The sequence below is a fragment of the Delphinus delphis genome, chromosome 12 (genome assembly GCF_949987515.2).
Source record: "Delphinus delphis chromosome 12, mDelDel1.2, whole genome shotgun sequence".
NCBI classification, from domain to species: Eukaryota; Metazoa; Chordata; class Mammalia; order Artiodactyla; family Delphinidae; genus Delphinus; species Delphinus delphis.
The window spans coordinates 28,229,093-28,370,781 of NC_082694.2; the positions used below are offsets into that span (position 1 = coordinate 28,229,093).

At 50.8% G+C, this 141,689-nt stretch overlaps 2 protein-coding genes across 7 annotated transcripts in view; one reads left to right on the forward strand and one right to left on the reverse strand.

Annotated features, from left to right (window-relative positions):
- Positions 1 to 1,354: 1,354 nt before the first annotated feature.
- On the forward strand, positions 1,355 to 118,166 carry SFXN5 (sideroflexin 5). 6 transcript variants are annotated; one of them, XM_060026382.1, is made up of 14 exons: positions 1,355 to 1,478; positions 14,223 to 14,291; positions 26,092 to 26,169; positions 41,788 to 41,814; positions 42,306 to 42,360; positions 44,349 to 44,374; positions 61,911 to 61,964; positions 62,982 to 63,038; positions 64,398 to 64,463; positions 75,142 to 75,232; positions 91,065 to 91,180; positions 93,149 to 93,234; positions 99,007 to 99,124; positions 115,023 to 118,166. In XM_060026382.1, exons 1-14 carry the CDS (start codon positions 1,374 to 1,376, stop codon positions 115,098 to 115,100), a joined length of 1,026 nt encoding a protein of 341 aa, XP_059882365.1. In that variant the 5' UTR covers positions 1,355 to 1,373; the 3' UTR covers positions 115,101 to 118,166. The 6 variants fall into 6 exon arrangements, with proteins under 6 accessions (XP_059882365.1, XP_059882368.1, XP_059882366.1 ...); XM_060026385.1 differs by lacking the exon at positions 115,023 to 118,166 and adding an exon at positions 103,020 to 103,160; XM_060026383.1 differs by lacking the exon at positions 26,092 to 26,169.
- A 5,437-nt stretch (positions 118,167 to 123,603) lies between these two features.
- The window catches only part of EMX1 (empty spiracles homeobox 1), an 18,390-nt gene continuing 304 nt past the window's right edge, over positions 123,604 to 141,689 (reverse strand). The window contains exons 1-3 of the mRNA XM_060027548.1: positions 140,967 to 141,689; positions 134,907 to 135,091; positions 123,604 to 126,335 (exon numbers count right to left, since the gene is read on the reverse strand). The exon at positions 140,967 to 141,689 is cut by the window's right edge and continues 304 nt beyond it. Of these exons, the coding sequence (XP_059883531.1) occupies positions 126,168 to 126,335; positions 134,907 to 135,091; positions 140,967 to 141,689 (1,076 nt within the window). The 3' untranslated portion in view covers positions 123,604 to 126,167. The remainder of the gene's footprint in view (positions 126,336 to 134,906; positions 135,092 to 140,966) is intronic.

The window sequence follows — 141,689 nt, forward strand, 5'->3', positions numbered from 1 at the left end:
GGAAAAGTCCATTTCTCGTGGTTCGACATGGAAGAGGAACTTACTGCTACAGATCATGCAGTGTCCAGAAGGCATGAGCCAACCCAGCACTTCACCATAAGCCTAAGGAGATTCACAGTGCGGGCGTGGGGGGAGGGGTGGGGTGGTGGTTAGGTTCCCAAGGTCAAAAACCAAACATTTCTACTGTCCTCTTGGGCAAAACAGGCAGCTGTCCCTCAGTCATTCCCGTGGCCCTTCCCCCCAGTCTGGCTCACTGACCAGATATTTCAGCTAGGAATCTGCTACTCTAATGTGCATGGGTGTTTATTATCCCTGCTAGTGCCTTGCTCTACAATCTGCAGTACTTCCCCTCTTACCTAAAGTCCTTGTAGCTGGTGCTTGTTAAGCACTTCTGAAACCCCCTCCCCCTCCCCCCATCCCAGTTCTCTTCCAGCCCAGGAACTGGGCCCCGGGAGAGATCTCCGGTTGGCCAGAGGAAGTGAAGGCTGCCAAGGCTCTTAAGTCCTTGCTGTTTAACTCATACAGCAACAAATACTTGAGTTTCTGCTGTGAGCCCTCTCAGCTAGCACTAAGGACTTAGCAATGAATCCAAAAGTCACAACTCCTGCTCTGTGGACCTCACAGTAGGAAAGGCAGATAGTCAAAACCACAAATAATTATAAATTGCAAGGGCTTGCGAAAGGAAAGTGCTGGCTGCTATAGGAATATGTAGTGGATTTTGCGGAAGCAGGGCGAGGATTGGCAAATGCAATATTTAGGCTGAGACCAGAAAGAGTCAGCATCAGGCTAAGATTAAAAAGTTAAGGTCTTTTGGGCCAATGGCGCGGCAAGCGCCCAGCATGCGCCAGGAACTGAGTTGGAGAGCAAGGGACGAGGGGCAGGGTGGCGACGGAAGGACCTGCATGAAGATTCTGCAGTGCAATTCTTTGTACAAAGTTTTCCAGGATTACCCTATTGTCTGGAGTCCTTGCCCATCTGGTCCAAGGGTCGGACCCACTTCAGTAGGGCTCTTCTGGGCTGCATGCAGCTCCAGGAGCGACGCCCACCGCAGCAACTCAAACTTCTAGGGGCAGGTAACCAGCGAGGGGTCGCTCGATGGCCCCCTATCGAGACCTTAAGAGTCGTACACGCACACTCCTCCCGGACTGCCGACGCCTGCAAAATTAGCGGCGGGAACCGAGACCCGGTCTGAGTCGGTGCAACTCTCCGCAGTCTAGGGTTGTCAAGCTCCGTGACAAGAAAAACTACATTCCCCACAACCCCTTGCACCTCCGGCTTGCTGCGGTTGCTTACGGCCAATCGGGAGAGGCAGCTGTGGCGGGGGCCGAGGAGGGACATTTTAAAAGGGCCGGAGATTGCGGGCGTCAGTGGCCATGGCGGATACAGCGACTACAGCATCGGCGGCGGCGGCGGCTAGTGCCGCTAACGCCTCGACCGATGCACCGCCTTTCCAGCTGGGCAAACCCCGCTTCCAGCAGGTGAGGACCGGGCTGTGGCTTGAGGGTCGGTGGGTAGCATAGGGAGGGCGAGCAAACTTCTCTCCAAAATCCTCTTTAGCCCTAGGGTCTCCGACCCGCGGCCACCAGGGAGCCTGCAGCTACTGCCTGGGGGAACCTCGGCCACAGCCGCCTTTTTCCCATTGGTCAGCGGTGTGGGCGAGGGCTCCCACCTTGGCTCCCTATTGGCCATCGGCGCCGTCACTCCCCATCCGCCCGTGCTCTCCAGTCCTTCCCGCCCGAGGCTCTCTGTGATTGGCCACTGCCCGCCGCGGCCCGGGATCCGAGCTCCCAGGTCCGAGCCGCTTCTGCAGGGTCTCTTGGGCAGGGCAGCCGTCTGCTTCAGGCGGAAAGTTCGAGTCCGGCCCTGGGTGAGAAGTTGGTGTGGCCCAGATGCCTTCTAACTTATTCCCCAGGTGGTGACCGACAGACATTCTTTCCGAGCTGCCCGCGGAGCCTCTGGGCAGCATCCGTGCCCCGCAGCCCCGCTCCCAGCCCTCCACCCCAAGCAGGGTCCGCGGTGGGGATGGGTGAGGGCCGCGAGCCGAGGGGTACCCGCCGCCCGGCGACCCCTCTCCCCTCCGGCGGGGGATTCACTGACGTAGCGAGTCGGCCGGCTGGTGCCCTGCCGGAGATGGAGCGAGGACGTTCGGGGAGAGCCGGGGTGCGGAGGAAACGCTGTGTCATCCCAGGGGACCGCCGGCCGCTCGGAGGGTCCGCGTCCCCGGGAGCCTGCCCCAACCCCCTACCCCGCTGCGACCTCCACGGAGCGCTCTTCTCTGTCCGACCCGATATGACTCTTCGGGGCACTGTGACAGTCGTCCTTTTCCTTCGGAACCCCAGACAGGGCGTCTCTAACTCGCCCTCGGCCCAGGAGACGGGGATAGGGTCCGCAGCCGGGACGTGCGGCCCGGGCTGGAGGCTGGGAAGGGCCGTTCCCACGCCGCATTCCCGGGTCCCCGCTGCCTCCAGCGATGAAGAAATGGACTTGGTTAGGAAAAGGGGCAAAGAGATTCGGCTGAAGTGAACCAGGCTTGCCGGGGGTGGGGGGCAGTGGAGGCGGACGGAAAGAAGTTTGCAGGAAGAAAGGAAATTGTACAAAGGTCGGTGCAGTGGTTGATTGGTTGGTTGTTTTCATGATGGTGGGAGAGGGACTCGTTCCAGCAAAGTGGTGCACTGAGCTTTGCTGATATTAAGGAGTTGCGCTTATGAGCCTTTTGAGAAAATGTCCCCACTGTTTTTAAACAGGACTTTAATTCCTTTAAAAAATAAACCATCTCAGCATGTAGGTATCTGAGGCGAGACTGGTGTCATCCTGTCAGTGCAGGGTGCCACCTGGAACTGCCTGTCAGGGGTTCCTCTGCCTGGACTTAAGTGACACTTCATTAGCTGACCCCCTTCTCCGCCCTCCACACACATTCTGTTGTACTGGTCCTTCAAGACTCAGGCCGGCCTCCTCCCCTAAACACTTCCTCCCTTCTTCCCCTTACCCCCTGGTGGGCCCAGGTCTCAGACTCCCTCCTGCCTGCCTCTTTGGCCACCCCAAGTGGGATCCTCAAAGGTCAGCCTTTACAACAGTCTGCCCTGTGGTTCTCTGTGTGATTACTTGGTCTCCTCGACACTTGTGAACACCTTTTGAGAGGAGGGGCTGATCTTGCCCTTCCCTTGTCTCCATCCTACCCTGAGGTGGGGCTTGGCACATAGTAATGTGCTGAATAAAGATCTGTGGGTTCATTTTTTCCCAGTACCTGTCCTGGGACATTCAGTCACACAACAGATATTTGAGAACCTCCTAGTGGCTTTAATGACTGAGCCCTTTGCTGTGATCACCGCTGGAGCCATAAATGCACCTTTGAGGCTACTGTTCAGGCAGCCATTGCTGGTACCTCTTTTTGGCACCACTCCTGAGGGCAGCTAGTGTTTGTTGTATTTGCTTTTGAAGCACCTCTCCCCAAGCATAGTGACCTGCATAAAGCACAGTGAGTGTGATATTCATTCATGTTAAGGAACTTCCCTTTCCTCCAGATCTGCTCCTCCACACGATTCCCTGGTTGTGCAAGCAGCCCAACCTGCCACCCAGATGACTCTCAAGACTGGGAGTCACCTGTATACTTGCCTTCCTCTCCTTCACCCTCTAAATGCAACCAGAGGCCCAGGGTTCTCATCTCAGATAGCTCTCAAATCCACTTATCTCCACTGCTGGAATCCTAGACTGAGCCCCCATCATCTATCTCCTGAGCCACTGCAGAAGCCTCCTGACAGGGCTCCCTACTTGCTCTCTGGCCCCCTTCCAATCCCTTCCTCTTCCGCATGGCAGAGTCCCAACAATGCAGGTCTGATCAGGTGACGCCCCACCCTCTCGCCCAACACATATGTTCTTAAACACCTTCCAGTGGCTTCCCCTGCTTCTGAGATAAAGACCTCTGTTTGGAAGGCCCCAAAGGCCTGCATAGCCCACCCCTGCCGGCCTCTTCTTGCTCCAGAGGAAACTCCACGCATCCCCTTGAATCCTGCTTCCCACCACACTGGCTACTTTCAGCCCCTTGAACTCTGAGTGGTTCATAATCCAGGGCTCAGTCCCAGAGCCCAATCCAGGGACACCACTCTCAACCCCCAGCCAGTATCACTGCTTTCTGCAAGACTAGGCAGGATCTTTCCTTACTCCCTGGAGTCCCCCCAGAACCCTTCTTCCTTTCATTCCTCAAGGATCTCCCTGTGAAGGGGGCAGGGGGAGGAGGGCCACTGAGCAGTGTCAGAGGGTGGAGAAAGACAGCTTGCCTCGATGGGCTTTGGTCTGTTACCGTCTTTCTCCCCATAAGATGATAATGCTAGCCAAGCATCGTTCTAACCTTTTTGTGCATTGACCTATTTAATTTTCATAACGACCGTGTGAGACAGGTACAGTTATCCCATGTATTATAGGTGAGAAGACCGGCACACAAACAGATTCAGTTACTTCCTAGGCAGTCTGGCTCCAGAGTCTACGTTTGTCTGTTTATTGTCAACTTTTTTATTATGCAGGCTTTCAAACATGCAAAAGTGGAGGCAATTGACAATGAACTCCTGTGTACCCGTCACTCAGTTTCAACAGTTGCCAGTGTGAGGCCCACCTCATTTCACCTATATGCCCCCACCCCAACCAATGAATTATTTTAAAGCAAAGCCCATTATTTCATTGTACGTGCTGTAGATATCTCTCAAAAGTAAAGACTTTTTTGGTTAGCTTTTCTAAATAAACTTTAAAATTTTTGAAATAATTTTGTGTGTACAGAAGTCAAGTAGCAGAATTCCTGTATAACCTTCACCCAAGTTTCCCCTAATGTCATCATCTCAGATTACCACGGTACATTTGTTAGAACTAAGAAACCAACATTGGAACATTACTATTAACTACACTCCAGACTTTGTTGGATTTCACTATCTTTTACACTAATGTTATCTTTCTGTTCCAGGATCCCACATTCCATTTGGTCGTCATGTTTCCTCAGTCTCCCCTCGGATCTATGACCGTTTCTCAGACTTAACTTGTGTTTGGTGACCCTGACAGTTCTGAGAAGTACTGGTCAGATATTTTATAGAAGGTCGCTCAATTTGGGTTTGTCTAGTGTCTTTCTCATGGTTAGATGGTTATGGGTTTTAGGGGGAGAATGTCACAGAGGTGAAGTGCCTTCTTTTTCACATGGTATCAGAGGGTTTTTTGATTAGTTTTAACATAACCATCATACCACTAACACACCTAAAATAATTATTTCTTAATATCATCAAACCAGTCATTATTTGTCTTAGTCTGTTTGGGGTGCTGTAACAAAATACCATAGATTGAGTAGCATATAAACAACAGAAATTTGTTTCTCACAGTTCTCGAAGCTGGAAGTCCAAGATCAAGGCACTGGCAGATTCACTGTCTGAAGAGAGTCAGCTTTCTTGTTCATAGATAACATCTTCTAGCTGTAACCTCCCATGGCAGAAGGGAGGAGGGATCTTTCTGGGGTCTCTTTTATAAGGGCACTAATCCTAATCATTAGGGTAACCTCATCACTTCCCAAAGACCCCAATTCCTAAAACAGTCACCCTGGAGGTTAGGATTTCAACATATGACTTTGGGGGTAGGGTGGGGACAAGCGTTCAGTCCATTGCACTATTCACATTTCCCTGATTGTCACATCATTTTAAAAATAATTGATCTGTTTCATTCAGGATCCCACAAGGCCCACACATCATATTTGACTGATAGGTTCCTTTCATCTCTTCTGATCTATTGGTTCTTCCCTCTTTCTTTCTTTCTATTTGTTGAAGAAACTGCGTTGTTTGTCCTGTACAATTTCCCTATTCTGAATGTGACTGAAGGTATCTCTGTGGTATAATTTAAGATGTTCCTCTGTCCCCTGTTGTTCCTGTAAACTTCAAGTCCATACTTTTTTTTTTTTTTGCAGTACGTGGGCCTCTCACCGTTGTGGCCTCTCCCGTTACGGAGCACAGGCTCCGGACGTGCAGGCTCAGCGGCCACCGCTCACGGGCCCAGCCGCTCCGCGGCATGTGGGATCCTCCTGGACCAGGGCACGAACCCACGTCCCCTGCATCGGCAGGCGGACTCTCCCACTGCGCCACCAGGGAAGCCCTCAAGTCCATACTTTTAACCACTGCCCCATATTGCCAGGTGAAGGGAAGATGGCAGGAGTGCCTGGGGGAGCTCTGTGAACTGACTGCTCCCTTTCCTCCTCCTTTTCTGCTCATTTCCTTTCCTGAACCCACTCTTTTCTTCCTACAGGCCTGACACCGTTTTTGGCAATTTGGGGCCCCAGGACAGGAAACAAACACACATGATTCTTCCCATTTGTGATTCAGTCTATCCAGAAATAAGTTTGCTTTATTTTTTTTTTTAAACTTCCTTGTTTCTTCTGAAATCTCACTTATCTGCTATTGACGACTGGGGGTATGGGTGTGCTGTGTGTGTCCTGGGTCCAAAATCCACCAAGGCCTACGGTAGCAGAGCAGGTGGGTTGCATAGGGCTCTCTCTGGGGTCCAGGGAGCTTGTGGGCAGGAAAATGCACTCTTCACTTCAAGATGGAGAGGTTTGTGTGGGCTGAGAGTCAGGAGGCAATGGGGAAGCTTCTCATATAGTTTGCCTGAAATAAGTTCTAAAGTGAAAATGCCTTGCAGGTAGTTATACATTTACGTTCTATAGGCTAGAGAGCGACTGTTTCCCAGGGTTGGTCCTGGGGCTTGTTTGTGCTGTGGACACGGTCAACACCTTCCAGTCCAGTGGCTCTCAACCCCTGCTGCACAGGAATCACCTGGGCAGGTTTCTAAACAGACACCGATGCCTGGAGCCCACCCCAGGCCAATAGCATTCGAATCCTTGGGTGTACAGGCTGGATTTTAGAAAACCCAGGTGATTCAGTGTGTAGCCTGGTTGAGGACTACTGAGCTGGTCCAGTCTTTCCGCCTTTGGGCTGCAGGTTCAGTGATTTAGAGGTCTGGGTGCAGGCGGGCTGTCAGTTTCTTCTCAGGCCTTTGCCCACAGCTGCTGCTCCCGAGGCAGCTCTCTGGCTGTGCTCTCCTGGGCCAGGCCCCAGAGTTAGGAAGGCAGCAGGCCTCGAGCCCCTGCTGAGAATTAGCTGACTCACCTTTCTTGTGAAGGGAAACGGAAGGAATTACTTGGCTGACTCATTTTTCCAGTGAAGCAAAAGGGAAGGAAAGACATCCACTGATTATCTGATGGGGTAAAAGTGGGGTCTGAATCTTGGAGGGCAAAAAAAGTCATACATATTAAACTATTGAGAAAGTAATAAAAACTAATTAGGCCGAGAAGGTAGAAACCTTCCCTGCTGTGTCCTTCATCAGGCAGGGAGGACAGACACATAAAGGCAGCTATAAAGAAGAGTGCTTCTGACTAGGGCCTGCTCAGCCCTGAGGTATCCCAGCCACCTCCTTCTTTGGGGAGCCACTCTTTCATACTCACTGAGAATTCACATTCTCCAAGGTCATAGATTGCCAGAAACTTTGCTGTTTAAAATGTATCAGTAGTGTCGACTTAGAAAGTCCATACTTTTAACCACTGCCCCATATTGCCAGGTGAAGGGAAGATGGCAGGAGTGCCTGGGGGAGCTCTGTGAACTGACTGCTGACTGCTGACACAACGTTGATTCTTTTGTTCTAGTTCTGTGAAAAATGCCACTGGTAGTTTGTTAGGGATTACACTGAATCTGTAGATTGCTTTGGGTAGTAGAGCCATTTTCACAATGTTGATTCTTCCAACCCAAGAACATGGTATATCTCTCCATCTATTTGTATCATCTTTAATTTCTTTCATCAGTGTCTTATAATTTTCTGCATACAGGTCTTTTGTCTCCTTAGGTAGGTTTATTCCTAGATATTTTATTCTTTTTGTTGCAATGGTAAATGGGAGTGTTTTCTTAATTTCACTTTCAGATTTTTCATCATTAGTGTATAGGAATGCCAGAGATTTCTGTGCATTAATTTTGTATCCTGCTACTTTACCAAATTCATTGATTAGCTCTAGTAGTTTTCTGGTAGCATCTTTAGGATTCTCTATGTAGAGTATCATGTCATCTGCAAACAGTGACAGCTTTACTTCTACTTTTCCAACTTGGATTCCTTTTATTTCCTTTTCTTCTCTGATTGCTGTGGCTAAAACTTCCAAAACTATGAGACACAGACCTACTAGAGAATGGACTTGAGGATATGGGGAGGGGGAAGGGTAAGCTGTGACAAAGTGAGAGAGTGGCATAGACATATATACACTACCAAACGTAAAATAGCTAGCTAGTGGGAAGCAGCCGCATAGCACAGGGAGATCAGCTCGGTGCTTTGTGACCACCTAGAGGGGTGGGATAGGGAAGGTGGGAGGGAGGGAGACGCAAGAGGGAAGAGATATGGGAACATATGTTTATGTATAACTGATTCACTTTGTTATAAAGCAGAAACTAACACACCATTGTAAAGCAATTATACTCCAATAAAGATGTAAAAGACAAAAACAAAAACAAACAAAAAACCCCCACAAAAACACAGAACGTAAGAACTGTGAGTTGATTTATTTAGTGTCTTACTGAGGACTATAGTCTGGAAGACACCCTCTCACAGAGCTCTGAGAAACTGCTCTGAAGAGGTAAAGGGGGAGGTCAGCATGTATATGATCTTGGCAAAGGGTACTTGTAATCAAGCACACATCTCAGGAGAAGGTTGCTGCCACGCATGAGGAGCAGATATCTTAGTTAATGGTTTTAGTGCTTTTCTAAGTATGGGAAGACGCAAGAATCCATGTTCATAAAAGATTTGTCCTGAAAATATTTAACTCTGAAGGCCTGTTCTGCCAATTTTCCCAGAGCACAGAGAGCCTCCTTCCTGATCTCCGCCCTGAACTCTGCCCTGAATTCCTTTCAGGGTGTCTTGAAGGTTAGAGACTGCAGTGGCTAATGGTTCAATCCTTGTAGAACCAGGTAACAGTAGGAATGACACATTCCCCTTTTGATTGGTGGGCCTGTGGCACTTTGACTCAGAGAATCAACGCAACTGCAGAGCTTCAAATAAGGAGCTTTAACTTTATAGTTTTCAAAAAAAAAAACAACCCTACGTCTACTTCTCAGTCCAGACCTATGTGGACCCCCTTCCCCACAGCCCTGCTTTGCTTCCAGCCTGTTAATGTACTGCTTCATTTATTTTACTCTACCTTTCCCCAGAATTCTGCACTAACTCAATTTTTTCCCTTTGTTTGACAAAATTGCCTTATAGTTCCTCTACTTTGTGGCCTCCCTCATTGCAGTGAGTCAGTAAGCCTGACTTTTTCCCAGGGTAGTGGGGGAGGTTAGTCTGATTGGGTTAGGACATGTATGCCTAGCATTTCCAACTCAGAACCCCTTTCTTGAATCTCAGGCCTATATGTTTAAGTGTTTGTTGAGAGGTTACATCTGGAAGGCCCTTTAAGTATCACAAGTTTATGTGGCCAATCCAGAACTGTTATCTTCCTCTCCACTAAATCAGTATGCTTCTTGCTTTCCTTATCCTGGTTAATAAGCATTAGTGTCTGACTAGAGATCTAGGCATTACCATGACTGTGTTATTCCTCATTCCCCTAGTCAGTTAACCTTGCTCTACTCCCAGGACCTAGCACAGTCTTAGGCACACAGTAGGTCTTCAATAGCTATTTGGTGAATGACTGAAAAAACCACAGGAGCCTGGTGCAGATTCTGACCCGAGCCTGCATGCCTTTGAGCTCTTGCTGATACCCTTCTCTGCTAGGTAAACTCATCCGTCCACTCATCCCAGCTCCTCTGGGAAGCTTCCTGATTCACTAGGGAGAAATAAACTGTGTCTCCTGTGCCCATAATGATGCCTCATTTAGGCAGGGATCACAGTGTTGGTTTTTTTTTTTTGTTTGTTTTTTTAGAAGATGTTGGGGGTGGGAGTTTATTAATTAATTTATTTATTGTTGCTGTGTTGCCTCTTCGTTTCTGTGCGAGGGCTTTCTCTAGTTGTGGCAAGCGGGGGCCATTCTTCATCGCAGTACGCGGGCCTCACTATGGCGGCCTCTCTTGTTGCGGAGCACAGGCTCCAGACGCGCAGGCTCAGTAGTTGTGGCTCACGGGCCTAGCTGCTCTGCGGCATGTGGGATCCTCCCAGACCAGGGCTCGAACCCGTGTCCCCTGCATTGGCAGGCAGATTCTCAACCACTGCGCCACCAGGGAAGCCCTAGGGATCACAGTGTTTTATAGTTATCTGTTTACTTGTTTAAAGTTATAGTTTTATAACTATATAGTTATATAGTTTTATAACTATATAGTTTTATAGTTATCTGTTTACTTGTTTGTCTCTCTTGATGGTCTCGGCTCCTTGCGGGCTTGTTCGTCGTGGTGTTCCCTCAGCTAGTCCAGTATGGGTTTGTAGGTATCAATGGAGCCGAATGTCTTACTTAGGACTCTCTCCCAGTGGCAGTGGTGGAGAGTAATACGAGAGGGTTAGCAGGGCCAGGACAGGATGAAGGCAGTGACAGACCACAGGGCAAGTCAGAGGCTGGATGTTTGCACTGGATCATCTTCAAGAAGCTGCTTCCCTCAGGCCGTTCTCCTTCAGGCCTTCACCTCTGCCCCTGCTGATCCTCTTCCCTCCTTGGGCTGCTAACTGCCGGGCATTGGCTGTTCACCGGCCCACTCATTCATTCCTGTGGCCAGTGTGTTTGTGGAGCCTCTTCTAGGTGTGTAACACAAGACCAGGAGCCAAGGAAGATAATACAGAAAGAATATCCAATAGCCCACATCCTTCAGGAGCTTATAATCGAGTAATAGACCAGTTTGTATTTTAATTTAAATATATATTTAAAAAATAGAATATTACTTATTTATATTATACATAATACTGATTTTTTTTCATTTTAAAAGCAATATAAAAGACATGGAAATAAAAATCCATAAATAAAAATCTGTTAACATTTTAATATATTTTCATCTAGCTTTTTAAATAATATGATTTTGAAATCCTAATTTTGAAACAGTTTCAGTCTACAGAAAAGTTGCAAGAAGAATACAGAGAAATTCCATATACCCTTTGCTTAGATCCACTAGTTTTTAACATTTTGTCACATTTCCTTTATTATTCTTTGTCTACAGATGATCATAAAGTCCAGAAACATAGCAAATATACATGTTACCAAGAACATCTTCAATCTGTAAACAGAATAATAATGCCTACATTTCCAGATTTTATTACCACCCTGTATATTTACACGTTATTTATTTATTTTAATATTTATTTATTTTGGCTGCACTGAGTCTTAGTTGCAGCACGTGGGATCTTTAGTTGCGGCATGTGGACTTCTCAGTTGTGACATGCATGTGGGAACTAGTTCCCCGACCAGGGATTGAACCTGGGCCCCCTGCATTGGGAGCACGGAGTCTTATCCACTGGACCACCAGGGAAGTTCCTATACATGTTATTTTTTCTCAACCATTTGAGAGTAGATTATATTCATTTATCCCTTAATACTTCAGTGTATCCTTAAGAACAAGGACATTCTCTTACATCTCTTAGTCTGTTTGGGCTGTTATAATAAAAATACCATAGACTGGGTGCCTTATAAACAACAGAAATTAATTTCTCCCAGTTCTGAAGTCTGGGAAGTCCACGACTAAGGCACTGGCAGATTCAGTATCTGGTGAGGGCCTGATTCCTGGTCATAGACAGCTCACTGTGCTCTTACATGGTGGAAGGGGCAAGGGATTTCTCTGGAGTCAATATAACAGCATTAATGCCATTCATGAGGGCTCCCAAAGGCCTCATCTCCAAATACCATCACCTAGGGACTTAGGATTTAACATATGAGTTTTTTTTTTTTTTAAGGGAACTTTATTTTTATTTATTTATTTATTTATTTATTTTTGGCTGCATTGGGTCTTCATTGCTGCGCAGGCTTTTCTCTAGTTGCAGCTAGCGGGCGCTACTCTTCATTGTGGTGCGTGAGCTTTTCATTGCTGTGGCTTCTCTTGTTGAGGAACACGGGCTCTAGGCATGTGGGCTTCAGTAGTTGTGGCACAAGAGCTCAGTAGTTGTGGCTCACGGGCTCTAGAGTGCAGGCTCAGTAGTTGTGGTGCACAGGCTTAGTTGCTCCAAGGCATGTGGGATCTTCCCGGACCAGGGCTCGAACCCATGTCCCCTGCCTTGGCAGGTGGATTTTTAACCACTGTGCCACCAGGGAAGCCCTAACATATGAATTTTGAGGGGACACTAATATTCAGTCTATAGCAATAACCACAGTACAGTTATTCAGGAAATTTAATTTGAGTACACTACTTTTATTAATCTATAATCCTATTCCAATTTTGTCAGTTTTCTCAGCAATGTCCGTGAGCGCATTTCCCCCTCTAGTCCAGGATTCAGTCGAAAATCATGCGTTGCATTCAGTTGTCTTGTCTCTTTAGTTTCCTTTAATGTGGGGGCAGTTCTTCAGTCTTTCTTTGTCTTTACGACATTGACATATTTGGTGAACAAGGCCAGTTATTTTATGGAATGCTCCTCAGTTTGGGTTTGTCTGATGTTTTCACATGATTAGACTCAGTCCCTTCAGAATACTACGTGAGCACTAGTGGGAACTTCTCAGAGGCACACAACGTCCATTTGCCTCTTGCTGGTCCTTTGAACATGCCCCATCATTTTGGGGTGTGGCACTTCATTACTTTCTAGCACAACAATATGTGCCAGTCTCATCGTGTACTTTCCCTGCCCCAGCCCTGGAATCAGCCACTTCTCTAAGGAACCCTGGTTTATTCTAGTGGATGTCATCCCGTCTCTTTGCTGTCCATTTAATATCCATCTAGCTCTATTTATCTCCTGTCTATTAGGTTGGAATCATGCATTTTACATGCATTTCACAAATCATAAGCATTTTTGCATGTCATAAACATTGTCTGAAAACATGATTTTAAATGGCTGTGTAGTGTTCGATCATGTAAATGGATCGTCATTTTAACAATCTGCCTTTATAAATAATGCAGCAGTGAGTGTCCTCAGCATATACCCCTGACCACACCTCTGAACGTCTCTGATTGAGCATCATGTATAAATTGGGAAATAGTTTAGGCCATTTGAGTTATAGGAGGTTAGAGAAGCAACTGTTTTAGTTAGGAATGGTGTGGAAGCTTGATGCGTCTGTGAAAGGCTGGGGGTGGAAAGGCTGCTCCACGCAGGGGGTGCCATGGTGAGCAGAGAGATGGAGGTGGCATGGGGCCTGGTGTGTGCAGGGGACCTTTTGGTGACCCGGGTCCTTCTGTGGTCTTTATTGGGAAGCGGAAGGAGCAGAAATCGGCTGCAGGGTCTGGTGCCCTAGTGAGAAGGGAAAAGAGTGTGGAGGCTTCTTCCTCCACTGAGCGGAGGATGAGCTTGGAGAGCTGTGGGGCTCCAGGGAGGATTTGGGACACAGCCTGAGTGTAGTGAGGCATGAACCCCCGGCGTTTGCAGCTTTCCCCTTTGTCCCCTAGCTCTGTGCCCTCTCTCCTCCCCTTGAGCTTGGCTTTGCCAAGCTGGCCCTGTCCTGAGGGCAGAAGGCCCAGCAGCAGCGTTGCTTGGTTTCTTTTCATTGTGCTCTAATGCCTGTGGCCTGTTTAGCACAAAGCCCTCCTTTTCCAAGGCCCCTGCTCTGGGGCAAGGATAGGGGAGCTGGCCCCTTGTCCTGGGCCTCGCAGCAGCAATGGGGCTATGGGGGAAGGAAGGCCTGAGGGCTGTGAGCTGGGCACCACCGTGTTTGAGTTCCACCTGGGGGCAGTGCCTGTGCTGGACTTTGGAGAGGGACCCTACCTCACTCGAGGGTCCTAAGTAAAGCAGAGAGGCTGTGCTGGGCAGGAGAGACTGGGAGAGGGCTGGGCACCAGACCTCCCCTCCAGTCGGCGTGCTCAGTGGTGCCCGGGAGCTGCTGAAAGGCTTGGTGTAGATCTCAGGGCATTGGGAGCAGAATGGGAGGCACATGGAAGAGACATTGGGACAGTCACTGAGTGTCTTAATGGTCTTTCTGAGTTGACTTTAGAAAGCCCTCAGACCTGGGAAAGCTGCCCTCAGGTCACTGAGAAGTAAGGCCTCATTGGTGTTCCTCACCCGCTTGGGGAGTCCTGGGGACTGTGGGACACTGGCAGTAAGGATGAGCTGTGGGTAGTGTTCCCCATTGTCTGGAGGACGGAGTACAGAAACTCATCCAGTCTCCTTTCCCACCCCTTCTCCAGACATCCTTCTACGGTCGCTTCAGGCACTTCTTGGACATCATCGACCCTCGCACACTCTTTGTCACTGAGGTGAGTCATGGCTGTCACTCTCGATGGAGACCCCTTGGCCTTTATACCTTGTGACTTTGGAAGGTCCATAGGTCATCTGTGTGTTTGCCTTATACACATTATCTCATTTCATCTGAATCTCACCACATCCCTTCAAGGTAGATATATGTCATTATTATTATTTCAAACTTCCATAAAATTATTACCAAGTACATGGATTGTATTACAAGAGTTCATGCAGTTCAGATGCATTTAAGTAGAACAAAAAAGGATCCTTCATACCCTCTCCCTACACAGTTCCCTCCTCGGATAGGTGAGGCTGAGTATAAGGTATAGTTTACCTTTTATGTGTGAACCATCCTATGAGTTTTGACGAACATATTGCGTCGTGTCCACACCATGATGAAGATGTAGAACGTTTCTGTCACCCTAGCACATTCCTCATGCCTGTTTATAATCCATCTCCCACACCCCATGCTGAGCCCCTGGCAACCATTCATCTGTTTTCTGTCCCTGCTGTTTTGCTGTTTCTAGAATGTCATATGAGTGAAGTCCTACAGTATGTAGGCTTGTGTGTCTGGCTTCTTTCCCTTAGCATGTTGCTTTTGGGATTCATCTATGTTGTTGCATGTATCAGTACTTCATCCCTCCTGACCACTGAGCAGCATTCCATTGAGAGGATGTTCCAGAATTTGTTTATCCATCCACTTGCTGATGAACACCTGGGCTGTTCCCATTTTCTGATTATTATCAATAAAATTGCTCTGAGCATTCTTTGTGTGGACGTATGCTTCATTTCTCTTTTGTGAATAACTAGGACTCGGATTGCTGGCTCATACGGTAAGTGTGGTAAGTAAATGTTTAACTTCGTAGGAAACTCCCAAACTGTCGTTTAAAGATTGCTGTACATTTTACATTCTCATCTACAATGTTCTAGTTGCTCCACTAGTCCTTGATATTATCAAATTTAAATGTATTGTCAGATTTATTTGAGCCATCCCAAGAAGTGTGTCTTTGTATCCTTTGTATTGTATTTACAGATGTGTACAGGAATGCTACACATGTAAAGCAGCAGATATTTATTAAGCATTTTCTGTGAGCAAGGCAGTGTCATAAGCACTTTACATGTAGAAGCTCGTCAGATTAACTCAAAGCAACCCTATGAGGTAGATTCTATTCTAAGTTCCATTTTACAGATGAGGAAACAGGCAGACAGAAGTTAAGTCTCATGCACATGGTGCTGGCCAGTGATGGAGCCAGGGTATGAACGCAGGTATGCTTGTCTCCAGAGCCCTCTGTATTCCTGTTCAGGTAACTCAAGTTTAGGGAACCCTCCCAAGATTACTCAGCTGGAAGAAGGCCTGAGCTCCCTCTCTGGGTCCCCACATACCCTGAGGCAAGTCATTGAGCCTCTGAGTTATAGCCCCCTGAGTAGACAGCACTTCTCTGCTCATCTTCTCTGTGCTGAGCATTGGCTTGCTTCAACTCTTGGAGGGAAAAGAAGCACACGGCCTGCTAGGTACTTGGACCTAGAACCATTCCCATTGTTCCTGGGAGAGCAGCCCAGTACTAGGCAATGCGGGAATTACCCTGATATGTGATTTCCTCCTGTATCTCAGGAAGGATGAAGGACTCAAGCATTTAACTGGCTGACCTTACCTCTGGATGTACTGCCTCTTAAGGGCAAGGCTGTTGTACTTCTGGGCCCTGTCTAGATTCTCCTAAGGAGTAATCAAAGTGATTCCATAAAAATTTGGAAGAGCGCCCAACTAGAGAAACTACTTACCTAGCCTAGGTTATGTGTCTTTCTTGAAAGCTCCCAAACGGTGCACAGCTAGATAGAGTTGCAACACAAATCCCAACATAAATGCCAGCTGCTTGATGGAGGAGGCAGTAAAGGCCAGTGCTTATTAAGGGTGGACTTCGAGGCACGTTGAGAGATGGTGGAGGGAGCCTTGGGAGGTCCGGAGGTTCTTCAGGGCTCCCCTGATTAACAGAAGCAGGCAGGGACTTTGGGGGTGGATGGGCAGCTGCAGAGCAGCACGCCGCCTGCGCTGTTCACAGGCACCTCTCCAGTCCACCCTCCTCTCATTCCCAGACCATTTCATTTTACTGCTCTCTTCCTGTACCACATTTTTGTCTTCAACTCTTGTATTTTGAAAGGTCCCAGCATTCTTGTATATCACTAAACCATCTTTTCCCTATTTCCCCATCGGTAAATTTAAAAATCTCATACATTTTTTTTTTTACTATTAATTGAAATGTCAAGGAAACTTAACTATTTACTGACTAGGAAATAACCAGTGCAACAGAAATTTTAGAATAGTTTTCAAATTTCACATGTTTCTTCCCCTTATCAAAGATTCTGATAGGCTTCCTGGAAAGAACTAGACCTCTCCCTCCTGCATCCCAGCTGGGAACTGTTTCTAATACTACTTGCTGGCCTTTTGGAAATTTTCTGCCCACAGAAGATCTTCTAGGCCCTAAAAAATCTGGAAGGGCCATGAGTGGGCCCTTCATGCCCTCCCTGGTTCTAGCCAAGGCAGGTTGCTTAGCAAAGTCATTTGCATGGAAACAATGAGAAATTAGAGGCACCAAGAGGAAAGAATCTCTTACCTGAGCCCCTCCCCCCAAAACTATGGTGCTACGAGGAGGGCCAGTTCCCCCTTCTGTTGGGCTCAGTCCACAGACCATGGCTTATGTCTTCAAAGCACTTTCTCTCCCAGGGCCCTTGGCTGGTGTCCTGGGAGGGAGCGTGGGGTGGTGGCTGCCCAGGGGGAGGAGATCTGGACAGGCCTGTTCATCTGTGAGGATGGGAGGAGAGTGGAGAACATGAGGAGGTGGCTCTGGAAGCCAGAGTGTCCTGAGGTGGAAAGATCCTGGGCAGCTTGAGCCTTCTGGTGACCCGGTTCTGAGGGGCATTAGCTGAGTCAATGGATAGACTCATCTTGAGAGAGTTTTGCAGCTACTTGTTTGCAATTTATAACAGACCAAGCTTTAAAAAGATTCCAACCCTTGTATGTGTAATGAGGTGGAGCAAATTTTATTCACCATAATTTCTCTTAGGAAGAAGGCTGTCATTGTTCTAAGAATGTCTTGAGCAAGGCTTCAGAAAGGGAGGAGGTTGCCTGCTTGACAGAGGAGGAAGAATTGTGCTTTTTGATCCTCCCAAAGAGAGGAGAGAGAAGGAACAAGAGGGAAAAACAGTGGGAAGGAGAGCGAGTAACCACGATGAACTGGAAGGCTAGTGTCTGGGGGCCCTTTTGAGATCGGTCATACCTGCTTGTGAAAGTTGCTGTCCCCTCCGCCATCATTCCTGGGATATTGTCATAAAATCTGCCTGGTTCCTGAGTCCAGCAAGAGTGAATTCTTTGGAGGGATCTTGAGGGGCTGTGAGTCTACTGCCAGGGTGCCGTGTGTGCAGGATTGGGCCTGAGGAAGGAAACCACCGGGACCTGGCAGAAGCCCTAGCTTTGTCCTTCCACATAGGTCATGGAATTAGATTTAGATCCCTCAGGGCAAGGCTATACCAGCTGACCTCTAAGTTACTTTAGATTATGAACTGAAGATGAAAGGGGTTTGCTATTCTGAATTCAATAATTATTTAAGAGAATGAATGGTTGGCAGATTATCATTCTGAAGGACATAGAAAACCAACTGAAACAGTGTTAATAACACCAACTCATTATTAGTACTGGGGTAGTAATCTGAAACTATTTTGGGTGTATTGTAGGACAAAATAAATCGTTATACTGATGTTGGGAACCAGGGTTCTCACCATGGGAGTAGGGAGATACAAATATGGAGTAGGGGAAAAGACAAAAACTATGTGATGTTGTATTTGAATTGGAGGCATCAAGATGAACTTATGATTTACACACACACACACACACTTTCATTTATATTTCTCAATTTCCTGGCTCTGTTCACTGAAAGGTCCATGATACCCCAGTAACAATGAACACACTTAGCACTCAGATCTTGGTTTCTAAATACCATTACTTACAAAAAGGACCCAGGGCTTCTTGGAGAGATGGCCAAATCCACACCCAAGGCAAAGAGACTTGCTGCAGAAAGTAAGAAATTGTTCATAGACTGATGGAGACACAGGAACAGGAAGTGGCTGCATCCCACTAGCCACATTCGGGACAATTCGAACATTAAGAAAAAGAAAAACAATGGATTATAATACATTGAATAATAAGAAGAAGAATCCATGAGTCCATAGTAAAACTAAAACTGTGAAAGAGGGAAGCTCATATTCACAGAAGAATGTCAGCTAATAAATGTAGAAGGAAATAAACATTGTGGAATCCTCAACAAAATAACTGATTTTGACAAGGATCATTAATGGATGCTATTTTCATAGAGTAAAAGTTGTTGGGAAACAGGATATTCTTATGCTTTCAGGTAAGTATCACCTCCAAATATTATTTAGCAATTACTAAGGGGAAAAGGTACCTTTACAGTGGAGAGCTTGGAGGACACCCCTTTCACCAGGTTACGAGGCAGCATCACTAACCATGAAAACAGCTGATATTGTGGGCCTCTTGATGTGGTGTGGGTAGTAATCTCTAAATATTAAAGTCTAAAGAAGAAAATAAAAACTGCTCATTATCTCACCTGCAAGAAATAATCACAATTAACATTCTGGTATATGTATATGTACAAAATTAGGATGGTTTGTATAATGTGTATATAGATATAGATATATATGTATCTATATCTCACTCTATCTCTGTACAGACAGTCCCCAACTTAAGATGGACTTTATGATGGTATGAAAGCAATACACATTCAGTAGAAATCATACTTCGAATTGTGAATTTTGATCATATCCTGGGCTAGTGGGTACAATACTCTCTCATGTTGTTGGGCCATGGAAGCCACAGGTCCCAGTCAGCCACGTGATCACGAGGCGAAACCACCGATACACTTAGAACCATTCTGTACCCACACAACCATTCTGTTTTTCACTTTTATTACAGCATTCAATGAATTACATGAGATATTCAACATTTCATTATACAGTAGCCTCTGTGTTAGATGATTTTTCCCAACTGTAGGCTAATGTAAGTGTTCTGAGCATGTGTAAGGTAGTCCAGGCTAAGCTATGATGTTCGGTGGGCTAGATGTATTAAATGCTTTTTCAACTTCAGATATGATATTTTCAGGAATTCCCTGGTGATCCAGTGGTTAGGACTCCGTGCTTCCACTGCAGGGGGCACAGGTTCGAGATGATCTTTTCACTTATAGTGGATTTCTCGGGATGAACCCCATCATGAGTCAAGGAAGATTTGTGTGTGTATTATGTATATACATGTATACATACATAAATATATATATATTTAAAATCGTATGTGACATATGTGTACATGATATATATTGGTTTTTTCCATGTAGCATATCATGAGCATTTTTCCTTGTCATCAAATGTTGTTTCAAAATGTGTTTAATAACTGTATAGTAATCCATCATGTGGCTATTCTCTAACTTAATCATTTTCTCAATTGACCATTTGGGTAGTTTCAAGTCTTTTGCCATTATAAATAATATTGCAATAAATATCCTTTGTACGTAAATCTCCCCATATTTCTCTTTACTTCCTTTGGATACATTCCTGAAAGTAGAATTTCTGAATGAAAGGCATTTTAAGGCTTTTGATATATATTACCAAATTGCCCTGTAAATTGTACCAACCTGTACCAAGATTATATCAGTTTATGCTCTCAGTAGCAGTAAGTAAGGATGTCCACTTAAATGCATTCTAGACAGCATCAGATAGTCTAATTTTAAAATTTTTAATGGAATTTTTAATTTAAAAATTTCCAAATGTCAGTACCCTTATACACTTCAGGTTTTTGCCCATCTGTATCCGTTTTTGGCATACTTATTACATTGAACACAGACTTTTTACTTGCTTTTATCATCAATTTCCAGGCCTTTATAAATTGGGGAAATCATGTCTTATAGTATAAATAACCATCCCTGTTAGACTTTTAGGTCTAACAGGTAGGTTGTTTCCTACCATTTTTGCTTTCCTGCAAAAAATAGTCTCCAGCAAATCATTTTTCATTTCTGCTAAATTTTTTTAGAAAAAAATTCCCAAGAGTAGGGTATCCAGGCTGGAGACCATGATTGTTTTTATAGTTCTTGGGGTAGCTGGACAGATTTATTTTCTAAAGGTCTGTACCACCTGTTACGCTGCCAGAATTATATGGGTTTACCTCACATCGGTGTCCTGAAGGTGATCAGAGGTCTGCCACAGGGAAACAGAGCTCTCCCCATGTGTCCCTGGTTTCCCCTTCCCTTGGGCCTCCCAGAGGGTAGCTCATGGTTGGCGTGAGCCAAGAACCAATCTCAGCACAGATAACCCCGTGGGTCCCCGGACCGCTGGGAGGGAAGATGAGAGAAGGGCTTGAGACTCTGCCTGCACAGAAATTATTGGCTTTGGCCCCCAAATCCCACTGCTTGGGAGCCACAAAGAAATGGTTTAAACTGTGGTTGCAGACAAGGTAAGCATGCGCGGCCCTGCCCTTGTCAGGTGCAAGACTGGCCCAGGTGAGAGCAATCAAATACTCAGCGATCGGGGCAGGACGGGAGGTAATCTGCAGGCCCCGCCCCCCGCCCCCGCTGCCAATTCATTCTACCCTGACCATTGACACTCCCCTTCCTTCCTTCCACCTTCCCTCCCCCACTTTTTTTTTTTTTAAAGTTCTGCAAGCTTTGAGACTCCCAAACTTTTGACTGCCTGAAATGCCCATGTTTCAATTGCACCACTTTCGCTAAACATGCTCTGCAATTTCTCTGTGTGCAATTTCTCCTTCCCTTTCTTATCTGGGGTGCCTGGCCCCAGTAGGCATCAGCTTTTCAGGATGCAGGCGTTGCTGTGGTTTCTGTGGGAGACCACCCCTCTCAGTTACCGACTGTCATGAGGACAGGAGGCTCCTCTGTGTTCATGTCTCATAGAAATGGCCCAGAGCTGGGATTGAGGGGACTTGGTGTTCCTAGGTGCCACCCACCCACTCTGTGACCCTGGGTGCCAAAATGCCCTTCCCGCTCGGGCCCCAAATGTCTCAGAGAAAGGAATGCCTACGTGGTTCTGTAATATTCACACACAGGGGTATTCTCATTCACATCCTGTGTGAACTGGGCATGCATGGCCTCTTGGAATCCCAGGATTCTGTAAAACCAGCATCATCATTGAGGGTCTCTGGCCTGCTGCTTTGGAACCTGGATCCCTAACCCTGACCATACCCTTCACTTCTCCCCGCCAGCAGTCTCAGTCATTCATTTTTGTTAAATGCTTATTATGTGTGGCCCTGTGTTGGTGATGGGCTGGGGTAGGTGTGTCCTGCAGTTCTGCAAAGATACCTAAAACCAGTCCCTTGCTCCCTGCACCTTGCAGTCTCTGACAGATAACATGGGCGCATGCTGGTAAGTGGTCGGGGACCTCAGAGAGGTACACACCAAATGCTCTCTGGCTGTTCAGAGGACGGAGAGAACATTTCTGGAAGATTCCTGGAGAAGATGGCCCTGAGCCTTGAAGGATGGTTGGGGATGGGGATGGGTGGTGGTGGGAACATTGTGGGCAAGATCAGGAGGTGGGAACCTGCAGGTACCACCTGGGGAGTGGGTGGGTCCTTTATCAGAAGTGGGGGTGAAATGTTTCTGGGTGTTCCTCACGTCCTGACCAGGTGCTGTCACTCCCATCCTATATTTAACATATTAAATATTATAATAAATATTTAAATCATTTTGACATCCTCCCTAGACAAGCATGGATTATACTCAGTCTGCATTTAGCTTGGGCATGGGCTACAGGGTACCCCCTTCCCTCAAAAAAAGATTAGCTTTGCTTCTGATGACTTTCCTCATCTTTCTTTTTTGTGCCTTTCCTTCCTGTGTCCCACCATCCCCATTCCTGTCCGGTAGGGTCTCCTGCCTCTCTGCCACCACCCTAACACTCCATGCCTGCCCTTTTGCTTCCTTCTTCCCCTCAGGGCCTTGGGGTGGGACTTCTGTTCGAATTCTCTGCCCTGAAACAGACCTCCCAGGTGCCTGTTTCCTGAGGGAGTTTCCGGAGACCATGCCCCATCAAATACACGTGCTGTGACACTTTCTGGCAGTCTGGTGATGGAGTCTGGAAAGCAACATTGGGCCGTCCCTCCCCCAGCCCAGGGCTCCAGAGAAGGGCCTGCAGCCTTGTCTCCAAGCCAGCTGGGCCCCTCACCGTCTTTGCATTGAGGGCCTAGCTGCCTGTTTGTTCCTGGTTGAAAAGACCTCCTACAAAGTTCACCTTGCCATTGACCCCCAGCTTTCCCCATCCCTCTCGAGCATCACAATGCACTGGGGTGGGAGGAGGGTTTAAAGCAAACCTATCCCTCAAGTCTCCCTGAAAACCATCCCCTTCTCTGCTGTGAGGAGTCCAGCTCCCAGAACAGCCAGCCCTCGGGGACCTCTCAAGACAAGTGGCCTGGGGCCTTGCCTGTCCCACAGAGGTGCTAGGAGCCCCGACCCCTCAGCCTCTGACCTGGGGGGCCAAGCTGAGGCTTAGCAAGGCCCAGAGGCAGAAAAGCACATTCTAGCTTTCCCCAGTCCTGCATTCGCAGACTTGTCCTGAGAAACTGTGGATTTGGTTCTTTCTCAGTGCATGCCAAGATCAGGGCTCTTTGGAACTTACTCCTGAGACAAGAGGCCTCCCTTTGATGACCATGTCAAATGAGATGGAATCTGGCCAGGTTCTTAGAGGAACTCAGGAGAATCCCTGGAGTGGGAAAATAATGAGAAAGCGGGGCCATTCACCATTCAGGGTGGAAAGTAGAGCATTCATTGTCGGGGCAGAGGCTGAGGCTGGGAGGAAGCAGGCTTGGGGTGGGGAGCTGGCCGCATCACTAGGAAGTTTTGGGGGGTTGCAGGGACAGCAAGGGTCTGACTAAACTCTGGGCTCGAATACTAAACCGCTCACTTTCTGTGTGACCTTAAGCAAGTTAAAACCAACAATCAACATGAAAAACAAATGTATTAAGTCTAGAAGGAAAATCATCACTTTGCAAGTGGTATGTTTACAGGTGATTAAAAATTTTTTGTGTGCTTTCAGTTTTTCTGCCATTTTCTCTAAACAGCATGGATTACTAGTATAACTGGCAAAACAAAAACAAAAAACACAAAGCTATCTGTACTTTGGAGACAAACAGATTCTGGGAAAGGACTCTGGAATTCAGGGATTGAGATGCATATATTTGAAAGGGGAGAGGCACTGCTTTCTAGCAGTCAGGCTACACCCAAGTGAGACATTTTCCTGGCCCCCTGACAGCCCGGCTGGCTTGTCTGGGCTGGCAGTTAGTCCTGCTGTTTCAGTACAGGAGGTGGCTGTTCATTTCCCATCCTATGTGACCACTGTCAGCCTGCTCAGCAAATGCCGCACGGGGTGCCCTCCCTGGGGCTGCATGCTGCTTTTAGACCAGGGGCTTCTGTTGAGGTCTCTCTGTACTCCCGTCCTTAGCCAGGTTTGTCCCTTGGTCAAAGGGGAACACGGTGGCTTCCCTGGGTTTCTTCCCCCACGATGAGCATCCCTGTTGCCTGGGTTCCTCATCTGACCTTGACATAGGCTGCCTTCTCTCACTGTTGTCACTGTTTATTGTTGATTTTTTGAGGTATAACATACATACAGGAAAATGCACAAATCTTAAGTGTATGGCCTAATGGATTTTGACATATGTTTATACCATGTAACCACCAGTCAAATCAAGACATTGAACATTTCCATTATTTCAGAGGGTTTCCTCATGCCCTTTCCAGTCAGTACCACCACCACCCCGCCCTGCCCCAAGGTAACACTGTAATGACCTCTACCACCATAGGTGCATTTTGCCTGTTTTTGAATTTTGTATATACTTTGTTTATTTAGGCTGCTCTGGGTCTTAGTTGCGGCACGTGGGATCTTCATAGTGGCATGTTTAGTTGCGGCATGCAGGATCTTTCGTTGCGTTGTGGCATGCGTGTGGGATCTAGTTCACCAACCAGGGATTGAACCCTGGCCCCCCTGCACTGGGAGCGTGGAGTCTTACCCACTGGACCACCAGGGAAGTCCCATGAATTTTATATATACTTTTCTGTGTTTGCCTTCTTTTGCTTATCATTATGTGTATCAGCCTTCTATCATTATGTAGCAAGTCACCCCAAAATTTAGTGGCTTGAAACAACAAAAAACAATTCTTTTGCTCACTGATCTTCATTTGGGCAGGGCTTAGAGGGGATGGTTTTTCTCTGCTCCATGCAGCTTCGGCTAGGGCAGCTTGACTGGGGAAGGTCCATTTCAAGATGGCTCACTTTCATGGCAGGCAAGTTGGTGCTGACCATTAGCTGGTGGCTTAACTGGAGCCCCAGGCCCTCAGTTCTTATCCACATGGGTCTCTCAGTAGCCTGCTTGGGCTTCCTTACACTATGATGGCTGAGTTCCAAGAGAGTGAGCATCCCAAGAGAACAAGGTGGAAGTGCAAGGCATTTTAGCCTTGCATACCTAGCCTCAGAGGTCACATAGCCTCACCTTGGCTATACTCTATTGTTGAGGCAGTCATAAAGGCCTGCTCAGGATCCAGGGGAGGGGACATAGACTGTACCTCTGGATGGGGCATGTGGGAAAGTTCTAGAAGAACATGGGGGATGAGAGATATTGGGGTGCCAATCTGGGGAAGATTCATCCACATTATAACATATATTTATAGTTTGCTTTTTTAAATGAGGTATAATATTTCATTGTGTACATATACCACAGTTTACTTATCTAATCTATTACTGACATTTGAATTGTTTGCAGTTTGGGGCTGTTTGAAGAGTGTCACTATGAATATTCTTATACAAGTCTTTCGGTGGATAAGGGCTACCTTCTCTCACTGTTGCTGTCTCTTTAGCTTTTAAGGTTTTAAAAATCATAACAATTCTATCCTTTTATTTTTTTCTTTCCCCATCAGTTACTGTGGCCATATGTATTTTAGTATGTAAATCTCTGCTAGTGTTTTTTAAATGTTGGGAAGAAATTATATAAGTATTTCATAAATATGTTCTCTTTATAAAAACATTCAATATTACAATTAAGATTAAAGTTCCTCCCGACACCGCCTGCCAAGTTTGAGCCCTTTCCTCCTACCCCGAGGTAACCCCTGTCACCAGTTTGGTGGGTCTCCTTCTAGAGCATTTTTTTTTTTTTTTTTGGCGGTACGCGGGCCTCTCACTGTTGTGGCCTCTCCCGTTGCGGAGCACAGGCTCCGGACGCGCAGGCTCAGCGGCCATGGCTCACGGGCCCAGCCGCTCCGCGGCATGTGGGATCTTCCCGGACCGGGGCACGAACCTGTGTCCCCTGCATCGGCAGGTGGACTCTCAACCACTGCGCCACCAGGGAAGCCCCTAGAGCATTTTTGATGCATCTTCTCACATAAATACTCTCATAGGAAATATTATTTTCTATGTGTGTGTGTTTTGTTTGTTTGGTACAACGAACGGCATCATACAGCTCTGCAACTTGCTTTCTCACTTAAAAAAATATCTTGGAGATATGGCCATGTAGATCTACTTTACTTTTAAACTGCTGAATAATGTTCCATAGTATTATTATGCCACTGCCATTTAGCCATTTCCCTATGAAAGGACATTTAGGTTGTAGCCTTCTTTAATGTTTTGCGTGAGTCCCATGAACTGGAGGGCAGGCCTTGTACACTGTAAATATAGTCAGTGCTTGATCAGTACTGGTGCAATCCTTCAAGGAGAGGGTTGCCGGAGCCCTGGATGTGTGTCCCTCAATGTCCCTTTTCTTTGCCTGCAGAGACGTCTCAGAGAGGCTGTGCAGCTGCTGGAAGACTACAAGCATGGGACCCTGCGTCCGGGGGTTACTAATGAGCAGGTAACTCTGCTAGAGGTGGGGAGGGAAAGGAAGGTGGCAAATTCACCACCCCCTCCCTGCAGCCAGAACCACTTCTCTTCCCTTCAGAAACCACTTCTACTGCTGCTACATCCCTTGTGGACTTCTGGCTTTTTGGAAGGGATATTCAAGTCTCTCCTGTAACCTGGGTCTTGTAGGGAGGCTGATAAGGCTAGAGAGGCCTAAGGCAGTAGTTTGCTGGAGCTAACGTGTGCATCTTTTCCCAATTCCACATTCAGTGACATCATAGTGATGGCTTGAAATCATCCACAATAGGAGAATTTACACCATGGAAATTGGCAAATACTATAAATCAGGACTTTTTTCTCAAAGAATCAAGTATTAAACATTTACCAGCATACCACTACTCAAAAGTTCAGATTGAGGATGGGAAATATGGGGGAGGATGGTGGGGATGAGGCTAAGACTCTGTAATTTCATTTTTAAAAAAAATTTATTTATTTTATTTATTTATTTTTGGCTGCGTTGCATCTTCCTTGCTGCACACGGGCTTTATCTAGTTGTGGCGAGCGGGGCCTACTCTTCGCTGCGGTGCACTGGCCTCTCATTGCGGTGGTTTCTCTTGTTGCAGAGCATGGACTCCAGGCACGCGGGCTCAGTAGTTGTGGTGCACAGGCTTAGCTGCCCCACGGCACGTGGGATCTTCCCGGACCAGGGCTTGAACCCATGTCCCCTGCATCGGCAGGCGGACTCGCAACCACTGAGCCACCAGGGAAGCCCAATTTCATTTTTTTATATCCTGTAGGAACTTGAATTAGAACTAATTGAAATGTTGATGGTTTTGTTTAGTTTGGGGGAAGGGTAGGGAGATGTAGTTTAGAGCACAGCTCTAGAGCTGTAGTGACTGTAGAGACAGATGGTTGATGTGCTGAAGTTTTTCTTTTTGTTCATAAGCTTTATTTTAAAATCTATTAAAAATTAATTTCACAGTTTTTTTCAAAGTAATCTATGTGCATAGTTCAAAAAGTCAACTAGTACTAAAACACTTGTAAGGAAAAATAGTATGTTGCCCCATCCCTCCTCAATTCCCATTTCTATTCCCCAGAAGCAAATACTGTTAGCTGTTTCTTCAGTTAGAAACCTATATTTCAAACTAACGTGCTTATCTATACCGCTATTTCTCAAGTAGTTCTTTTGTATTATCTATTATGGTAGTTGAGGATTCAGCTCTCTTATTATTCACTCCCATAAACACATTTCTCTCCCCTACCCTCATCACCCTCCCCAAATAGTTATCATAGTTTTGGGGTTTATGGATATTCAATATTCACATTATTACAATTATATGAATAATATTACAACTTTGTTGTACATGATTATGTTTCCTCTCCTTTTCGACTTTACGTTTTACCTGGATTTAATAATTGCCTCATTTTTCTCATTAACATAGTTTTCCTTGTACCATCTCAAATTCTTACTGCACCCTGTAGCAGCCTTTTGATATTTTCAGTGCCTCCTTTCAATCTGAAGACTCCTGTCCTTCAGTTCCATTATTTTTCTCTGAAACTTTCATTTCTGGAGACGACGTCCCTCCAGGCCTTCCTCTTGGTATACACCTTCATTTTGGTGGAACACCTCTTCTGGCGGCTTCCTGAAAAAAAAGGCAAATGGGAAGAAAATTTTGAATCCTTTTAGATCTGAAAAAAAGGTAATTTGTAATTGTAATTCTGCACTCAGCTTTAACTGACAGTTTGGCTGAGGAGAAAATTCCAATGTTCAGGTTGACAACCATTTTCCTTCAGAATTTTGAAGACATTGCTCTTCTGGCTTCAGGTCTAGCTGTTGAAAAAGCCAATGCTATTGTGTTCCTGATTCTTTGCAAGTGACCTGTTTTCTCTCTTTGGGAATGTTTAGGATCTTCTCTTTATCTATACAGTTTATTTCTAAAATTCCACAATGCCATCTCTTTTAAAATTCATTATTTTGGGTTCCTGGTGACCTCTTTCAACCTGAAGACTCCCATCTCTCAGTTCTGGCAACTTTTCTTATACTGTTTCTTTGATAATTTCTTCTCATTCTGGAACTCCTATTAGTCAAATATTCAACATCTTAGATTAACACTCAGATTTTCTTTTCCTTTTTTTCTCTCCTATTCCTTCACTTTGTCCCTCTGCTTGGCTTTACAGGAAATTTCCTTGAGTTTATATTCAACATGTCTATTGGATTTCTAACTTCAGATAGTATAATTTTAATTTCTGAGAGCTATTTGATTGTTTCTTTTCTTGGTTCTTTTTAACAGGATCCTCTTCCTGTTTTGTAAATACAGTATCTTCTCATTGGTCTGCATTCTGGAAGCCAAGTAGGGGAAGGAGGCTGGAGTCCCAATATTCACTTTGCAGATTTGCGTTAATTTCCCTGCTTTTAGCCTCACCTGCTCCCGCTCTCCACTGGGCTAGTGTTCCCAAGTCTGGAGTCACTTGGATTCAGTTTCTCCAGAAGGTTGATAAACTTCCATTGTCTGGGGGATACAGGTGAGGGCGGTAAGAGTCACCTAGCTGTGTGGGGAAGGCCGAGGGGTTCTACTGCTTTGAATACAGATTTTCAACCAAATCCCTGTGTTTAGCCCTGTGATTAACTCTTTGTTCCTGGGGTGCTTGGTCCCTCCAAGTCCTGAACTTTGCTGGTGCCCTGGGGGTGGTGGCCTGGCTTCTTTTTATTTTAAGATTTTTTTTTTTGATGTGGACCATTTTTAAAGTCTTTATTGAATTTGTTACAATATTGCTTCTGTTTTTATGTTTTGTTATTTTGGCCATGAGGCATGTGGGATCTTAGCTCCCCGACCAGGGATCAAACCCGCCACCCCCTGCATTGGAACGTAAATTCTTAACCACTGGACCATCAGGGAAGTCCCATGGCCCAGCTTCTTAAGTGTGCCTTCTGCGGGCATTGAGGGGAGGCTTCCTCCTCTCTGCTGGACCAGTTACTAAAACTCTACTCATCCTCCATCCAAAACATGTTGCTGTCCCTCCTCTGCTGTTGTCTTCTCTTCTGTTCCGTTGGTGACTCTGTGAGACACCGCCCCTGCCTTCTAGCACCTTTAGGTACAAAGCCCAAGCTGAGGCCCTGTGCTGCCACATGACACACTAGTACCTGGTGGGGTGTTCCATAGGGTGGGTAGCTAAGCCATCAGCCCTCCCCAGTCCAGTTTGTTGGAGCACCTACAGGCCAGTGTTGGTGCTAGGGCCTGGGGAGAGAGGAGGGGAAAAGCTAGAGGAGGGTCCTGCCTCGTGGACTCCCCAGGATCTAGGCAATGACAGTGAAAACACATGATGCTGTGGGAGAGCAGAGGGAGGAGTAACCTGCCCAGACTAGGGGAGTCTGGAAGAGATTTCTAGCCTGAGACTTGAGGGATGAGTAGGGTCTGGTGAGGAGGAGATGGTGGATAGGAGGAGTCCAGGCGAGGAAGCACATCATGGACACAGAGAGGATGGGGCCTCCAGAGGAAGGGACAGGCGAATGTGCTGGACTGCAGCCCACAACGTGGAGGGAGGGCAGAGGTGCCAACAGAGGCAGCCCCTTGGCCAATGTCCTTGTGTGGGGCCCTGGAAGTGACGTGAGCTGCTGCAGTGCTGGTAAGGCAGGGTCCATCTTCAGGTGTCTGTGTTGCCTGCTGAGTTGGGGGCAGCTGTCAGCAGGGAGGGCAGGCTGGGATCTCCCCATTCCTGAGCGTGGTGCTGCCCTCTGGCCGTGGGCACTGAGGAGCCTGGGTGGTGTGACCTGACACGCCCCTCTCTAGGCCAGAGTAGTCCTCAGACTGTGGCAGTTCCTCGTGGACCTGTCAGGAGTGGTCCAGCCTCCGGGTCCTTCCTGATCCTGTGTCTGCTCCCAGCCCAAGCTCCCCTCTAGCCTGTCTTCACCCCTTGGGACTCCTTCCTGCTTTCAGAGTTTGGGGAATGAGGCCATGTTTCCCCTCTTTGCTCCCTTCAGTAGCTTAAAGCTGCCTGTCTTGTTTCCTGGGCCTCCTTTGTTTTCTATCCTGAAAGCCCCCATGTGCCTCCAGGGAGCTGGGAGGAGGGGAGAGGGTGGGGGGGCCCTGGCACTAGCTGTACTTCCCGGTTCTGGCTCACGTCGGTAATGCCTGCAGTGTCCATCTGGAGGCTGGGTAGCACAGTGCTCTAGGTGTGAGCCTGCTGTTCAGTCCCCCCATAAACAGATTGCCCGTCCCCCGCCCTCCTGGCACCCCAGAGCATTGGGATTGGGCTCTGCTGCAGATCTCACAGTACTTCCCTCCCTGGGCCTCATCTGCAGAGCCACAACCCCTCTGGCTTCCAGAGCCACAGGAAGAAAGGAAGGGTGGTGACATACCAGCTCAGGATCTGGGGAAGCCTCAGTGGTCGGGAATTCATGAAGTCCCCATTCCTGGTTCAGGCTGGCCCTGCTCAAGGGTCATGCCTGTGCTGTCTGAAGAGCACAGATCAGATCATTCTGTGCCAGGTAGATGGGGATGGTTCTTGACTTCATTGTGGAGAGTGGCCTTTTGTGTTCTTGGGCTCTGTGCCTGCCCTGATGTCCTTTTGCAGGTGTGTGAGTCAGAAGCCCGTGGCTGTGTCTTGATGCCTGTGGGCCTGTCCTGATGTCATGGGCACCACTGGGTATCCTATGCACTATTTTGTTATCTAACCTGCCCTCCAGTTACAACATCCCACCGGGGGGTTCGTGCAAGCAGATTGATAGTTTATTCCCCCCATGGCCTTGGTTAGCAGGTGACCGATATCTCCTCCAGAGACTGTTAACTTGTTGAAAAGTTGCTATACTGATGAAAAATTAGTCCTGAGGATAAAATAAAAATAAGTATAATTTACTCTTTGGGCTTGACAGGTAGAAATTTGATGGGCTAGGAACCCTAATAAGGACTGCAGCTATCAGTTAAACAACAAAGCCATAGATGGGAGCAAAAACGTAAGCCCGGGCAGCTAAGTTTCTGGATGTTTGCTGTGCTGTGTGCATTTTATATGCCAGGACCTTGCTGGAATGGTTTGACGTGGATGGAGATGGGTGGGGTTCAATATGGAACGCTCCCCCATGGTAATGAGGCACCACTCACTGTGAGCTCACCAAGGGCCAGGAGCCGTGTTAATATTTGCACTTTACAAGTATTAACTCAATTAATCTTCACAGAAACGCTGTTTGGTAGATGCCTATATTAACCCCATTTTAAAGGTAAGAAAAGGGAGGCTCAGAGAGATTATATTACTTACCTCAGGTCACATAACTAGTATGTGGTGGGACAGGAATGCTGGGCCTGGAAGATCCAATGCCCATCTCTCACCCACTATCTGAAGGTGGATTTGGAAGGGAAGGTGATACTCTGGAGTGGAATGTGTGTGCTAACACAGGGCAGAGTGAGTGGCGGGGGGGTAGGGGTGCTGTCAGAGGAGCTTGGTGTGTGTGCACGTCTCGCAGCCCTAGTCACACTGTGCGGTTAACCCTGCCAGGCCAGGTCATGGGCATCTGCGGGGCACCCGGTACGTGAAAGGCGCTGCGGCAGGTGGGCGCGGGGCAGGTTCCTGCCCTCACGCAGCTAGCTCCCGCGCAGGTGCACAGGTAAGCAGGCGCCTGGAGGTAGGCTGGTGGCGAGGCAGTTTGGAGTTACGCTACGGTAGAAGGAGTTCAGTGGTGAGAGACTCCTGAGAACGTAGGTGCTGAGGAAGGGCTTCATGCAGGGGAACGCAAGCGGTTGGATGTAGAATGTAGGGAGAGACCCAAGGCCTGGGACGGACGTCCCCGTAAGTCACAGACAAAGGCCGAGAAGTAGAGTGAAGAGAGAGAGAGCGTGATGAGAGAAAGAGAGAGAGAGGGAGAGAAGTTGAGAGAGGAAGCTGGGAAGTTTTGGGCCAGGTTGTGAAAGTTTTTGAAACCCAGAGAGTTTTTGAAACCCAGCCAGCATGGCTGTGTTGTACTGCAGCAAGGGAGATGCAGGACAGTGGAACTGTGATCGGATCATTCTGTGCCAGGTAGATGGGGAGGGGTAATTGCCGATAAGGAAACCAGCTTGGGAGCGACTGGGGTGGTCAGGAGTGAGGGGGGCAGGTCTCTGGGAGCCACCGTAGGCTTCTGAGTGGCAGTTCTGGCCCATCATTACACATTCCCCAGAGGCTGGGAACCCGCCCACCTGACTCCGAGCCCACGCAGCACCCAGCATAGCATATTGGTTGCTCAGAGGCCCCATGTAGGATGGATTCTGCCTGCAGCCCGCCAAGAAAGGGCAGCAGAGATGTAAGAGATACTGCCAGTCTCCTCCCCTGGCAGAGCAGAAATGGGGTCAGCTGTGTTTGGGCTTTGCTGAAAATAGAAGAGAAGATACTGGAGAGTTAAAAATACTTGCACCCTGAATCTTCTCTGGGTATCTGCAGGATTGTCAGAAGCTTGGCTGACATCCCCCTCTTACCCTGACCCCTAGCCAGAGACTTCTGGGGTCCTGATCAGCGCCCAGCCCCTCTGGGGCAGCTACAGGTTGGCCCTTATCGTTAGCACAAAATAGGCAAGTGATTAGTATCAGCTGAAGCATGTGTATGATGTGCTAGGAGTTGTACTGGGTGCTGTAGACTCATCTCTTGGCTGGGTCATTGTGGTGGCCTCCTGGGTGGTCTCCCCATTCTACCTGGGCCCCCTCTGCTCATTCCCAATATAGTGCTCAGAGTGATCTGTGAGAATATACATGACACGGTTCTCTGCTCCAGGGTTTCTTGGCCTCAGCACGATTGGCATTTGGGGCTGGATGGTTCTTTGTCGTGGGGGCTGTCCTGTGCACTGTAGGACATTGAGCAACACCCCTGGCTTCTGCCCACTGGGTACCAATTAATGACAACCAGACATTACCAGATGGCCCCTGGTGAAAAACTGCCCTCCTGTTGAGAACCACAGCTCTAGTAAAAACTCAGAGTAAAAGCCACAGTCCTTAGCACAAGCTGCAACACCCCAATTCCTCTCTGATTTTGTCTCCTACTACTCTTGCCCTTATTCAGTCCACTTCAGTCACACTGGCCTCCTTGATGTCCCTCAAACATGCTGGGGAGGCCCATTCTGCCTCAGGGCCTTTGCACTGGCTGTTCTGCTGGACAGAATAATCTCCAACCAGATATCTGCATGGCCTCACTCCCTCCTTCAGGTATTTCCTCCAAAGTCACCTCAATGAAAACTACACTGACCACCTTACTATACATCATCCTACTTGAGAATTTCTCCGGGGAAAGAAAAGTCAAGGGAAGCAAAAGAAGGAGCCACTAGGGTCAGAGGCAGGACAAGAGATGGAATTTTGGGGGTCCATGGCCAGTGGGGGGGATCCAGGGACTAGAGGTGCTTCTGGGGGTGGGGGAATGCAACCTCAGTGTCTCACCCTTCCCTCTACCACCCCAGCTCCAGCCCTGGTCTTTTCACCCCTCTCCCCTATGACAGGAGCTGTGGCCCTGGTCATGTCACTGTGTTCCTGTGTCCCCTGAGTATTCCCCATCCTTCACCCCTCCTTTTGCGGGGACCCTACTGCAATACATTTTTTTAAAAATCCATCCTTGCTGCTAGTACACACTCCCTATCCTTACCCTGTCCTACTTTCCCATGTTTCTTGAAGCCCTCATCCTTCTAACATATGAGAAAATTTACTTATTATTTTTATTGTTTGTCCGCACAAGCATGTGAGCTCTACAGAAGCAGAGATTTTTGGTCTCTGTTTTCACTGATATATTCTTAGTGCCTAGAGCAGTGCCCAGCAAATAACAGGTGCTCAATAAATATTTGTTGGATAAATGAATTTTCTTTAATCGTCACAAGAACCTTGAAAGTAAGTATTCATATTCCTATATCACAAATGAGGAAATGGAGGCTCAAAAAGATTAAGTAAATTGCCCCAAATCACAAGTAGGAGATCTGGAATTCCAATTCCCAGAAAATGGTTTGACTGCAGGGTCTGGCCTCTTAAGAGACAGAAGCTGTGTGTACACGAAATTCACGACTGCTAATGTGTGTTATGTAGCAGAATGAGCGGGGATGTTCCTTCTCCTTTCATCTGTAGAACTGGGGAGTACCTTTGCCCCACATAGATATGCATTTGTATCTATTACCTGGAAGTAACCATGGCAACAAAATTAATGGTGAGGAATAATGGGATTGGCCCAAATGATAAATTAAGAAGATTTCTTGTTGTTTTATGGAGGCATCCTCTGCCTTACAGAAGGATCCCCTTCAGGCTCTGTTTAATTACCTTCTGGAGGTTGTTTTAAATAGGCTCTGTCTTTGCTGCTTCAGAGGTTTGGAGAAGCAGCTTGGAAGGAACCAGACTGGGGAGGGGAAGGAGCCAGACTGGGGACAGGGCCTGGGCAGTGACTCCTCCATCTGGGGTCTGGGCACTAGAGGTCTCTGCCCTGAGAAGGCAGGGCTTCTCCTCCTGAAGCTTGTTTGGGGCCCGCTCTCTACCCCTCCCTTGGCTTCTACACTGGGTTTCTAATAGGTTCAGATGGCAGCCCAGCTGAGACTTAGGCCATTTCTGAAATCAGCAAACTTCTGCATTGTTCCAGCAACCTTTCACCCAACTGTTTCCCCACACCCTCTGTGTCCTCATTCTCCAAGTTGAGAAATCAAGAAAGGTCCAAAGTCTCACATCCACACTGGTTTGTTGCTGCAGCCAGTAAGTTCTAAGGGATCAGGGTTGCACTTTTTAATGTTCAGCCAGAGGCACAGGGAGAGATGGCTGAGCCCAAAGGAGATCAGGTCACACTGAGGAATTGTACTTTAAAGCGGAGCTGCTTTGGTGGGCTGACAGAAGACACGGGGGCCTCCCTGTCCTAGATTCTCAATGTGGATGGACTGTCCATTGCATCTCCTTTGGCCTCTCATCAAATGCTTTACATTCCAGGACTATCCTTGCCTGTAACCTGTTTGCAGGGCTGGCTCATTAAACTGCAAACTAGCAACCAGCTCTTGGCTTGTGGGTGGTGTCTGCTGCCATTTCTGCATCCAGCATCTGACCCATGGGTCCAGCAGGTCCCAGGGAAAAGCCCAGACCCGAAGAGTCAGACCCGAAGCCTTGTCCTGGGATCTCTGTAAGCTGGGCCTGGCATCATCAGACGAGAAGGGACCCTGGAGGGACTAGCTTCCACCTCCTGTATGATTAATTCAAAAAAACAATGTAAGTCTAAGGAGTGAGGTAACTGGCACAGGAAGACCATGTGAGTTAGTGGCTAAGCCAGGCCCCAAATCTGCGACCCTGACTATTGTTGCTGCAGCCTGGAGATGGGATGAACCCAAATGAGATCAGGTCGTGACTAGGAAGTTTAGTTTAAAATGGAGCTGTCCCTCCCACCTCACCCCAAAACCTCCTGAGATGGGAGCATTGCCAGATGCCATGAGAAGAGCCTCAACACTACTTAGCGCTCATTCCTTCCTCCCTCCACTGGAAAGGCTTCTCTGACATCATGGGAAACAGTTTCCCAAAACCCCCAAGGGGTTACCTTAGTTAGGGCTATACTAACTGCTGTAATGAAATGATCTCAAAACACACCAGCTCAAATAAGACAGACGTTTATCTCTCTCCCATGCAATAGTTTGAGTTCCAGGTGGGCAGGTGGCTCTGCTCCACAGGATCATTCAGGAACCCAGGCTCCTTCCATCATGTTTCTCCACCATCTCCTTGGGTCCTCCTCTCTGCACAGCCCAGGCTGCACTGCAGCCACATCCTTGCTCTGGCTCACAGGCAGGTGACAGCAAGTATAGGCTGGGAGGTGCTAGCCAGGCAAAGGCACATCTCACTTCCCCTCGGATGCCACTGGAGGACTCAGTCACATGGATAAGCCTAACTGCAAAGGAGGCTGGGAAATGTAGTGCAGCAGGTCAGCCACATGCCCGCTACCTTTCTATTACTGTGGATGAAGGGGCATAGGTTTTGTCGGAAGGTTAACAGTCTATGCCATAGAGGTCAATAAGGGGCTTGGAAGTTGTGCCTGCTATTTCTATTTTTCTAGTGGTTACTCTTAAATTTTTAACAATCATTTTTGAGTAGGTAACACGTGAACAATCTACGGAATTCTAAAGCTATCAAAAAAGTATAGAATAAAAAATAAGTTTCCGCAAGAGGGAAGAGATATGGGAACATATGTATATGTATAACTGATTCACTTTGTTATAAAGCAGAAACTAACACACCATTGTAAAGCAATTATACCCCAATAAAGATGTTAAAAAAAAAAAGTTTCCCTTTCCCTGTCTCCCAGTTTCCCACTTCTCCCTAGGGTAACCATCAGTTTCTTCTGTATCCTGCCAGAGATATCTGCATACATTTATCCTTTTCCTTTAAGTGCTAATGATATAACAGTGATAACTCCAGGGACATTCAGTGGAGCATGGTTGTAATAGCAAGAAATGGGACAGTGACAAAAGGACAAATATTGTATGATTCTACTTATATGAAATATCTAGAGTGGTCAAATTCACAGAGACATAAAGTAGAATGGTAGTTGCCAGGAGCTGAGGGAAGGAGTACTGGGGTGTTAGTACTTACTGGGTACAGCGTTTCAGTTGGGGAAGATGAAAAAATTCTGGAGATGGTTGGTGGTGTACAACAATGTGAATGTACTTAATGCTACCGAACTGCCACTTAAAAATGGTTAAATGGTAAATTTTATGTTATTTATATTTTACCACAATAAGGAAAAGAAGAGAAGTAGCTTAAAAGTCCACCAATAGGGTGCAGTTTACAATACATTCATTCAGCGTTTCTGTTAGGAAGAATAAGGCTGCTCTCCATGCTCTGATGTGGAAAGATCTCCACATATATATACTAGATGCCTAAAGGGACAGAACAGTGTGCACTGGTATGCTAGCATTTAGAGACGGCGCATGGGGATTCAAGAGTGGGGGTTATGGAACCAGACTGATCAGGTTCAAATCCCAGTGCTGCCGTGGGATTGTGGGCAAATCACTAAATATCTCAGTGCCTCGGTTTCCACATCTATAAAATGGGAGATATACTGGTCCCTGCCTCATAGGGTTGTTGAGGAGATTAATAAGTTAATATGTACAAAGCCCTGAGAAAGGTATCTGACGCGTAGCACTTATTCACTAAATGTGACTGAACGAGTCTGCGTCCCCGGTCACGAGCTGTAGTTCTGGCTCCACCTCCGAGACCCTGGGCGTGGTTCTGAACTTTACTTTTCTCACCCGTCCTATGGAAACAGATTTCTGAGTGTGGGACTCAAATAGTTAATGGGACCATTGCCACTTATCTGTGACACTAGCCTACCTGGGCCGTGGGTGGAGGTGTCATCGCCGTTGGAGAACACGCCTGTGAGCTCTGGGCTTCTGGCCTTGCCTGCTCCCACCTCTGCTGAACTTCTGCCTTTGCTGCTGAGCCGGTGCTGCCTGAGTCTCCATCACTGCTCTCTGGGTGGGGGCGGAGAAGGCAGCCCTTGAACCTGAGGGACACAGATGCAGCTGTGGATTACAGGGGCTGCTTGGCTGGACTTGGGCGGGAGGGGAGGAACAGGTGCTGGGGAGGAGCGTCTGCTGCCCGGCTGCAAAGGGAGGTTCTGGGACCTCAGATGATGTCAGCCAAACTTCTTCCTCTTCTCGTGCCTCAGGCCTGGCTGTCACCCTGGCCAGACCAGACATCAGTGTGCTCCAGAGGGCCCCTGGAGAACAGGGGGGACACAAGTCTGGAGGCAAGGAGGCTTGGGTGCCCATCTCCATCCTGCCACCAGGCCCCTGGAACCATGGCTGAGTCACTTAGTCTCTCTGAGATGAGTTGCTTTGTCTGAAAGTAGTCTACCCACCTCACAGGCATGTTGTAAGAATAAGACAATAGAGATGAAGTTATTTTGAAAAATAATTAAGTCCTTTTAAAAAATACTGCTCGGGCTTCCCTGGTGGTGCAGTGGTTGAGAGTCCGCCTGCCGATGCAGGGGACACGGGTTCGTGCCCCGGTCCGGGAAGATCCCACATGCCGCGGAGCGGCTGGGCCCGTGAGCCATGGCCGCTGAGCCTGCGCGTCCGGAGCCTGTGCTCCGCAACGGGAGAGGCCACAGCAGTGAGAGACCCGCGTACCGCAAAAAAAAAAAAAAAAAAAAAAATACTGCTAATTTGACTGACTTCCCCTCTATGTTAGGCATTTATGGAGCATGATCTAGGGGCCAAGTATTTCAGCTATGCGTGTGTCAGTGAACCTCTGTATCAGTCAGTATAAGCCAAGTGCTTGTAACAAACAACCCCTGGATTTCAGGGACTTATACAGTAAGGTCTGTTTCTCACTCATGTCAGAGTCCAGTGCAGCTCAGGAACTTGGCACATGCCGTTGTCCAGGGGCCAGGCTCCTTTTACCTCATGGCTTTACTGTCTTCTAGGGCCTCATTGTCCTCCTCTGGATGCTCTGTGGGAGGCTTTGGGGCCAAGCCTGGAAGTGGTGAACTCCACTTCCACCCACAGTCCATTAGCTAGAACCCGGCCATGTGAGGCCATCTGACTGTGGGGGAGGGTGGAATGCATAGACTTAGCTGTGTGCCCAAAGTGAAATGCCAGCTGCCAGGAGCACCAAGCATAGTCCCCGCCCTGCCCTTACAGCACCCCATTGTACTAATGGAGAAACTGAGGCATGGAGGCAGAGTAATTTGCCCAGGGCCACACATCCAGTAAGTGATTGGAATGCAGGCTGCCTGGTCCTAACACCTGCTCTTTACACTGTTCTTTAATGTCTTAGATCAGTGTTTTCAGCCCAGGCTGTTCATCAGAATCATGGGGATTTTTTTTCTTTATTTATAAGAATTGTATGAAGAGATCTTGAATTTTTTAAAAAAATAAATAGCTTTAGATTTGCTGTGTGCATGGCTCTAGGAGATGGTGGGGGCTGGCACTCAAAGGCAGGCCCCTGCTCTGAGGGGCTGGGCTATGACTGTACAAGGTGAGGGGACCCGGACCCAGGAGATTCTGATTTGGGGTGGAGAGCGTGGGGTGTTAGGAGTCTGTGCCCAGGGCCTGGGGTCACACCTGGGATGATGCTGGGACGTGGTGGGATGCACTGCAGAAGGCACTTTCTGAGCAAAGAAAGATCAACCTTTTATCATTTTTTTTACCTCTCTGCTGTTATGCTCTCACATACCGTCTTTGGCTAACAGTGATTCTACATTTGGTTTTTCTTTCTTTAGTCCCCTCTGTTCCTCAAATATAATTAAGAAAAAAATCTACTGCCTCTAATCTTTCTGGGTCTGGAATAGCAGACAATCAAATATGTTTGAAATGTATCTAAAATCAGAGCGATTAGGCTGTGCATTAGGCTTAAGGGACTGCTGTTAGTAAAATGCATAAACTTTAATACAGATGGTCCTTGACTTATGATGGCTCAACTTACAATTTATAGACTTTATGACGGTCTGAAAACGATATGCATTCAGTAGAAACTGTACTTTGAATTGTGAATTTTGATCTTTTCCTGGCTGGTGTTACGTGGTCTGATACTCTCGTGATGCTGGGGAGGCAGCGAGCCGCATTTACCAGTCAGCCACGAGATCGAGAGGGAAACCACCCATACACTTAGAACCATTGTGCACCCACACGACCAGTCTGTTTTTCACTTTCAGTACAGTATTCAATGAATTACATGAGATATTCGGTACTATATTATAAAGTAGCCTCTGTGTTAGATGACTTTGCCCAACTGTAGGCTAATGTCAGTGTTCTGTGCACATGTAAGGTGGGCCAGGCTAAGCTATGACGTTTGGTACTTTCGGAATGCTAAATAATTTCAACTTACAATCGGTTTATTGGCACATAACCCCACTGTAAGTTGAAGAAGATCTGTATATCAATTTTATAACTCTGTTATTGCTACCCAGTAGCATTCTGCAGCTTACTTTATATCGCAGATGACAACATTGCCGTATAAATGAAACATAACTATTCCGTTATAAAACTTTAAACATCAATGCTGACCACGTCTCCCCTCTTACCTCATACCCTTCTTGCTCTGTTAAAAATGCACTGGCCTTTGGTTTGCCCACAATGTAAAATTTTACTTGCTATATTTTCTTGATTCTAAAAAGGCTATTTTATCACATTTTATCATCTCTTAAATGGGATGAATCTTTTAACTGATGGACGTCTTGGCGTTATGCCACCGTTTTCTTTTTTTTTTGGCGGTACGCAGGCCTCTCACTGTTGTGGCCTCTCCCGTTGCGGAGCACAGGCTCCGGACGTGCAGGCTCAGCGGCCATGGCTCACGGGCCCAGCCACTCCGTGGCATGTGGGATCTTCCCGGACCGGGGCACGAACCTGTGTCCCCTGCATCGGCAGGTGGACTCCCAACCACTACACCACTAGGGAAAACCTTTTTTTTTTTTAAATTAATTAATTTATGGCTTCATTGGGTTTTCATTGCTGTATGCGGGCTTTTCTCTAGTTGCGGCGAGTGGGGGCTACTCTTTTGTTGTGGTGCGGGGGCTTCTCATGGCGGTGGCTTCTCTTGTTGGGGAGCACGGGCTCTAGGCACACGGGCTTCAGTAGTTATGGCACGTGGGCTCAGTAGTTGTGGCTCGTGGGCTCTAGAGCGTGGGCTCAGTAGTTGTGGCACACGGGCTTAGTTGCTCCACAGCACCTGGGATCTTCTGGGACCAGGGCTCAAACCCGTGTCTCCTGCATTGGCAGTCAGATTCTTAACCACTGCGCCACCAGGGAAGCCCCATAGTTTTCTTTCTTAGTGGCACATAATAGTATGTCTTAGGATCAACGATGTCTTAGAGTCAATGAAATGCAGTATTTTTATCATTTGAAGGAATTGACAACTTGTTCTCCAGCCCAACCCCATGCTGTGCTGGAAGAGACAACCTCCTCATTCATTTGAAAGCACACAACCTTCTTATAACAATAACAAAAATAGGAATAATAATATCTACAAGATTTAGCACTTGTAAAGTACCTACTATGTGTTCAGCACTGCTCCAGGCCCTTTTCATACGCCTCTTCAACAATGTTAGAGCACAGCTATTAACCCCATTTTACAGATGAGGAAATTGAGGCTCAGAGGTAGAAGTGGCAAATCCAGGGATCCAGGCAGTCTGTGTAGCTCTGAAAAATTATGCTGTGCTGCCTCTAGTGATTCTGGGAGACAGCTGAAGTATCTTCATTTAAATCAGGGCTTCTTACCTGGCCACACCTTAAAATGAACTAGGGAGCGTTAGGAAAATGCTGGAAGAATTCCTCAAGTAATTTTACGGCACAGCCAGAATTGAGAACCCTCGGTTTAAATAATCTGTTTGAGGGGCTTCCCTGGTGGCGCAGTGGTTGAGAGTCCGCCTGCCAATGCAGGGGACACGGGTTCGTGCCCCGGTCCGGGAGGATCCCACATGCAGCGGAGCGGCTGGGCCCGTGAGCCATGGCCGCTGAGCCTGTGCGTCCGGAGCCTGTGCTCCGCAACGGGAGAGGCCACAACAGTGAGAGGCCTGCGTACCACAAAAAAAAAAAAAAAAAAAAAAATCTGTTTGAGATCCCCAGCTGGATCTCTTGGTTAGAAAATGTGGCTTTGAGACCTTAAACTGATACGTGCTTTTAATCTTTGTTTTTTCTTTTCTTTTCCTTTCTCTCTCTCTTTCCCTTCCTTCCTTCCAGCTCTGGAGTGCACAGAAAATCAAGCAGGTAATTCAATTTTAGATTCTTTTCCTTCCCTTCTGCTGTTCTCAGAGACCCTGCCCTGCCCTGCCCTGGCCCGACCCCCCTTCTTTCTTCCCCAGCACCTGGGTCTGAATTTCTGAAGACTAGAGCTCAGGTCAGCCTGCCTTTCCCTGGGCCCCCTGACCTCCTTCCCCATGGGCTCCTTCCACAAAACCCTTATTGTGGGCCTGTTGTGTGCGTGGCATGGGGGACAGAGGGCCTGCAAGGTAGACATGGTCGGCTCTGTGCTGCATTCAGCTTTGAGCACTAGTTAGGAGGAGAAGCTCTGTTTATGGCCCATGTTTGGTTTTCTCTTGCCCCGAGTGGTGGGAAGAATTGACTGGCCACAAGGCAAGGTGGGATACAGCCATTGGCCACCTAAGTCTTCCTGGGGGAGCTGTCCTCCCCCTCCCCCCTCCCATGTCCCATCTCCCTCCCCAGCTGTCACCCTGTGCTCTGTTCCCGGCTCTTGCCAGGCTATTCTACACCCGGACACCAATGAGAAGATCTTCATGCCCTTTAGAATGTCAGGTAAGCCCTTGGGAACCTCTGGTTCTGCCTAGCCTGGGCCAATTACAGTGGTCACAGCTCCAGGAGTGTCCAGATGCGCTTGGCTTGAGGGACGTACAGAGCCTGTTACACACACCACCACACTCGCACCTGCATGGTCACTTTGGCTCAACTGTACAGGACTGGCCAGCCTATGGAGCTGTTAAAATGTGCCTGTCTGCCTTTTCTGCCTGAGCAGTTGGGGTAGAATCGAGGCCTCCACAGGTGAATCTGGTGCCCCCAATGCCAGGTTACACCCCATTCACTCAGCAGCAGCCCCAGGGTGACGCCTTCTAGGGCAAGCCCTGCCTTCCATGAGCCACTCCTCTCTTATCTGTGCACACTGAGTGCCTTCCTTCCAAGCCCTGCTCCCTACTCAGCCTTTTCATGCAGGTAACCCCCAGACTAACTCCCTTGTCTCTGATCCTACTTTTAGCCTGCCCTTCTGAGTGTATGCACTACGTTTGTACCACTACACACACAGGGAGGCGGATTCCTGTTCTGTGGAGACCAGTGGGTAGAGAGGGTAATGGAAGAATGGGTATAAGATCCCTGCCCTCAGGAAGTCCCTGCCCTGTGGTCACTAGAGGGACAGCTCTGTTACGTAGAGCTTAATGGCCTAGAAAGCACTTGCCCATACACTGGCTGGGGCCGGCGTGGTTGTCCTGCCTACGGTTCTGAGAGGCTAAGGGCTTTGTCCAGAGTCACACAGCGGAGGTCAGACTCACACTAGTGTGCTGATGCCTCCTCCATGCCGTTTCTCAGTGCTACAGAGTGTACCCCCCACCCCTGAGTCACAGGGCGGGTGGGAGGGCTGGTGGCTGCTGCCTTGGGAAGCCCTCAGGCGGCTGGAGGAAGGGTCCCTACCAGTGGGTGTTCTCAGTCCAGGAGGTTAGTCAGGCCCCCCCCCACCGCTGCCTCAGAGAGCCTGAACTCATGGGGCTGAGAGAACAGACAAGCACATGTCATTGTGCAAACGGGCAGTTAGTGCCCGGTGACCCTTGCTTTGCCGTAAGGAACTCCAAGGCGGTGAAGGCTCTCGTAGCTGCGGCTGCAGGTCCTCCCCAGTGCCTGCGTGGGGCCATAGCAGGCTCTCCCCCCGAGACTGGCTTATTCTGCGATTCTCTGATCAGTCTTTGGGCCTCTCCCTGGAGGGATGCAGGTAGGAGAGTGGCGGCTCATGTGTACAAATATGCACACACAGGACACCAACCTTTGCTCTAGACGTAACCCGTGCAATTGTGGTTCCCTGCTGCTGGGCCACCAGCTGACTGGCTGCTGTAAGTTAGTGGCTGGGACAGGAGGATGCCCACCTACAGCAGTGAGGCTGGGGGAGGGGGCCTTGCCACAGTCTGGGGGCCCTGAGCCGTGGGGAGACGGCCAGGGCCCAGCTGCACTTCATGCCGGCCCTTTCCTGCCTGCTGAGATGTCCAGCCAGGGCCCTAGAGATTCAAAGAGCTCTGACACTTGGAGGCACACATCTCAGGTGGGTAGGGAATGCCCTTTCCAGAAATGGTCATGAAGCTGGGAAAGTAAGGGTGTGTTTTAGAAAGACAGGCTGAGGGAAGGAGGAGGACGTCCCAGGGCCTCCAGAGACATTGTGGTGAGGTTGGCGGGGCTTCGTGGCTCCCGGAGGAAATCGTGGGAGGACCACCAAGTGCAGAGTGGCGGCGCCCCGGCCACGGGCGCCTCCTTCAGGAATGGGCCCCTGGCTTTGGGGGCGAGTGAGGACTGAGGGGAACAGAGACAAGGAGGTTTGGGGACACAGGGGAGCCCTCTGTCTTGGGGAGGGCTGGGCTGGGAAAAGGTCTGGGGCTAGAGGTGCCTCCCGCTTAACTGACCTGAGCCCTCTCCCTGGGGCCACTGCCAAGGCCAAGGCCAGAAGTCTCTCTGGCCTCACAGTTGAAAGGCAGGTGGGGCAGAGTCAGATGGGATTATAAAACCCAACTCTTCTCTCTGTCCTCTCACAGGTTACATTCCTTTTGGGACGCCAATTGTAAGTATTACCTTCAAAGGGTTTTCTTTTCTACAAAAATTTTTTAATGTATAACTTTACATCGCTGTTCATAAATATTTGAGTTGTTGATTTAGGATAAATTCCTGGAGGGGACTCACTGGAGAAAATACCATATATTTCTTTTTAATTCTCTTGATGTGTATTGTCAGACCTCTTTCCATAGAACGTGTGCCAATGTACACCCAACAGGGCCTCAAAGTGCCTGCATCCCTGTATATTTCCCATTTCAAGTATTGTCGTTAATTAGGACATGCTGGTTTGATTACAGGGAAGTTTTCCCAGAAAGCTTGGGAAGTCGGAAAGTAAGGGTGCCTTCTGAAAACTGGAAAATTCAGCCTTATTTTTATTCTGTTTTGAAATCAGGATTAAGCTTACTGTTAATCTTTTTATATTGGAGTAAAACAAATGTACAGAAAGGGTGCATTTGTCATAAATGTAAAGCTTGATACGTTTTCACAAAGTGAGCTCATCTAAGTAAATATCACTTAGATAAAGATATAGTGCATTACCAGTGTCTCAGATACCTCTTATGTACCCCTCTGAGTCACTAACCTCACAGGGAACCACTTTTCTGACTCCTTCCTTCATTATATTCTCATTTTGCCTGTTATTGAACTTTATATAAATGGAATCACTTATATAAATGTACTTTTTGGGGACTTGGCTTCTTTCACCCAATTGTTTATGAGACTTACTGTTAAATGTAGTATTAGCTTGTTCTTTTTCATGGCTGTATAATATTCCACTGCTATAACTATATAGAAATTTCTTTATTCATCCTACTGTTGGTAGACATTTGGGTTGTTGCCAGTTTGGAGTTTACAACAACATGCTTTGAACATGATTGTACAAGTCTTTTAGAGGATATATATAGAGATACACACACACGCGCGCGCACACACACACACACACACACACACACCCCTACACACATCCTCATTTCTCTTGCATTTTACCGAGGAGGCTAAAGAGATAACAACTAAATGTGGGATGTGATCCTAGAATTGGGATTGGGATCAGGGCAGGTGTATGTGGAAAATGATATTGCAGTTTCTTATAAACATACACTACAATGTGAGCCAGCAATCCTACATTTAGGTATTTACTTCAAGAGAAGTGAATACATATGTCCACACAAAGATCTATATATAAATGTTTATAGTAACTTTTTTTCATCTTAGCCGAAAGCAGGAAACAGACAAGAATGACCAACAGATGTTAAAACCACTAAGTGAAAAACTGATTGGGAACAGGATATTTACCTAGTCTGAAAGTTTCCTATATATTTCATAAATATCATTCATTCTATGTTTATTAATTGGCAGCCTCCTGTAAATAAGGGTCTTCCCTTCTGCCTCCCATTTTCTTGTTTTTTAAAACTATCAGTATGGTCTTGTATATTTTTTGTATTCAGTGGATAGTAATTTACTTTTTTCATTATTCATTTTTATATACAAATTGTGCCAAATTTGACCAATAGAAACCCTTTAAAGCAATTTCAGTGTCCATTTGACATGTCTTCTTTATGCTATGAGTATGTACGTCAATACTTTCTGGCACAATGTATGGATATTCCAAACTCATCTTGTAGTTTCTCTGCCCCATTTCTCCAAAGAGCCCTGGTTCCTTTTAGAGGGGAATGGTATTTAGGAACCAAAATCTGGATAGTTAGGTGTGCTCATTGTTACTGGTGTGTCATTGTTTCTAGGCCCTCTTTGCAGACAGAGCTAGGACATACAACTTTTTAAAAATCATGACTACATACTAATACCTCTAATTCCAATCCAACATCTCAGAGTTCTTCCCCTCCTTCCAGTCCATATCTACATCTTCCTTCTCCCTGAATGAGAATACAACAACAATGTATTTATTCAGTTACTAAATCTTATATATACAAATAAAAGAATTTCAGAATTGCTACATTAATGCCACTCAAACATGTATTAATCCCCCCCCACCAAATGTATTAAGTAAAGCTTGAGATTTCTTTGAAGTTCTTTTTGTCTGTTGAATAGATCCTACTGAGGGTATATAGTCAGAGAATCGTGTTCAAAAGTTATTTGAATTAAAAAAAAAGTTATTTGAATTAATTATTTTCTTCTGTGTGTATATGTTATTTATATGATATACAGTTAGGTTTATTCATTTCTGTTGCCACTGAATTTCAGATGTTTCCCCATTCTTATTGATTTATTTTGGGAACTATATAAAATGTCAACATAGTTCAAAAGTCAAAAGCTATGTAAAAAAGGCATAATAAAAGCCCCATTTCCCTCTCTATCCCTTCTACCTCCTTCCCACCCAACCTCTCTAAGTAAATAATTTTATCCTTCCTATATCTTTTTGTAAAAATAAGCAAATACAAATACATTTCCCTTTCTTTTTTCTATAAGAGGCACCATATTATATAACCCTTTTGCGCAATGTTTTTTTTTGCTTAATGACATATCCTGGAAATCACAGTGTATCAGTTTATAGCTATCTTCCTTATTCTTTTTTTTTTTTTAAATAGCTGCATAGTAGTATACTACATGGAAGTACCATAATTTATTCAACTATTTTCCTACATATGGACATTTAGACTATTTCCATTATTTTGCCAATATGAATAATGCAAGAATAGATAGTCTTGTGCATGTGTTTTGATATTGTTGGAGATATACCTTGAGGGTAACTTCCTAGCTTCTATGTAAGGACTAATTAAATAGACATTTCTGGCAATACTGGGTAAGAAAAAAGAGAGAAGATACAAATAAATACTAGGACTAAAAAGTATAATAATTACAGATATAATAGAAGTTTAAAGGATCAAAATGCATTGAACAATCTGGGGCAGGAAATTTGAAGACTTAGGAAAATATGGATACATTTCTGAGAAAGTACAGGTTACCAAAAACTGCCTAGCAAGAGGAAATATAGAATTTGAAAAGACCTGTAAATAGAAAGAAATTAGATCAGTTGCTTAAAATATATGCACCAAAGAAGTAACAAACAAATCAAAAATTACCACTAGGCTCCCATGATCTTTCAGGTGACTACACTCAAAGAAATAGCCAAACTCAATCTTTACAAAACTCTTTAAAGAGAATAAAAAAAAGGAAATATTCCCCAATTCATTTATGAGGCACTTTGAGACCAATACCAAAGAAGTTAGTATGAGAAAGAAAAATTATAGGCCAATATCACTTACAAAATTACACATAGTCTAAATGAAATAATAGCAAGTTGAATCCAGCACTGTATTAAAATATATCAAAAAAGATTTACCAAGGGGCTTCCCTGGTGGTGCAGTGGTTGAGAGTCCACCTGCCAACGCAGGGGACGTGGGTTCATGCCCTGGTCCGGGAAGATCCCACGTGCCACGGAGCGGCTGGGCCCGTGAGCCATGGCCGCTGAGCCTGCGCGTCCGGAGCCTGTGCTCCGCAACGGGAGAGGCCACAACAGTGAGAGGCCTGCGTACCGCAAAAAAAAAAAAAAAAAAGATTTACCAAGAATGGTAATAGAGATGTATTAATATAGTTCATCACATTAACAAATTGAAGGAGAAACATGATGATCTCAGTAGATACAGAAAAATCATTTGATAAAACATAACTCCATTTATAATCTTTTTTAAAAGAGAAGGTTAGTTAGGTCTAAAAGGGAGCTTCATTAACTTAATACAGTATCTGTCAGAAAAAAAAAAAAACAAAAAAACAACCCCATAGCAAGAACCATTCTTAAAGATGAATCAGATAAAGGTAAAATCTTAATGTCTGGGACAGGGTAAGAATGCCTGATAGTAATGCTTCTGTCCAGCATTTTCCTAGGAGACTAACAAGTACAATAAGACATGAAAAAATAAATGACCAATATTAGGATTGGAAAGGAAGAAACAAAATTTTTCATGAGAATAGGCAAACTATTGGAACTACTATTTTATAAGATTTCTGGATGTAAGACAAGTATACAAAATAATTACTGTATGCCTATAAACCTATAACAAACATCTAGAACATGATATTTTTTTTAAAAAAGAAAGCATTTATAATAGCACTTAGAATGATAAGTTACCAAAAATAAATTCAAGAAAGGATGTGCAAGATCTTTATGGAAAAACTTATAAAACTTTATTGAAGGACATTGGAGATCTAAATAAACGGAGAAATATATCACCTTGGGTGGGAATATTCATTATCATGAAGATACGCATTTTCTTCAAATTATATTTAATTATATTCAATAAAATTCCAATCAAAATCTCAGCAGGATTTTTCATGGAACTTGACAAGTTGATACTAAAAATTATATGAACAAGCTAAGGGCCAAGAACAGCCAAGACAATTTTCAAGAATGAGGTGGTGGGACTTCCCTGGTGGCACAGTGATTAAGAATCCGCCTGCCAATGCAGGAGAAGTGGGTTCGATCCCTGCTCTGGGAAGATCCCACATGCCACGGAGCAACTAAGCCCATGTGCCACAACTACTGAGCCTGTGCTCTGAAGCCCACGTGCCACAACTACTGAGCCCACACCCCGCCGCTACTGAAGCCCGCGCGCCTCCAGCCTGTGCTCCGCAACAAGAGAAGCCACCACAATGAGAAGCCCGTGCACTGCAACGGAAACCCAACGCAGCCAAAAAAAAAAAAAAAGAATGAGGTGGTAAGAGGAGAGTCACCCTACTAAGTAGCATAAGACAGTTTGGTTTTGGTTTGGAGATAAGCAAATAGATCATTGCAACAGAATAGAAAGTCTGGAAACATGCCCATACCCATATGGAAACTTGATATTTGACAAATCAGTGGAGAAGAAGGATGGACCATCTAACAAATGGTGCTACCTATGTGAAAAAGAAATAAAATTAGATTTCACCTCATACACAAAACACATTAAATATGAAAAGAAAATATTTGCAGCACTGTTTATAGTAGCAAAAAGAAAGGAAACCACTGAAATGTCCATCAAGAGAATGGATAAATATTCATGATTTAGTCATGCAATGGGATACTTAACACAGGAAAGAAAATAAAGGACAGGACTACATTTATCAATATTGATAAATCTCAAAAACAATGATGAATGAAAAAACAGTAGCAGAGTAATAATACTGTCTGATGTCATTTATATAATGTTTTAATATGCAAAGCAATATTATACATATATATATTTATGGGTGTATTTTGCAAGGATCCATAAAACATTCATGGGAACAGTTAGCAACAGATTCATGATACTACTTACCTCTGGAGAGAGAGAGAAGGCAATGGAATCTAGCAGAGCAGGAGGTGCTTCATTTGTATCTGTTATGTTTCATCTTTTAAAAAGATAAAATTTTCACAAAAATTTGACAAAATGATAAGATTTGGCAGTATGTGGATATTCATTGTAGTATCCTCTAGACTTCTCTGTATGCTTGCAATGTTTCATTTTATACATATATTTTAAATATATATCAACATGTATAGGGAATATCATTCTCATCACTATCCTTTTGTAGTTTCCCTGAAACTTCTACATTGTTCTGACATATTCTGAGAAAGTATTATGTTTTCCCCACTGTAATTGTGTGCATTTAATTTCCTTGCATTTCTTATAGTTTTTGCTGTATATATTTCAGTGCAGTGGGGTTTGGTGTGTTCATGACATTTTTATCTTCTTGATGTTATAATCTCTACCTTCCCACCTCTCTCACTTTCTTACACACACACACACACACACACACACGAAATATCCCTATTTCATTGAATATTGTTGTCTTGAACTCTACTTCATCTCATATTAATATTTCTATTCCCATTTTATTTGCCTTGTAAATTATTGCCTACACATTTATATCAGAGTGATATTTAATTTCTGTGTATATGTCACTCGTAGACAAAATTGAGCTGCATTCTACTTTTTTTTACCCAGTTTGAGAAACTCTGTCTTTAATAATTAATGGAACCCATTCATATTTATTCTGCCACTGGTTATTGTGAGCACTTATCCCAGCCATCAAGTAGCTTGTTTGTTGGTTTGCTTATCAAGTTTGTTATTGTTTCCATTTATTTTCCTGATTTGTACTAGAGTGGTAATTTTCATCGGTCCTTTTGATTTCTTAAGTGGTTTGGAAGGGGAGCATCCTAATCCTCTCTAACTACCATTCTCCTATTATTTTTTTTTTGTTTTTGCGGTACGCGGGCCTCTCACTGTTGTGGCCTCTCCCGTTGTGGAGCACAGGCTCCAGACGCGCAGGCTCAGCGGCCATGGCTCACGGGCCTAGCCGCTCCGCGGCATGTGGGAGCTTCCTGGACCGGGGCACGAACCCCGTGTCCCCTGCATCGGCAGGTGGACTCTCAATCACTGCGCCACCAGGGAAGCCCCTCCTATAGTATTTTATGGAGAGATTTAGCTGTATCTACCTTATTAATATCAATAATTGAATAGTAAATAGGACCTCCCCAACCCTACCCATAAAGGAAGAGACTTTTAGCATACCGTTTTACCCTACTCTCTACTCTACCATTTCACCCGTACACACCTGTCAAGATTTTGGAAATAATCTGGAATCTCACCAGTTTTTTGAATCCTTGCTGAACACCTATATTAAACTTCACAATTTTTTAGGCTTTTCGTGTGTGTGTGTGTGTGTGTGTGTGTGTGTGTGTGTGTGTGTTCTCTATGTTTTGCTAGAGTACTTCTTTGAGTAATGTTGAGTGTGTGGGCAATACTTTCTGAGTCCTTCCATATCTGAAATGACGTTTTTTCCCTCTTATACATGAACAATAGTTGGCCTGATTCTCATTTTCTTTATTGGTAAACCTCCCCCACTCCCTTTGGGAGCTTTTGGTATTTTTTCTCTTTATCTTTGGAGTGCAGAAATATCCTTAGGATTAAAAAAAACCTTCTCCATGTATTTTATAAAATGATACAAGTAATACATGAATATGTTCTTTGGAATTCAAAAATATCACCAAGAATATTTTTAAAGTTATACAAGTAATACATGAATATGTTCTCTCAGCTCAGAATTCAAACAATGCAAAAAAAAAAAAAAAAGTAAAGTTCCTCTGACGACCCTCAACTCCAAATCTATTCCCAGAAGTAACCTCTGTGAGAAGTCTGGTGTGAACTTTCAGGCTTTTTTCTAGGCATTTGCAAAGATATGAATCATCACTAAAAATTTGTTTTTAGATAGATATGTTTTATAAGTAAAAATACACTTATTTATCTACAAATAGCTTAATTACACTTAGCAGTTTGCCTACATAAGGATCCCCTCCCTCCCTCCCTCCCTCCCTCCCTCCCTCCCTTCCTTCCTCCCTTCCTCCCTTCCTCCCTTCCTTCCTCCCTTCCTCCCTTCCTCCCTCCCACCCTCCCTCCTCCCCTCCCTCCCTTCCTTCCTTCCTCCCCTCCTTTCTTCGTTTTTCCTGCTGAGTAGCATTCTCTCCCATAGTGATGGATTTAGATTGTTTCTGATTATTTGCTATTAGAAATAACAGTGCTGTGAAAAAGCCTTATAAAGTTCTTTTTGCACAAGTATGATGATTTCTTGAGGGCCCATTCCAGAAACTGAGTTTGCTGTGTAAAAGGCAATGCACATTTCCCTGAACACCAAAAAGATCTCACTTCTTTTCATATATTTATTGGCTATTTACATTTCCTCTTCCGTGAATTAGCTGTTAACATCCTTTGTCCATTCTTCCATTTGCTGTATTTTCCTAATTGATTTGTAAGCATTCCTTATATATTTTGGATATTAATCCTTTGAATTATATATATTACAAATCTCTCTCCCAGCTGTTCTTCCTTTACTCTCTGGTGTCTTTGTTGTAGAAAAGTTTTAAATATTGATTTTTAAAATATAATGATCTTTCCTTGGACTGAGTTTTGAGTCTTGTCCCCACTTCTCACCTCCATCTCCTTTATTAAAATAACGAAAAAAAATAAAATAAAATAAAATAAAATAACGAGATTTGTGAGAGTTTTGTCTGGGAATCAGCTCTTAGATGTATCTATCAATTCTTCTGTTTTCATTTTCTAATTTATTCATTTCTGCTCTTGTTTTATAATATCCACTTTTCCTCTTTGATTTGTTTGTGACTTGTTTTTTAATCTTTTGCCTTGAATTTATTCTTATCTATTCTCATTCTTTCCTTCTAATGAAGCTGTTTAGGGCTCTGAATTTGCTTCTGAGGATATCAAATACTTGGTTTTCATATATAGTGATCTATGTTTTTATTTTCTAAATAAGTTTGAAATTATAGCTTTGAATCCTCTTTAGTCTGTTAGATAGTCAGAAGAATGTATTTTAAATTCCAGATGACTGGGTTTTAAAAGGATATATTCTTTTGTTATTATTTTCTAGTTTATCTCATTTTCAGAGAGAGTGACCACTACAATTTTGCCATTTGAGATTTATTATGGTTTTCTTTGTAGCATAGTACATGATTATATCAGTTAGGAGTAGGACCACTTGTATATAACAAAAAGTTCAAAATAACAGTAACTTAAAGAAAATAATTTATTTCTCTCTCATACCAAAGAATTTTGGAGGTAGGCAGATCCCCACAGTCATCAGGAATCCAGGCTTCCATTTTTCTACACCATTCTCAGTGCTGCCTTCTAGTGTCAGTCACCTCATAGCCCAGAATGGCTGCTGAAGTTCCAGTCATCACAGCCACATCCCAGGGAGGAGAAAGAAGGGAGAAGTAAAAAGATGTACCTCCTAGCTGAGTCATTTCCCTTCAAGTAGTCTTCTTCAAAGTGTCACAGAACAGTTCTGTTTATATTCCATGTAGAACTTAGCTGGATATATAGTCAATCCCTAATTATAGGGATTCTGTTAGTGAGAAAGAAGTGAAGAATAGCTATAGGTAGGCAAACAAGAATCTGCCATAGTAATTTTAATAATATTCCATCAATGCTTAAAAATAAAAAGATATATCTTTTGGCAGTATCATCTCTCCCAAGCCAGAGAAGTTGAGTTTGGGGCTTATTCCTCATAAGAGGCCAACTGGACCCTTTCAAAATTAATGGCTGCCATCAACTGTGATAAACTAGCTAACCCAAGGGATGCCAGCACTGTGTCTAGTTCACAGGTGTTATTGAGGACACCCCATATTTTTCCACTCTCTCCTCTTCGTAAGACCAATCAATCACTTCAGGGTCACTATGGCCTTCTAGGCATCATGGGAACTTGGGTGCTGATCCACTCCCATGTTGTTCAGGGCTTTACTGCTGAAGTAGACGCTGTGAATGTCCTGTCAGGACCAGTCCTCTTCCAGCCTGGAGCAAACATCCCTCTGGATAAATGTGTAGGTTGTGAGAATAGGAATCCCTGGAATCTGAGATCCTGTATGAACACTTGACCGAGGCAAAGGGGCAGCATCACCTGGGATGGCCTCAGTGGCAGCCGGAGCCAAAATGACAGGCTTACCTGGCCTCACTGCCTAGCCCCGATTAGTTGTCTTCCGGGATTCGGAACAGCTGGGCCAGAGGCCAGGTCCCAAGAGGGGCCACTGGTCGTGGAGAACCTGTAGCCTTCCATCCAGGCACTTTGACGTGGATAAGCAACGTGAGGACTCGTTGGTTCCACTCCCTCCCGGGGCTACTGCCTCGCCCAGTAAGGAGGGAGCACTGTGGCTGTCCTGGCACTTCCACCCGAGGCCTGGCTCCCACCAGCCACATCAGCTCCCCTAAGACCCTGCTGTCACCTGGTAGCACTGAACATCTCAGCAAACGCCTGGTCTGAAGGCGAGTGAAGGTTCCAGTCCATGCCTTAGGGAAGCCCCTGCCGTGATAGAATGGGTAAGAAATATACACATGCAGAAACCACTAAAATGCTTACCAAAATAGAAATGGGGTGCCAGCGAATGTGCTAGAACTGGGTCCCTGAGTGATAAAGGGAAGGAGTGAGCAAGGCTGGCAGGGGCCTCGACTAAGATGCTTCTGGAAGCAACATCTAAACTGCCTCCTGCCCAGGTGAGCATCCCTGACTTGAACCCCCACGCTGTTGTCACCTTGCCTGAGAGTAACCCCGCCCCTACCCTGCTCACTCCCAGAGCTCAGGAGACGCGAGCTGGTTTTTTCCCAGAAGCTGGTGCCAGTTTAGTCAGCAGATTTCACAGATCTACTGGCACCCATGTAGTGTCTTATTTTAAGCTTAACATTTGAAGATGGAAACTTTTCCCCCTTTGATGTGTGGCAAAGAGATCCCAATTTATACATAAGCATGGCGGCTAAGCCAGTGCACCACCAAGGCTGTTCCCAAGGCTGGTGCAGTTCATGGCTCCCCCTTTTCAGGTACCTTCCCAGAAGAACCCCACCAACCGTGGTCACTTCTTATAATTGGCATCTCAATTCCCATGTTTCCACTGAGAGGTGTGCAGCCCTGTCCTTTCCGGGCATGTGTGGCTGGGGAGAAGCAGGGCCAGGGTCCCGGCCCCCATCCCGTCCTCTCTGCATTTCCCCAGCTGCCAGCCTTTACCCTTGGCTCCCATAATGTCTCAGGGCAGGGAGCTGGGTTTCTCTTGTGGGCCTGAGGTTCTCCCAGGTGACATCGTGCCTCCCCTCTCAGCCCTGAGCTCCCTGACGCTGCTGTCCTCCTCTCCCCTCCCCCTGTCATTCTGGAAGTCTCAGAACTTAAGGCCAGAACCCTGCTATCCAGCTGGGAGACTGAGGAGGGCAGACCAGGAGCATCCTGTCAGTGAGTCCAGAGGCCTTGGGTTATGTCCAAACCAGATTTCTGTCTTGGGACGTTTGGAGCTTGGACTCTGCTCGGAACCCTCTCATTTTAACACTGCAGATGACTGTGTGGACTTAGAAACCCCATTTCTCCAAAAGTGCTGGTGTAAGCAAGTCATCTCTGCGGGGAGGAAGGGTGGACCATGGAGGGTTCGCTTATGTGAGGGTTTGGCTGAGTCCCAGCCTTTCTGACACCTTCCAACCCTCCTCGTCCCAGACTTGGATACCAGTCATTTTGGCTTAGTTTATACCATCCAAGAGTTGTTGTTGCTCATTAAGCTGGAATTGACCAGTCAGGGACAAACATTCATTTGACAAAAGATATTTTCTTTAACTGGTTGGGATCCTTTAAATAGCAGCACCCCTAACGCACCGAAGTGTTACTTTTCAGATCATTAGCTGTATAAATCAGAAGGTGGAGACAAAGTAGAAGGAAAAAACAGGCAAATTGTTGAGTACTGGGGCCCACGGAAGGTCTTTTGAAAAGTAAGAGGAACGTTTAGAATTGAGTGAGTCAGTGTGGAGGAAAAGGGTATGATGCCAAAGGACTGTTGCTTTGCCAGCGAGGACTCCCAGGTATTTGAGAAGTGAATGTCATATGGTCTCACCCCTCTGAAGCTTCTGGAAGCTCTCAAGGAAGATAGAATTTAAACAGATATTTACTACTGAGATGAATACTGCAAAGAAGGCAGGCAGGGTGCTGAGAGAGCATATAATCTAACATCATGTTGAGGGCCAGGGAAGGCTTCCTGGAGGAAGTGACAACTAAGCTGAAACCTGGAGGATGAGGAGGAATTAGCCAAATGGAGATGGGGTGGAGGATGGGAGGACCAGTTATTTCTGCCGTTATCTTGCCAAGCAAGGCGATTCTGGCGATTCAGGCGATTCCCCTGACTTAAGTTTCACCACCCAGTTGTTTTGGCACACACCCTGTTTCCCCTCTGGATTTTTTTAAATACTTTTAAAAAGTTTTCTTGGGCTTCCCTGGTGGCGCGGTGGTTGCGAGTCCGCCTGCCGATGCAGGGGACACGGGTTCGTGCCCCGGTCCGGGAGGATCCCACATGCCGCGGAGCAGCTGGGCCCGTGAGCCATGGCCGCTGAGCCTGCACGTCCGGAGCCTGTGCTCCGCAACGGGAGAGGCCGCGGCAGTGAGAGGCCCGCGTACTGCAAAAAAAAAAAAAAAAAAAAAAATTTTCTTTTCCTTATCGCTTAAGTCACTTTCTTATGGGGTAGGGGGTTGCTCAGTTCTGAGTCCCAATATCACAGTGCACAGAATTGTGACCAGCGGCCTTGCTTCCTTGTCCTTGTCTTCAACTGTTCGTGTCCCACTTCTGGCCAAGCAGATTGAGATATTTGGTGGTGCCTCTCTCTCACGCTGAGACCTCATCTCTCTGCAGAGGTTAGAACACTCTGACTGCGGAGGCCTGAAGTGAAGATGTGATTTTTCTCGTGAGCCAGTTGCCATATGGGTGCAATTGGCCCCATTCTTGATTCTGTCCTGAGACGAGGCTCAAACACAAACTTCCCTTCTTCCTGGACTAGCCGGGGAGGCCGCAGAGGTGGGCCAATGGTCACCAGGTGGAGTGGGTAGATAAGCTAGGCTGCTCAGGAACCAGTATCACTAGGGAAGATATAATTCAAGGTGCATTAGTAATGGTAAAGAATGTTTCTCAGGGAGGATAGCATATTCACTCTTCATATGTAGTAATCCCTGTATCAATCACCTCTTGCTACTATAGTGCTGTGTAACAAACATCCACAAAATTTCAGTGGCAGCCATAAGCGTTCATTCTTGGGGATCTGCAATTACCCAGGGTTTGGCTGATCTAGACTGGGCTTGACCGAGGCAGTTTTGCTTCTCACTGCAGGTCTGGGGTCAACTGGGAGTCAGCTCACCCAGGCTGGACTCTGCTCCTCACATCTTATCCTCAGATTAGGGCACTAGTCAGGGCATGTCTCCTCTTGGCAATGTTAGGAGCACAGAGGGCCAGCAGAAACATATGAGGCCTCTGAGGCCTGGTCTTAGAACTGGCACACTGCCACTTCCTCCCACATGCCATTGGCCAAAGCAAGTTATATGGCCAAGCAACACCAAGAGCATGGAAACAAATTCCTCCCCTGGCATAGATATGGATGCAGGGAGGAGTGAAGAATTGGGACCAAAACTCAATCTGCCCCCCTCTCCAAAGACCAATAGCCTCATGCAATCAGACTTTAACAAAAGGACTAAGGAAGAGATGGGTGATGGTGGTCATTTGTCACAATCCATCATGGATCTTTTCCCTAGCCGAGAATGAATTAATGTTCTTAATGATGAATTAGCAATGTTCTTCCAGCGTGTGGTGTGGGCCCAGCTTTGTGCTGAGTGCTTTGGGGGACATCAGAGAGAAAAGCCCTAATTCTACCATCAGGAACTTACTATCCTTTATGGGATAAGCCTTGTGTTCAAAGACAAGATTGGGGCTAAATGATGCTCAATTGTGAGTGTAGACTGTGGAGTTCAGAGAAATGAGAGACCAGCAAAGGCTAGAAAAGAATGAGGTAGAAGGAAAGGGACGATACTAACATTTAACACCTAGTGAGCACGTGCTGCGTGCCAGACACTGTGCCAAATTCTTTCCACGCCTTACTTCCTCTCTTGATCATCCAGAGAGGTACCAGGATTGTCCCCATTTAACAGATGAAGAAACAGAGGCACAAAGAACTCAAGTAACTTGTGTGTGGTCACACAGCCGGGAAATACTAGAACCAGGATTTGAGTCCAGCTCCTCCCACCACCAGAGCCTGAGCGTTGATCATCAGGGCCCATGGCCGGCCACCCAAGGGGAAGGGGAATCAAAGGCAGACAGATGTGCGGAGAGGACAGCTGCCCGGGGTGGGAGCTGTGGAGGGGACCCCAGTCGTGTTATGAACTATAAATGGGAGCAAAGATAGGATGTGCGATTTGGCCGAGGTCCTGCAGCAAGATAGGGTGCAGGCTGGGCTGGGAATTCTGGCTGTTGGCTCTCCTTCTACGTTCCCTGGTCCCAGCCGCTTTCTGGGCTCTCTCCACCCGCCACGCGGCCACGCCTGAAGTGTCTCCTTGGAAGAGGTGCAATCCACTGGCATTGAAGCCGGCGGACTGGCTCCCTCTCTCTATTCATCTCTTTCCTCCTTTCCCCTGCCATGTTCTGGAAAGGGCAGCATGAGGGAATGTGGGCAGGTTGCACCAGAGATATACATCTGAGAACTGAAGGAACATTTATTTTTAATTTAGACTTAAAAAGAAAAAAGGAAATTATAAAATATCTGCTCTTGCTCCTGGGATTGTGCAGATGGTGCTGCGTGTTGCCTAATAGGGAATGGGGCTGGCACCTGCGTGCTCGTGGCCCCACCAGCCTGACTGTAGGACCTGGAAGGCAGGATCCCTGTTCCTCTTGCCTCAGCCTCAGATGGCTCCCTGGGACCCCGTTTGGCCAATGTGGCATGGTGGTCCGCTGCCTTCTCACCTCACCCTCCCCGGACTCCCGTCTGCTGATTTCCTGAACATCCTCCTTCAATGAAGCCAGCCTCTCAGCTGTTCCTACTCGCATGAACACACACACGCACACCTCAGCTCCATCCTGTCACCCCCTTTGGCAGATAGCCAGACCTCTCCCTTCCTGAACTCCTGCTTGGATGTTAGAATTTATCAGTTTGACACACATCCAGATACCTGTTTAAACCATCTTGTTATTTTCATGCCCAGGAGTTATAAAGGACATTCTCATATATTTTCCTGTTGGGTCCTTGTGTTTATTGTGGTTAGGTGCTATATATTCCTCTCTTCTGGTAATCTCCACGGGGAGCGGTATGGGACTCAGTGCATAGAAGATGCTCGAAAAGGGGCAGAGAATGTGACTCTTCTTTTGTATTCAGGCGGGTGATCTGGAAAAGGAGCCCCTAAAATCAGAGAGTTGGGGCCCCCAAGCCAGGAATCAGGAGACCTGACTCTTTCTCTAGCTTGCTTTAAAGCCTTGGGCAGATCACTGAATTTCTCTAAGTCTCTGTTGCCCCATTTGCAAAATATAGAAAGTAATCTATTTTGTCTGAGCTCCAGAGTTATTTTTTATTTTTTTAGGGCATTATCATTTCTTTTTTTTTTTAACATCTTTATTGGAGTATGATTGCTTTACAATGGTGTGTTAGTTTCTGCTTTATAACAAAGTGAATCAACCCTGGAGTTATAATAAGGATCATGGCAAATGACATAAGGAGAAGTGCTTAGCAGAATCAGTCAATCAATTCATCTCTTTAAGAAAGCATGCAGAGTCAGAGGTGCCCAGCATGGACATCAGGCCCGTGTTTGGGCAGAAGTTAGGGACAGAAGGCTGGTCAGGTTGGCCAGCATGGTGAAAAACTCACTGGTTACACTTTGTGTGTGTGTGTATTGCATAGCCTGGGTATTAGTTTGGTTTAGTTTAGGGCTATGGTTTGTTCTGAAAAAAACTTGATATCACATAAAAAAATGCATGCCACAAGAAAAAACAAGTAAGGTGACCGGGCCTGGGCATCTTGACAGTCAGTGCAAAGACGGACACAGTTGAATGCCCAGTGTTTGCAAGATAGATGCAAACCAGATGTTCAGAAGTATAAATTTCTGATCCTGAGATCAGAAAAATTTCCTCCACGTGGATTCATAATGGGGTCCAACGTAATGAGCAGTGAGTGTCCTGGACAACAGCTGAAGGGTAAATACGAGTCCCATGGGCCACATCTTATGACGGTCCTGGTGAGCCAAGCACAGTTCAGGGGGTGCAAAGGGGATTGAGGGGGAGAATACAATGTAGTTCATAACACACCAGTTTTATATAAACCAACGGATTAGGGGGAATGATGTGCTGAGTTCCCAACAGTGGAAAACAGCTTTTATATCCTCAGGCTTTGTGAGGCAGTCAGACATGCACATGTTTATACATACATCCACATGCATACGAATGCACAAACACAAATTCACACACACACACACACTCGCGGGCTCATGCTGTCTGTTCTTTAGGCCTCTCTAGGCTCAGCTTCCTCTCTATGGTCTGGCTCCTGACTGGGGCGCTAGGATGAGGCCCTGGGTCCCCTGGGGTTACTTCTTGGCAGGACTGGTGGGAAAATTCCCTTTAAAGACAATGGGACCATCTGTATTGACTTCACACCTACTACCTGGAACCTGAGAATAGAATTTAAACTGAGACAGGACCTCCAAGGTCAACCTGTTCGCTCTATAGGGGAGAAAGCTAGAACCCCAAAGGGGCATGTCTTCTGCTGGAGATCACACAGGGATGGAGCCTAGGCTAAGACCCAAGGTCTCCTGACTCTCACTCCAGCACTCTAAGCTGTCATTGCAAAGAAAAATCAAGTTGGGATCTTATTTTGGGGAGAAAAATATCATAAGGTAATTCTTCATTGGACTATGGAATTAATTTACATTATGTAATTTTATTCAAACTGATATGGGCCAATAAATATAACTGTGTGTGCGTGTTTGCTGTTTTAAAACATTTTAATGTTTAAAACATGATTTACTAATGCTGCTAAGGATGTCTAGAATTTGATTTACTGCATAGAATTGAATGTTTACACATTCCTTACAGAAATTCTTGCCAAAGAGCCATTTTATCTACAAGAATAATAAATAAGTCAATATGTGGATGGCTGTGCACATTTTTTCCGTATACAGCAGCACTTGGTAGATGCTATTTTGCACACAAGCACTCAAAAGGTAAATTTGAGAGACACACATGGATCCCCGAAGTCTAAGATTTGGTCAGTGTCAAGATCAGGCAATTAATCTTGACTTAAACCAAAAAAAACAAAGTCACTGAGTCTAGGTCTTAGGTGATATTTGGGCTTTGGGACTAATGGATCCACACTTATGTAACCAGACTTGGTCGTATGTGTGTATTTGTTCATTCATTCGCACAATCAACAAATACTTATTAGATATCTATGTTTCATTCAATAGCTTAAACATAGTGTAGGTGTTGCTTCATGGGGGCCCAGAGATAATATATAAATTTCCCTACTTGTCTTTGTAAAGCACTTAAGGCCTTTGAAATGATTCTTATTGAATCCTCACAAAAATCCTATTGGAGGGCTTCCCTGGTGACGCAGTGGTTGAGAGTCCGCCTGCCAATGCAGGGGACACGGGTTCGTGCCCTGGTCCGGGAAGATCCCATGTGCCGCGGAGCGGCTGGGCCTGTGAGCCATGGCCGCTGAGCCTGCGCATCCGGAGCCTGTGCTCCGCAACGGAAGAGGCCACAACAGTGAGAGGCCCACGAACCCCCCCTCCACCAAAAAAAATCCTATTGGATGGCTAGGGTGTGAAGGAGCCAGGTTAGCTGGGTGGAAGTAAAGGCGTTCCTTTGGTTTGCTGGTTTGTTTTTATTGTTCCCCTGCCCACCAATTACAAAAATATGCATGTCCACTGTTAAAAAGAACACAGAAATATTCAAGAAGAATCTGAGAAAGTACCGTGTAACCTGACCTCCAGGGATGTCTACCTGCCGTGCTACAGATTTTTTCATGCCTGGAGATATGCATATGTATGTGTATTTGTGTATGTGGGTATATCTCGTGAGATTTTTTTTTCTTTATAAAACTGGGATTATGTTGTCATATAATTCTGCAACCAAGTTTTTTCATCGTACATCATCTCACTGTGGGCAGTAGTTTGAATATACTTCTCATACACATCAGTTTGTACAGATCTAGCTCACTTTTGTTCGTGGCTGTGTCATTTTTCTTTGCAAAAGCATAGGGCGTTTCTTTTGCCTTCTTCAGCCTTTTCTTTCTCTCTCATAGGTGGTTGGTCTTCTCTTGCCCAATCAGACATTGGCGTCCACCGTCTTCTGGCAGGTAAGACTTTCCCTGCAAGCAGAGGGCTCCTGAAGGGGGCACCCAACAAGTGCTGGTTGGAACACCCTGTCCCCGTGTCTCCTCTCCATCCAGGCCCCTCGGGGAAAGTCACCCCACTTCCTACTCCTCCCTAACCCAGAAGCCACTGGGAGAAACCCCAGGACTTCGGGCCCGCAGCCCAAGTCTTGGGCCATTATAGGTGCTCTGACTTTTGCGCAGAGGTGATGAGGGCTGGCGGGTGCCCTCACCTGGTTGCTTGTCCCATGGCCAGTGACCTTGAGCCCTACAGCCTCATTTTGACATCAGCCTTACCCAATCTGTGGGGAAGGTAATCCACCCCCAACTCCAAGGTAGTGAGGTGGGTGAGAAAGCACCACGGACCCTGGTCTCTGCCCTTGGAGACAGTCTGGGGCGTGGCTCTCTGAAAACAGTAGAAGCTCAGTATGTATCTGTGTAGAGAGAGAGGGGCAGGAAGAAAAACCTGTCTGTCTTCAGGAGAAAATGTCAGAGTCTTCCTGAAAAAAGAAAAGCTCCTAATAATGTCTGTGTCTGGGCTCTGCAGGTGGTGTAGGGCACTGGGCTCTGTGGGTGGTGTAGGGCACTGAGGCTCAGAGCTGTCGGGCATTCCAGGGGCTTAAGTGTCCACCTTCTGTCCAGTCGTTAGTATAAAAAGGGTGATGTGGCAAAGGCAGTGGGGCCCATTTGGGGCAGTGAACACCAGAATTTTGGGAGAGGTGGCCATCTCTGGACTGAGATGGATAGCTGGCCTGGGTGGGACCAGTGTCTTGGTTTGCCAGGAACTGAGGGGTTTCCCAGGACTGGGGCCTTTCAGTGCTAAAACTGCGCCGTCCTGGCGAACCAGGATGGTTGCTCATGCTAACTCAGGGGATGGATGGAACTACCGTGAACTAGACACCCGTGTCTTTCTGGAGGGGTGTGGCCTCGCAGGTCCCCGCCTGCTTCCAGGGAGGTGACCACACCTTTCCTGACTTCTCCTCTCCCCGCATTGCCTTTCAGTGGCTGAACCAGAGCCACAATGCTTGTGTCAACTATGCAAACCGGAACGCTACGAAGGTGAGCATCGCAGACCACCACCCAGTGTCAGGCTTCAGGCTGGGGTGACCCTCTCCCTCCCTACAGTGTGGCATGCCACCATCAGGGCTTCTCCTCTCGGTTTTACTGCCAGGCCTTCAGGAGGGGCCCTGCTGGGGAGGGGCTGCTCACGTGAAGTGACGAAGGCCTGGAACGTGGGAGTGTGGCGCGCGCGGCCAAAGGGATGAGCTCCGCTGGCTTCAGAATTCCCCTTGGGCAGCGCTTATACCCAGATCTTGGATCAGGACAGCATCAGCCATGTGGGGACTGACTTCCTCTAAACTTCCTCCAAGCTTGCCTGGAAGCTGCCTCAGTGCCCTAGGATTGTCAGCTGCAAAGCTAAAGGGCTGCTCTTGAGGGTGAGGGGTCTGAGAGGACTGGCACGTCCTCCCCAAAGTCCCCTGCACTCCTGGGATGAGCTCACAGTGGAGGTCCAGCCACCCTTCTCTTGTCTAGGAAGGGGCTGGGCGCCTGCCTCGCTGGCAAGGCTGCCTTTCCCCTTGGTCCATTCTCCCACATTTCCGTCCAAAGGCAGCAGAGGAGAGGAATCTAGTTCCCCTTGGGGGGCTGTCAGTTTGGGGAGGAGAGGGTCTGGACATTTATAACTTTGGTGGGGAGTGATAGGGGAGTTATGAGCTGTCCTGGATGGTAGGAACTTCAGGGCCTGATACTCTGAGGACCTTCCCCCTCCTCCCATCTAAACCTTCGACCCACGCCTTGCTCATATGCTTCGCACACAGACATCTCTGCTTAGATGGCTCCCATTCACCTTAAACCAAATATCTCCAGAATTGCTGTCATAGTTCCTCAGCTTTTCCTTAATGTTTTGTGTTGCAACTTGGGATCCATTTTCCCGTAGAAATATTTAGCAACTGTCTCCTACTGGCCTGGAAGCCCTGCATGGCTGACCAGGACCGTGAGAGCCAGCCAGGCTGTGGCCACCTTGACACTACCACGTCCCCCGAGAAAATGCTCTGGGTGCCCAACAGCCCGCTTGCAACATTTAGCCTTCCTAAACTGGGTCCGCTTGCCCCAGCCGTAAACGGCCCACTTTGGCCCTTGCTATATTTTACCCGCAGCCAGCAGTGTCTGCCAAGGGCCTTCCTAGAGCAGGGCAGAAGGCCCTTTGGCGTCTCCCCAGACATAGCTGCCCTGTGTTTCCATGTGCGGAGCTGCGCTGAGGGAGGCCTGGATCCCTTTGGCTTCCAGAGGCCTTCCTCCTTGCCTGCCCCTCCAGGCTCGGGGGCAGGATTGCCTCTTGCCGGTTGGTGCCATTTGCAAGGGTGGAGGGTGGGAGCTTGGGACACCCAGGGGACCTGAAATTCTGTCTCTGTCTTCCAGCCTTCACCTGCATCCAAGTTCATCCAGGGCTACCTAGGAGCTGTCATCAGTGCCGTCTCCATCGCTGTGAGTAACCCCACACTCCCCGCCCCCTGGGCGTCCTCTCCATCTTGCTGCTCTGTGACTGCCCCACCCAGCATCCAGGCCAGACCTTATCTGAGGGTCAGGGCTGGGCAAGGGGCATGGGAGACAGGGTTTCTGGGTGGGGGCCATCAGGGCCGTCTTCCTAGGCGGAGAAGAGTAGACCCTGGTGACGCTTTCATAGAGGGGGAGCACAGGGCAGTGCTCCAGGTTTGGGAGAGCAGGCGGGGAGGTGAGGCAGTGCCTGTGGGCCACACGAAGGGCTGCACACTCCAGCCGGGGGCAGGATGTCTGCCCTAGAGGGGCCCGTGTTTACCCGACACCCTCCTCAGAGGAGCTGGTCTTCATGAAGCCGATGCAGGAGTGGAGGGTCTTTTGATCCATCCCCAAAGTTGGCTCAAATGTCAGCTCCCCTTTGCCCTTTGCCTGAGTTCCCTGGGTCCCCTCTTGGTGGCCTCAGTCATGTGGTCACAGGTCTAAGCCTTCCTGGAGTCCTGTGAATTCCTCAAGACAGGGGCAGTAGGCTCATTTTGAATCCCACAGGGTTTTGAGGATATAGCAGCTACTAAGTAGGGGAGGTTTATAGACTGTGTGAGGGTGTAAGGATGTATCCCAGGTGACACAGCAAGGGGCCTGGGCCAGAGCCAGAAGAGAAGCCCAAGCTCCCGAGACCTTGGCATGTTCATCCCACCCTGTACCTCCATCTGGTCCTCTCTCCATCCTGGCTGGGTGGTCTCCTATAGCCCACTCCAGAGGTCAAAAGTCGCCTCACAACTTCATTACACGATAAATACATGTAATTGGTAAGAAAAGTAATTAGGAAATACAAATTAAAAAAACATTCACATATAATAAAAAATTCACATCTAATAATCTTTTTGTAAAACCCACTTTCTCATCTTTCCCATGTCATCAAATAAATGTTGTAGTTGTTCACGCCTGTGTACTAACCCATTGTACCTACTGTGTACCATCATTTATTTCACTGCTCTCCTAAGACAGGGATTTGGGGCTGTTCTGAGATGGCCTCGTTTACTCTGCTCCCATGTGGACCAGGTTCACCTCCAAACAGCTGTTAGGTGGGGGGGGGGTCCCCACTTCATGCCCAAGATCACTCTCCTTCCCTGAATCCTTATGTCTTACCCCAAGCATGAAGTCAGAATTACCAAGTCTATTTAGATCGTTCATCAAGAGACTGCGGGGCTTCCCTGGTGGCGCAGTGGTTGGGAGTCCGCCTGCCGATGCAGGGGACACGGGTTCGTGCCCCGGTCCGGGAAGATCCCACATGCTGCGGAGCGGCTGGGCCCGTGAGCCATAGTCGCTGAGCCTGCGCGTCCGGAGCCTGTGCTCCGCGACGGGAGAGGCCACAACAGTGAGAGGCCCGTGTACCGCAAAAAAAAAAAGAGAGAGACTGCTAACCCCACCCTGGTGGTCCTGCAACCCAGCATGAGACTTCATTTGAGGGTCATACAAACTGGGGATCTCTGATTCTGGGGGGTTGCTGGCCAGCGTCAGGGGCTCTTGTGAGAGAGGAGAAAGGCTCTGTCGCCTCCTTCCTGCTCCTTATGGCAAGAGGAGCCCATCACTTTGCCTAGTTTAGCAGCTTGAAAATCCCATGTTCCTTCTTTGAGATTTAAGGGACCGTGTAGAGGAGCTGGGAGGGGGAAGGCCCACGGGGAGAATCCCGAGCGGCCTTGGCTCCGACGAGCTTGAGTGGAGGGGATGACCGTCCTGCTGGGACATCCTCCTCCTGCAGGCCTGGGGCTGCGGGGACACGGCTTCCTCCCAGGGCTCCGGGCTCTCCGCTTCCGCGGTCCTCAGTCATTCCATCCCAACTGCTTCATAAGGCCAGAACCAGCCCAGATTGTGGGTTGGGGGTTCTGATGCCCAAGCTGCAGAGTTACTGGGGGCTGGGGGCCCTCCAGGGCTCTCAGAGCCACGGTCTTACCCGCAGGGACAGGGACTCATGCTGGGCTGTCATGGCCCCCAGAGGGTGTGCCTTGCTGGGGACACCCTCCTTCCCCTTCCCCACCTAGCTGCGGAGCCCTTCCAGGAGGTGTTTCCCCAACCGTGCCAGCCCCAAGTCGTAGAAGCTTCTGTCCTTCTCATGCACTCGCTCAGTTACGCCCCATGTCCTGTCCACTCATTGTTCTACTGGATTTCAAGTTAACCAGGGACAGGCCCTGTGTCTTCTCCCCCACGGAGGAGGGTGGGGAGCATTGCTCCATAAATACTTGTTAATTAGGTTGCTGATCGATTGCTGGCCTCAGGAGGCCCCTCTGTGCTCCATCCGCCAGGGGCTGCGTCCCTCTGCCTGACGTCTGCGCACAGTAAGGGTCTAACTCCGGCAGATGGAGTGGAGTTTCTGACTTGGAAAATTTGCAGCTTGCTTGCTTTTCTTTTGTGTGGGTAAATCACAAAACCTCCAAAGAAAGAGGCTTTATTTTATTTTCCTTTCCCTTGTTCTCTGGAAGCCCAGGCCCTGCGGCCTCATTAACTGATCTCTGCTTCAGTTAGTGACAAATCCTCCCCCCAGGGTGAGCCTGTTAGGAGGAGATGACCTGCAAACAAGTGTCACGGCCCCAGTGGTTGGCCCAGTTCTGGTATTAATTAAAATGAGTCCCTACAAGCAGGTGGCGTGGATGGGGGCTGACAGGCCAAGGGCAGATCCCAGGGATTGAGGACCCGCTGGAGTAGAGGCCAGGCCCTGGGAGTCCAGCCTCCTCTCCGGACCCAGGAGAGCCCTTTCCCCTCTCAGAAGAGACCCTGACCTTGGGCAGCAGCCCCAAGAGTCAGGGGTCCCCAGTGTGCATCCCTAAGTGCAGGCTCATGCTGGTGGCAGGACCACCGGCAGGGGGTTAGCAGCCTTTTGGTGAACCCTCTAAATAGATCTGGCAATGTCTGGTTTCTTGCTCGGGAATAAAAAAGAAATTTCGTCTTAAGTTATTTTTGAAATCTAGCAGTTTGCTGTCTTTTAACAAAGGAAGTTCTGTCAGCGCTTGCTGTGCTTTAGTTCGGGCTTTTGTGTTGAGCACTTCTGTGGTCAACCCCGCTGAGCCCTGACTACCAGAGGGAGACCCATTCTCTCCCTTCAGGGGTGCACCTGTGCCGGGCCCTTTGCAGGTGCTGGGGGGGGGGTCGCACAGACTGGTGTGTCCTTCAAGATGCCGAGAGGGGAAGCTGAGGAAACTCTGTGGTGTCACCAGAATTATGATGCGGTGACTTGGGTGAGGGGGGACTCAGGGGAGCGCCCCCTAATTCACACAGGGCTGACTCTTAGAGGACAGACTGGGGAGAAGTGAAGGCAGGGTCCGGTGCTCCAGAAAGAGGGCACAGCACACAAAGAGGCACGCAGGAGAAGGAGAGCATGACAGGTTCCGGAAGCTGTCAGAAAGTGAGTGTGGCTGCCACACCAGGAGTGATGGCGACCGGGTGATGCGGAATCGGGAGGGGGCGGGGTAGTGGGGGCTGGTCATAAGTCATCACGGGTGCCTTGTCAGGTGTTAGGAGAGTCATGCCAGGAACCCCTGCCTGGGCTCAGGGACCCTGGGGTGTTGCAGGGGGTACAGGCAAAGAGGGCTGGGGGGAAAGTCGTGGGGGGGTGGCTGGCCCAGCAGATGGACCACCCTTGTGGACACGGGGTCCTGGATGAGAGTGGACTTGGGGCTGGAGAGGAAGGCTCAGGGCTAAAGTCCCACATGAACCGTCAGGAGCTGGATGGTGGAGCCAGAGTATGAGAGTCGCCTCCTCAGGCGCTTCACCTTCAGCCAGGTCCACGCTGGCCGAAGACTTGCCCTGTTGGAGAAATGCTGACCTCTATTCCTAAAGGGCTTGCACCCTGGAGGGTCCTTTCTGTATAGGATGCAGTGACTGTGTGTTACCCTGGACATCAGGGCACAAGGAGGTATCCCAGGGGATCCCTGGGCTGAAACCCTCCCCCTCCCAGCTCCCATTGCCTACTGGAGCTCCATGTCCCTGTGATAGTCAGGCTGGCAAGTAATCATAATGGCTAACACTTGTGGAGTGCCTACAATGTGCCAGGCACCGTTTAGATGTCCATCTCCTAAGGCATACCCTGAGCTACACCCTCAAGCACAGAGTGAGCCAGGTGCAGTCTTGCAGAAAGCCCAGGAACCAAGTACGAAGGTGGGTGGAAGTGCAACCCCTCGTTACTCTTAAAGGGCCCCTCAAAAATGTTCTCCCAGTCCCCACTGTTCTCAGGGTACCTGGGAGGGACTTGTTTACCGGAGTGCATGGTAACAGTTCCTCCAGCTGGAAGCCAAGAACACTGCTTGGCTTTTCCCACCTTCTCACGCCACAGGGGAGCAGGAAGAAAAATGTGTCCTTTGTCAGCAGAATAGTGTCTGATTAAGCCAGCTCTGTCACTCACTTCACCTCTGTGCCTCAGTGTCCTCACCTGGTGTCTTCTGTGGTCCATGGTGTAGCTCATGGTGCCTCCGTGGTCCAGGGTGTAGCTCATGGTGCCTCCGTGGTCCAGGGTGTAGCTCAGGCCCAGCTATTCTTCTCTGAGCCTGATGGAGGTAGGAGGTCAACAGCCTGAGAATCCAGACCAGACTGTAGTCTCACTGCTTTCACTCTGTGGGGCTTCCAGGTTGGAGGGCCCATGGTATGGACCCTGTATCAGAATCTGAACTGTTCCAAAAGCCTGCAGATGGTGATGCTGGCAGTGGCAAGTCTGATGCAAATATCGGCTTCACATCTATAATGGGGAGGACAAGTTGTTGTCCTTCCTAGATGGAAGGGGTCTAATGTAATTGGCTTTCTAGCAGGTAGCCAGCAGGTTCCTATGGGGAATGGTTCAGGGGTCAGTGTTGGTCACTATTGCTAGCAGAGAAGCCACACAGCTGCAGCTGGAGCTGAGTGGTGTGTGAACCTGTGCATAACTCTGTCCTGGCTACCTTGGCCCTTTGCTCTTGAACCAGTTGCCAAGTGAGTCTGGTTGGGGTTTCGGGACGGTTGACCTCCATAGAGTCAGGGTCCACTGGTTGTTACCAAGAGTTTATTCTACAGCACACGCCCTCTGGTGGGCATTTTTGGTACCTCACAGATTCCTTGACCTGCCCCAGCCCTTGCTCCACCAGGGCCCACAAAAATCCCTGACCACATAGTTATATTATCCACCACCCAAGAGTAGATCCTAAATTCTGACCTCATGCCATCCCTCCTTTCAGATATGCCCATTCCATTGCTCTCCAGGGCCCCTTGGACCCCCTTATGGCAGGTGCCAGTAGAGTCTGCAAAGCCAGCTGCAGACAGCCTGGTATTTCATGCTTCTGAAGCCTGCTGAGTCCCCCTCCCTTCTTACCTGGCTGCGTCCTACTCTCCCTTAGGACTCAGCTGGGCATCCCCTTTCTCAGAAGCCTTCACAGCCCTGGGGGCTGCCCCCTCAAGGCCCCTCCTCCTGGCAGAGTGGGTGAGCCGTACGCTCAGGTGACCTTAGACCTGTGCACGCAGCATCTAGCCCCAGAGAGCTGTGCCTGCTGAGGTGGACAGCAGCGGCTGCATAAGGCATCTCCTGCATGGCTCTTCTTTTTCTGCCTCAGAAATCCATCAATCACTTGATTTATCTAGAAACATTTATTAGGCACCTACTCATTTCACCAGGCACCAGAAATTCCGTGAGGAATAAGAGAGTGTACACGGTCCTTGGGCCCAGCCCTTAGAGCCTATTGGGAGAGATGGATATTTAGTAAAGAGTCCACAGGCAAAAATACTTCTGTGCAATTCTGTTTCTCATAATATACATGTGTTACTTTGATTCCCAACATTTTAAGAAGTAAATGAATATACTTAGGGACTGTAATGGGTACATGGAAAGAAGAGATCCAGGTTCTGTGAGAGGCTGCAAAAGGAGAGCCCCAAGTGAAGAGGAGGCCTCTTTGAGGGCTTGATGTTCAAGCTGAAAAGTGAGGAAGCCAAGGGACAGCAGGGCTTGAGAGAGAGGGAGGGAGGGAAGGAGAGAGGGAACTGGCTTGTTGGAGAGGCAGGGCGGCGGCAAGGTGGCTGGAGCCTCGCAAGCACGGCCTGGAGGTCATGCAGGGCCCTGCGGGTCTTAAGTGCAGTGAAGCCACTGAAAGACGAATGCATGTTGGTGTCCAGTTTTGGAAGTCCACTCTGGCTGCTATAGATTATACAGGGGATTAGAGGGGTCAGGGGTGCGAGTAGGGGTCCCAGTTAGGAGGTGGGTAGCTGTCCAGGGAGAAGCGATGGGTGCTTAAGCCAAGTGGTAGGAGCAGAGAGAGAGAGAGAAGACACTGAGTAGCTCGAACAGGGAGCTCTGCCCTGTGGACTGGATGTGGGGTGGCAGAGACTCCTGTCCAGGTAGACTTCTAGGTTTCTGGCTTGAGGAGCTGAGCTGGGAGTGGGAGAGGCAGACCGGGTGTGGCTGAGGAGGAGAAAGATAACCTTCATTTGTGGTGTGTGCAGGTGGAGTGCCTGAAGTCCATCGAGACAGAGGCATCCCGCAGGGGACCAGATATGTGGGCTGGAGTGGAGGACACAGCCTGCGTGATGCAGGCATTGCCCCAATCCCATCTGAGGTCTCCTCTCAGGCCTTGCAGAAGCTAGGCTGGTGTCGGCCTGGAAGGACCTTCATACTCAAGGAGACAGTTATCAGCCATGTAGCACATGACACTGAAGGTCTTGTGACATGGAGCTCCCACCCCACCCCAGTTCTTGGTACTGGTCAGCACTTATCTCCACCAAAGCGGATGGCCAGGGAGCCAGTCCTCCCTCCTCTTCCTCTGACCTTCTCAGCTGCCCATGGCAAATTTACCCGCCTGGGAGCCAGAGCTTGGAAAGAGGTAGCCAGAGAAAGTCCACTGCTTCCTCCGGCCAAATCTGATGTCCCATGGATCCTGGGCTCTGGCTTCTCCCAGGACCCCCGTCTGCTGGCCACATGGGGAATTCTTATGAAAAATCTGCACCCCGTTTGAGTTCCTCTCCACCAAAATACAGCCCCTGTTTGGTTAATTTCTATTTTGTGGCTTATCTGGAAGCTGTTAAAACAGACCCCGGGGGACCCTCTGCAGTGATTGTTCCATATCTCATTATCTTTCCTGAACCCGATTGTTAGCTCAGATTTTTCTGATCGCTAGCTGCTGTTCGTGATGAGTTGTGTGCCATTAATGCCAGCTGGTTCCCTTAAACAGGACCCACCATGCCAGGGAAAGTGAGCTGGCATTCAGAGCCACCAGCCACTTGGCTTTTTAATTTTAATGGGCTCCACCAAATGTTCCAGGCCAAAGGGTCCCCAAGGAACCAGAACAGACAGGCTCCCAACCCAGTCAGCAGCCCACCCTGGTTCCTTCCCAGGCTGTGGCCATCCCAGCTGTTGGGACACTAAGGTCTGGATTGGGGGCCTCCCCTGTATTCATGCCTTCTTGCCACGAGGCACATCCTTGATGAGTGGACGGCGTGACCTCAATGGCTCCTAGCGAGCTTGCAGCCACACATGTGCCTGGGCCTTCTCCCTACTTTGCTGGTCCCAGCCCCTTCCCACATGCTCAGGCATGTGGGCTGTGCACTAAGAAAAGTGTGTGTGCCTCACTAAATCTCACCTGTCCATGTTGGGAAGACCCTGGTGGCTTCAGGGAAGGGGAGGCCAGAAGAGACCTGGGACCCAAGAATTGTTTTTCTCTTCTTTCCTCCTCCCTAGCCTGGGCTCCCACCTAGAGTGGGGGAGACAGGCTGGGTCATCACTCTGGGCTGTGCCAATCCTAGCCGGTGGGAAGAACAGCCAGCCAAGGAGGGGAAGGCTTGAGGGCAGTGGGCATGTCTGAGTGTTTGCTACAACCAATGATCACTATTCCTTCCTGCCCTCCCACCACCCTCCAGCCTGGCCTGCCCTCAAGAGGCTGCCAGGGAAGGGTTCCAGCTCCCTGCTGGCTTCTCAGAGGACTCCTGCTTCCCATTCCTCCAGCACTTCCTGCATCCTTCCAAACAAATGTGGAGGGTTTTGAACCCAGACCTTCTATATTCTAGCTGCCGAGGGCAGAGGTGGCTCAAGACCCCTATCTCCTCTGCCTGGAGCTGCCTTCCAGGCCTCTGGGCCCCAGCCCCAGGCTGGTCTTTTCAGGGAGGCTTTTGCTTTGCAAACAGCCAGTTTTAAATGGCTTGTAGTAATTTTAAAAAATGGCCTGTCAGACATTCCTCATTGAGATGGAAGACAGTTGGAAAGTAAATAGCACAGTGGCTAAGAGCAAGGCTTTGGAATTAGCAGACCCTGGGTTTGAATCCTAGTTTCACCTGCCTTGTAATAGTGTCTGTCCTTGGGCAAATTACTTAACCTATCTGAACCTGTCTGAACTTCTCTGAATCTGTTAAAAGGGGCAACATGCCCTATCTAGAAGCCTGCTAGTGGGGATTTCATTAAGATGTTTCACATGGTGTGCCCCGCACTTGGCCTGGTATCTCCACATGCCCCTTTCCTTTTCCTCACGGCTAACGCCCGCCTGTGTGTCCTCTGGCCTCGCTCCACAATGGCACCTTGTAGGAACATATTCCCTGGTATTTTGGGGGGTTGGGGGAACCATTTCTGAGTCACAGAGGTAGTCACTTACTGCTGAGAGTGGGGAGACCTGGCCTTGGTGAGTTCCATCTGAGCAGCAGGGGCAGCCTGGAAGCAGGGCCACAGGGCCCAGGGTGGGCGGGCAGCACCCCCCAGCCTGCCCCCACCCCCTCCACTGAAGTGTGTCCAAGTTGCCGCACGTCTCTGTGCCTCCCTGCCTCCACTTGAGCAGGCAGAGAGGATACGAATTTGACTCTGACCACCAGCTTGAGGCTTCAAATGGAGGCCAGGCACCTGAGGGCCCAGGCCGGCTTTGCCTGGCAGCACTCTGGCTCTGCGGGGTCCTGGACTGCCTGGGGAATGGCGGGTTGGCACTTCTTATCTTCCCAGGCCTCACAGTTACGGCCTGGGCTGGGCCATTCGTGCCATGCCTGCCCTGATTTGACTGCTGCGGGCACCCTGCAGTCCTGGAGGCTTTCCCAAGGTTCTTCATCTTCCCCAACAACCCAGAAGGTTGAGGCCAGAGCCAGGGTGGCCTGCTGAACCACCAGGTGTGCCAGGCCGCGAGCAGGCTGTCCCCAGCCCCATCAGGCCCACAGTCCCACAGGGGAGGGCTGGCCCTGGCCTCAGTTTGGGGGAGCAGAGGCCTCTATACACCCATCTTCTGGTCTGGCCACAGACACCCTCTTCTGTCTCCCCGTGCCTGTGCGCATGCGGTTTCCCCACCGAAACGTCCTTCACCCCAGCCGAACTCCACCTTCCTCTCCTCCAAGAAGCCCCTCTTCCGGACTTTGCTGATCTCTCCATCCATTCACTTCTTTGTTGTTTGTTGCATTTATTCCTCAGCCACTGCTTTACTGAGCATGGACTCTGTGCCGTCCCCTGCCCTAAACGGCCAGGCATACAAAGATGAAGAAGGCCCAGTCCCTCCCTCTCAGTCCAGCGGGGGCATTAGACGCACAAACAGGGTACTGAGTGCTGGGAAGGAGGGGCTGGTGATGTGCAAGGGAGGGACTTTCTGCCTGGGAGAGGTGACGTCATTCTTACATAGATTCATTAATTGAGACCTCTTACATGCCAAGCTCGTGCTAAGCACTGTACATAATTCTTATAACAGCCCTGGGGTGCTGTAGATGTTACTGTCCCTTTTACAGATAAGGAAACTGAGGCAGAGAACGGTTAAGTGACTCCCAGTGTTAAAGGCACTGGGAGGTGGCGCTCGGAGCTGGGCCTTAAAGAACAGGCATAGACTGAGCAGGGGAAGGAAGGGGTTCGGGGCATAGAGACCAGCAAGGGCAAAGACCCTGAGGTGGGAAATGCACATAACGTTTCAGCTGACTGGACTCATGGAGAGGGAATGTGGGTGCTGGGGGAGCGGGGAAGGGAGGTTACGGAGGCCACAACTGCCGCAGGGAGGAGACTCACCTACTTGCACAGGCCGTGGGGAGGAGCTGTCATGGCGGACAGGATTGGACCTGTGTTCTAGGAAGACGAGGGTTGGCATGGGGGATGGACTGGAGTGGGAGTGCCCAAGGCAAAGGCGAGGGGGGCCCAGGTGTCCTGCGCTGGGTGAGGGGAGCTGCAGTCTGAGCGAAGACGGACAGAGAGCCCAGGATGTCTGATGCACTCCCGTCCTGCTCTGGGTGGCTCTGCTTACCTCTCCAGTCACCTGTGAGTCCCCCTGTGCTGAGTCCTCCCTGTCTGGCCAGGCCCATGCCTGGGACACCAGGAATGTGGTAGTTAAGAAGCTGGGTGGGAATGAGGGGCATTCTACACTTCACTTATTTGCAGATTATAGATTCTTCTAACAGCAACCTCCCCACCATCCCTTTTCCTCTCCCCAGAGAGGCTATAGGTGTGCACGTGTGTGCGTGTGCATGTGTGTGTGTGTGTGTAGCTGATGCTTTTCCTCTCCCTCTTTCTCATGGGCCGGTTAAGTGGGACGACTGGGCAGTGATGCTTTAAGGAGCCACACTGGGGCTCGGCAGCATGAGGTCATGCTGAGGATGTAGGGTCTGGAGTGCAGTTCCAAGGCAAGATGGTGCCCCTCGCTCTCTGCTCTTCCCCCAGCCTGCCCCTTCCTCCCATGGGCCGCTGCAGCACCACACACTCTTTCTGTTTTCTCTTTCTAAGGTGGGCCTTAATGTCCTGGTTCAGAAAGCCAACAAGTTCACCCCGGCCACCCGCCTTCTCGTCCAGAGATTTGTGCCGTTCCCCGCCGTAGGTAAGCCTTGCACAGTGAGGAGTGTCTGTGCGTGTGTGCACAGGCATGCATGTACCACCTGTGGGCGTGTGGGGCGGCCGGGCTCTGGGGGAGCTGGACGGCCCCTCCACACCTCTCCTGACACTGGGTGGGGGGTGTCTCCTGGCTGGGGCGACTGGAACAAAATGTGTGTAGGTAGAATAAAGGGTGACTGGGGTGCCACTGACCAACTCTGTGCCTGAGATTCTGTTTTTAGCACAGAGATTCTTAACCGGGGATCCCTAGACCCCCAAGGGGTCAGTAGATGGAATGTAGTAGATCTCGTGGACTTGGTTGGGGAAAATATTTATACTAACCTCTAACTGAAATTTAACATTTCCTTCCATTATGAATGTAGGCAGCAAATCACAGTAATAAGCAGGACTTGTGTCTGTCACCAGTAGAAATCACAGATATTTTCATGTCACATTACAGTTGTTACAAAGATCTTAAAATATCATTTATGCTCAACACTAATTCAAAATCATATTTAATAGATCCACCAGTAGATCTTGTCTTTTAATTAGTTTAAAATCACATCTATTACTGTATCACAATTGAAAAAATATTTTGATAACTTATTTCAATATAATCCCTTTGTAATCCTACATATTTTGTTTTACGCACTTAGAGACATTATTTGGGGAGGGTCGCATAAGGCCTCACCAGCCTGCCACAGGGGTTCCTGACACACAGGAAGGTTTAAGCCTCCCGCTAGTCTGGTGCTCCAAGCCCTTGTGTGGTGGGCCCTTTACATTTCAGGGGTCTCCAATCATATTCAGGTAACTGTGCGTGCACGTGTGTGTGTGTGTGTGTGTGTGTTTGTAGGGGCTTTCGCCTGCTTTCAGCAGAGTCTTTGCTGGTCTTGGAGCCCTGAGCTTACAATAAGTGTCCCAGGCCTGGGCCCTGAGATCCTACAAAGCCCAGCCTGGCTCTTAAGAAGCCTACACCTTATTTGGAGAAAGGGCACAACAATGAAAATAATTTTTTTTTTTTTGTGGTACGCGGGCCTCTCACTGTTGTGGCCTCTCCTGTTGCGGAGCACAGGCTCTGGACGCGCAGGCTCAGTGGCCACGGCTCACGGGCCCAGCCGCTCAGCGGCATGTGGGATCTTCCCAGGCTGGGGCATGAACCCATGTCCCCTGCATCGGCAGGCGGACTCTCAACCACTGCGCCACCAGGGAAGCCATGAAAATTTTTTTAAAAACTAAAAAGAAATACACAACACTGACACTGAAAGAAACACAAGGCTGACCACCATTAGTCATCAAAAGAGAAGGAGAAGCAAGTGCTTGAACCATGACACTGAGTTCCCCATCTCATGCCAGAAGACAAAGCTGGAGCAGGCCCAGGAGGGGCATGAGGTCCCATTACCTCCCTGGTACCAAGGCTCAGCCTGAAGAGCCAGGCATGAGACCCAAGCTCATGGTCCCAACCCTGTTCTTCATCTCCAGGGCTCAGCTTCCCCATCTATAAAATGGGGGCACCAGTACCTACCTTCCTACAGCCTTGAGCTGAGGATCAAATGAGACCACAGACCAGTTCCATTCCTAGGAAAGTGCTTTGAAGCACCTGAAAAGCCCCTGTGAGTAGGTGGGAGATCATTATTGAGCAGCCCCACCTCCTCGTGGGCCCAGAGGCTAATGAACTCCCAGGACCAACCACCTGGCTGATCCTCAGTCAACCCAGATAATTGCTATAGCAACTCCACACTTCTAATGAACTCAGCTATTTCTGGTGTGGGCCATTAATGGAATAACTCTTTAGATCTGACTTTGTTAAGGGGCCTAATTGAGTGAACACAGCTGCCGATCTTGCGTTCCTAGCCATCCTGAGCTGGAGGGTCAGATGCAGCCTGAGGAGGGGGCAGCTCTCAGCTGCACTGGACTGGATTTTGGTCTCAGCTGAGATGTAATCTGTCCTTGAACCAAATTCAGATAAGGACTCCACCAGGGTACCATTCCAGCCTTGCTTGGCCAGACGTCTTGCTGTGTGACCTTGAAAGTGGTCTTAACCTCTCTGGGGGCTCTCTCAGGAGGAGGGCCCCTGCTTTCAGGTTTGACCCATTCTGCCCCCCCCCCGCCCCCGCCACCTGAGACTTTCTGACCTGTCCCTCTTTGGGCTCCAGTCGATTCCTCTCCTGTTTTCTTGTCAGGGAGGAGCTGCAGCCCCTCACGCTGGTCCAGCCATTATGGAGGGTCTTGCAATCCTGCATATCCCTAGACAGTTGCTCAGGGTATACATGGTGTGGTTTGCAGCCCTGACTGTCCTTGCTCGCCAGGATCCTGAGAGCAGTAGGCCCTTTCTGGCTGCTTCCTCAGGCCCACTGCCCAAGTCCTGGCTGTGTGCCTGCCTGCCTTCCACCCACTGCCCCTGTCTCTCCTCCTCCACATGCGGGCTTCCATCTCTCTGGCCCCCAGTGTCCATCCCAGGCCCACCTGCAAATGGGCACTTGCCAACCCCCTGGCTGGACACCAACACAGTGGTGTACAGGGGGAACAGGCATGCACCTCACCCCCCAGGGGCTTAAAAGCCCCCTGGTCCTCTCAGGCCACTGACTAGTCCCTGCACTTGGCCTCTCTGCACCTTATCCCCCAGGGCCTCCAGCCGACAGAGCATCTGTTGGCCCAACAGCACACTGGCAGGGCCTAGGTCCCTCCAGGTGTCCACCTCTGCTTCCCATGGCAGGCGAGACCAGACTGCACCAGGCCACCATTAAGGCCACTGAGAAGCCTGCTCAGGACTTGCCTTACCTTGTAGAGGGTCCTTTGGCCCTCTGGCCCCCTGGCCTGATGGAGAGACAGGACTCACGGAGCCCTGAGTGCACACGGGGAGCAGGTTGATGCAAGTGCAAGTGATCAGATGAAGCACTGGTAGTTGGGGGTGGGGGTGGGGGTGGTAGAGCAGAAGGGGGTCTTCAGTTCAGGGGAGAGCAGGTCCTGGAAGGGCCCGTGTGCCCTGTGCTCAGCGGCCACACCCCTCCGCCCTCTCCCCTGGGCGGGCTGGCGCTCAGGATCTGGGGAACAAGGAGGCTTCTGGGGTCAGCTACTTCTTCCCGCTGCTCTGTCCTGTCCTGCTCTAGCTTGAAGTCCGGGAGGTGCCCCGCTGTTGCCCAAGAGAGAGGCTCGAGACTTCTGGGCACAGGATGCCTGATTCCTGCACCTGATTCGGCCACTCCGCCCGCTCTCTGGCCTCAGACCAGACCCTGTTTCAGCCCTTTCCAACGGGGGCCTCTGTGAGAGTGGCTGCGGGCCTCCCGCGGGTTTGCAGAGCCCGGTGCGTCAGCGGCCCATGGCTCTCCGTGTCTCCTCCGGCAGGCCTCTCTTCCCCCTCAGTTCTCCTCATTCTCTCTCTGGGAGGACCCTCTGGCAGAGTGAGCCATCCCTGTTTTACAGAAGAACAGACAAATTCAGGCTTGCTGAAAGTTACCCTTAGCTGGCCAAAGCCCAGGCCTCCCAGGCTCAGGCCAGGGCTGCTTCAAGTTCACCTGGATACCTCCTTCACCCCTGCAGGGAGAAACTAGCTGAGGGATGTGGCCCAGGGGCAGCTGGGGCTCGGCACCCACCAGGAGCACTCCACCAGTCGGCCCCTGGCTTTTCAGCTGGGGCTGTGTGCACGTGTGTGCGACTGATGTGTGTGCATGCGTGTGTGCTGAGTACCTGGGAAGCCCCGAGGATGCTCACTGCAGCCAATTCTCTCCCTCAAGGTGGTTTCAGAGCCTTGCTGTGCCCTGGTCTAGAACAGCAATCATGTGGGAAATCTCAGTTTCTATTTATACGTGGAGATGTTAGGAAAGACGGTGAGCCCAGGAGCATGTGTGCTGGCATTGGAATTGATTGGGGACTGGTAATTAATCTGTTTAGACCTTAATTAATTCTTCAGTTCTTTCTTATTTGTGGACTGTCACGCTTAATTGTGTTCAGGAGTTCGAGCTCCGAGCAGGCCCTCCATTAATTGATGTGTGGTTGCTGTGAGGTGGAAGTTAATGGTTTGGGGAGCTGGGCAAACAGTGTAATTAAAGGTCAATCGAGGAGGCATTGGAAAAATACCCCTGCCCCCAGGTCCAGCCACCAGTCTCCATGAGCAGAGTCCATTCCAGGGGAGGCAAGCTCCACAAACAGCCTTCTCGGGAGGCCTTGAGGTGGGAGCTGGAGGAGTGGCAGGCAGGATGGAGCGGCAGGTCCCAGGTGCCATGATGGGGCACCAGGGAGAGGCACAGACTTATCTTGTGAGGCATGGGAAGGGCGGGGGCTATGAGCTGGAGCTGAGGGCATGGCTGGGTACCCAGGCCTGTCTGTGCATGTGGCGGTGAGGGCCGGACAGGAAGCTCTGAAGGTTGCCCCCAGGCTGCCTGGCTGGATCCACGGGCAGCAGAGGGCGAGCCATGTGTGTGCTAATAAAGAGCCCCATCTGGGCCTGAGCTCCCGGCGGGGGAGGCCTGAGCTTCAGCACCGCTGGCCAACTCCTTGCACAGGGAATAACCTTCCTTCATGGACCGCAAATGGCAGCCTCATCATCCCTTTGTGGGAAGTGACTTCACCCTGCGCTGTTGGCAGCAGTCCCTTACATTAAATGTCACAGCTCACTTCATCGCCATGAAGGAGTCTCTGTGTCCAGAAGTGAGTCTGCTCCTTGGGGTGTCTGGGCAGTCTTTGGGAGAGGTCTTCTGCTCGTTCACACCAGTGTGCCCCATCTCCACGCTTTCCTTCATGCCCAGGCCATGGGTCTTCCTGGCATTGATTCCCCCTTCACTTCACCACTCTGCCCCTGGTGCTCAATCCACCCTGCTTTCTTCACCTGGGAGGTGGCCCCGGCAGTGTGCCTGAGCCTCAAGGGTCAGTCCCCAGGCCTCACCTCCTCCACCCTTCATCCCTGTGGTTGGAAGACAGCAGAGTGCACCTGTGTCCGCTGTGTCCTGGGCCTCGTGATTTATGCTCCTTCTGTCCAGGTCAGTGGTACTTAATGTGGCGTCCACAGCGCTTAGGCCATCCTGGAGGCCCTCAAGCCGCTTCCTGGACCTGGCCTGGCTCTTGCTCATAGCCCATCACACTATGGTTGTAGGGTCAACGTTGTGACCTCCCTCCTGCCCTCTCGCTGGGCCCCAGACCTTTGCACAAGGCCCCGCTTGACTGGAGTGCCCGCTCTTCCCCACTACCTCAGTTCCACACTCTGCCTTCTCTTGGCTGCCAGGCCTTCGTTTCTCACTTCAGACATCACCTCCTCCAGGAAGCCCTCCCTGGTAGCCCCAACCAGGGTTAGACCACAGCACCCTGTGTGCCTATGTCTATCCTGGAACTACCCATTTTGTCTCCAAGTCTCCCTCCCTCATCAGATTCTGAACTCCCCAAGACAGGGACTAGACCTCATTCATCACCAACCCCCAACCCCCCTCTGTGCTTGCCACCCAATGTTCAGTGTGGGTTTGTTCAGTGAACAAATGAATGCTTTAGTAGAAATGGTTTGAAATTGGGCGTCCCGTAGTAAAACCCTACCCTGATGGCACTGGTGACCACATTCTGTGGCTGCTTGGACATTTATTCTGGTATTTTTTTTAAATTGTTCTTTGAATGTTCTGTTTTCTTATACAAGTTTTCACTATCACTGTCATTCACTCAGTCAGCAGGCCTAGGGTGGATGACCACGTCATCCTGGGCACATTCTTCGGCCTTTCTGGGTTGGATCTGGAAGGGTAGGCTGGACTGGGTGCCAGAATCAGGGGCAGCCCGAGAACTGGCCTGGGGCCCCGGTGTGTGTCAGGCTCCAGGTGGACAGGGCCAGTGGGACCAAGTCAACCAGAGGGAAGTCTCCAGGGGTGTGTCCTAGGGCTCTGCCTTCAGTCTCGTCCCCTTCAGTTATTTTACAGCTGCCTTGGTCAGAGGAGGCCTATGGGTCAGACTCAAGGAACAGGGGTAGCAACCTGGCAGTGATTATGAATTCACAGGCAAGTGTACCAGGATCCAAAAAGATCTCACAAGGTTTGATGTAAGGCTTGCTGTTCAAAAAACGCGGCTGCAAAAGTATAGAGGTGCTGAGACCTGATTTGACCAGAGTACTTAGGATAACGATCCAGAGATTGTGTGGGCTGTATGCTCGGAATAGGTCTGCCGTGTGGTGTGTGGCTCTGAGGCGCCCTCTGACCTCAGCTGCATTATTAGAGATAGAGTGGCCAGAACAAAGGAGTCTGTTTAGTTCTGGATCCCACACATCCAGACTAGCACTGATACGTGGAGCCAAACAAGAGTAGCAGGATCTTCTGAAAGACTGACCGTCTGTGAATGGAATGAGCTGCCTGACCCCTGGGTTAGGGAAGTTTCTGAGTAGTAGCCTGGTCCAAAAGTCTGAGAGGGGCACTTATGTGCGAGCAACTCACCTGTTCTGGGCAGCTTGCCCAGGACCTGGCATACACGTAGTAGGTCCTCAGAGAATGCTTACTGAATGAATGGCCTTCCAATTCAGATATCTTATACTTCCTGAAATACAGAAGGCAGAGAAGTCCAGAGTCGGAGGAGATGGAGAAGCACGAGGCAGGGGAGGAGGGCTGATAAATGTGGAAGGAGCAGGCCTGGTTGGGGTGGGCCAGGCCTGCTGGGGAAGGAGGAGGGGAAAGGGCATGTTGGGGCCTTGAATACCCACTGAGAGTTGGAGCTTCAGCTTATGATTAATGGGGGACCATTGAAGAATCTCCAGCTAGGGAGTAGCTGTGATAAAAGGGTGCTTTGCAGAAGATGAATGTGTTAGCAGGAATCTTTTATTCGGAGATCCCTCACTTCAGAGTCAGCCTATACCTACATCTACAGGCTGATTTTTTTCAATCCAGAAATTCCCAGTCCTGAGTTTGTGACACTTCAGTATAGGTTGTGAAACTCCCCCCAAATTCTCAAGCTATTTGAAAGAAAGTCTGTGCCCTATAGCACTGCCTCTCAGGCAGAATGGTGGAGAACATCATGAAATCACGGAAATATTAAGGTGTACATCCCCATCTGATAACCATCACGTCCCTAAAGGCAGAGGGGCTATATAGTCTGGTGCGATTCGAGTGTGTGTGTGTTTGTGTGTGTGTGTGTGTCTGTAAGGTGATGATGTACATACATGTCAGCTTGTAAATACATAGACCGTGTCTGGCAGGGACATGAGAATCTGGCTAGAGTGGTTGCCTCAGGGAAGGGGAGTGAAACTAAATTAGAAGGAGACTTTTTTTTAAAATAAATTTATTTATTTAATTTATTTATTTTTGGCTGCATTGGGTCTTCGTTGCTGCGCGTGGGCTTTCTCTAGTTGCAGTGAGCGGGGCTACTCTTTGTTGCAGTGCGTGGACTTCTCATTGCTGTGGCTTCTTTTGTTGCAAAGCACGGGCTCCAGGCGCGTAGGCTTCGGTAGTTGTGGCTTGCGGGCTCTAGAGCGCAGGCTCAGTAGTTGTGGTGCATGGGCTTAGTTGCTCTGCGGCATGTGGGATCTTCCTGGACCAGGGCTCGAACCAGTTTCCCCTGCATTGGCAGGCGGATTCTTAACCCCTGCGCCACCAGGGAAGCCCAATCCTAACCTTACTTTTTATTATTTACCCTTTTATGTGATTTGGATTGTTTATCGATGTACTTGTTACCTACAGAATAAAAGAGAGGGAGGAAGTGGAGTCTGGAGAACTTTGTTCAATGTCAACCTGGAGGCAAGGTGGGAGCTCAGGTCTCCTGGGGTCCACTAGAGTGTTTTTGTTTTTGTTTTAATAAAAATCATTCTATTTTTTTTTCTGATAATACATGATTGTGATATAAGTTAAACAATTGCCCTCCTCTCCCCAGAGATTAGTTTGGCATGTAACCCTCCAAATTCAAATAAACATCTAAAAGTGTAGAAATCTCTGCCTAGTTATTGTATCTATCTATAATATAAATATGCCTCTATAAATATATATCTAATACAAATGAGATCATACTGTGTATACTGTTTGTAAATCACTTTTTAAGCTCACAGTAAATTTTGGATGTCTTTCCATGACAGTCATAAAATCCCAACTTATCCTTTTGACAGCCACAGTAACTCATTCTGTGGCTGTTTTCTAAAGATTATGAAATATTATTTCAAACACATGGAATATTATAGAAAATAGAGAATACATTATTAGATGTACCCAAAGCCTTCTTTGCCCTCTGCCTTTTTGATTCTGGTTTCCTCCTTCTCTCTTGAGGAAGGCTGTTGACTTGCATCTTCCCCATTTGTGTTTTTATATTGTATATTATGTGTATATACCATAAACCAGAAATTGTATTGTTTGTGTGTTAAGTTTACATTAACTGTGTTGTGTTGTACATATCCTTTTAAAACTTGTTCGTCATTGTAGTTTTGAGATTTATGTGTGTTAATACATATGCATTCATCTCAGCTGCTGTAGGCTGCGTGAGTCTTCCACAGACTAACTGGGGACATCTAGGTTGTTTCCAGTTTCTCACTATTATACGTAGCACTGCACCAGACAGCCTTATACACATGTCCATGTGCACATGAGTAGGAGCTTCTCCAGGCCAGAGGTTTTCAAACAACCACCTGGGGAGCTTTAAAAAGAAATGCAGACATCTGGGTCCTACCTCAGATTTGGTTCCAGTTGTGCAGCCAGTGTTGAGAATCAACAGTCTAGGGTCTGTACCTAGAAGTGGAATGACCATGTCAGTTGGAATGCCCATCTCTACCTTTACCAAATGAGGATACTGGCTTTTACTCTGCTTGCAAGGTTTGGATTTTTGTTTCCCTACATCCTCTTCAACATTTGGTACTATCAATCTTTAAAAAATGTTTGTCTATCTGAAATGGTTCTTTTCTCCTTTTAATTGGCATTTTCCAATTCCCAGTATGGTTGAGAATCTTTTCTTAACTTTATTGGGCATTTGGGTTTCCAAATAGAAGAAACAGAGAGAGAATAGATTCCTTTTCATACCGTCCACAAAAACAAATTCCAGATAGATTGAAGACCTAAATGTGTAAAGTAAAATGTTAAAGCTTCTAGAAGGAAATATAGATGAGCACTGGAGTAGAAACATAGAGTTTCTTTTTTTTAATTAATTATTTATTTATTTTGGCTGCGCCGAGTCTTAACTGTGGCATGTGGAATCTTCATTGCGGCAGGCAGGATCTTTAGTTGCAGCATGTGGACTTCTTAGTGCGGCAGGTGGACTCTTACTTGTGGCATGCATTCGGGATCTAGTTCCCCAACCAGGGATCGAATCCAGGCCTCCTGCACTGGCAGTACAGAGTCTTACCCACTGGACCACCAGGGAAGTCCCGGGATAGATGACAAAAAAAGTATATACCAGAGAGGAAAGGATTGCTTATTTGATAATATATGTATATTAAACTGTATGACAGAAGACACCACCAACCGTGAGAAAACAAGCCACACGCTATTTGTAAACCATTAAACCAATAAGGATTAGTCTCCAAAACATATAAAGAACTCCTGCAGATTGATTTTTTTTCTTAGATTCAAATATCAGTCTTTGACTATTAATAAGTTCATGTTCATTGATTTTTAGAATATTTTAAAATATTTCTTTTATGAATTTTTACTTGAATATTTTTTGGTGATTTTGATCACTGTATCTTTTTCTTTAATTTTTGTTCTATATTGGAGTATAGTTGATTGACAATGTTGTGTTAGTTTCAGATGTACAGCATAGTGATTCAGTTATACATATACATATATCTATTCTATTTCAAGTTCTTTTCCCATTTAGGTTATTACAGAATATTGAACAGAGTTCCCTGTGTTATACAGTAGGTCCTTGTTGGTTATCTATTTTATTTTTTAACATCTTTATTGGAGTATAATTGCTTTACAATGGTGTTGGTTATCTCTTTTAAATATAGCAGTGTATACATGTCAACTCCAAACTTCCAATCTATCCCTTCCCCCATCCTTCCCCCCGGTAACCATAAGTTCGTTCTCTAAGTCTGTTGATCACTATATCTTTTTCTTAATAATTGTTAAAACTCTTTATGCATTTTATGATTGTTTTTGGCTGAAAGTAACAGAAACCCTCAACTCAAACTGGCTTAAATAATAAAGCCTCTCTTATGACTTTACAGAGGTCAAGCCTCCAGTGAGGCATCCAGGGCCATTCCTTCCATCTCTATGCTCTGCTAGGGGCTTCATCTTCAGGCTTGCTCCCTTCATGGTTGTAAGATGGCAGCCTCAATTCCAAACATCAGATCAAAACCCACCACTGCCCAGAGGAGAGGAGGCTCTGCCTGCCACCTCTGCTTAAGTGGGAGGAGACTTTTCCCAGAAGTCCTGCAGACATCCCTCACTGGCTAGGATCAGTTACATGTCCCTTCCTAAATCAATCACTGGCAAGGGAGGGGTTATTATAATTAGTTTAGACTAATCTTTTGGGGGTAGAATAGCTATTGGGAGTCAGTCTCCATGACCCTCCATAGATTAATATTTGTAGCCCTTTGTCATATATAATAAATATATTTTTAAAGCTTCCCATTTCTTATAATATTGTTCATAAATAGGTATCAAATGCCATGTCTCTCAATTCTAAGATACCTCAGTTATGAGGCATTAATGTAATAACCTTTCAGAAGAGGAGAGGACTATATTTCACATTCATTTGAAGGAATAAACAAATGTTCACTACACATTCACTCCAAGTCACTTTTTTCAATACCACAGATTCTGAATCTCAGCCTTTTTCACATTTTACAATTCTCTTTCGGACTTGATCGTTAAACACAGCATCATGGCCATCACTGCTTTTCGTAATCTCTGCCTGTAATCTTGACTGTTTTAGGCCCTTTTAAATTGACAGTATAATTTCAAAACATATGAAAGATTATTGGTATTATTTTCATTTCCTACTTCGTTATACTTGTGGTTTCATTTTATTCTTTACTTGAAGGAAAAAAATATTCTTGAAGTTAATCAGCTTCTTCAGGAAGTTTCTGAAACAGATGCCTAAGTGTAGGACCCATGAATAGGTCACACCAACCCCTCCTGGCTTTAAAATTTTTATGATCTACTTCAAGAAGATTGGCATTTTCTTTTCAACTTTTAGACAAGTAAAGCATGGTTACATTCTCATTGTAAAAATGCAAACAGTATAGAAAAATTTAGGGTAAAAAAGTGGAAGTTCTTCAATAACCCCTAATTCCCAAATTTGGTTCTCTTCCCCAAGAAGATTACTCGGTGAGGTGTGACCCTTCTAGAACATTACCCAAGGATTTATGCACACACGTGTGTGCACTGGTTGTGGGGTTTTACGTTCAGTAAATCATCCTGTACATACTCAATAACTTTGTTCACATAAGTTTGTTTTGGCGATCTTCCCACGTGAGTTCCCTAATGGTGGACATTTAGGTTGTTTCTAATTATTTGCTGTTACAAACAGTGCTATAATTAACATCCTTGTAAATGTCTCTTTGTGCATATGGGCAAGCATTTCTTTAGGGTAGCTATCTATGGTTTGGCAATTTCTGCTGCCTTTAATTGCATTGCCTGGTATCTGGCAGACGATCTTCTGCATGTACAATAACTTTTCGTGTCCATGCTCCATTATAGTGTAAGTTTTAAAAAGATGTTTTAGGCAACAATTAGGAATCTAAGTTTAAGTTCAAATTCTGTGTGGATTGCTGTGGGCAGCTGAGGTGACAGTTGCATGAACAGATACCTCTACACGTGGCTAAGTTCACCCATGCACAGAGAGTTGTGATGAAGAGCAGGTAAGGTCCCCCTGCAACATGCATTGTAAGGCACATGGTGATTTTTATAATGTTAAAATATGCGTAAATGCCTCTTAGAGCAGATGAGTTATGGTATTTGGTTTTCCCAGATGAATAGCCCATTGCTCCACCCCGTACTTAAATGGCCCTTTCCCTGCAAGTCGATACAACTGCATTAACACAAATTCATTTCCGCTACAGCTGGGGGTGTTTCTGGACTATTAACTCCATTGATCTATGCCTCTGTTCCGGTGCTAGTTCAAGGGGTAAGCTCCTCTGTAGTCATATTTTTGAGAACTTACTTGCACACTTGTCTTTCTATCTACTGCTCTTTCTTCCCCCCACACTGTACTTTTCACACAGGTGCTTCATTAGCTCTTCACAATCTGCATGATTTTGCATCATGATGTGTCTGATGTGAGAACATCTGCAGCAGGCAAGAGCATATTTTCCTCAGGCCTTGACACTGAGTTTGCCATCAGCATGAAGCAATCTCTGTCTCTCTCTCTTTCTCTCCCTCTCTCTCTCTCTCTCATCCACTGACATCTCCTAGCATCACTGCTCCAACATCAGTTATGCTTGAGTCTTGAACTCAATCTGAGTTGAAAATGTGCCAGCTTTCTTATCATTATCACTAACAGACTGCTTAATTAACCTGCAGATATTGTCAATAATGGATCTTGCTGGTGCGCTAGAAAGGAGACCCATAGCCCATGTTTGGTCTCTCTCTCTCTTTTCATTTACTTAGTCTCTCAGTGTCTATCTGGAGTTGGACTGTCCAGGAGTGAGATGAGAAGGACCTGGGAGGGTTTGAAAGCAATACAGCAGAACTGAAAGTTCTGGAAGAGATCATGGAAATGAAATCACTAAAACAGGCTGGCATTCTCATTGCTCAATGGCAGGGATGGCTAGCAACCGGTGCATACAGCAAGTGCTTAATAAATGGATAACCACTGTACACAGTCAACAGAAGAGATTACAGGGCATGTGTTGTCTGTGTAAGCAGTAAGAACTGTGGGTGTTCCAAGGGAGGAGCCTGGGGTTGTCATCTTCTGAGGTGGCTTTCAGCGTTTTCTCTTTCTTTCCAGCCAGGGAGCTCAGATGAGAGGGGACATTGTCATCCCCAAAAGCATCCAGGAGGGGAGGGAGGCTGGGTTTTCACTTCCTTTCATGCTTTGTCTTTCATCTCAAGTGGTTTTGTGTTTTGTTTTGTTTTTTTTTTTTTTTGCGGTACACAGGCCTCTCACTGTTGTGGCCTCTCCCATCGCAGAGCACAGGCTCCGGACGCGCAGGCTCAGCGGCCATGGCTCACAGGCCCAGCCGCTCTGCGGCATGTGGGATCTTCCCAGACCGGGGCACGAACCCGTGTCCCCTGCATCAGCAGGCGGACTCTCAACCACTGCGCCACCAGGGAAGCCCCCTGTTTTGTGTTTGAACCAAAGGCCTTCTGAGGCCACATCAGACATTCGGAAATTTCAGAGAGCAGGAGAGATGCCACCATGAGCCTGGGGCAGCTCCATCACCTCGAAAACCATGCTCTCTCCTGTCTTTGTCTCCATCACATACACACACACACACACACACAGAGTCAGGCTAGATATGTCTCAGCCGCCCCTGGCTTCCCTCTACCTGGAGATCCTGTAAGCTCAGACAGCACCCAGAGATCCCGTGGAGACACTAAATGCAGCCCCTCCTTTTACACTTGGGAAGCTGGGCAGGGGGTGGGGTTTGCAGAGTCAGCTGTTGGCTCCTGGCTTTAAGCAGTTGCTCCTCCCCTGGACTACATTCCTGTGGCCTTGCCTTTCCTGGAGTGGTGGTGGTGGTGGTGGAAAGGATTCTCAGAGGGCATAGATTGATGCCTTTCAGGGCAGAAAACCCCAATATTCTCTCCAAAGAGAGACTAATATTGGGTCTCCTGGGTACTGAGGGCCTGGCCGTCCCAGGGGTGCGATGGGTGTAGTACATTCCTGCCACCACTAGAGGGCGAGTCACTAACACCCAGGCCAGGTGCCCCTTCCCAAGGCCACTCTGGGGGCCCTGGGGCTGTCAAGAGCTCACCTCTGAGGGCGGGGAGGGGGAGATGCAGAGTCAGGACTGGAACCTAAGCCCAGCTGGCCTGAAAACCAGACTCCCATTCTCTCTTCCTTTACCTCAGATTCACCTTCCTAACTCTGTCAGTCTGGACGTGTGTTAAGACGAGGGTTTTTCAACGTCAGCACTACTGACACGTTGGGCTGGAAAATTCTTTGTTCTGAGGGCTGTCCTGTGCATTGTAGGATGTTTAGTCATCTTTGGTCTCTAGAGATCACACTAGATGCCAGTAGCAGCCCCCCGTCCCCCAGGTTGTGATCATCAAAAACGTCTCCAAATATTGCCAAATGTCTCATGAAGATGGCCCCAGTTGAGAGCCCCTGTGTAAGACAGGAGAGCACGCCTGCTGTGGAGACAGGAGGAACTGGTGCCGAAAAGGTCTGCGCATGGTTCCCACTGCTCCTGTGTGTCGTGTGGAAACACGAGCTACTCAGAGATGGCATATGTGCTGTAAATACATTTCGAAACTGTATTTGGTCTCCTGCTTTTCTTCTCCAAAGACTGCAGAGTATCTCAGTCTTCCTCTCTGTTTATTCCACCTCCCCACTTGACTGAAACAGGAGATTGAGGCTCAGAGACCCCCAGGGCCTCAAGCCACCCCTCACCTGCAGAATCCTGTCCCCCAGCTGCAGGCGCCCTGGACCGCTCTGCTCCCCAGTGTTGGCTTGGGTACCAGGAGCATCTGTGGTCCTCCTCCACCTGCCCACTAGGCCCTGCCGCCCTCCAGCTCCCCAAACCCTGGTGTCCCCCCCCCCACTGGAGGGAGTGGGGAAGCAGCAGGTGTTGATGCTAATCAGCGTTCACAGCCCAGAACTGCAGTCGCTCCCAGGCTCACACACTCCCCAAAATTAAACACTCATTATACAAAATTAATTGACATTAATTAGCAAAAATTAAAACTTTAAACACAGCAAGGCGCTTTTGGGGGAGGAGTGGAGCAGGCGGGCTCCAAATTTGTCACCCCCCGAACTCCCCACCCTCCCACCACCCCCAAGTCCCCCCACTTCCATCCTGGAACAGGGCCGGAGGAGTTCAGGCGAGGTCAGCACCCACACCCGGCCCTGAGCCCAGGGCCAGCCACGTGGATCCCAGGGGGGAGGAGCTGAAAGAGGCTCCCTGTGCCAGTCACCAGCTGATGGGTGGCCGCCCAAACTCTGACACACGGTGCTGAACTAAGGAGCCAGGAGCCCTCCCCTCAGCCCAGGTCCCCGTGATCTCAGCTGACGTGGGGAGGCATGGCCAAAGGAGGAAACCCAAGCACGTGGAGCAGGAACGTAGAAGGTGTGCCTTTAGCCGTGCCTGACCCCCACCACACCCCGCCCCAAACCCTTCCATCTCCTGGGTACCCGAAGGATGAGGCACTGTAGCCTTTCAGCTCTGTCCTGCTTTGTTGTGTGACCTCAGATAAGTCACTCCCCATCTCTGAGCCTCAATTTTCCATCCATATGATGAGGGGGCGGTGCCAGGTTAGCACTGAGGTGCCTGCCTGCTCTGGCACCTGTTGTCGGGGAAGCAAATCTCTGGGAACTTGATTCATTCTGAGGAGCGAGGGGCTAAACGTGGGGGGCTGGAATTCAAGAGGATGCCCGGAAAGGCAGCCCAAGGGACTGAGGTGCTGATGGTGGAGCATCAGGCACCAGTGTGGGCGATGCGTCTTCAAGCCCGAGAGCCCTCCCAGGTGGGCATCCACTTCGCCTGCCCGTGGGGCCTGCGCCTGAGGACAGGAAAGCAGCGTTCTTGATCCCTGGCCGCTCTCTAAGCCCTGAATAGTTTCCCTTTCCTTCCTGACACTGGTTATTTTCCACCTTTGCTCTCCAGGTTCCCAAGGGCCCCCAAATCCTTCACCAGGCTGATAGGCAGCAGAACCACACCTTCGCCCACTGTTTGAACAGACGTGGCATTTATTCAAAACCTTTGTTGCTTGGTGCGGGTGGAGCCCAGTGATCTCCTGCGCAGGGTAGAATGCCATCCGCCCCCCTCACACCGGCTCCCTGCCACCCTCTCTCTCCAGCCAGCGCCAACATCTGCAACGTGGTCCTGATGCGGTACGGGGAGCTGGAGGAGGGGATTGACGTCCTGGATGGTGATGGCAACCTCGTGGGCTCCTCCAAGATCGCAGCCAGACATGTGGGTCGTCTGGGGACTTGGGGGCTGGTAGGGAGGCTGTGGTCGGTTTTCCCTAGACACTTTCATTCCCCAGGGGCTTGTGTCCTCAGCGCCCTTGCCTTGCCCTCTTGAGCTCTCCTCGTCACCCCACTCCCACCCCCACCCCCCATTGGTTTGAGCCCCAGGCCTCAGGTCTGGCCCCAGCCACACCTGCCCACCAGACACCCTTGCTTCTCTCCAGTCGCCTCATCACTACTGGGAAACATCCCCATCTCTTGTCCCAGCCCCTCTGGATGTGCTTTCTCTGACCTCTTACTTGGTAAGGGCAGAGGAGGCCCCCCCAGAGCTTTCTTTCCCTTCCCCGGGACCTAGGGCCTAGGGCCTTCATATCCTCCCAACGCATAGAAGCTGATGGTCTGTGGTTGTGTGCTAGTAAGCACTTCTGCAGGTGATAGTCACTAGGGAGTGAGTGCAGTTGAGGCGGAGGGATTTTGGGCTTGCAGGAAGCCACGGGCGTGGTTTGGAGAAGAATGTTTTGTAACAAGAAGGCCCTCTTTCACTTCTGGTTTCACCAGCCTCACCCATCTAGGAATTGTAATTAAAAAAAAAAAAATTCCTGTCCACTTGTATATCTTCCTGTGCTTTCCAGCCTTCATCCTAATGGCAGTTAGTGGCCTGTCCTGCTCTGGCCTCCAAGTGCTGGGTCCCCTCTGCTCCAGCCCTGTCCCTTATGAGCTCCCACATGGCCCCCCACCGCACCCTGTCACTGAGGCCTTCTCCATAAGCCTCTGAGGTAGGAAGACACTTCTCTTGTCCTGGTCCTTCCCTCCCCACTGACTGATCTCAGGGAAAGTAAGTGTCTGTCCAAGGCTTCTGAGGGGCAAGGGGCTCAGGGGTGCCAGTGCCAACACCGCATCCTCTGCTTCCTGCACAGGCTCTGGGCCCCCTGTCATCCCCACACCTGTTCAGAAGACTGGAGGGACCTCTCCCAGGCCTTCCTGAGGCTGGTCACGAAGAACCCAAGTTCCTGGGAGAAATGTTTAGCCCTGAGCCCATCATCAGAGGGATTTGGCCTCAATTTCCTACATCACCCTAACCTATCCAGCGCTATCCTCTTCCCTACTTGCTGTGAGGGAGGCCAACTGTGATAACTCCTCCTTGTGGTCCAAACAGCAGGGAACGCCAAGCTCTTCTGCAGCCCTGGGCTTCCCTTCTCCTGCCTATATCAGCCCCTTGCCATTTGGGACTCCAGGGACCCATGGGTTACAAGCATTCCTTGAGCCTTCTCTGAGGGCTGGGAGCCTGTGGGGTTAGAGGAACTCATCACAATGACCATCAGGGTGCAGAACTGCCACTGAGCTGTGCCTTGACCAGCCCTCCCAGCCCCAGGAATCCTGAGGGAGCCCCCAGAGCAAGGCCCCAGGCAGACCCCATATGGGGACAGCAGACACTCAGCAGAAGCTTTTCCCACGTACAAAGCTGACCTCTTGTCATTAAGAAAGACTCTTATCCAGAGCCAGGAAGTGGCAAGATCCTCCAAATCTTTGTCTTTAAGGGAAAAGAAAGTAAATCCCAGAATCCCTCTTCTTGGGCACCAGGAGCCCCAACGCGGCTCAGCAGGCCACAGCTGTTTGTTCTGGCCCTTCCAGTGCCTGCTTTGTTTTTAGAACGTCTCAGGTCCTCCATATGTTTCCTCCCAGCCGCTGTACCCCGCCACCCGGTTCACCTCCCTGGGCGCAGGCCCCTTGTTGGGACCGCTTCTGGGTTGCCTCCACCCCCCCACATGTGGCAGGTGATGCGGATCTGCTATGGGAAGAGGGGGTGGCTTTTTTGTGTTGTTTGGAATATGGCTTCGTGAGGGATTCCATGAATGATTCCGTTCAGCCAGATGTGCTTAGCAGTGGTACGTACACCTAGGGGCTCCAGGGCTGCTGCCCCGAGGCTGTCCCACCCCCGCCCCGCTCACCACGGCCTCTGCTTGCCCCTCAGGCCCTGCTGGAGACGGCGCTGACGCGGGTGGTCCTCCCCATGCCCATCCTGGTGCTACCCCCGATCGTCATGTCCATGCTGGAGAAGTGAGTTGGGGCCCAGGGCAGAGGCCATCATGGCGGCGGAGTGGGTGGGGGAAGGGGGACCTGCTGGCCCAGGGCAAGGTTCCTGGTTTGTTCAAACTCTCCCTGGCAGGGCTGCTGGAATCATCCTGTGAGAATTAATGGACTTTGGCTGCTCAGGACCCTGTGCTAAGTTCTAGGAGGGATGTCCCGATGGACATGGCTGGCCCTGCCCTGGAGCTGGCCGTTCTAGGTTGTGTGTGTGTGTGTGTGTGTGTGTGTGTGTGTGTGTGTGCACGCATGCGGTCTATTAGTGCACAGCACAGGACCAGTGGTGAAGAGGGCCTGAGGACTATGGTGGGAAGACTAAACTTGGGCCCAGCGCATCCCTTTCCGGCATCTGCCGTGAGGCAAGTCACCACCTCACTGAGCCTCAGTTTCTTCATTTAGACAATAATTGTACTAACCTCCCTGCCGCCCTCAGAGGGATGTTCTGAGAACACATTTGTCCTGACCATAAAGAAATAAGGAGATACAATAATAAGAACAATGATGGAGTGATTCTATTAATTAATGAGTGTGAAATTGAATCACAAAGGCGGGAATGCTGCTGGAAGGAGAGGCTGAGGAGAGGAGGGAGGAAGCAGGGCTGGTTTGGGCAGGCCCTGAGGGTTGGGGAATATCTAGGAGGACGGCAACGGGAAGGGAAGGGTTCCAGGTGTGGGGAGCCAGATGAGCAAAGGCTTGGAGGTCTGGTGCAGATAAAAGTGAAGAGGTGATCGCTTCCTCCTTCCCGGGGGCCCAGCCTGGGAGGGGCACCTCAAGGCAGTGGATGGGCTCGGGGCCACTCCCTCTGGGGCTCTGGATCAGGGGCTTCTCCCCAATTTGGGGACCTTCGTAGTCCCAGAAAACAAATTACAATAACGGCTAACACTTAACAGCTAAGCACTGGCTGCATCCCAGTCCTCTCCCAGCCGGGTCCCCCCCAAATGCCATCTCCTCAACGAGGCCCTCCCTGACCAACCCATCGAGATTACAGCCACCAGGACTTCTTCCCCCACTACACTGCCTTATTTTTACTCACAGCACTTATCGATAGCTGAGATTCTTTATTTAGTTATATGCTATCTGTCTGCTTCATTAGAAGGTCATCTCCATGGAGGCAGGTCAATTCTTTTGTTTACTGCCCTGCACAGTGTCTAGCAGAGTTCCTAGCACACAGTGATGCTCAGTGTTTGTTGGATGAATGAATGATCTCATTTAACCTTCACAACAGTGCAAAGAGGTGAGCATGATGTCCCCATTTTACAGACAAGGAAAGGAAGGCAAAGAGAGGTTGTATCATCTGCTTACAGTCACACACTAGGAAGTGGCAGAGCCAGGCAGGGCCCAGGAATACGGCTGCAAAGCTGGGCTCTTCCTACCACACTGGCTGCCTCTTGGATTTTTGGATCACAGCACATAATCAGCCTGTCTTTGGAATCCACCCCGCATGGAGACAGGAGAGGGGCAGATTTGGGGAACTGGCCTCAGAAAGCCTGTGTTTTGATAAGGGCAGGACCCACACAAAGGTCAGCTGCAGGTGGGACCCGGCAGTGTGGGAACAGGGTCAGGGTGACCTTGAGGGGAGGGCTGGTCCAGAGGAAAGAGGCTGCAGCTGGCACTGAGAGTAAGATAGGATTTTGGTGGAAGGGAGGGCTTTCTGGGCAAGGTGTGACCCTGTTGCGTGGACCTTGAAGAGCCCAACCCAACAGAAGCAAAGCACGCTCTCTCATTGCGCCTGCTGACAAGGGGCCCTGTGTCCAGCTGAGGGGATGATTTCTTCGTCCCCTGGAAGAGTGGGGGAGGTGCATAGTGGGCGTGGCTACCTGAGCAAGGGATGGTGTGTTGAACACTGAGACTTAAGAATATTAATCTCCTCTGGAAGTTGCAAAAATAAATCATGGGAAGCGATTCCTTCGGTGCCCCTGATCCTCGTATACGCCGCTCTCTGGTGAACTGAGGCTGTTCCCAAATACCAGCGACTGCAAGTGCATACAAGGACACCACTGGGCAAATGAGGAAGGGAGGGCTTCTGTCTTCAAGGCTACTGAATCTTGAACCTGGAATTTGCTGGGGAAAAATGTGGTCTGTGATGCCTTCTGGGTGCCATCTGAGCTGGGTTTACAGAAAGTGGAGTGATGGTTAGTGTCCCATTGGTTGGGGGCTTAAACTTAGCTTTGGGAGGCTTGGGAGGTGGGGTGGGATTGTTCTAGTTCTGACTGTCCCAGCCTGGAATCAACCTGGACTGCGGGTGCCCTGCATCTGGCTCAGCTCAGGGTCAAAGGAAGCCCCTCGGGTAGGTAGAAGAGGGTTAGCCATTGGTCTCCTGGAAGACTTGTATTTAGTTGGTCCTTCCCTGAAGCTTGTGGGAGGGTCTCTGAGGAGGAGAAAGAGTCCAGTCTGGGTTCCCCCAGGAATATCAAGACGAACAAGACTCAGTTTGCACCCTCAAAGCCATAATTAACCTCATATACATGGGGCGGGAGGGGGGTGGGAGCTGCCAGACTGTGAGGTGGGGGGCAGGGCAGGTCCGGCACCAACTGAGACTCCTGGCAGGAGTCCCGGGGGGCTGGTCAGTTTCCCACCTGGAGAATGATGTCACTGCCCCCCTCACCACCTTGTCCACTAGAGCTTGGCACTTTGCACCATCCAGCGGGCCCCTGGCTCTTGGCCGGGGCCCCCCTGCCGGGCACCCCACGGCCTTTCCATGCAGGGTGCTAATGGAAGGGCCTCTGCTGGGGAGGCTGATGGGGGAGGCAGCCCTACCCTCGACCCTCGGGAGCCCCCGGTTGGGTGAGGGAGTCAGGACAGCCAGGGAAAAAAGACAAAAGAACACTTACAAAGCAGCCTGCTTGCAAATTAATGGAGCGCAAAAGTAAAACTGCTCCAAGTGCTGAGGGAATGCACGGCAATGGGGAGACAAGCTGTTGTGTGGCAGCGAGGCTGGCTTGGCCCCGGCCTCAGTTTCTCCTCTCTGGGAGGACCCTGGCTTTCCTGCTGGGATAGCAGAGGTGGGCGGCGTCTTCAGGTGTCCCTGTCTCTGAGATGAAAGGAAAAGGGTCTCCCGTCAGAAGCCGAGAATCCTCCACTCTGCCGAGCAGGGCCTCTCTCTGAGGGGCGTACGCCCCACCCCTCACTCTCCACCGGACCTTCCCTCAGGCCCAGGGCTCCACTCCAGCTCCACTGTCCTGGGGAGGAAGCTGGCTTTGGACTCAGGGCCCGGAGAGTAGCCCCGCCCCCCAACTCGGAGGCAGCTGTGGGGGGGTCTCTCCCCCAGCTCTGCATCCCTGGCCCTGGCCCGGGCCTGGACTTTTCTGCCCTCCTAGGCTGGGTCTCATCTTGGTCAGGGTTCAGGCCACACCCTCCACGGTAGCTCCTGAGGCCGCTCCCCAGCCTCCCTCATTCCCGGGGATCCGGGTCTTTCCTCTCTCCCAGGCATTCGCACATCTCTCCATCTGCATATTTTAACTCCCCCAGCTGCCTTTCCAATTCCTCCCTGCCATTTCCCTCTCCTCCTCCCCTCCCCCTGTCCTGCTGTGTTCACTCTCCCGCCTGGGCTGGGACTTCAGAGGCTCCTGTTGGCTGCTGTCTGAACCTTCCTCCTTCCTGAGTGGGGAGGACAGGCCTTGGACTTTCTGGATCCCTTTCACAGTGGGGACTTCAGCCAGCCACCCGGAGAGAGGAACCAAGGTCGCAGCCCCACGTAGAAGGGGTCTGTCCAGTGTCCCCACCGAATGAGTCAATGTCCTGCCCCTCACCTGCCAGGGAGGGAACCTCCCTCCCATGATCCTCCCTCGGGGCGGTGCCTCCAGGGACCACACAACCTCCTGTCCCCTCCCCTCTGCTCTGGCCACCCTCAGGGACTGAGCTCCCAGTCGCTGCCACGGGAGCAAGAGTGCCCACCTTCTGGTCCTGCTGGAGAAGTTAATCTGAGTTGAAAACATCTCAGGACCCATCTCAGCCTTATCCCAGCCCTCCATGACTCCCTTGGAAGCCCAGGAGGCCTCAGGCTGAGTCCGTGGGGAAGAGGGGGGTAAGGCTCACCTGGAGGAGAGGGAGAAGATGGGGGCACTGGACCAAGGCAGAGGGGATGCCAGAAGGGCTTGAGTTTGATTTGGGCACCTTTGTCCCCCTGTTCTTAATCCTGTGGAAATTCTGCTCCCCAATAGCTCAGTTCAGGCTTAATTCAACAACTGGACAGATCTTGGAGTCTGGGCCAGTGGGAAGGGCTGGAGGACAACCCAGCCACCAGGATCCTCCCTCCTTCCTGCTGGTAACAAGGGCGGTAACAGCAGCAATACTAACACACCTCACTGAGCACTTACTGTGTCCAGGTCTTTTACTTGCACAGAATTTACGAGTAATTGGATTGTTATTGGTACCTAAGTAGGAACATCCTGGGCCAGAGTTTCCCAAAAGTGTGGTCTGAGGATCACCTGTTTTAGACTCATGGAAGGTTCCCAGGTGTAGTACCAACTGAATCAGGATCTCATGGGGGAGTCTGCATTTTTAACCACTGCCTAGATACTGAAGTTTGAGGACTGCTGCTCCCAGTTTTGCTGTCGCCTTAGAGCCAGCTGCTTTTGGGATTCATGTGCCAGGAGGTGAAGGTGGTGCGGGGTTTGCCTGCCCCGACACTGAGGCGCTGCCCCCAGAAGAGCCTCTCCCCTGCCTGTGGCCACAGCAGCGCTGCTCCAGGAGGGGAGGGGCAAGAGCCCTGGTTATAGCTTCTTCACACCAGGAGCCAGTCTCAGTCCGGTGGAGGCTGACGCTGACCCAGGGCAGCATGCGTACCCACCCAACATCCCTTGGCAAATAATCCATCTTGCTGACACATGCCACCTCAGGCCTCCCCAAGTAGAATGCCTGGTGGATTATACAGAGCGAAGTGTTCTGAGGGACAACGCAGTGAAGGTGGACTCGCCAGCTGCTCTGCCCTCCACTCTGTCTGGAGAGGCCGTTTTGTCATGGGGCTGGGGGACCCAGGGCCCTGGAGGGAGGCTTTCGTACCCCTCTCCTGCCCAAGAACCCCAGCTCTTTTGTTCACCGTGGGGAGGGGTGCCAACTGTGAACTGGTGATGCAGCGGGCAAAGGGTCCTTAAGGCAAGAGCCAGAGCAGCTCAGTGACAGCACTTTTAGGGAGTCAGAGGAACCCACACAGCAGCCCTGCTTGCCTCCCGCAGACTTGGTCTTGGCCTTGGGCAAGTCACTGTGGCTCTTGGATCGAAGGTGACAAGGTGGTCAGCAGGGTGTGTTCTGTTCCCATACCCAGAAGAGGTCATCCTCTCCTGGCTGTGCGCGTGTGCGTACGCGTGCTTGTGCGTGCATGTGCGTGAATGCGTGTGTGGTTTTTTCACTATTGCAATATGTGCTGCCTTCAAGGCCCATCTTCCTCCGCTCTGTCCCCACGTGGGCCCCCCACCCCCTGCACAGGAGCAGGGGCCGACAGCCTCCTCTATCGTCTACCCCACACGTGGCCTTCTTTGCGCAGGGCTGGATGCACAGTGGGGTGGGTGCCCCACAGGTGCTCATTTATGATTTATGGTTGAGAATTTAACCAGCAACGTCCTTCAGGACATGGCCAGGGGAGAGGGCTGCCACCGGCGGACGGTCCCAAAGATAGAATTCCTCCACAGCTACTTAGCTATGGGCTGGGCCTGGCCCTCAGACCCAGCGGGACCCGGCATGGTGGTTAATGGCCAGCTCACCCTGTCTCCGGGTCTCATGGGCGCCCCCCTTCTCTCTCCCCAACAGGACAGCTCTCCTGCAGGCGCGCCCCCGGCTGCTCCTCCCCGTGCAAAGCCTCGTGTGCCTGGCAGCCTTTGGCCTGGCCCTGCCGCTGGCCATCAGCCTCTTTCCCCAGATGTCAGAGGTCAGTGGAGGGAGGGGCTCAAGGGCAGGACAGGGAGGGTTGCCGTTCGGTCACTTATGAACCAATACCTACTCGGTGCTGACACCTTAGCACTGTGCTAGCTAGGTACTGGGGTTAGACGGTGAATGAGACAGGCCCAGGCTCTGACCTCTCAGGGTCAAGGGTCAAGCAGTGAACACAGCGATGAAACGGAATAGCAAGTGAAGGGTGAGCAGTGTTAAGATGGGAGGAGTTTGACCATGGGAGGAGACAGTAGGGGCCCAAACAGAGCTTAGAGAGAAGTGGCATTTCATGGGGGCCTGAAGGATGGGCTAGAGCTGGCCAGGTGTGTAAGAGGTGAGGGGACACATAGGCTGAGGTCACCTGGTATGAAGGGAGGCGGCACACAGCTGAGGAAAGCCTGCCTCTTGGGCAGAGAGTGGGGAAGATGAGGTGGGCCAGGTACGGGGCCCTGACGTCAGCGGGTGCCGGGAACTTGGAAGCCAGCGCAGTGGGTAGACGTTACCAGAAGAGCTGGGCAGAGCAAGACCACAGATTCCTGATTTTGAACGGTCCCCATGGCTGTATGGTGAGGCTGCGTTGGAGCTCTGGAGAAAGAGCCTTCAGGAGGCGGTGGCGGGAGTCCAGCGAGAGATGATGGCGGCTTGGACCAGGCTGCTGGCAGCAGGCATGAAGGGAAGTGGGTCCTTTAAGAGAGAGTTAGGAGGCAGCTTCATCAGGATCTGATGAAGAACTGCGTGTGGTGGGAGGACAGGGAACCGGCAGGATGTGCGCCCGGCTTTCTGGTTTTGAACAACCCGGCAAGACAGAGATGAGGAGGGGCCGGCGTGCAGGAGGACGGCATGTAGAGCTGGATGCACGCGTGGGGTTTGAAGAACCTGTGGAACTTGTGAACAGAGGTGCCCCGTGGAAGCTGGCTTTGGGTCTAGAAGCCAGGAGAGAGGCCTGGGCTGGAGGGACAGAAGTAGGAGCCCCCAGCATAAAACAGTGATGGAAGCCAGAATGGTGGGTGGGATCAACCCAGGAGCGTGTGGAAAAAATAGGCCCTGGGGAGGGGAGCTGCCCAAGGACAAGTGGCCAGGGAGGTAAGGACAGAGCCAAGTGAGACTGGAGTTGGGGGGCATCCACAGGGTCAGACCCTCCCGAGAGGTCAAGCTCCGTGGGGTTGAAGAGCGCCCATTGGGGTCTCAGTTCGTGAAGGCAAACCCCATCCCGAGGGGTGGAGCCCAGCTGGGGGGTAAGGAAATGGGTTGGCAGGCTGACCGCTTGGTCTAGAGGCTTGGTACCGGGGGAACAAAGAGAAGCAGACCCAGAGCTGGAATGAGATGTGGGATCAAGAGAGGCTTTTATTTATTTTCACTCTTTTAAAATGGGAGAGACTGGAGCTTGTGTAAATGCAAAGGGAAGGCACCAGGAGAGAAGAAGGACACTGGAGGAGGAGGACAGAGAGCAAAGTCCGTGAAGTGGGGGAGTCAGAACGCAGACAAGGGGTTCAAAGGATTCGCCTGGGTGGGGGAGACCCCTCCCCACTTTAGCAGGGGGAGGCAAATGTTGGTTGGGGGGTGGAGTTCGGGGGTGGGGAGGTTAAGGAAGTTGATCTGATAGCTCCTGTGTTCTCATGACTGAGCAGAGAGGAAGGAGGTGGGTGGGAAGGGGGAGGTCAAAGGTCAGAGGACCATGGAGAAGGCTGGAGACCTTCAGAGGGGAGAACGGGAGAGACAGGGGACTAAGGAAGTCAGAGAGCCTGGTGGGCAGTGCCGGGGGTCAGAGGAGGGGACGGCTGGGGGTGGACACAGGTCTGTGGGGATGGCCAGGGCCTGTCTACCCAGAGGTACGGGGCCTGCTCCAGTTTCGTCTGGTTGGGTGAGGCATTCGGGAGGCTGGTAGGAGTTCAGGAGGAGCAAAGGACCCCAGAATCTTAGCTGGGTGGGGGTGAAGAAGCATGAGCAAGCCGAGTGGGAAAAGCAAGGTTTGGTGCAGAGGCAGACCCAAGGAGGGCAAAGAATGATCATGGTATTTGGAGTTACAGAACCCATGGGAAGATGGGGGCTGTGGCCGCAGATGGACGCTTCTGAATCCGTGACCGCAGGACTGACCCTGCGGGGCGGGAGGGATGCCGGTTCCTCCAGGGGAGTTGGGGAAGGTGGAAATAAGGGTCCTGGGGTGTTACACTGGGACTGTGAGGACTGGAGACCCAGGGTCTTAGAGTAGGAGGTAGTGACCCAGCCTCCAGGGCCCGAAGAGGGTGAGGACAGGAGTCACTTGCCTCCACTGAGCCCCAGAGTTTCAGGAGGAAATTATAATGGGATGGGGCTCCTATGTCGGGGGCCAGGCCAGCGCACACAGGATGGGAAGCTCAGCAGTAACCTCACACCCACAGGGCCCAGCCTTGCCGTGGAGCAGGGATACGCCTCCCCATCCTTCCCCTCAACCCGAAAGCTGAACAGCTATATCCTGATGCTTGGGGACTCCAAATAGAGCTGGGGGCTCCAGGTTGCCTGGGAGCTCAGAAGACGAGAGGGCGGGCACTTCTCGGCGGTCCTGGCATCCCTGTCTGGAAGGCCTGGGCCCGCCGCTCCCCAGATCCACTGACGGCATCTCTTTGTAACAGCTGGGCTGAGTCTGCAGTTCTGGGCAAGAGTCAGAGTGCCCCAGGTGCTTGCAGGTACCACTGTGTTCAGAAGCTTCAAGTAGCCGGCTCCCATAGCTCTACCTGTCTGCACAGGAGAGGGAGCCAGGGCAGAGAAACCCCATGAGCCTGTCCCACTGGAAGGATTTTCAAGGTCATCCAGTCTACCACCCTCCTGGCTCTGCTGGGGCAAATGGAGACCCAGAGCAGCCAAGGACCCGGCCCAAAGTCACAGAAGCCACGTGCAAATATAGAAGGACACCCCAGAGGCTCACTCCCAGTCCAGAGCTCCCAGGAGATGTTGCATCTGCTTGTCCTGTAGGATGTTCTCTTCTCACTCTTTTCCCTTCACCTACCCTGAGACAGTGTAGAGAGGAGGAAGCTGGGGCCTCCCTGTGGTGGGGAAGAGTCTAGGAGTGCTACGGGTCTAAGGGCGGGTGTTCCTTTGGGGCAAATAATGGAGAAACGGCCACAGTCCCGCCACTCGGGCCTCCAGCTCCGGCTGCAGAGAGGTGTTCTAAGTGAGCAGCCCTGGCCTAAGTGAGTCAACGTCCAGGCTTCTCCCTTCCCCCATGTCTGCCACAAATAGGCATGGAAGTTAGTTCTTCTGGGTGTCTAACCAAAATCCTTCTCGTTGCAACCCAAGCCTCCTTGTCTAGTTGGAAAGAATATAGTCATTTTGTAATAAGTCTGTTCTCTGGGAAAGGAGGGTAGGGACGTGATCTTCAGAGCCCCCTCCTCACCTGCATCAACCCCAACAGGATGCGGGCGGGCCTGTGCATAATGGGGTGTTTGGCTGAGAGGACCTCGTTCCCCCATTCTTCCTCCCACTTAATTCTCTCTAACGACGCGCTGCTTCTGCCATGTGGGGATCATGTCTCACATCCCAGAAGCCAATGTGATTTGCCACAATAAGTCTGGACCTGCTTGGGCTGACCCAACCTTGCCAAGAGCCACCAAGGTTGTCAACAGGAGTAATCACTGGAACGCTAATTAATTAATTAGGTGACCTGGAGATGGAATTTAGGAACTGGTTCCCAGAATGGCTGGCCTGCAGTGACTGGTGTGGGGTTTCCAACCCACTAACCCCAGAGGTTGAAGAAAGAACTTCAATCCCCTCTTCAATCCCTGGGAGAGAGTTTTGGGGGTGTTTTTTAAGATTTTTTTTTTTTTTTTGATGTGGACCATTTTTTCAAGTCTTTATTGAATTTGTTACAATATTGCTTCTGTTTTATGTTTTGGTTTTTTTGGCCGTGATGCGTGTAGGATCTTGGCTCCCCGACCAGGGATCGAACCCGCACCCCCTGCAATGGAAGGCGAAGTCTTAACCACTGGCCCGCCAGGGAAGTCCCCCTGGGAGAGAGTTTTGTCCGCGCTTTTCAAATTAGTATTTCTGCCTATTAAAATGGTGCTAATTTTAAAACTAAAATTGCAAATAATAATAATACCTACCATTTGCCAAACATCTACTAGGCCAGGTCGTATGCCGGGAACTCTGCATGCCTTGTATTAAATCTTCCTAATGCCCCTCAAGTCCAAGGTATTACTGTTTATCAAAGGGTGTTGCCTAGACAGTTAGATGTGTGTGTCTCAGGCTCTGGGGCGAGATTTTGGCTGGGGAACAGGGAACCTTTGATGCATGGTAGGGACTGAAGTCCTGGAAGGGTTGAGGTCTCTGTAGAAGGAAGAAAAGCTGTTAAAAGAGGGCAGGAGCAGGCAGGGAAGAACCCTGATGAGCAGTTTCATGGACGCTGAGGACAAGGGCATTTCGAGAAGGAGGGGGCTCCCTGCAAGTGAGCTGCTGCCAGGGCACTAGGAGTTGACAACAATCGGGGGGTGTGGCTGGGCGAGGCAGTCTAGGAGGCAAAACGGCAGTCAGGTTTCTCCCTTTGTTCAGAGAAATGAACTCAGGGATGGGAAGCCATTGGAGAACAGCAAAGATAATTTCACTCATTGGTGTTCTGTGAGATGGGGGGGTGGGGGCCTGGAGAAAAGGCAGTGATGGGGAAGAAATCACACAGCCCAGGGTAGAAAGGCATGGCCTCCAAGAGGTCCTGGGGTCCAGTAAGTACAAGGGCCTGGTTGACTGTGGTGGTAAAATGTGGACCCAGAACATGACAGTCCTGTGAGGTTCGTACCAGTATTATTCCACGTTTACAAATGAGAAAACTGAGGCACATCAAGGTTAAGCACCTTGCCCAAGGTCCAAAGTTGGTAATGATGGAATAAGCTCTGTACCCACAAAAGGATTCCATAACCCTCCTCAGCCCACCCCCATCTCGCTATAAAATGAGAAGGCCCAAGTCTGAGCCCCAGATGGCTCCTTGCTCATTTATCGGTAGGAACATTCCAGTGCCCTCACCCAGCCCTCGTCCTTCATGGGGAATCCATGTTCAGGTTCACAGGGACCTTCTGAAGCAGGTGTTTGTGCCTTTGTTCTCTAACCCAGAGCTGAGGCAGGAGGCGGGAGTAGGGGGTCTATGGGCCAGCAGTTTGGGTAGGGAGCCTCCTTAGGAACTTGGGTGTGAGGACAGGGGAGCAAGGTCTGGCCTCCCTTCTGAGCCCCGGTCCTGTTGCCGGGAGTGTGGGGTCTGCCCCGGTGGACACTGTGACCTTCAGATTAAGGCTGTAGGGCATTGGCCAAGGCCAGCTCAGCCCAGCATGGACGGGCCCATCTGCACCCAGATACTGGGGGGATTTCCCCTTTTGCTTGTAACTTGGAGGGCCATGTCATAGCCCCCTGCTCTCAGGGAGCCTCTGTTCTGGGGGTGCAGACAGAAGCCAAATAACCGAGGAATGTCAGGTGATGGTGCAGCTATGATGGAAAGGAGAGGGCTGTGTTGGAGCTTGCCCAGGGCTGTGCTGGGTCAGGCGGGCTGCAGAGGCCTCCCTGTGGCATGTGGGGCCTGATTTGTGGTGACCTTTCTGGCCCTGCCCTCTCTGGAGATTGGGGCTCTGGGCCCCAGGCCAACGCGGTCATCTCTGTCCTCCCTCAGACATATACATGCATGCGCGCACGCGCGCACCACCCCCCCCCCCACACACACACACGTATGCTGGTGTCTCAGCTTCCTCGAGGGAGATGTCCAAGGTCCAGTCTCTGGGCCCATGGGCTTGGCTGCCACAAGAGGCTGGACCTGGGGATGGTGAATGTCCCTCCAATTCTGACAGCCGGTGTTCCCCACCTGGGAGCGCTTCCAATCCCATTTAATGAACCTCGTTAAGGTTCAAGAAGCAGTACCTTGGCCAAGTACCCTGCCCATGGCCCTGCCTGTTTCTCTCTTTGTGCCTCTCTCCTTCGATTCCTCTGGGCTCTCCCCCACCCCATTCCCCTCTCTTTCCCTCGCGATTCCCCCCGGGAGCTCTGGGAGGGGGGGAGGCTGGGGAACTGGGCTGCACATACAAGCCGGTGCCATTGTTCGACAATCTGTTTTTGTCTTCATCTTGTTGGCAGGCGGCAGGAGAGGAGCAAAAGGTTAATGAGACACTGTGCAGCGGGATTACCGACGGCGGGCGGCGGGCGGGCGAGCCAGCCATGGTGACAGGGAACTAATTAGGAGCAGTTTAACAGGAGGAAAAAGTGAAATCTCCTCTTCACCAACTGTCAATAATTAGCTGATTTGGTGAGGTTGAAATGTGCCCACAGGAAAAGTTGGGGCTTTTCTGTGGATGAGTGAGGCTGTGGGTACGGGGGGCCCCAGGCGGCTCCGCCCTGTCCCTAGGTGGGGCTCAGGCCGGGGGCCGCCACACATGCCCCAGGTCTGCCCTCCTCCCATCTGGCTGGCACCCCCCGGCCTCAACTCTCTGTATGACTTGGTCTTCGCCCTAAGGACCTCAGTTTCCCCTGCCATAAGATAAGGTGTTGTATGTAAGCTTTCTCCTGGTTCCGCCCATGAGGATTCTGGAAGTGAAACCATGAGACCGGCCCCTGGTACTAGAGCAGGGAGAGCCGGTGGCGGGCTGTGTGGCCTTAAGTCAGCTGCAGACCCTCGGGTGCCTCTCCGGCAGCGTGGCTGTGCCGCCCTCTCGGGCCAGGTGTGGCTTAGGGATGGTGCTGAATGCTGAATGGGCAGAACCTTCCTCGGAACATGCCTTCCAGCCCCTGGACCCTCATTCAGCTCCTCTGTCCTCCCAGCAGCAACAGGGGCTGAGGTTGGGGCACAGGCAAGGTGGGGCTGGGCTGCTGCCATAGGGCTGGGGGCTCCTCGAGTGTGTGTGTGTGTATCTCCCCCCGGCACCAGTTTTGCGGGGTCCACGTGAAGCCAGGGAGTCAGGTTCACTGGCAGCGAGGGTGGTTGCCCTGCAGTTGTCTATTGTCGGCTGTTGGTTTGCTGGCCCCTGCCCTTTGGCCTTCCCTGACACCTCAGCAGAGGACCCCCTCCCCACCCTCCCTCTGCCTCTCCAGCTTCTGCCAGACACCTTGACTGGAAGAAAAGGCAGCATCTGAGCCCCCCAGGGCTTGCTGCTCAGAGCCTCCCCTGTCAGCCCTGCTGACCCCCCAACCCCCTCCCTCTCAGCCCAGCCCCTCCTCACCTCAGCCCCGGAGGGTCCAAAGAACCAGAAACCTAGGCCCTCCTTATGTCCTCACACTAGTCACCCTGGCCCCAGAGGTTGGCTCTTAGAGGTCACACGCGTGCTGTAGATGAGGTTCCTGAAGGTCCAGCTCAGCCATGCCCTGGCTCACCCCACTACCTCTTCCAGCTCCCCCTTCCAGCTTCCATAGTTACGAAACAAAGAGGCACATCATCCCTGTATGGGGAAAGAATGTGGGTACCCCCAGTGGGCACCAGAACCTCCACCATCTCTCTCCCCATCACCAGCCCTGAAGAAAATGGTAGTTTTGATGAACCAGCTTGGCCGGGAGCTGTGACTTAGCGGAAGCAAATGTCTCCCCCAGCTTGCCTCCGTTTCTCCGAGAAAACATTTGAACTCCCAACCAAGAACAGGGAAGAGTTGGGAATGAGCTCAGGTCCACATTCAAGCTGTTCTAGGAGAGGTCCCTCCTCCAGGAAGTCCTCCGTGATGAGCCCCCCTAGGATCTGTCTCTCCCCACACATGTAGACTCTGGTCGCATGCGTTTCCTGCGTCCCATCTCCCTCCCCAGTACAACAGTCCTTTCTCCATCCCTTGACTCATAGGGTGTCCCTAAGGCTGAGAACTGGCACTATTTATTAACACCTAATACAGAGCATGGCTCACCTGGGCTCACCTTGACTTCATTGCTTCCTGCTTCTCCCACTCTTCCAAGGCTGATATGAGGCCAGAAGCAATGTCTAGGGGGTAATGTGTCCCTCTTGAGTCCACAGAGATTCACCATCTCCCAGAGCACGTGCCTCCTCCCCTCCAATCTCAAATCCTTCTCCTACTTTGCTTGGAGATGCTTGTTTGGGGCTTTTCTCCTTTACTGCTTTAATCAGTCCCTATTGAACTCTGAAGCGGGCTATTTTTGCCATCAGAAATCTGCCGCCTCCCTGCCCGCTGCTTTCTTGGAGTTTGCCCACAGGACCCCCCAGGAGGGACGGATGGGAATGGCAAAGCCGCTTGGAGCCCAGGAACGCCAACGCCACCTGTCACGTTGCCTGTTCCACACACCCCCACCCCAAACCTGCGCGTGCACGCAGGCCCACACACGAGCACGTGCACAAACATGCGCACACATGCCCCGGTGACAGGCCTCAGCAGGGCCACCTCTCAGCCCATCCCTCCCCAGTCCTTTCTAGGACCTTCTAAAACACCTAGCTGAATAGAGGACAGGGAGGGAGGAGGCTTGGTTGTGCAAAGCTTCTGCTGAGAGGATTAAACGCATCAGTACGTGTGAAGCATTTAGAACGTGCCTGGCCCACGGCAAGCGCTCGGCCCTGTGCGCCACAAGGAGACACAGGCGAGCAAGACCCGGCCTGGCGGTGGGATAGCCACGGGGTCCTGCCTTCCTTTAGCAGGTTTTCTAAGCCTCCAGAGGGCCTTCTCATCCATTTCTTGGTAATATCCACATCCCAGCCCCAGGAGTAGAAAAATCTTTCCACCTCCCATGTGGGGAAACTGAGATCTTGAGAAGGTGGAGGACAGAGAACGATTCTGAGTTTGGTCCACCAGAGGGCACCCAGGAACAGTGCAAAGCTCCAAAATGGGGGGAGGGGGTGGTCTGAGCGTTCCGTGGGTGCGCACCACACGCGGGGATAGGAGGTATAAGATGAGGATCCCTGAACTCGGGGAGTGCAGTTCAGTTTGGTTCCACTTTTACCGAGGGCCCACTATGCACATGGCACAGGGTGACTTGAGCTACCCTGAGTGGCTCACGCTGGGGTGGGGTGGCGGGGGGGGGCCCTGTATTCACAGCTGGCCTGCCTCTGGGGGTGTAATCGGCCGGGGGCACCGGAGGAAGCAGCAATGGATTTGGTCTGAGAAGATCAGGGGAAGCTTCCTGGAGGATTAGGCCTCCAAGCCTACTCGTACAACGTACTGGGCGTGAGAGCAGCCAGTGGGTGAGGAAGCTGGAGAAGGTCGCGGAAGACCTTGAGTGTCCAGCCAAGGAGTCTGACGTTCACTGGGAAGGCAGTGGGAGCCCAGAGCCAGCGCCCGAGGCCTGCCTGACCCACCGATCTAGGCTCAGGCCTCAGCTGCTCCCCAGCTCCGGCCTAACACTCCTGTCCTCCAAGGACACTCAGGACAACACTCAGGCCTGGACGTGTGTATCTGAGCAGGACCCGAGGCCTGCCTAGCCCTGGTGACGGAGGGTGGTATGTGGCCGCCCAGTAGGCAAGTTGGTTCCGGACCTGGCAGAGGCCTCAGGCACACAGGGTCAGCCAGGTGCCGGCCTGGGCTTTGGACCTGTGTCAATGTCGCCACCACCTGCGGACCCTCAGAGGCCCAGACCCCTGGCCAGGAGCAGGAGGCCGCTTTGAGCCATGTCACAGGGTCACGCTGAACACCCCACCCCCCAGCCCAATGCCTTTGAAAAGGAGGCAGAAAAGCCACCAGAAGAAAGGCAAGTAGGAGGAACTTCTTTGTAGTAGGTAAAAGCCCCTGAAAGTGGGGCACAGGCCGGGGATCCAGTTTCCTGTTTATGTCTCGGCACCTTAGCTCCAGGTTCAAATATGTAAACTATCTGCTGGCTGCTGGCTGCAGGTGTGTGTGTGCTCTGGGGCTGCAGAGGCAGAGGTGATCCCAGATGCATTCCTGACTCTGGCCCCCCACCCAGGATGAGCCAGGAGACAGAGGCAAATAGCTCAGGGTTAACCCTTCCAGCGCCACGAAGGAAGCCCTTCAGGCTGCTCTAGGGGGCTCTGGGGCCAGCTGGGCCTGGGGGTGCTCCGGAGAGGCTCGTGCTTTGTGTTTGCTGCCTCTGACCTTAGATGCAACCGGAAATCTGGGGCTATCTGCTACAAGGGGCAGCAGGCTCTGAGCTGGGTCTGGAGGCTGGGGTTGGGGGCTCTGATAGGGTTAGGGTTAGGGTTAGGGTCTGAGAGGGGAGGGCATCCGGGTGAAGCTGTCTGGGAGCCAGGGTGCAGGTTCTGCCTGGGAGTCAGGGAGTGCGAGCAGGGCAATACTGCTCATCTCATGGCAAAGCGAGCTGTTTCCAACAGGCCCACGTCTTCTGGGCACCCCCATTTCTGGGGCTGGAGGGTACCATCAACCAGTGCTGACTGATCACTTCAGCCAGGGCTCTGGCTCCCCATACCAGACCCCGCCTTCCCTCGAGGTCCCCTGCTGACTGACCGTCGCGCGCCTGGGGAGGAGTTCACCAGATGAATGGAGGGACCCACAGGTTCCTGCCGGCCCCCCACTGGCTGCCTGGACTGGGTCACCCCTTCTCCCTGTGGCCACTCCTTGCACAGCCTTCCTTCTCCTTGTCACCTTCTCCCCAGAGGAGGCCCCTCAGAGCTTAGCTGTGGTCAAGCCCCTGCCCTTGGCCTACTACGCTGGGGCCCTAGTCTTTTCTGGGCTGATGATAATGACCCCTCCTTGCCGCATCCACTCCTCTCACTGGGCCTTGGGACCTCCCTCTGTCCACAGCCCACCTCTGAGCCGCTGTGGCTACCACACCATTTGTTCTGCTGCTGACACAGAACACGGAGCCGGCTTCTGCTTCTTCCCTTACCTCAAATAGCAGGGGGACCCCAAGGGAACACACACCCTGTCCCTAACTCTGGGACCCTGAAGCTGGTTAGTTGCCCTCACTCAGTACTTGAATCTCATTCATGTACCAGCACAGCCCTGGATGTGATTTCTGTGGAGGGGACTCAGGCCCCCCACACCTCAGAGGGGTGATCTCCATGGGGTAGGCAGCATGGGGGTCCCTGCCCCAGCTTCCTCCGCTGAGCCCAGTGGTGAGGACCCTCAGTGGTCCCGACATCCGTGAGCCCTCGAGACGGTGAGCCATTGGCTCAACCCCCAGCTATGGGCAGAGAACTAGAGAGGTCTTAAGGAATGACCGGTTGAATTGGCCCAGGATGGAAGTGAGAGGCGGAGTGAGGGTTAGGAAGTCTGGACTCTAGGGGGTCACCAACTCCCACCAAAATCCCTCTGCCAAGACCAAAGACCAAAGCCTCTCAGCCCCCACCGGGGCCGCAGGAAACTCTGTCTGCCTGGGGTTGCCATTGCTGCCTGTTGTCTGTGGTGCCCTCCGTCACTGCCACCGCCCCTTGGGCCGGTCCCCCAAGGCCGCCATCATGGGCTTGTTCCCTATACCCGCCCCTCAAATGTGCCTGTTCCCCAGGCCTGGCGCCCTCCCCTGCCATCTGCTCTTCTGGGCAACTCCTCCACTCCAGGGCTCTGGCTGTGCTCACGTATCCAGGGCTCACTCTTCTGCCCAGGCCCCTGCCCAGAGCTCCTCCCCCAAGACCTGTCTGCCTCACTGGCTTCTCAAGCTGGGGGACCCAGGCCTACCACCCTCCCACCCTGACCCACCCCCCCATATTCCCCTGCCTCTGAGAATGGCGTCACCAGCCACCCAGGCTCCTGAGCTAGAATTAGGAATCATCCAACGCACAGTCATCCTCGACACCTCCCTCTCACCCCCACATGGAATTGGTCATCAACTCCTGTGGATTTCGTCTTAGAAAGGATCCCCAGCACACCCTCCTGGCGGCCCCCACGGGCAGCATCAGAGGGCAGGACTTGCCACCTCTCTCTGATTCCCTCAGCTGCCCCCTCACTCACCTCTCCAGCCCATCCTCCATGCTCACCACCACCAGCAAGACAGGGATCTTGGACCACCCCTGCTCAGGATCCTTCCGTGACTCCCCATTGCCCTCGAGTAAAATGCTGACACCTTCACGTGGCCTACGGGGACCTGCCTGCCCCAGCCCCACCTCCATTTCCTGCCACATTCCCAGCCTGCCCAGCATTGCCCACACCAAACATGCCATGCTGGCCAGCTTATGCTTTTCTCTTCCCCAGCAGGCTTTTCCTGCCCTCTCTTATCAAAACCTTCTGTTTCTTTCTGGCCTCCCTCCTCTGAGAAGTCTTCCTTCCTTGTTCTTTCATCAATGCATGGTAACCCCCACCCCCTCCCAGTTTCCATGGCACTTGGTTTGTCTCTCTGGGATCCATCTGCTTGCCTTTCTGACTCCTTCCCTAGACTTGAAGCTTCTCAAGGGCACGGGCTGCTCTGGTCCATGTCTGTGTGCCCAGCCCTGGTGTATGGAGTTGGCAGCTATAAACATCTGCTGACTTGAGGGCCGATGGAATTGAAATGAGAGGAGAAGGCTTAGATGCCAGCTCTGTCCCTAAACGCCTGCTCCTGAGTGGAGGGCCTCGTCCACTGCCCTCCCCCGCAGCCTTCCCATTGCCTGCGTCTCCCCACCCTGCTTCCCTCCTACCTGCTGCCCTCAGCACAGTTGGGAGCCTGGGTCTGCAACAGCCCCGCTGGGAGGGGGACGCCTTGGTCTCCACCAGGGCCAGTGCTCTCCAGGGAACGGGCCGAGTAGGCCGTGGCCCTGGCCCGTGGTCCTCCACTGTGGTGGTGAGCAGCCTCTCCGATTTTAATGCGGGCCTCAGTGCTTCAGTGAAAGCCGGCATGGGAAGTTGCTAATAATGGCACTAAAATAAAATATGCTACATCTGTTATGGGTAGCAGAACAAAATTAGCTGCTCACACCTCTGACATCCAAGATGTCTTAACTTAAAATACTCCTTGGCTTACTTTACATCATTTACTGATTATATTTAAAAGAAATACAATTTTGCAATTACTGTTCTTTCCAGCGTGATATCTATGCATCATTTTCCTTTTATGTTTATATATTTCTCCTTCATTAGTGCAGTCTGAAGGGTGATTAGGATTCTTCAAACATTTTACAGAGGTTAAACGTTGATTAAGATTTAATTATTACTGTAAATAGCTTGGAATGACATATGGTGCAAAAGCCTGACATATGTGCATTTGAATAAATGAAGTGCTATTTCCCAGGATGCCTCAGTAGCTGTTTAACAGCTTTCCCGAAGGGTTATGTTACACCTCATGGTAAGATTGCTGGGATGTTATATTTTGTTGGTTTTTGCAGCTGAAAGCTAAGAACAGTTTTCCAGTTTTTTAAAAACATTGAATATTTTAAATACCTAAATTGTTTTGCACAAATTTTTGCTAATTTGTCTAACTAGGTTAAACATTTTCAAAAGCATTTAGATTTTTAAGCGTGGGCGCTGTGCATTGTGTCAGTGGCAGCATGGGGACGAGGAGAGCTGGTGGGGTGGAGGGGACTCGGAGGCCGGCAGGGGTGTGGAGGGAGGAGGTGGTTTGAGGAGAGGGGGTGGGGAAGAGGCCTGGTCCCTGAGCCTCGCTCTTGTCTCTTTGGCCCTCTCAAGTGGCCTGGGTATTGGGGTGCCAGGGACTACAGGAAGAGGGTCCCCCTTCTCCAGGAACTTCACCGGGCCCACCGGCTGTAGCCCACACTGAATCCCCTCTTGTCTGGTCTCGGACATGACCGAGTTCTCTAAAAGCCCGTCCAGTCTATGGCACCTCCCGCCTACTACCCAGAGTTGCCACGTCTTGATGTATAGCAGGTACCTGGGACCAAGCTCAGCGAGCTGAGTTTCAAAGGCCCGGTGCTCCCTTGACTCGGTCCAGGGCAGGTGTCAGGCTGGGGCCCCCCACAGAGGGAGCGCCTCCCTCCCGGCTCCCTCAGGTTTGAGGGCTCAGGTGTCCCCACCAGATCAGTCCCTGGAGCTGCAGATCAACATCTGGGCGGCTGTGGAGCCTCCAGGGGGACCCCAACCTCCCAGTACCCTCTGCCTCTCTTCTTTCCGCTCACTGATTCAACACTTATGAACACCTACTGTCTCCCGGCACTGGGCCTTGAGGATGCAGGATGAACAAGATCACACCCTCGCTGCCTCATAGAGCTCGTGATCTAACGTGGAGAAGCGGGAGATGAGTGATCGGGCAGCCTTGAACCACATGCTACGACGGCTATACAAAGTGCAGGGGAGGGTGGGGCTGGAGAGGTGGCCGTACCCAGCCTGGATGAGGGAAGACGTCTAAAGCTGAGGGAACCGGGGTTGGGGAGGAGAGGAAGTGGCAGAGGGCAGCTCAGGCGAAGACTCGGGGTGGGAATAACCCAGTGTACCTGAGGCACGGTGATAAGCGGGTGTGCCGTGTCTCCAGTCCAAGGGACTGGGTGGTGAGGGGGAGGCTGGGGCTGGATCTTGAGGGATCCAGGGGTCCCACTGGGTCCCTGAGGGCAGTGGGGCCAATGAGCCATTTCCTAACAAAGAGAGGCATGGCCAGACTTGCAGCTGAGAAGGCTCCCGATGGCTGTGATGGGGGAGGGACTGGAGTGGGTGACACCTGAGGGGAGGGAAGGAGAGTGGAGGTCAGGAGGCCCCAGGGTCTCTGGCCAGAGCACCATTGGGTGGCGGTGTGGTTAGCAGGGGGCGGAGGGGTGGGGAGGAGATGAGGAATTCTGTTCTGCTCTGGATGGGTTGAGTTTAAGTACCTGTGGGGCTATGTGCAGGGAAGAGGAACCCTGAGACCCTGAGAAGTGTCCAGTGGGTGTCACACAAAGGGAGCTGGCAGTAACCTTGGAGAGGAAGATTGTTGTGGAGAGTGGTAGGAGCAGAGGCCAGATTTGCTGTGGGTTGGAGAGTCAGTGGGAGGTGAGGAGATGGTGCTGGCCAGTGTGGAAGAGGCCTTGAAAAAATGTGGCCATTGGAGGGGAGAGAGACCCGGTGGTAGCTGGAGCATAACAGGGGGTTAAGGGGAGGTTTTATGGGATGGGAGGTTCTCTGCTGATGAGCAGGAGGCAGTGGGCTGAAAAGGTGGGAAGGAGGGAGGGCAGTCCAGCGGTGGTCTCCAGAGTGGGGTCTTGGGAGGGAGGGATAGCCGCAGCGGGGCAGCTGGAGGGCAGGTCCAGAGCAGAGTGTGGACACATGTAGGTCGTGGGTTTGACGAGAAGCTGAGGGGTGTCTTCTGATACCTTCTGTTTTCACTCCGAAGTAGGAAGATGAGTGCGGAGCTGAGGGTGGGGATGGCTGAGGACAGCAGAGGAGGTTTAAGGTGGCCTCTGCGGAGAATGGGAGAGGGAGTTGACCGGCCATGTGGCCCAGGGCTGGGGACTGTCTGGCTGCTGTGAGGGTCCAGCCAAAGTCAGGGGCAGTGAATGTTGAGTGGTCTCTGCTAGGTGGTCAGGTTTAAGTGGAGAGAAGGGAGATGCATAATTGGGTTCCTCCAAAGCAGGGCTTCTGCCAGTCAGGCCAGAAGGGCCTTGCAGCTCGGAGAGGCTGAAGTGGTTGGCCCTTTGCGTCCAGGTTGGAGGGGGAGGTTGTGAAGACTGAGCCGTAGGGAGTCTGGGGCTGGGGTCTTGGTGGTCCGAAAATGGATAGGGAGAGTGAGTGGGGTGCTGGAAGGACAGGGGATGGTGGGGTCCAAGAGGGTGGGGTTTGGATTTAAGGAGTCTGGATGGAGCAGCCCTGGGGCTGACCAGGCCCAGGGTGTGTCCTGGGAGTGGTCTATGCAGCACTGGGGACAAGGTCCTTGGAGATGAGGGAGACAGAGAGCTCAGAGGGTAGGACGTTCCCCAACATGGATGTGCTGGCAGAGTAAGAGGCATGACCTGGGCTGGAAGGGGTATCGTGAGCCCCTGGGCCGAAGAGCAGTAAAGAAGGAAGATGTATCATTAGGCAGCACACGTGGGCCCTGGCTGGGGTGCCGGGGGCAGAGGGGAGAAGTGTGGGCACCAGGTGGTCCAAACTGCTACTCCCAGCTCCCCACTCACCCCTTCCCTCCCATCCCCCTCACCTTTCCTCTCTCTGTTCTCACTCTCTTCTCAGATCGAAACGACCCAGTTAGAGCCTGAGATTGCCCGGGCCACGAGCAGCCGGACAGTGGTGTACAACAAGGGGCTGTGAGCGGTGGCCGGCCGGCCTGGGGGACGGAGCGTTGTCCAGGCCGGGAGTTGGGGGCAGAGAAGGAGTCCTGTGGGCTGCACCTGCAGGGAGAGGCCAGCTGACCCCCCCGTCCTGGGCTACCTGCGGGAGCCCTCCCCACACAGTGGTAGGGAGACTAATCTATTCACACTTTAACATAAGGGACAGGAATTCTGACACATTTACTACGAAAAATAATCAAGTGCATTTCTGGGCCTTATGTGGGGTTGTCAGAACTCTACTTAGCACAATTATGTGTGAAGCTGAAAAATTGTAGAGTGCCCACGGGGTAGGATTAGGATCCTTTTATACTTTGGTTTCTTTTTTCTTTTTCTTTTTTATCAGAATCAAGCCTTGGTTGGAGCTGCCCGGATGCAACAGGTGGTGGGCGGAGTGGGCCTGGTGGCCTTGGTGGCCTGGCTGGTAGATTTAAGATATTACTGTGGCCAGGCCCGATAGCTCCCTGGGCTGTGCTGGGCTGTGCTGGGCTGGACTAGGGAGGGGAGGGGAGCCAGTCTACACTTCACAGGATGAACCAGCTGTGACTGAGGTCCTCAGGAGGTGGCCCAGGAAGTCAAGGGGCACTGGAGGCCTCTAGAAGATTCCTTGGGCAGCTGGCTCTGAGTGTGACCAGCCTTCATGCCACACCTACAGAACCAGTTCCTCTGCACGAAGCCCAGTGACACACTGAGGCTGGTGTCACCCTCCACGGAGCCCTGATCCATTTGAGGCCCGGAGATGACCCCAGCTCCAGGCAGGAAGTCCTAAGAAAGAATTATGCTTGGCGGGAACCGTGGCCTGCCCTCTGCCCTCTGCGGGAAGATCTTCCTTCCAGGCACAGGCTGGAAGCTGGGCGTTGGGACTGAGGGTAGGGCTGGAGCCAGGCCGACTGCTGTCCTTTCCAGCCACCGGGCCACCTGCCCCAGCCCACCATTTCCTGAGCAGGAGGGTCTCGTGCCTGAGAGTGCAAAGCCCAGATCTCTAGGCATCTACCTGAGAGCATCAACCCAGGAACAGCAGGCCCCAGCTCTGGCACTGATGGGCTGTGTGACCTTGGACGTGTCAACTACCTTCACTGAGTCTCCACTCCCTGTCCGGAACCAGAGGACTGGATTGAGGGGTTCCCCACCTGCTCTTCCAGCTAGACTTTGTCTTTGCCTGTCCTGCTCAGATGCTGGGCATCCCAGGCATGTCCCCAGCGTGGACACTGGACTGGGAATGGGGCAGGCTCCCTTGGAAATGGCCAGCTGTTGGCCTCAGAACCTGGACCTCGCCCTTCTGTATGTGAACACACATTCCTGGAGCACTTGACCTTTGCCAAACACTTTACAGGTCTGAGGGAAGAGGCAGCGTGCATGCCTGGGCCTGAGTGTAGGCCCACATGCTCGTGCCGCTGCCTCTCACCCTGCATGGGCCTCCGAGGCCCGTTGCCGCTGGCTCTCATTTGCAGGCCAGGAGAGGGGAGAGTGCTACAGGAGCTTTGCAGAGGAAGCAGGGCCTGAGGTGGGGGTGAACAAGGTAAGCCCCCTGACCCCCATCTGAAAGGCCCAAACAAAGCAGAAGCCTGGGCCCCCATGCATCCCTCACCTGACCCCAACTTGAATGGAGCCCTTGATATGCAACCAAAGGGCCTCTGCTTCCCTGGCGACTTCATCTGGGGAGAGACCTGGCTGGAGATGAACACATGCACTTGCAGGAAAAGGCTATTGCAGGATGGCAAGGGCGTGGCCATGGGTGGCTCTTGCCATCTTTAGGGCAGGGTAGTTGTGAGGTGCATCGATACCATGCACTCCTCAGAAGCCCCTGCTGCCCTCACCACCCAGGCAGGCCGTGGTGCCCCCCAGCTAGCTCTGCAGGATGCTTCCCCGAGGGCTCCCCACTCTCCTAAGGAGCAGCCCACCCACTGTCCATCAGGAAAAGGAGACGGCAGAGACAGGCACAGAGGACACAAGAGCAGAGGGGGTACCACAGTGTTGGAGGGGCAGGTCGTTTTTAGCTAATCCTGCCATAATGTGAATGTGCCAGTGACTGGGGGCTGGGCATGTCTGGGTCCTCTTTTGAAAAGCTCACTTCAAACTCACCTTGCCCCACCTCTCATAGGGTCTTGTTCTTTTGCACTTTATACCTTGGGACCAAAACTGCTCACCCCAGCTCTACTCCCACCCCGTCCAGGGGCCTGGCAGAGATGGGGTCTTTCCAACTCTGCCTCTGTGCTGGTTGCCCCTGCCCAGCCCCACCCCTGCCCAAGCCTTGGGAGCCCTGTGGCCTCGACATCTCATAACCTACTTACTTTGTCTCCTAGATGCTTTCTGGTCATGCTCCCAATGCAATTTCACATGAGCTAAGGGGGTTTCTCCTGGGGAGTGGGAGGGGTGGGTGGCAAAGAATCCTTGTAGCTCAGGGTAATTGTGACAGAGGTTCAGGCGGCCATGCTGCTAAGTCCTGGCCTGGCTGCAAAAAATACCATGAGGGGAAGCTTTTGGCCAACATCCATCCTCTACTCTGCTGAGGACAGAGGAAGGGAGGCCTCGTGGGCAGATTGGTTCATAACTAGGGGTGGTGGGAAGGCTGAGCCAGGATCCACTGAGGTCTGGGCCTGGCCCAGCTGTGCCAGAAGACAGGGCACACCTGCAGCTGGCTCTCTCTCTAGCCCTGTGTACCCTCCTCTGGTCACTTCAAACATTCCCTCAGGCTTGGGGATGCCGTTCTCCTATTCCAGAGAGCGATCTTAGAGCACAGGAACTAAAAGCCCAAGATGTCAAGATAACCAACAGACCCCTTTTCCAATTCCAGACTGTGAGCCAGCTGGTCTCCTGTCCTGGGCCTCTAGCCTGGGAGCAGGGTGACGTCCTGAGAGGACAAGGGCAGTGGACAGAAGCAAGGTGGTTTTCTAGCCCTGGGCCAGTGTGAGTGAGACACCAGCACACACGCCTTGGCCACTCCCAGGGGACTTTGCAGTGTCTTTTTAACCTTCTCAGAAAATTTCTCAATCTCTGTGATTTATGTAATACTAATGAGCTGTGGGCAATAAATGATGGATTTAAAGCATCAGGGCTTGGCTTTGTGAATTGTGGGTGGGAGAGGTAGGGGTTGGGAAACAGTGGGAACAAGCCAAGTGCTGACTGAAGATTTTGTGAGAAGGGCCCTGAGGAAGGTGCAGACCCAGGCTCCAGGAGGGGTCAAGCCTGCTAGGAGGCCCAAAGGGAAAGAGACAAAAGGACGGTGGGGCATGTGAGGGCAGGAAGCAGGACAGAGCGGGTGAGCTGAAACTCTGCAGAAAGACCCTTTACAGAGTGGTGGCTGAGGGAAGGGCTCACTAAGGGCCCCACTGCAAGGAACTGAGTAGAAGAGGGATTTTGGTAGATTCTTGGCTACTGATATCCAGGGGACTGGGGGGAGGCATGGGAGGGGCATTCTGGACTGCCTGGGGGCCCGGAGGGACTTCACAGGGAGAAGAGGTTTGAGCCCGGTGGAAAGGTACCTGATATTGGCAGTGGTGCGTGGCACCATCCCTGGGAACTCTGCCCCTTCCTGACTCCTCCACAGTCCCTCAGGGCCAGGCCTCAGCCACCTCCTGACAGCTTTGCCTCCTCCAACTCCAGGCAGCTCCCAGAGTTCCTGAGGGAGTGAGACCTGGCTTCTTCTCTGGGACCTCCAAGCATCTTCCAAGCCTGCAGGGAGAAGTTGATGGCCTCCTCTGCCAGGAGGATAATGTAGCGGAGGTGGGGTTCATGGCTGGGGTAGGGCAGACCCGGGTTCCAGCCCCAGTTTGGCCCCAGCCCGACTGTGACTTCTAGCCAGTCGCCTCCTTTATTCACCCATTCATTCAGTCAGATGTTTATGGAACATCTCCAGCAGAGCCTTGGTGTCCTTAGCTATAAAACGTAAAGAACAGCATCACTCGCTGGACTGGTGTAAGGGTGGAAGAGACCAGGTAAGGAACGAACCCAGACGCTTCTCCCACACCTCCCAGGTGTCGGGGGGCTGCTGCCTCCCTTTACCTGGGCGCTGGACCTCCCTAGGAGGGTGGGAGGAGGGAAAGGGATGGGGGAGGGGTCTGTTCTCAAAGTGATACTTTTAGGTCAGGGGGCTTCTGGTCTCAGGGGAATTTCTTTGCTAAGAGCCTCACTGGCCACAGCCCCCATCCGGATGGAAATCCTTGACTCTCAGAAAAGACACAAATCCCTCCTGGGAGCTGTTTGTTGTTTTTAGCTAGTTTGGGGGCTCAGCTTCTGCCTAGCCCGGAGATCATTAACACTCCAGGAATGTGGCTTCCCCTGGCCCCATCCCCATCCGCTGGCCCCTAGGGCCTCCCTCCTCCCACCCAGGCCATGGTTAGAAGGAGAGTCAGAATGCTAGCGGATGAGGGCAGTGATGAGTGACCCTTTCCCAAGGCCCTGGGGAGCCGGCTTCCCCTGTCCTCCAGAACTGCTGCTGCCCCTGCTATCTCACCCATTCCACTGCCATTGGTTAGCCCCCCAAACAGGAAAGACTCAGCCATTCCCTGAAAGGCCTAACCCCCACATGCTTCCCTGCAGTACCAGGTGTCTCTCTCAGGCAGTGGCCCAGAAGTGTTTGTTCTCCATGTCCCATTCCGAGGTAGGTGCCGGCAGCTTGTCCAGGTCGGAGCTTGGCCCCTTTCCGACAAGGACACCTCCTCAGCCAGAGCAAGAATCTGGAGACCTACCTCACCCTAGTCCCCTGGGCCTTTCAGAAGGGTAGAGAGAAGGAAGGAGAGAACAAAATGGGGAAAGAGAAGGTGTACAAATGGGCAGACATACAGAGATACCAGATGTCCCCGTTAAAGACCCCATGCAAATCCAGTGGGTAAATGAGGGAAGGGGGCTGCCATCAGTCCCCAGCCGCCTGAGCTGGTTCTCCTTCTCTTCACATGTGAGCATGGCAGAGGGAGGGACAGTACAGCAGGGCCCTCGCTCTCCAGAAGTGAGCTGCAGGAAGACACCGGAGACATAAGTGAGCCAGGGGCTGCAGCGCCAAGGAGGCTGGGAGCCACTGGAGGCTTTAAGTGGAGAAGTAGATTCATCTGTCAACGGAGTGGAGTGTGGTGGGAAAAGGCAAGACTGCTGGGGAGACCGGGGAAGAGGCCATTGTGGCAGTCAAGGTGAGGGAAGATGGGGCCTGGACCAGGTGGTGGGATGGGGATGGAGAGAAGTGAAGAGATTCAGAACTGCTTAGCTCTTGCCGATCGATTGTGGAAAGGATGGCAGAGAAAAGTCAAAGGTGGCCCCAGGTTCTTGGATTGGGCAGCTGAGGACGTAGATGGTGGTGCCATTTCTCAGAGCTTAGGAACAGAGAAGGAAGAACAAATCTGCAGAGAAGATGGTCCATTCTGTTCTGCAAGTTATTAGAGGTTCCTATGAGATAACCAAGTCAAGATGTCAGGAGACAATTGAGTGTGCTTGTCTGGAGTTCAGGAGGCAGGGTGGGACTGGATGTGTAGATTGGCATGTTATCCATTTATTGAGAGTACCTGGAGCTAAAGGAACAGAGGCAACTACCTCTGTGACTCAGGGGGAGTACGTGGGGGGGAGAAGAGGATGACTGGTTTGGAACCTCAAGGAGTCCCCATCTGTGAGGCCTGCTAAGATGCTCAGCTACAAGAAAGGTGCTGTGGGCTGAATTATGTCCCCCCGGTATGTTGAAGTCCCAACCCCCAGTATCTCGGAATGTGACTCTATTTGGAGGTGCGATCTTTAAAGAGGTAATTAAGTTAAAATGAGATCAATTAGGATGGGCCCTAACCCCACCAATATGACTGGTGTCCTTATAAGAAGGGGAAATTTGGACATAGACAGGCATAGAGGGAGAACACCATGTGAACACGAAGACAGCCACCTGCAAGCCAAGGAGAGAAACCTCAGAAGAAAACAACCCTGCTGGCACTTTGATCTCGGACTTCTAGCCTCTAGAACTGTGAGAAAATAAATTTCTGTTGTTTAAGCCATCCAGTGTGCGGTGCTTGTCATGGCAGCCCTAGCAGATTAATACAAGAGGTGAGAGGAAGATAAGCAGAGTGTGGTATCCCAGAGGACAAGAGATGAGAATGCTTCAAGTGGGAGAGGTTGTCCACATATTTAATAGGTGCTGAGAGTTGAAGGAAAATGAAGACCAGGCTGTGTCTCTTGGAAGGACCTGAAGAGAATGGTCTCAGTGGAGCGTGGTCGAGGCAAAAGCCAGATCTCCCTGGGCTGAGAAGTTAGCAGGACTCCCACTGACTGCCAATGCAGAGAATTCTTTAAAGAGATTTGGTTGTGAGTTGGGCAGAGAGACATGACGATGGCTACAGCATCACATGGGGCTAAGGGAGGGCTTTAGAAGGGTGGCTGTAAACTCAAAACTCTAAAGGGTGAGAGTGGAAGAGACTGTAAAGGCAGGAAAGAGGAAGAACCACCCAGAAGTGGGTCCCCAGGCGGGGCAGGGAGGATCTTGGCTGATAACAGGAGGCAAGTGGAGAGAATGAGTTGGATGCAGGCAGCGTGGGTCTGAGGGTGGGAAGCAGGGGGTGGGGGAGGCTAGCTTCCCTGACCCCTCCAGATCCACTCTGCTACCTTCTCCCCCACTCTCCGTCCCAGGAGGCTGACTCATAGCACTCGCTGTCTGGCTCCCGCCATCGGGAGTCAACGGCAGGAAACAGGAGAATTGGAGGAGAGTGAGACTGGGGGCTTTATTCCCCCTAGAATCCCCTCTTGCTGTAGACACAACTCCTGTTTGGGGTCCTCTCCGTCCAGCTGTCCTCTCAGTTCTGTTTGGCACCTGCTCCTGCCCTTGGCCCCTTCAGGGCTAAGGGCCACATGGATTCCCAATGGTTGCTAGTCTTGGGGTCCTGTAGCATCTCGTGTTGGTTTCCCAAAATTTGTTGATTGCCCTTTATTCAACTCTCCTCAAAGCACTTCCATTTGAAGAGACCATCTCTTTCTACTGGGCCCCTGACTGATATGAAGGTGTTCCCTTCTAGTGCTTCTAGATGGAAGTAAGTTCCTCTGCTGAGGGTAAGGGGGAAAATGAGGTTTGGGGGAGAACCTCGGGGAGAGGTTTGAGACATTCCTGTGGAGAATGGGAGTGGACTTATTAATAAGGGTGAGGCCTCAGTTGAGGGGTGCCATGCAGCCCGCTTGCCTGATGTCCTCACAGACTCAGCTGCAAGGGCAGATGGGGAAAGAGGTTCAAGCAAGTCTGTGATTTCAGGCAGGTGCTACTAAGGAACAGCGGGACAAGGGGATGTCATAGAGAAAATGGGCCCATGAGGTCAAAGCATGGTTGTAGAGGAAAGCTGTGTGAGTGAGAGGAAAGAACGTGTGGTCTGAGAGGAAAGGACATCTGAACGTGCGATTGGAAAGAAGGCGCAATCCTGGGCTCTGATACACCCTGAGAGTGGGTGGTGATGAGAAAGGAAGGGGGTGAGAGGTTGGGGTGCCGGGTGGGTTATCCATGTAGACCCTCAGGTCTTGGGGAGACAGGAGAACCAGGGGCCGGTAGGCACAGTCTTTGACAAATGAGGGGGCTGACCGGGACCTGCAACCACACACCCACACACGCCCACACGGTCACACTCACATACGCACGCCCACAGCCCTCCCAGACGCTCCCAGACACCCTCACAAGCACTCACCCTCACACACGCCCCAGACAGCAGATGGGGCGCTTGGGTAATTGGTTAAACCTGTTCCCGATGTCTGGCTCCGCACTGGCAGTGCCTGTCTGACAAGAAAGCTGGCTGGGCCTGCACCGCTCAGCCTGCTGGCCCCCCTGCCCCTCCCCCTGGGCGGCTGCCCCAGAGCAGGGGCTCCAGAGAGGCCTATGGGTCCGGCCCGGCTCCCTCCTGGGCAGAACACAGTTCACGAGGCGAGGGTTCAACAAAGCTGCACGGGAAGCTATCCCAGCACCAGTGAGGAGGAGCTGATGTAAACCAGGGTGTCAAGATGCTGAGAGCAAGGGCCATGGCTGCAGACTGCCCACAGGAACCAAGCTCGGAAAGTCCCACGGTCAAGGGGACGTGAAAAGATCATTCCCTGAAAGGAAGGCACGCAGCTTAGGCCACCAGAGCTGAGGATAGCTCCCTGTGATCCCTCCACTTCAGCCACATGCAACGTGGGGTTCTCAAGGTGCTCGTCAACAATAGCTCAGCCGGTGGGGCTCTGCTGGGGCCCAGGCCAGCCCCACCGAGGGGCCGTGACCGGGCCGGCTTGCTCAGGGAAGGCTACTGAGCGCTGCTGTCTACCCGTCCTCGTGCTCACCTCTGCAGGGCCCTGATCTCCGGAGGGAGGAACGGTCGGGGGAAGGAAGGGAGCATCATTCCTCGGCTGCTTCTCCCCTTCCCAGCTGCATCTGTGTCTCTTCGAGAGAGACTTTGGTTTGTTCCCTGGAGAGGGCCCAAAAACTCCCAAATTAGCAAACCTGGCAAGCCCACAGCTCAGAAAATAGTTCATCCTGATTCCATGTTTTTCAGGCTCACAGAAGCCTTTATTAATGAAGTCACAACACCAATATTTACCGTCTGCGGGGAGAGGCACAACATGAGGGCATGGATGGGAGTGCGGCGGGGACTCCCGCCCCACCCCTTGCGGGCCTGGCCTAGGAAGATTGGCAGGTTTCTCTGGGTCTTTTCCAGCCCTTTATCTGGATGACAGGGGTGCTCTGCTGTGATCTTCCTGCACTCCCTCCCCCACCAAGTGAGAGGAACAATGTATCCATTCCTCCGCCCTGGGATGGTGCCAAAAAATGCCTCCTCTTCTTACCTTCACCCCACCTGTGCATACCTGCTCCCCAGAGGCTATCCAACCTGCCTGGCAGTGAGAGTCCACTGTGAGGTTCAACTTGGACTCCCCCGGTTGATGTCTGGGGAGGGCGTTGGGATGGGACACAGCCCGTTGGTTTCTAGCATTGACTGGACCCAGGAGAGACACTGACAGTCCCAGCAGCAGGACCTTCTGTGCTTTGATCCCTGCATGTGCCCCAGGCAACAAGGCTTGGCCCTTGACTTCTTTCCAATGACTTCAACATTGATCAACCCTCCCGCCCCCAGGACATTCTAGGCGCCAAGAATAGGATAAGTAAAGGCACAGCACAGGCCAAACACGTGGCTCACCGGGGGATGGGGATGACGTGGGTGAGACTGAAGCAGAGGGCACCAGTAGCAAAGGAGGAGAGGCCAAGGGTGGGAAAGAAGGGAGCAGAGTGGGGGCCTGAGGAAGGGGGTGGCGTGGTCCTCTTTGAGCTTGAGGACGAGAACCCTAGCCTCAGCACGCAGGTCCTCCTTTGAAGTGGGCCTCATCCTTGACATCTGCACAAACCTCATTATGCCTCCCACCCCTGCCCTCCCCTCCCAAACCCCCGGGATCCATGTACACTGTTTCCCAAGGTAGAAGAAACCTTGGCTGTTGGTGAAGGTGGGCAATCCTGGAAGACAGCAAGTGGGGCCGTGAGTCAGCTGTGAACACGTTGGGTTTGAGGTGCTGGGGAGTGTGGAGGGCAGCACGCAGCCGGCTCATAGGTTTGCAGCTCAGCAGAGGTTGGCTGGAGGCATTGGCTGGGAAGCAAAGAGAAGTCCCGGAGGTGGATGCAAAGGCCCAGGCAGAGGGCACAGTGAGGGAGGCGGGAGGAGCACGGACTGACCCCGAGGTGGACAGAGGCGACGGGACAGGGATAAAACTGGGGAGGACTCAGAAAGGCAGGAAGAGGTGTCAGAGGTACTGAAGTGAAGGCAGGGAGGGGTGGGGGAGGGAATGGCCAGAAGATGAGGAGCAGTGAAGCCAGACAGGAGTGTGGAGTCTGGCCACAAGGGTGGCAGTAACTGGTTGGTGGCGGTCATGAGCATCAGCCCAATGGTGAGACAGAGGAGGGAGAGCAAGGGGTTGGGTAGCACACGGGAGCTGAAGAGGTAGAGGCAGGTCTGGACATCGTAAGGGAAAGGGTGTTAGGAATACAGGTTTTGTTTCTTAGGATGAAGGAAGACATGATGTGTGACAAGCAGGAAAGACAAGTGGACAAACTGGAGGCAGATGAACTAAAGAGATCAGCGGGTCGGGCCTCGAGCTCTTTGCCAGGCTGGGAGGCCCTGAGCCCTCGGGAACCAGGTGCGAGCTCGGCCTCAAGCGGAGGTCCGAAGCTTTCTTCTGAAGCTTTCATCTGCCGAGAGGGTGGGGAGGGGGGTCTCTCCAGGGACAGGTGAGCATCCTGGTGGGGCCAGGACCTGCGGCAGGGACTGTCAGCCTCTGTGCATGGCGTGCCCTCAACCCAGCCCCCAACACTCCCCGTTTCCTCTGTTTTCCCCTCAACTGGAGAAGCCACCAGAGCCCTACGCATGGGCAAGTACAGACGCTCTCTCCTCCCTGACTCACCTGGGCCTGATTCCCACTGCTCATTAAGTTTGGAGAGACTTGAGCATAGCCTCCCTCAAGACACAGGGTGGTCCTTCCCTACATCTAGCCTCAGGTTCTCTTGCTGTGGAGTTGAAGCTAGAGACCAGGGTCAACCACCAAGAAAGAGGAGTTCATGGACTGAGTCTCCAAGGCCCCACTCCAGGCTCCCAGGCCCTGAACAAGCTTGCTCTACCAGTTCCCCCAGTGGCCCTCAGAGCCGGAATCCACCATGCCAGGCTCGCAGGCTCTGGGGTTGGAGCTGGATGCCTGTGTCATTAAGAGAGAGACTTTTATTATTCCCATAGGGAAGGGAGACACGAGGGGATCACTAAGAACTACAGCGGGTGCCTGGAAAATAAATTAAAACAGAAACGCATCAAAACAAAAAGGAGATGAGAGAAATGGAGAGTGGCTGGGAGGCTGCAGTGGCCTGCAGCCTGCTCAGGCAGGCAGGCTCTCTGAGGAGAAGGTCGAGCAGTCCCGGGCCTCAGCCAGCCCATTTCTTGTCCCTCTGTCGGTGGTGGCCCCAGGCTCCAAGCCCTCTGGGGCCGTGACTTGAGGCCTCCGCGCAGCCTGGCCAAGGAGTGGCCAGAGTCCTGCCGGGCCCGCCGAGGGGCCTGGCCAGCGGCAAGCAGCACTCCGCCCTCGTGGGTTTGTGACCGCCCACACCCTAGTCATTGGAGGTGACGTCGATGTCCTCCCCGTTGGCCTGCTTCGTGGCGATGCGCCACCGGTTGATGTGGTGGGAGCCCTTCTTCTTCTGCTCCGACTCGGGCCCCTCTTCCTCCAGCTTCTGCCGCTTGTACTTTGTCCTCCGGTTCTGGAACCACACCTTCACCTGGGCCAGGGAGGGAGGGGCACAGGTGAGAAACACCCAGGAGGCCCCCAGAGCAGCCACCAGGGCCTCAGCACTCAGGCTGAGCTGGGAGCCGGAGAGGGAAACCGAGGCCAGGGTTGTCTCCTTTGGCCGGTGCCGCCTCATGCGTCTGGAGGTCTGCCCTTCCAGATGCAAATGAGGGGGGCCAGGGAGAGGGCACAGTGGGCCAGAGGGCGGCTGTTTTCCCGTCCCCTCAACAGAGGGAGAGGAGGGGGTCATGGAACCGCCAAGTATCCTGGTTCCTGGAACAGAGAGACCTGGGTCTCTACCAGTTTTCAGAGAAGAGATTAATAATTACTCCTTCTCAGGGTTGATGTGAACAGTAAATGAGGGAATATACAAGAAGCCGTCACACGGGTTCTGATGGCCCGGAGTGAGCCCCATCCCCCAGGGCAAGCCTGTGCTCTTCGTGGCACAAAGAGGCAGAGTGGACACGGCTACCTAACCAGGAGGTGGTGTCCACCCCAAGAGCAGCGCCCAGGACAGCCAGAGCACTCCTAGGGTCACGGACGCTGCTGCTCGAGGCTCTAACTTCTCATGCTGTCTAGGTTAGTCCGTTTCACCAGAGGACCCCGTCTTAGCAACCTCAGGTGGAATTCCAGAGGGGCTCTGGGGAAGGTGGTGCCGAAGGGCAGGGTTAGGAGGCATGGATGGTTTCCTGAAATGACAGCACATTTAAAAAGCAGGTAGGTTTAGCCAACTGCAGTTGGAGTGATCCACGGTGCCCATGCAGGTGGTGAGCGGTAAGTCGTGTGTGTGGCATGAGGATGGGCACCTCAGTTTGGCAGCAGCAGTGACTGCTGAGGGGAGATCCTTGAATCCCGGGCAGGCCTAAAGGCAAACCTCAGAAACACTACCCACTTCGGCCCCTGCTCCCTGAGAACGGGTGAAAAGTACAGGTCGTAGGCTTAAAGCCAAGCGGCGCAAGCCAAAGCAGGCCTGGCATCCGGGCCAGGGAGGAGCTTCGTGCCCAGGATGCCCCACTCTCACATTTCCCAGACACTCCCCTCTGTCCCCTCCATGGAGCCAACCCAACCCAGGGCTCCTCCGACAGCCCACCCCTCCCCAGGGTTTCCATGGTACCATCTGCCTTGCCCGTTGAATTTTGAGCATGAGGATAGGTGTGAGGGCAGCCAGTGGTCAATGACACACAGAGCAGCCAGCCAGGGACAGGAAGAGATGAGGTACCTGGCCTTGGTGGACGGCGAGGGAAGGCCTTCTTCCCTCATTTCCAGAGCTGGCTTCAAACCCATTGCCTGCACGTCCCAGCTCAGATAGATGGGGAGGATGGCAGATGCTCCAGGCGCAGGGCTTCTGGATTCCATGCCCACCTTTCCTTGGGCACAGGGCTAGCTGGGCCCTGGGTGGTTCCCGGCACAACCATTTGGCAGCCAGCCTGGCCCCTGCCCCCGGCCCTGGAGCCCACTGTGACTGTGCCAGCCCGTAGGCGGGTGAGCTCGCCGACTCCTGTGCAAGGCTTGTGTGTGACTCAGGCCTGGGGCGGTGTTCCTGAGAGCCCGAGGGGCTGGCTGAGGGCTAAGCATGGCCAGCCTGGTGATGCGTGATTTGGGGCAGCACGAGGGACACAGGGCCCCTTTCTGCACCTTCTCCCTCCCACACACACTCCCCAGTCTCCTTCCAGAAGGAGACTTGCCTCTAGTGGGATGGACCTAGGCTGCTACTCTTGCCCAGCATCACTGGCCCAAAGAAGGAAAACTTCTTGGGCACAGGGCACAGGGTATGTTTTCACACCAGGGCTGGTTTCCTGGTACTTACAAATGAAAAGCAATTCTGAAGACTTTCTCCATGAAAACTACTAGGGTCAAGGAGGCAGCTCTCCAGAAACAGGGACAAAAACTCTCTCCCCAGGCAGCCTGGCTATCTTCCGGAGAACAGCCTTGGGCTGAGTGTCCAGATGCTGTTTACAAAGACTGTAATAACAAGGGGATGCTTATGACTTAGTAATATCAGTGAAAGCTGCAGGACGCACAGTTTGGGCACAGTGTGATCACAACCATGGAAGAACAAAGCCTGTGCATGGAGAAAAAAGACTAGAAGGAAATGTACCCAAAGTATGGGTCACTTGTCTTTCTTCTTTCCACTTTTCTGACTTTTCTTTAATGCATTACTGAAAACAATTGCCAGTCATTTTTTATTTGGAAAAAGAAAAGGAACTGGGCTCCGAATGTAGTAAGAGATGAGAGTGACACCCCAGCCAGGCAACACTGAGGTCACCCCAGAACCCCTTCCCTAAAGGACAGAGGACCTAGAAAGGAACCAGGTCACATACTGTGGGTACCAGCGCAGTGGGAGCGGCCTTAGGAGGCCTGCTTATTTTGCACTGCCTCCCCTCAACACCAGCATGCTACTCACCTTTCAAGTCCAGGGCGTACTTGGGGTACTGGCTGGAGGAACCCCTCACCCATCTCTGAGCCCTCTGGGTTTGGGGAGAGAGAGGTTCCTTGTGGCCGCCCAAGTTCCCACCTCACTCAATGTCTCTCAGTTTTTCTGATAAGCGAGATCCTTCCAAGAGTCTCTACTTTTGTCTGAGTTACACCACCTGGAATACTCTTACTTAGTCTTCGAAACCCTCCTCCCTTGTTCCTAGACTGGATGTGCCCCAACACCTGTCCGTAACTCCTTAGTGCTTTTTTCTGTCTCAGTAACAATGACCCCAGCAACATGTTAATTTATTTGCCCAAACCTCTGTGTCCTCATCAGATGGTACAGGAACCAGGAGAACGAAAGTGGTGTGTTAGCTGGCTTTGGAGGCCCAGTGGGCATGTCCCAGGTATGTTCAGCCAGCGGGGCAGAGGTGAAGTGACCTAGCCCTATGCTCTAGGAAAGAGGCGCTTGGGCCAACCTGGAAAACAGGAGAAAATCAATGGTAGAGGGATTGAGGTCTAATTGGAAAGGGGCTTTTGAAAGTGCTAACTGCTGCAGAGATGGGATCTTTTTTGGGCTTAGTTCAGTGGACACTTCTACAAGAGGGTCAGTTCTTAATTCTTCATGCTGTGGAATGGATTAACCACTTCTTGGGGGGGGAGGTGGAGAGGAAGATCCACTGTTGAGGGGACAAGGGTCAGCTTGAGTCAGGTAGGATAAAGAAGTTAAAACTGCTGCGGATGAATGAATGAAGGCATTAAGGCATTAGCAGATTGATCACTGGACGTATTAATGAATGAAAACGTGCATGAGTGAATGGACACATGAACTTACAAACAAGCAAACTACAACTCCAGCCAATGTTTCAGACTTTACCTTTGAATGAACCAGGTATGCATCCCTTCTTTCCCACCCCTCCCCATCTTAGCCCATCCCAAATGGGAGAGTCCGTGGCTCCTGGCCCCTGCATACTTTCAGGTGAATACCTGTCTTCTCATCAAGGAGTTCAAAAACCTCTATCAAGGGACATCTGAGTCTTGTAACTCTGATACAAGAAGTTCCTCCTTATGTCCTACTGTTGTCTCTTCTGTTTTAATTTAAGCCTGTGTCCTCCTATTCTGTCATCCTCAGACACAGAGAAAGTCCTCATACTAGAGAGAAGCTTAGCGACATCAGTCAAGCCACTGCTCAGCCTGCTCACCCCCCTGCCCTCTCCGCTGGGATCCACTTCCTAACATGACCTGCTCTCAGTGTCAAGCCCAATGCCATGCGAAGCTCAGCTCCCACCCCACCAAACCGAGGTCACCTCTGACTCCCCATCAACTAGAGTCTGAACTCTTCCTGAGATTTCTCAGTTCCTCCTCTCTCAGTCCACCCTGGATGCTTGCCCTCACTCTCAGGGAGACATCACAAGATTTGCCTCCTCGCTCAGGACCACACCCTCAGAGAATCATTCCAGTCTCCCTTATCTCCCGTGCCCTCTCCTGCCTCCCACTGGACTCCCTGAGTTTCAGAGGTGTAGAAGTTCTTGGAGAAGAGCCAAGACTTAGAACACACAGTGAGCCAGTAACCTTTCCCTAAAATTCAAGTCCCTAGGATATCTCCCTCTCAGCCATCTCCCAAAAGGCAGATGTTCCAGGCAGGAAGTCTTCTTACCATGCCCCTGGGGGGATAATCTCATAGGCAGGTGACCACACACTCCTGCCTCCTAAGACCCCACCACCCATGCTCTCAACTCCCAATCCGTCTTAATCTCAAAGCCTCCCCTTTCTTCCTACCAACCCACACATCCCTCCAAACCTTGCATGTCTGCGGCCTCCCAGGGGATTTCTACCAATGCAGCTCTCCCCTGACTCCCTCAGTCCACAGCTGTGGCTTCAATGGGACTCCAGTCACTCACCCCTCACATGCCCCGGCACTGCATGAGGAATCTCCAAGGCTAAGACACCACGCTTTTCCCTCACAGTTTAGCTCAGCTAAACTGAGCCAGGGAAGGTCAAGAAACACCTCCTGAACTGTTCAGAGCTGGAGGAGCGGCTGGAAACACTAACCAATCAATCAGCTGAAGCAACCAAAGGCTTTCTCTCACTCCCCCAAAACTAATGTGCCCCTCCCCACACATGCACAGAAGCTCACAGAGGCACTCCATGCCACGTGTATATAGGATAGCACCTGACCTTTGGGCATGGATCACACTAAGCCCACACGTGCTCCACATTATGGGCATACATATGTTACATACACCCATTACACACACACACACACACACACACACACACACACACACACACACACGCGAGGCTCTGATCTGACCCAGGCCCGAGTCTGCCCCAACAGCCACCAGGACTGAAGCTTAGATGGGCTTCACTCCAGTCAGACTCCTGGCCTGCACAACAGTGAGGAACAAATAATTAGAGCCAGAAGGAAGACCTAGCCCTTGCCCAGGGCCCCTCCCTCCACCTCCTGGATTAACCCACGGCCGTCCCAGTACAAATACCCCACACGCAACAAAACTATAGCCCTACCCCAGCAAAGCATCTCAGGTTGCCCACCCCCAATATCCCATGCTAGAGCTTTGGGCATACAGACACCCCTGAACTCTGAACTAAGACCCCCACACCAATCTGCTTAACGCTCCCAGAAGTTTTATCCATGAAATGGTAAATAAAACTCGATCATCTAGATCAACAATCAGCTATGAAAGTGTAAGGGAATGATAGAAGGAGAGGGACAGAAAGGGAGCAGTGACGGTAGAGAGTGAGGGAAATGACTGATAAAGTTAACATATGGATAAGTATACAATCAAGAGAAACTTGCCCGTTCATTCGATACATATTTATGGAGCACCTACTTTTTGCTGGTCACGGAGCTGGGCCTTGGAGCACAGCGAGAAATAGGAAGGCTTGGCCTCTGCCTCCCAGAGCTGAGATGCTCAGGCCTATTGTTTATCAGGATCACCCAGAGAGCTGTTTTAAAATCTTTCCGGGGTCCCATCCTGGAACTCCTAAGAGAATCTCCTGAGCAGGGTCCAGGAATCTGCATTTTAAGATTTCTTTGAGAGACGGATGCAACCAGTGTACAGACTGACATTTGGACATGGAAGATTATTAAACAATAGCAAAGTCCTATAAATATTATGATATGCGGGAGATATGCTGTGAGTTCTGAGAACCTGGAGGAGGGATTATACAGAAACACAGAGAAGTAGAATATAGATGAGCCAGAAGCTCAGGGCTGAAAAGAACCCTGGAGTTCATTTCATTCAATCTTTCAGATCAGCAACTGAGGCCCAGAAAAAAAAGACAAAGTGAGAGCTGATGAGGTGATGATAACCATTACAGACATATGCATACACCGTCAGCTGCTAAAGATCTATAGAGATGGAAGTTTGAGACGGATGGTAGATATACAGAAGGTAAAACAGAGTAGATGATAAAGAGATAATCAACAGTTGGGTAAATAGGAATTGTTGTTAAGAAGAAGATAGAGTTAATTAAAAATAGGAAATATAAATTAACCAGCTTTGCAGAGGCAGTTTATTGAAAGCAGACAGAAGTACATGGCTAGATATAAAATAGCTCTCTGTGAGAGATGAATATAGATATTGACGGTACAAGTAGATGGCAGGGGGCTGATGGGAGTGACTGATGCTTGACAAATAGCTGATAGCTAGAAATGACAGGTCAGCCTGCCTGGCAAAAACAGAGAGATAAATAGATAATTAGTTAGTTATATAGCCTAGGTCTTAATGATAGTTACGAGAGGGACAGAAAGACAGCTCTGGTGATGAAAAAGACTGAATTAAGAGTCAGGAATTCCAGGTTTGGATCTTATTATAACGCTAATTTGACATATTACTTTCAACAAAAGGAAGGGAAGCACTGGGGATGAGAATTAATCTTATTTGAGTTCATATTAGGTGCCTTTAATCCTTAAACAACCTATTTTATGGATGAGGAAAACAGAACTCAGAGAGGTTGAGTAACTGGCCCAAGGTCACACAGTCAGTTAGCAGGGAGGCAGATACTGAAATCCCATCTGCCTGCACGGGGTGCTCTGCCTAATTCATCTCTCCATCTCAAAGGCCTCACCTGGAAAGACAGGACTCTACAAGGAGGTTTCTCAGGCTTAAATCTCCCACAGTTCTATTATTTTGTTTGTTTGTTTCATATGCTTAACCAGCTCATTTATAGACGGAAGAAGATTAGCTATGCATTTTGATCGTTAGTGAAGCTGGGTACATTTTATTTTCTATCTGGTTTTGTTTTAAATATATGTTTAAGCACCTTATAATAAAAATGAAAAAGAAAATCATTGGGTTTACTAACTGGCATTGTTAGGAGCAAATATTAACAGGCAGGTAGGTTCAGTTGAAAGAAAGTCAATTAAAAATGCTCTGGCTGAGCTAAAAAATTGAAAGTTTAAAAACAATGACATTATTTCAACAAGTGTTAATCTGTGGGTGGTGAGCTTATAAACGGTTTTGTTTTCTTACACTTCTGCAATTAAAATTTAATAACTAATACTTTTAAAATGAAGTTAACTATAAATACCATTCTTAAACTGACACCTTGTTTTAAACAACAATTTTAAAACACTGTTTGCCAAGAGGGAAAAGGGGGTATTATTTTATTAACTTCTTTTTTAAAAAAACATATCTTTCTTTAAAACGTTTTTAAAATTAAGTCCGTTGTTTTGTAAGCTTTATCTCTGCAGTTAGAACAGCCCAGCTAGCAAATCTGAAAAAGCCCGGGTCCTGCCACGGAGATGGGAGCAATGCATTGATGAAATAGGGCATCAGATATATAGGACAATAGATACCAAAATGCGACGTGAGCGGCAAAGAGTGAGGTCGGGGCTGCAGGATGCTGGGGACGAAGTTTGGGTTTGGACTCCCTCACGACGCCTTCCGTCTATCCTCACTGCTACCCGGGAGACCCCAGGCTGCACACACACCCCACCCCCACCTCCAGTCGGACGCCTTCTCACTGTCCAGGACTAGGGTGGAGGACGGCGGTGTAAGAGGGGCGAGGCGAGCAGAAAGGGGAGCGGAAGATGAAATGCCGGCGGGCGAGAGCTGCTGGGCCTCGCCAGCCGACCTCTCTCTTTGCAAATCTGGGCGCTGTCAGGGACAGAAGGGAGTTAAGGTCTCCCGAAGCCCATTCAGATACTGAAATCCGCCTCCAGGGCAGCAGCCAGCCACCCCCGCACGTTGGACTCCAGGCGGACTAAGAGCTTAGCGGTGCTTCCAGACAGCATTTATTTATGGCAAAGTCTTTACTTACAATAAACCCAAATCTGCCTCCCTATAATTCCCTTCTAGTTCTTTAAATTTTTTTTTCTAATTATCAATTACAAAAATACTACGTGGTGATTGTAATTTCACCCAGTTCAAACCCCTTCAACTCCATTGCAGTTTATTCCCTCCCCAACGCAACAGCCCTTCAAGTGATTGGAAACAGGTCCTGAGCACCAGAATCTGCTTTCCCACCGTTCCCAGGCCCCGCCAACGCCCGCGCACACACGCCACAGTTTCAGAGCCCTGCCAGCCGGGCTGGGCAGAGATCAGTGCCCCCCTTGGACCCCCAGCAGGGCTGCGCGCTCCCGCCTAATCCCTCTGCTTCTGATGTTTATAGCCTGAGGACACGTGGGCTTTCTCCCCACAGCACACCCGCTGGGGGACAGCGAGGCCTCCGCCGCTTTGCCCTTGCACAGCAGCGAAGCCAGTGCGAGACAGGCCTGGGCACCCCACACACCCCTGAGCGCCCCCGGAACAGTGCGGGAGAAGGGTTGCAGTAACCGCAGGGCTGAGACGGCGCCAGAGGGCCCCGGGTGGGCGCGGAGTGACCGCGGCTTGGGCGCTCAGCGCTCGGGCGGCTCCCGAGGGCGCCAGCCGCCTTCTGGCAACTGGCATCTCCTATGGGCTATGGGAGTGGGGTCGGGATAAGGTTTGATCCCAACCTCCCGGTGGGTCCTTAGTGCTTAATAAAAGTCCTGTGGCCTCTTCGAAGTTGCATACAGTCGGAGGGAAGACAGGCGTGACGGGGGCGCCGCAGGGGTAGCGGGAGAAGCTGGGGAAGGCTGGGGGCGAGGCCGGCCGCTCCGGCCCCCCCTCCACCCGGCCCCCGGCGCAGCGCGGATCATTACCTGCGTCTCGGAGAGGCTGAGGCTGCCGGCCAGCTGCTTCCGCTCGGCGCCCACCACGTAGTGGTTCTTCTCGAAGGCACGCTCCAGTCGCAGAAGCTGCGAGGGCGAGAAGGCCGTGCGGATCCGCTTGGGCTTGCGCGCGAAGGGGCCGTGCAGAAGCAGCCCGTCCTGGGGCACGTCGCTCGCTGCGGCCGCGCCGCCGACGGCAACACACGCAGATACAGACAGAGAGAAGGGCGCCGTGAGCCGCAGTCCGGCCAACGGGCCGCCCGCGGGAGCCGGCCAAGCTACTCATCGCACCGCGCTCTCGCACACGCCCCGGAGTGCTCCGATGCCCTCTCCAACCCTTGACACACGCATTTCTCTTTCTCTTTTGCCGCCCCTTCTGTAAGTCCACTCCCTTTCCCAACACCTCCCGGCTGAGGGGGCTTCGCAGAATCGCAGCGCTGCGGATCACTGTTAGGCCAGGAGGTGGGCCCAGGCCTGGTGAGGCCCAAATCCACAGTGCCTGGAGCAACCTAAGAGGCCAAGGAGTGGGAAGCTCTTTTTGTCGGCTCGCCCCGTCATGTCTCCCTCAAAGTGGACCAAGAGCAGAAACGGGGCTGGGTGTCAGGACAGTGGTAAGGGGAACAGCCAGGTTGTTAGGCATCCCCCTACCAAATACAGATTCAAGAACTGGAGGGTATCCCAGGAACTCTCCCTTCACACCTGCTTAAACCAGCCTTGCAACTAAATGCTCAGGCTACTAGCCCATAGAAAATTCCTTCCAACAAGCCAAGGCTCTGCCTTGCAAGTGGTAAAAATAGGCTAGGGGCTAAGTCAACATCCAGGCAGCACCTGTAGGTCTAAAGTTAGGTTTCTTCTTCCCGGCTTTCCCACCTTTCTCCCGTCAGGCCTTCAGGTAAAATCCTCTTCCCACAGGAGACTTACTGCTCTCTGGTGGAAAAAGGCCTTGCTTCATCCCTGAATAATCCGCTGCTGAAGAAACATGTGTATAAATATCTAGACGTCATTTTTCTCTCTAATATATATAGATATAGATATATTGGTTTCTGCATGGGCGTGTGTAAATACATGCTCCAGCCTCTCTACTGTCTTCTTCTCCTATCTACCATACAGGATTTTCAAAGAGGGCAACTGTCCCTGGGCAAATGTTAGCCATCATGGGGACTCAGCTCGTACGTGCAGGAGGAGGGGCTGACATTGGGCTGGATGGGGCTGAGGTGGTGGGGTCAGGAACTACAAAAGTGAAACTAGCTTCCACCCACAGCCCCAGTCTCAGTGAACTCCCCCCCCCACTAGGCCTTCACACCACCTCTGGTTTGGTTGCACATGCCAACAAGACTGGAAACAGGCCCTGACATCGTCCACGGAGCCTCATGCAGTGGCACATAACAGTACCCTGACCCACCAACAATGCAGAGCACTAGATGAAATGTTTTGACAGTTAGTTGTTGAGATTGACTGATCCAATTAATTTCTTCAGAAACGGCCACTTGTTTGACTCAATTTGATTTGTTGTTTCATTTTTTAAGACAATTGTTTGGATAATTCGGTTGAGATCTCCCATCTCTGGAAATATCTCTGTAAGTGAATCAAGGGCACATAATTGAGATACTATGGCTAAAACTCTCCAGGTAACTGTTCATATCCCTCTGCTGGTGGAAACTGCCGGACATGACTTTCTCCACGTCCATGGGCTTTGGACACCTACACAGGCGAACTTTATTGTTGGGGTTTTCTGTGGAACAGCATTGCCTAGGAATGAGGGGCTAGTGCCTGGGGGGAGACAGAGTTGCCTGAGAGGGAGAAGCCACTAACTTCCAGTCACCTTATCCATTTCAAGTGGCTGGATCTGTGCTGCTGTAAAAGTGAGTGGGATCACATCATAGGAAGATGGAAGGAGGACACCCTGCCCATTGGGCCCTTCAAGGAGGGGGCAGATCCAGGGCTCTCAGGCCTGACAGAAGGAAGAGAAGTTTAGCTTGTGGTGGTGGAGGGGACAGATGATCAGGGGAGGTGGTCTGGCAGAGAGGGGTAAAAGGGAGAGAAAGGAGAAGAATGATCCAGTTGGGCATAAGAAGGATTAAGGCCTCAAGTGAGGGCCAGTGTGATAGGCCAGAGATAGAGAGGTGGGTGGGAAGCAAACACTTCTTCCTGATGTTAAAATAAATTGCCTCAAAAAAACAGCAGCATTCTGAGCTCAAGTCAAATACCAACAGTGGTTTCCTCTGGACAAATGAGCTGAAGAGGGAGAGAAAGCCCAGCCCTGTGATCGCAGGGTTTGGCCTCAGCAGCGTGACTGGCCCAGATTGGTCAGAAGTGAAGTGGCAGCGTGGAGAGACCAGGGAGTTGTGAGTGAATGGGATGCAGAAGTGTGGGGCTGAGAAAGCAGGACTGCAGCCTGCCTCAGTGTGTGTGATTTGATGGCTATTTTGTAATTTCGTGGTGTGTGTTGGTCACTTGTGTGGTAGAGTTCTCTATGTTTGTCTTTATAAACCCAAAGTGGAGGATGGAAGCAACAAGCTCCTCCTGACATACACGTCTCTTTGCTTCAAGTCAGGCTATTTTAGGGGAAAGGTAGGTTGCTTGAGGTCTCCGTCAACTAGAGAGAGAATAGCCCCAGTTCACTGTAATGCCCTGAAGGGACAGAGAGCATGTATCCTGTAGTCTGTGTTGCATGTGCAGAAACACAGGGGTCCTTCTGACCCAACCAAGAAGCAGCAGAGGCCAGAAAAAAGTATTCAAGATGTTGATTAGTGATGACAGATTTGATTTCAAAAGAATCAGGGCTCTTTCCTGTAAGGAAGAGTATGTTTAGTACAAAACTGAGAAACTCACCAATAGCTGCATGTTTGTGTAAGAACTAGGGTGGTGCCTATGAGCCTGGGCCACTCTCACTCTGACCTATGGAAAGGGGGCCTCAAACGTCCCTACCAAGGCTTCAGTTTCCCTTAATTGGATCACAAGGGCAGAACAAGCTTGGAACTGGGTTGCCGTGTGGCCTGTTTAGATGCAGTAATTCTGGGCTCTGAGAGTGGGCTGTCAGTTTCAGACAAGGACAGGTGGAAAAGTGGAAAGGGGCTGGCTTAGTCTTTCCTGGAGCTAGTAACTGTACCCCACCCGCCCGCTTTCCTCCAGCCTTCTCTGCGGGCCCCTTTAAGGCACTGGCTGGGACCTAGCAACGGAGGTTCCCAGGAGTGAGGCGGCAGGAGGTGGGAGCTAGGGGTTCGAAGGCCCGGGGCTCGAGCTCCAGCTGCCTCCTGGAGAGGCCGAGGCAGACTGGGGGCTCTGGGCCGGATGGCGGGGCGGAGGGGCCTGGGGCTACGAGACGGAGAGGCCCGCACGGCAACGGAGATAACCTCTTTCCCCCTCCTCCGGCCGGAACAAAGGCGCCCTTTGAAGCACCGGCCCATTACCACCACCAGTCCCAGAGGGCCTTGTCTCCCACGGCCCCCTCCCGACGCTGCTCCTCGGCCTGGAAAGTTCCTGCTGTCCGGGGGAAATAGCACCGAAGTGCGGCTAACTCGTCGTCTCCACCAGCTCCTCCCCTTCAGGTCTCGAAAGCCGCCCCCGTCTTCGGCGTCCCGCCGCCTGGTCCCGACCATCCCGCGCTGGCTTTTCCTCTCCCACCGCCTCGCTCAGCGAAGAAGCCGCTTCCCTGCGCGCCGGGACCGCGCTGCTGGAGAGCGCTGCGCACTGAGCGCAGACGCGTTCCTTTTCGTTCATGTAGGGTTTCGCTTCTTGCATTAAAACGGGGCTGAAATGAGCATCGCAGAGACCCGGTTCTCTAGAAAACGCGGCGCCGGAGGGTCTGAAATGGCTCGGCTCGTAGCCCCGAGGGCCCGCGGGATCGCAGGACTCAAGGGTGCCCGGGCCGCAGGGGTCTGCCCCGACGATGACCGGCCCTGAAGCCAAAACTTCTTAGGATTCGAAAAGTCCTTCAGTGCCCAACGGATTCCGTGTTCACCAATGCGACCACATTTGGCTCCATCTCCGCGTCCAGACACAGTTCTTGGGAGAAAAATGCAACCGTTTTTGCAACTCGACAACGTGCCCGCCGGGACTGACGGCTCAGGGAGAGGCGGCAAATTCCGAGAGGGTTTTGCGGAGGATTTATTCGGCCTCGTCTGACTGGGGATGCTCAGAGCTGGAGCCGGATCTCTCGCAAGGCGCCCCCGACGCTTGGCGCCCCCGGCCCTCGCACCCTAAGCCCGCGCGGGCGAGGCCAGAGGCGGGAAAGGTAGCACGGAGGGCGTGGAGCGCCGGGTCCAAAGCCGAGGGCGTCGCCGGGAGGCCATCTCCGAGTGAGCAGAGACTACAGGTGTCAGGACCAGCTCTGCCCTCTTCTCCGAGCCCCTGTCTCTGTACTAGCCTCTTAAACGCTGGTCCCTCCGCCGCCCCGGGCCCGAAGGTTCACAAACAGCCGCGACTCTCAAATTGGCCCGCGGTCGCGAGGTTTAGAGACCCAGGCTGGGGACCCAGTCCATGGAGGACCGAAGTGGTTTGCTCAATTTTAAACAATACTTCATTTTACCAGTAAACATATATTTTAATTGACAGGTTTCTTTCCCATAGCGGCTGACACCATAGGCTTCTCCCTCCCCGCCCAATGATTTGGGCAAATCTTTGAAATCCCCTGGGCAGACAAAACTGCCCACAAAGATTCTTGTTCAAATAATTACATTATCTTATTTTGTGGGATCTGTTGGGTCAGTATCCTTTGACCAGATAGGACTGAGAAAACTGTCTGACAAATCGGGGCCCGGGAAAGCGGCTTTCCGTGAAAACAGTTAAGCAGCTATAGCGAAAGCTTCCAGAGATCATTTTTCTTCTGTTAGCTAGATAATTGTACCCAATATCCAGTTTATTTTGACTGTGTACACCCAGTTTACCCTCGGATTAGCTCCAGGAGCCAAAGCTCTAGCCACATCCTTTTCATTTGTTTTGCTAAAATCAGGGTTACCTAGCTCTGAGTCATGGAACCTCATAAGACTGAGGTCCGGTCTACACTAACAAAATAAAACCAGAAACTAAACCAATTACTGCACAAATTAAGGACACTCCAAAAAAACAAAAAAAGAAGAAGAAGAAAGAAAAGAAAAACTCCAACAAATTCAAAGAAGCAAACGAACTCCAACTAATGGAACTCTTTCTTGGGAAAGTCAGATCATTGAAACCTGTGTGTGTGTGTGTGTGTGTGTGTGTGAGAGAGAGAGAGAGAGAGAGAGAGAGAGAGAGAGAGAGAGAGAGAGAGAGACCGAGACCAGTGGGGGATCTTCTTTAGCAAACCCACTGCCCAGTGCAGACTAGGGGGCTCAGACTGTCTAGGACCTTAAAAGCCCTCTGCCCCCGCCCCCTGCCTGGGAGGATTGCTGTTGGTCCCCCAGCAGCCGGTGGGTTCCCGGAGTCGGCGAGCGGCGGAGGAAGCCAGTTTGCTATTTCAAACCTTCCCACCCTAGGTCCGAGAAGCACGTGTGACTTGAAGAAGTCGGGTCGAGGTTGCTGACAAACATCCCAAGACAGCAGAGCACTCACCACTGAACATTAACTCTCCAGTTTGCCCTCCCCTCTGCCCCTTCTTCCCACAGACCCGGGGCACGCAGGTGGACTTTCCCCTGCCTCCAAGCGCCGGTGAAGGCGGATCCCTGGGAGTTGGTGGTGGAAATGCGAAGCATGGTCCCAGGTCCAGCTGGGTCACAGGCAGGGCGGCGGGCGCTGCGCTGTCTGGGATGGGACTGGCTCAGCCAGGAGAGATTAAGGCAGGCCGCAGAGAGGAACAGGAGAGGCTCCAAGGATGAGCCCGGGCTTGGCGTCCGGACCGGCATCGTTCTTGGGAAAGCCTAGAGGTCCCAACCTGGTTCTCTGGGAGGTAACCCAACGCGGCAGAAGCGCGGATGGATTTGGCGTGGCTCGTCCCTGCTTAAGAATCGGCCTTTGCAGACCCGCAGCCTCATCGGCAACAACTTCTGAACGGCCCCGCACGCCCCCGAGCCTCCCCGCGCCACCTCAGCACGGGCGCCAGCCGGCCGCCGAGGCGGGCACAACGTGGGCACTCACCCTGAAAGCGGTGGCCGAAGAAGCGGTTTCGCAGCACCCAGGGATAGAAGTGCAGAGGGTCCCGGTGCTGGGCGCCGAAGAAGGAGTGCGGGGGCTGCAGCGGGGAGGCGCCCAGCTGGTGCGCCGGGTGCACGGTCAGCGCAGGGTGGTTCATGGCCTCGGGGAACACGAGCTCGGGCCCGCCGTAGAGCGAGCGGCCGGCGCCCGCGGCGGCGGGGAAGCCGCTCACGAAGGCCGCTTCGGCCGCGCCGGGGTGAGGGTAATTGAGCGCCGTGGGCCGGAGCGGCTCCTCCGAGGCGGCCGCCGCCAGGGGATGGGAGCCTGCACCCCCGCCGCCAGTGCCCCCGCCGGTGCCGCCGTCCTTGGCCACCAAAGACTCGATGGTAAAGCCGCGCTTGGCTGTGGGCTGGAACATGGTCGCGGCCGCCAGAGCCGAGCGAGGCAGCCGGGCGCTGGGGAGCGCTCCGCGTCCTGGCGCCGCCGCCGTGCGGGGTGTGCACCCAGCCAGGCACATGCACACACACCAGCACCCCTCACCTCCCCCGCCCGCCCGCCCGCGCTCAGCCCCTGCCCACGAGCCAGGCGCGGAGCGGCGAGGGGTGTGCGAGCCAGTGAACGGAGAGTCGGGCCACGGCGCGCAGCTAGGCTCGCCGGCCTCTGCGGCCGAGCGGGCAGCTCCCGGCGCCTGCACTGGCGCGGGCTCCGTGCGATGCTGCGAGCTGC

Bases quoted from the DNA above. Each gene is read 5' to 3' on its own strand.
- SFXN5 (XM_060026385.1), top strand. From the start codon at position 1,374: ATGGCGGATACAGCGACTACAGCATCGGCGGCGGCGGCGGCTAGTGCC. The intron at 41,815-42,305 runs GTAATTCAATTT...GGCTCTTGCCAG, and splicing joins GTGCACAGAAAATCAAGCAG to GCTATTCTACACCCGGACAC. The intron at 93,235-99,006 runs GTGAGTTGGGGC...TCTCCCCAACAG, and splicing joins GTCATGTCCATGCTGGAGAA to GACAGCTCTCCTGCAGGCGC.